The sequence below is a fragment of the Piliocolobus tephrosceles genome, chromosome 11 (genome assembly GCF_002776525.5).
Source record: "Piliocolobus tephrosceles isolate RC106 chromosome 11, ASM277652v3, whole genome shotgun sequence".
In the NCBI taxonomy this organism is placed as follows: Eukaryota; Metazoa; Chordata; class Mammalia; order Primates; family Cercopithecidae; genus Piliocolobus; species Piliocolobus tephrosceles.
Window position 1 is genome coordinate 87,185,679 of NC_045444.1, and position 126,310 is coordinate 87,311,988.

The 126,310-nt window shown below is 39.7% G+C and overlaps 3 protein-coding genes and 1 non-coding gene across 17 annotated transcripts in view; 2 read left to right on the plus strand and 2 right to left on the minus strand.

The window, feature by feature from the left end:
- The window catches only part of NIF3L1 (NGG1 interacting factor 3 like 1), a 16,131-nt gene extending 6,545 nt beyond the window's left edge, over positions 1-9,586 (plus strand). For all 9 annotated transcript variants that reach the window (XM_023218556.2, XM_023218507.2, XM_023218564.2 and 6 more), the window contains 4 exons: positions 664-790; positions 2,432-2,570; positions 5,053-5,136; positions 9,199-9,586. In XM_023218556.2, coding sequence (XP_023074324.1) covers positions 664-790; positions 2,432-2,570; positions 5,053-5,136; positions 9,199-9,383 — 535 coding nt within the window. In that variant the 3' untranslated portion in view covers positions 9,384-9,586. The remainder of the gene's footprint in view (positions 1-663; positions 791-2,431; positions 2,571-5,052; positions 5,137-9,198) is intronic.
- On the plus strand, positions 4,695-4,796 carry LOC111549340. Its single transcript, XR_002733701.1, has one exon. It is a non-coding gene; the product is annotated as a U6 spliceosomal RNA (small nuclear RNA).
- Positions 9,587-14,375: 4,789 nt separating the features above from the next.
- ORC2 (origin recognition complex subunit 2) lies at positions 14,376-76,569 on the minus strand. 2 transcript variants are annotated; one of them, XM_023218632.3, is made up of 18 exons: positions 76,044-76,568; positions 71,838-71,886; positions 70,447-70,550; positions 69,801-69,944; positions 55,612-55,701; positions 47,450-47,542; positions 46,038-46,069; positions 42,225-42,285; positions 40,056-40,249; positions 38,248-38,346; positions 35,722-35,831; positions 30,955-31,087; positions 29,709-29,805; positions 26,094-26,240; positions 25,329-25,500; positions 19,300-19,361; positions 18,667-18,785; positions 14,376-16,777 (listed from the first exon to the last, which is right to left on the minus strand). In XM_023218632.3, the coding sequence occupies exons 3-18, from the start codon at positions 70,538-70,540 to the stop codon at positions 16,691-16,693; spliced, it is 1,734 nt and encodes a 577-aa protein (XP_023074400.1). In that variant the 5' UTR covers positions 70,541-70,550; positions 71,838-71,886; positions 76,044-76,568; the 3' UTR covers positions 14,376-16,690. The 2 variants fall into 2 exon arrangements, with proteins under 2 accessions (XP_023074400.1, XP_023074406.1); XM_023218638.3 differs by lacking the exon at positions 47,450-47,542 and having other exon boundaries at positions 15,556-16,777; positions 76,044-76,569.
- Positions 76,570-92,428: 15,859 nt separating this feature from the next.
- The window catches only part of FAM126B (family with sequence similarity 126 member B), an 86,712-nt gene continuing 52,830 nt past the window's right edge, over positions 92,429-126,310 (minus strand). For 2 of the 5 annotated variants that reach the window (XM_023218653.2, XM_023218660.2), the window contains exons 6-12: positions 126,044-126,124; positions 123,362-123,477; positions 111,077-111,172; positions 106,509-106,625; positions 105,903-105,990; positions 101,899-102,058; positions 92,429-95,210 (exon numbers count right to left, since the gene is read on the minus strand). In XM_023218653.2, coding sequence (XP_023074421.1) covers positions 94,609-95,210; positions 101,899-102,058; positions 105,903-105,990; positions 106,509-106,625; positions 111,077-111,172; positions 123,362-123,477; positions 126,044-126,124 — 1,260 coding nt within the window. In that variant the 3' untranslated portion in view covers positions 92,429-94,608. Of the gene's footprint in view, positions 95,211-101,004; positions 101,173-101,898; positions 102,059-105,902; positions 105,991-106,508; positions 106,626-111,076; positions 111,173-123,361; positions 123,478-126,043; positions 126,125-126,310 lie in introns of all 5 variants that reach the window. The other 3 variants (XM_023218683.2, XM_023218675.1, XM_023218668.1) reach the window with 3 other exon arrangements.

Genomic DNA, 126,310 nt, shown 5'->3' on the forward strand with positions numbered 1-126,310 from the left:
TTTTTTTTTTTTGTATTTTTGGTGGAGATGGGGTTTTGCCATGTTGGCCAGGCTGGTCTTGAACTCCTGATCTCAGGTGATCCACCTACCTCGGCCTCCCAAAGTGCTGGGATTACAGGTATGAGCCACTGTGCCTGGCCTTTTTTTTTTTTTTTTAACTTTAATTTTTTAATAAAAAAATAAAATGGGGGTCCTGCTATGTTGCCCAGGCTGGTCTTGAACTCCTGGGCTCAAGTGATCTGCCCCCCTTGGCCTCCCAAAATGCTGGGATTACAGGTGTGAGCCACCACACCCGGCCAGGAAATTTCTGATGCACAATGGGGATTAAGAACAGTTCTTGAACAGTGGTTTCAAAGTGAGGTCTCTGGAACAGCAATATCAGCATCACCTGGAACTTGTTAGAAAGGTAAACTCTCAGACCCCCACCTAGATATAATGAATCAGAAACTCCAGGGGTGGGACCCAGGTGATTCTGATGCATAGTAGAGTTAGAGAAATGCTATTCTAGAAAATGGATTAGTTTCAGATTAAATGGGTTCTGTTAGTTAAATCCTTAGTTCCACATAAATCTAATCTCCTATTATAGTAAGTTTGTAAACTGTGGATTACGTAAAATACCTTTTGGCTATATTTGTCCTAAATGGAGTGATTTTTCCCCCCTAGGATTGATAATGAGGAACAAACACGGATTAGTCTGAATTGTACTCAGAAGGCTTTGATGCAGGTGGTAGATTTTCTTTCTCAGAACAAACAACTTTATCAGAAGACGGAAATTCTGTCGCTGGAGAAGGTAATAAAAATATTTTGTATTTGATCTTAAAATACTGTGCATTTTCAGCTTTATTGAGGTATAACTGATATACTCAGAATTGTACATATTTGATGTGTACAGTTTGATAAGTATCATTACTTTGCATTTTTCTTCAGCAAATTCATTTGTAAATTATTAGATCAACAGGCCATTCACTGTTACCTAAAGTACAAAATGGCAATGAGAGCATAATATTCTCTAGGAAGTAATTGAGAAAGGGAGACATTCCAGGAATAGAAAATACTGGTACTTCTTCAGGGTTACAGATTTGGTTACAGGTTTGCTCTCTCTTTATTTTATACCCTCTGCCTGGACCGTGTCATTCACTCTTTCACTTGATAGCCATTTGTATGATGATGATTCCTATCTTTACTTTTTGGCTTAGAATGCTTTCTTAAGGGAAAAAATGACAAGAATCCATATTTTCAACTACTTTCTGGATGTTTTGCACTTACAGAGCCCACAAGTATTTCAAATTCAATATATCCAAATACTTTATCCCTGTGCCACCCCCCCTTTTTTTTTTATATTTCATATTTCAGTATCATTATCTACTTTAGTTTCCAAGTTTTCATACTCCTCCTTGACTCCAAGCCCTGCTGATTCTGGCCTCATATCTATACAGTGTTTCTCCTCTGTATTAGCTCTGCCACCACAATAGTTGAAACTCTCATTTTCTGTGATGAGAGTCGTCTCACCGAGCACCTAGGAGGCAGTCCAGGCTTTTTAGCATGGTGTCGGAAGCCCTTAATGATCTGCTACAGCCTGGGCCTGCAGCATCCTCTCCTTCCACAGCACGTGCTCTGCACAGTAGCCATACTGTCTTCTTTTGGATCTACCCCCACAGAGTGTTCTCTCAAGTCTTTGGCACCTTTGTCCATGTTCTCTCTGTTTAGAGTGCCTTTCTTCATCTCATCGTACCTCTGTCCTGCCACACTGCACTTGACATCACCCCCTTTCAAACTTTATTTCCCCCTTTTTAACTCTTTTAGGGTTTTATCTAAGACCTGAGTCCTTCCTCCAAGTACTCCCCAAGCCTCCGAAGTCACAGCTCATTTAGTTTTTCACTCCTTGTGCTGCTGCAACTGCAGAACCTACCTTGAATTTAAACAGTTTTATTATTTTGTTTAATTAATTTATTTATTTTTGAGGCAGGGTCTGGCTCTGTCCCCAGGCTGGAGTGCGGTGGTATAATCTCAGCTCACCTCTGCCTCTTGGGTAGCTCAAGCCCACCTCCCATTCAGCCTCCCAAGAAGCTGGGACTACAGGTGCATGCCATCATGCCTGGCTAATTTTTGGATTTTTTAATGGAGATGAAGTCTCACTATGTTGCCCAGGCTGGTCTCAAACTCCTGAGCTCAAACAATCCACCCACCTCAGCCTCCCAAAGTGCTGGGATTATAGGCATGAGCCATCGTGCCTGGCCTGATTATTGATTTAAACATCTAGCCTTCCTAGGAAACTGTGAGCTCCTAGAAGAATGATTATGTCAGGTTTGTATCCCCACATTTAGCCTGGAGCTTGCTGTAGTAACCTCACGGTGTGCATACTGATTGATTTTAGCATTTGTTGTTTTAGGACTGACAGTGGACACCGTTTCTAACTTCTGTTTCTCCTCAGCCTTTGCTTCTACATACTGGAATGGGACGGTTATGCACACTGGATGAATCTGTCTCCCTGGCAACCATGATTGATCGAATCAAAAGACACCTAAAACTGTCTCATATTCGCTTAGCCCTTGGGGTAGGGAGAACCTTAGGTAAATATTGCTCCTTCATTTATCCAGTATGCCTACTGTTAACGTTGGACAAAGGTTGAAACTCTTGATTGTATTAATATGTGATAGAGAATGTGTTAGCAGCTCATAGGAGATCATTAGTTTACTTTATTGATTAGGGTAGGCCAGGTTCTGCTGTGGAATACATCTCATTGGCCTAATCAATGAGATTTATTTCTCTGTCATGCTATGTGTTCATTTCAAGTTGGTTATTGTAGGAAGTCTGGCCATTGTAGACTGGTTGTTGTTGCAGAGGGAGAGAGTTTTGCAGGGTCTTAAACCATCAGTTTAAAATTCCAGGAAACATGTTCATTTCTGCTCAACTTATTTTCTAGAATTAGTCATGTTATCCAATACAACCAAGGGAGGCATAAAGTGCAGTCTTACCATATGTCAGGAAGAGAGCTGGCATCATGATTACTACAATTACAACATAAATTTTGCACTTATAAGACTGGTAATATTTTCTAGTGAGGTGCCACTGAGTGATCTGATTTATTGCAGTTTCTAAGTCTTGTAGTTTTTTCTTCTGGCTTTTCCCGGTACTTTTTTTTTTTTTGAGACGGAGTCTTGCTCTGTCGCCCAGGCTGGAGTGCAGTGGCGCGATCTGGGCTCACTGCAAGCTCTGCCTCCCGGGTTCACGCCATTCTCCTGCCTCAGCCTCCTGAATAGCTGGGACTACAGGCGCCCGCCACTACACCGGGCTAATTTTTTTGTATCTTTAGTAGAGATAGGGTTTCACTGTGTTAGCCAGGATGGTCTCGATCTCCTGACCTCGTGATCCGCCTGTCTCAGCCTCCCAAAGTGCTGGGATTACAGGTGTGAGCCACCGCGCCCGGCTTCCTGGTACTTTTGAGAACAAAAAGAGTGAACAGACATTTGTTCAACACCTGCAGTGAACCTAGCACTGTACTGATTGTCTGTCCTGAGTGTGTGAGCTCCCACTGGCAAAAGCAGTATGGCATAGCGGTTATAGGTATAGATTCTGAGCTCTGACAACCTGGCTTCAGATTTGTCTGTCCTGTCTGTTTGCTGCATGTCTTTGACAAGTTGTTTATGCCCTTTGTGTCCCAGTAGCCTCATCAGTAAAAACTGCATTAATAATAAAACCTAACTCAGAGGGTGGTAGTATAATCCATGTGACATGGCACAGTGACTGGCTCACATTAAGTATAGTTAAAGTGCTAGCTGTTGTTAGTTTTGTGGTTGGTACTTTCTCCTATGTTATAGGTGAACAGTGTTGGTTCAGAGAGATAAGTAACTGTATTAGTTCGTTCTCATGCTGCTATGAAGAAATGCCCAAGACTGGGTAATTTATAAAGAAAAGAGGTTTAATTGACTCACAGTTCTGCATGGCTGGGGAGGCCACAGAAAACTTACAATCATGGTGGAAGGCACCTCTTCTCAGGGTGGCAGAAGAGAGAATGAGTGCAAGCGAGGGAAATGCCAGACGCTTATGAAACCATCACATCTCATAAGACTCACGCGTTATCACGAGAACAGCATGGGGGAACTGCCCCCATGACCCAATTACCTCCACCTGGTCCTGCCCTGGACCCGTGGGAATTATGGGGATTACTGTTGAAGGTGAGGTTTGGATGGGGTCACAGAGCCAAACCATATGAGTAACTTATCCAAAAGTCCAGTTAGATCAAACAACCCAAGGGAGTTAGTGTCCAAAGAAAATGGATAGCAGAGGTGGGATTTGACTTCCAAAATAACTCCAAAGCCCCATCTTTGAGATACCGTGCTGCTGAACTGGAGTGACCACTGAAGAAGTGTCCATTTTAGAAACCCAAGTGCTAAATACTTGGATTTTGGTTCAAAAGTTGCGGTTATTTCTCTTTTCAGAGGATGCTTTTTGAGAATAAATAGTATATTTAAAAATATGTGCCAACTCCATTCGTAGCATTCCTCTTTCTCACTAGTCCTTTTAGTTCCTTAGCTTCCTCCCCGAGAATAGAGATAGTACTTGCCTACCTCTCACTGTTGTCTGAAGACCCAGGTGAGATTACTTTACCTAGCAACGTTGCAGTACTGCCTGGAGCTGCACCATTAGTACTATTCAGTGGTTTGTGAGTGTGCAGCCATGTCAAAGGAATAACGGTACTCCCTTCAGCAGCACATATACTAAAAATTGGATGATATAGATTAGCATGGCGCCTATGCAAAGATTACACGCAAATTTGTGCATTGTTCCATATTTTGTGCAATTCATAAAGGTTGTTAAAAAAAAAAAAAGGAATAATAACTTTACCTTGGGTTAGCTATGCAATATCAAAAGAATGACCTGTTTGCTTATATTAAAACATTTTTTTTTTTAAATGCAGAAAGAACAATTCATATACTCGTGATGAGACCAGGAGTGAAATCTGTATTATGTTTAGGATTCTTGGTACAAATTATAATAGTAAAAAGAAAGGGAATTGTAAAGTATTGGTCTCTTGTTTCCTTTGTCTTGAAGAGTCTCAAGTCAAAGTTGTGGCCCTGTGTGCTGGTTCTGGGAGCAGCGTTCTGCAGGGTGTCAAGGCGGACCTTTACCTCACAGGTAGGACAGACTTTGGATCTCTCTTGGTTTATTTTTTGCAAAATCAAAAATGGCAGATTTTAGGACAGTACCTGGCACGTAGATGATACCTAATTAATGTTTTGTAAACTTGAACTAAACAGAAACTACAACAGAACTGGGACATACTGCGTTCTTTGTGGAGGGATGAAATCATTGAACAATTTATTATCTCAAAAATTAATGGTCAGCATTTATTTTACCTACATTCTTCCTAAACTGTCCCAAACCTCTCAGATCTCACGTCAGTGGGATACTTTCTACCCTGTCACCTTAGCTAGGAAATGGTTCCTTTTAGCCTAAAGCCAATCATCAATTCCTATCAATTCAAGCTCCCAAATCTTTCTAGAATCTTCTCCCTTATCTCTATCCAGGCACTGTCTCCTACTTGAAGTACAGCATCAACCCTCTAATGTTATCTTCTATATACGCTCCTGAAATTAACTTTTCACAGTGCATATTTGATGGTCTTGACTAAAAAGACTTCAGTGATTTCCTTCATCTGTCTGGTAGAGCCTGAACATTGCATCCTCTTTCCTGTACCCTTTGCATATGCTGTTTTCTCTGGTTAGAATGCCTTTTCCTTGTTCTCCTCGTGATAAGTGAACACCCCCTCTGAGAAGCCTTCTCTGACACTGTCCTGCTTCTGCCTCTTGTGGGTCCCTATCACTTTGTCCTTGATCTCCAGTGTGCACTTCTGTTGGACAGTAATTGGCTCCTGGGCCTTACACTCTCTCCTTGAGGATACTACCTAATAGGTACTGGCTAATTTTTATTGAAAGAATTACTTCACGTAGTTACTACTCAGGAATGTGACCAAACATGGCCCATTATACCTGCAAAGGATTTGAAGGCATTTTAATGGGTTGCCAGTTTGTTTACCTCCTCCTTCTTAGGGTTAGGAGAGAATGAGTTAAAGAATTACTTTTCCCACTTCGAGGACCAGGCTCTAGACTCTTAGCCCTCTGGCCATTCCTTTGGCTACTTCCATGCTTCCCTTGCCTCCCACACCCATGCCTTGTTGTGTAGCACACTCTCTTACAAAGGCTGCTGCACTGAAAGCATTGTCACATCCCGAAGTACCAAGGAGCAGCATCTGAGAAAGCCTGATGGAACTGCTCTAAACCAATAAATTGATTTAAAAAAAGAAAACATGTATGTGACTATTACCTATTTTCCATTCTTCTGAAGATAAAAGATTTGTGTAAGTCCTTAACTTTCTACCAGATTAAAGTGAAATTTCATTATCAATATCTTACAGCATTGTGTCTGGCTATTTTAAAATTCATTTTAGCATTTTACTTAGAAGGAATTTCAGACCTATGCAAAAGTTGCAAGAATAATACAATGAACTCCTATATGCTCTTCACTTTGGTTACTAATGGTTATATTCTGCCATATTTGTACATTCTTTATGTACATATTATATATGTGTCTATATACATTTGTGTATGCATGTATAAATATATAATATACAATATACAAGTTAAAATATGTTTTTTTTAACTATATATATATATATATAGATAGATAGATAGATAGATAGATAGATAGATGTATTTCCCCCAGGACCATTTTGTAATCGATTGCAGACATGACAATTTCTTTACCTCTCAATACTTCAGTGTATAGTCTTCTAAGAACAAAGACATTCTAAGTCCATAGAACAATTATCAAATGAGGGAATTTAATATTGTTAAAACATTTACTTGATATACAGTCCATATTCACATTTTTCCAATTGATAAAAGTTTATAGCATTTCTTTTTCTGATCCATATGCAGCCCATGATCTCACATTGCATTTAGTTGTTATTAGTCTCCTTCAGTCTGGAATAGTTGCTCAGCTTTGTCTTCATAACATTGACATTTTAAAAAGAGTATAGGCTCTTTGTTTTGTGCTTCTCGCTCGATTTGGGGTATCTGATTGTTTCCTCATAGATACTTTTTTAAAAACTAGTTTTTTAAAAAAATGATAAAATATAATATGTTCATAAAATAAATTCAGGCAGTTCCAAAATGTTAAAATGTCCTTCCTATCTCGCTGTGGGGAGAAATAGAAAATATTACCTGGCTAGCATTAGATGTCTTTGGTCTGTGAGGCATCGCTTTTGAGTGTAACTTCAGAGATGCGAAGCCCCTCCTAAGGGACCTCTGCTGAACTTCATCACGCTTCCTGTGAGCCTGAGGCCGTGTGCTCATTGTATTAGGTCGTTAAGGGTAACACCCTGTAAGACCAGCAGATGGGGAGCCTGCTCCTTGCAAATATAAGTTCTCTCATTTGTCATTTCATTCTCCATTTGCTTTTCCTTTCTCAAGCTGCCATCCTGGGCCAAGCTTTTCTTTCCGTTGGCTTCAGCAATTATTGCAGGGTCTTCACTGATTTCCCCCCTTTCATGCCTTCTCCGGCCAGTGAGTTTGTCACAGTACAGGCAGCCAGACTTATCTTTCCTAAAATAAGGCTTCCAACTGGGCCATCTTAGTGTCTTTTTTTTGCTTTTTACTTTTACTATTATAGATTAAGATGTTTTAAAAGGTGCTTGAATAAAAACTATTCCTTATAATGAAATGACAATTAGAAGAGTGTGGGGAACTGAAAAATTCTGGAATTAAGAAAACTTATTTTTTACTTACAGATGTTTTCTTGTGGGAAAATTAGAGAAAAAACTCAATTTTTTTTCTAAGAACCTTTTTTTTCTTAAATTTGTATGCCCTTCTGTCTCTAAATACAGTTCAAAATTGTACTTTCTAAAGAACAAACCAAATTGTACACAATGCAGTTTTGCTTTTAAATTACAAGTTACCAAATTCACAAACTACATTTTTAAAAATTCAGAATATTGGGCTGGACACGGTGGCTTATGCCTGTAATCCCAGCACTTTGGGAGGCCGAGGCGGGCAGATCACTTGAGCCCAGGAGTTTGAGACCAGCCTGGCCAACGTGGCAAAACCCCGTCTCTACTAAAAATAACAAAAATTAGCCAGGCTTGGTGCTGGGTGCCTGTAATTCCAGCTACTCGAGAGGCTGAGGCAGGAGAATCACTTGAACTCAGGAGGCAGAGGTTGCAGTGAGCTGAGATTATGCTACTGCACTCCAGCCTGGGCGACAGAGCAAAACTCTGTCTAAAAAAATAAATACAAATATAAATAAATTAAAAATTCAGAATATTTGAGTTTTCCCCAAATCTTTTCACAACAGATGAGATTCCCTCCAGAGTTTCTAGGGGTTTTGCTTAAGTCAAAGAAAAATACTTTGTTTTTAATCTGGAAATAATCTTAAATTCATTTCATCCTTGTATATTAGACTAAGTTGACGACAGAAATTCTGGTGCTTACAAAGCATAAGTCTGCTGGGCAGTATACACAGAATGTCCTCCAGAGGTATTTATTACATAAGAGGCAGATTTTCTGAAGGCCTCATTTTACTTAGCAGTGGTCATTCATTTTACTGTGGAAACACAGTAAAATGGGTGTTTACAGATCTGGTTCTGACCAGATATGTTAGACTGGACAATCTGCCAAGGAAAAAGAAGTTGGAATTCTCAATGGGATGGCTTTTATTTTTATTTTATTATATTTTCAAGACAGAGTCTTGCTCTATTACCCAGGTTGAAGTGCAGTGGTGCAATCTCGGCTCACTGCAACCTCCAGCCCCCGTACTGAAGCAATTCACCCGCCTCAGCCTCCTGAGTAGCTGGGATTACAGGCGCGCGCCACCACACCCAGCTAATTTTTGTGTTTTTAGTAGAGATGGAGTTTCACCATGTTGGCTAGGCTGGTCTGGAATCCTTAGCTCAGGTGACCCCCCTGCCTAGGCTTCCCAAAGTGCTGGGATTACAGGCGTGAACCATCGCGCCCAGACTTTTCTGTTTTTAAGTTGGAGGACGTAAAAGAAAACTGTACAGTACTTTCTAGATTTATAACAGTTCTGCTGTATTACATTCACTTTATTTGGAATACAAACTTGGTATTTCTGCTTTTGTGTTTCCTCATTCCACAGATTCCATATCTAGCATTTAAGAATTTGCTCTTTCCTTTTTGGTAGGTGAGATGTCCCATCATGATATTTTGGATGCTGCTTCCCAAGGAATAAATGTCATCCTCTGTGAACATAGCAACACTGAACGAGGCTTTCTTTCTGACCTTCGAGATATGCTGGGTTCTCACTTGGAGAATAAGATAAATATTATCCTATCAGAGACTGACAGGGACCCTCTTCAGGTGGTATAATTGCAGAAACATCAGGATAACACATTCTACAAATCAGTTGGATGCCAACTTGAATTTGTAACATGAGTCAGTGGGACTAGTGTGCTTCTAGAAGAGTGTCTTAGAGGGTATGATCATTTCCAGTTTGTTAATCTGATTCACCAAATGTTCTTTTTTTTTCTTTTTTTTTTTTTTTTTTTTTTTTTTGAGATGGAGTCTCGCTCTGTCACCAGGCTGGAGTGCAGTGGCACGATCTTGGTTCATTGCAACCTCTGCCTCCCAGGTTCAAGCAGTTCTCCTGCCTCAGCCTCCTGAGCAGCTGGGACTGCACGTGCGTGCCACCGCACCCAGCTAATTTTTGTATTTTTAGTAGAGACGGGGTTTCACCTTGTTGGCCAGGCTGGTCTGGATCTCTTGACCTCGTGATCCACCCGCCTCGGCCACCCAGAGTGCTGGGATTACAGGCCTGAGCCACCACGCCCGGTAGATTCACCAAATGTTCTATCACTCATATGGTAAAACTGTAATGTAACTACCATATTAAATAACAAGTATTCATATAAACTCTAGGAAAGATTGAATAAAATCTGTTTACTTAACATTCTTTGGAAGGAGCTCAAGTGATTCTCTCCTTAGTTTAATTGTAGATGGGATGGGATGGATCCATTTGGGTATCTCTGCCCTAGCTTAGTTTAACATTATGCTTGAAAAAACTTGGGCTTGAATACTTCTTCCTAGGTAGTAGCCTCTTTGCAATGATAAGGTCTGTTTGTCCCTGTTCCTAGTTCTGCCTACAATCTAGTCTCTCACCTAAATTTCAGAATCAGAATGAGACTTATCAGGATGTCATTTTAAAAATATATATACACACAATCATTATTCATATTACTATTACTTTATTGCTTTTTAGATGACTTACCTGTAATTTTTTTTTTCTTCCACAGTCCTTTGTTCCCAATTTCTGCTCTGTCACTTTCCTCTCTTGGCAATGAACTTGGCTGACACAGGCAGGGGGCAGGGCCAGGGAGTGAAATTCCAGAGCAGAAAGAACGAAGTCAGATATCTCAAAATATCATCCTGCCCCATTTAATCTGGGCCCTTTCTCCACGTGGATGCCCTTTTCTAAACAGCGCCCGCACTGGGCTGCGAGGCCCCTGCCTGCCTCCACTGGTTGGGCAGGGCAGATACACCTTTCTCCACCCGAGGACTGCCGTTTTCAGATAATCTGGCTAAAGCAATATTCCCTCCAGTTTAGGCATTCTTGGATTGCCTTTATGATTTGTGCTGTTTTGCCATACCACATATAATTTTTACTTAATGCTTTTGTGTAAAGCAACTTTTTCTTTTTATTTTTTATTGTGGTAAAATTCACATAACATAAAATTCACCATTTTCCTGCCCCTCCCCCCAATTCACCATTTTAAAGTATATAATTCCGTAGCTTTTAGTACATATACAGTGTTGTGGTACCGTTACCACTACAGTTCCAAAACATTTTTCATCACCACAAAGGGAAGCCCTATTAAGTAATAACTCCCTCCTCCCATCCCCTGAATCCTATTTCTATGAAGTTGTCTATTCTGGATATTTTCTATAAGTGGAATCATAAACGTGGTCCTTTGTGTCCGGCATCTTTCACTTATGTTTTCTCCATTACTGCTGCCTTTTGTGTTTTTTTCCTTGTATTTTGACTCCCTTATTTCCTTTTATATATATATTCTTGCCTATCTTTAGAAAATTTTATGTCACATCCATTATAACTTAAATATTTACTTAATCTGTATTAAATACAGGATTCTTAAAATACAAAGGAACACTGCTCAAAATAAATGTCATTTTTTTTTGGAGACATAGTCTCACTCTGTTGCCCAGGCTGGAGAGCAGTGGCATGATTACAGCTCCCTGCAACCTCTGCCTCCCGGGTTCAAGTGATTCTCCTGCCTCAACATTCCAAGTAGCTGGGATTACAGGCACGCGTCACCATTCCCAGCTAATTTTTGTATTTTTAGTAGAGACCAGGTTTCATTGTGTTGGTCAGGCTGGTCTCCAACTGCTAGGCCCAAGTGATCCGCCCATCTCAGCCTCCCAAAGTGCTGGGATTACAGGTGTGAGCCACTGTGCCTGGCCCGAAATGTCATTTCTAAGCTTAGTGTCTAATGATGTTTTGTGCTGTTTTGCTGATTTAATAAATAAAGCCACATACTGACATGAAATAGTGGTTTAGTAATCCCTTGTCTACTCCTGAAAGCTGAAGGCTGAGGAAGGACATGCACATTCTCTCACAGGCGTCACATGAAAAATCTTCCCCATCCTGTAGGACTTACAAGGTCGCCTTAGATGCCCAAATGGATGGTACATTCCAGGTGGAAGTTTGCAGATTGTAGGGAACAGTGTCACCACCTTTGTTGTGTATCTGCGACACCTTATATAATCTTTTGTGCACATATATTGGAGGGTGCTGCATACCAATCTAGATCAGGATCCAAATCAGACACTAGCGCAGGAAAGCAGCAGCTGGCCAGGAGGTGGCAGCAACAGTTCAGCTCAAGGCAACTGCTGCTGGGCAGAATGAAGGTCCAGAGTGGCCAAGTCTTCCTGATCTTTCAGGGGCACAGGAAATCTGGATTTTTAATGTGTGGTGTTAAAATATACATATATGATCATATATAAAACATACATATATAGGTGTTTCTGCACAGTTCCTGGCTTATAACTCCCCTAGCCCTTGTTACAGTCTTTTGGGTGTGTTAAGCCTCAGGGACAGGCCTCAAGAAAGAATCTCTCAGAGTTCTCCTGCCCTTCTTTCACCAGTGCCAAGGCAAAAATCCTAATCTTCTCCCTCCCTTTTCTTTTTTATTTAGAGACAGGATCTTGCTCTGTCACCCAGGCTGGAGTGCAGTGGTGTGATCATAGCTTACTGCAGCTTCGAACTCCTGGGCTCAAGTGACCCTCCCTCCTCAGTTTCCTGGGTAACTGGGACTACAGGCACCTGCCACCACCCACCCCCTACTAATTTTTTCGAATTAAAATTTTTACTTTTGTAAAGACGGGGTTTTGCTACACTGCATAGGCTGGTCTTGCGCTCCTGAGCTCAGGGAATCCTCCTGCCTTGGCCTCCCAAAGTGCTGGGATTACAGGCGTGAGCCATCGCACCCGGCCTTATTTTTATTTTTTTGAGACAAGAGTCTCACTCTGTCACCCAGGCTGGAGTGCAGTGGCACGATCTCTGCTCACTACAACCTCTGCCTCCCAGGTTGAAGCACTTCTCCTGCCTCAGCCTCCCAAGTAGCTGGGATTATAGGTGCTCGCCACAATGCCCAGCTAATTTTGTATTTTTAGTAGAGACAGGGTTTTACCATGTTGGCCAGGGTAGTCTAGAACTCCTGACCTCAAGTGATCCACCTGCCTCAGCCTCCCAACGTGCTGGGATTACAGGCATGAGCCACCGTGCCAGGCAAATGCTGCCATTTTAAGGCCTACACTTTGGGTAGCAAAGGTAAAGATGTTGACCCTAAATACTTGAGAAGCCTGGAGCCAGTGATAAATATAAAAATTGTTACAAAAATTTAGGAATGAGCTTTGTATTGTACTCATGTTTCAAGTTATATTTTCCATAGCATCAGTCTTTTCAAATTTGCTTTATTCAACACATTAAGGATGCTATAACTTATGCTATTAAAACCTCATAGGCTGGGTGAGGTGGCTCACACCTGTTAATCCCAGCACTTTGGGAGACCCAAGTGGGTGGGTCACTTGAGCCCAGAAGTTCAAGACCAGCCTAGGCAACATGGTGAAACCCCATCTCTACAGAAAAAGAAAAGAAAAAAAAAAAAGCTGGGTGTGGTGTGTGCCTCCTGTAGTACCAGCTACTCAGGAGGATAAGGTGGGTGGATCACTTGAGCCCAGGAAGTCAAGGCTGCAGTGAGCTGAGATGGCACCACTGCACTCTAGCCTGGATGACAAGAGACCCTGTCTCAAAAACAAACACTTAACAGACATTTCGTATTTCACCTTCATATCCTCACAACTAATGCCTTTTGTGTAGTAAGTGTTCAAATTTAGGCTATTCAGGATTATGATGGAAGAGTAATTTCACCTCACAGAATGTAAAAAGTACATTCTGAACAATGCTACTGCCTCCACATTTGAATTAGCTGGAACAAAAAGAGTAAACTTCTAAAGTTAGTCATTTTGTTTAAAAGTTAGGCAAAATCTATTAATCAGCCCCCAAACCAACTGACCTTTTATTTTGAGACAGGGTCTCACTCTGTTACCCACCAGGCTAGAGTGCGGTGGCATGATCACAGCTCACTGCAGCCTCAGCTTTCCTGGGCTCAGATGATCGATCCACCTAAGCCTTCTGAGTAGCTGGGACTACATGGTGGGTGCCACCACGCCTGGCTAATTTTTTGTATTTTTAGTAGAGACAGGGTTTCGCCATGTTAACCAGGCTGGTCTTGAACTCCTGGTCTCAAGATTGGCCTGCCTTGGCCTCCCAAAGTGCTGTGATTACAGGTGTGAGCTACTGCACCTGTTTACACTGATGAATGAAGTGATCAGTGTTATGTTCACTTCATATGAGTGAAGTGATCATGTATTAAAATAACAAATGATGCTAAGAAAGTCCAGTTTCTGGACTACTGTGAGAACTAATTTAGCAGTCCTTTCACAATAAATACAGCACTGTGGCAAATTTATAAACAATAAATGTTTGACATCTCCTGTGCCTTTTTTTTTTTTTGTAATTTTATTAAGAGTACCCAGAAAACCTTTCAAGGTTTCGGTAGGTCTGTTCAATCTTGCCAGAAGCAAGTTAACACAGTAGAAGAAATTAGAGCCTTAGCAGTCAAGACATAACTGCTAGAGCCTGAGGGACACCCATGCGGACACAAGTCAACAAACAGCATACGATAATATGCCAAGATCTTCACCAGATCTGTAAGATGCACTCATAAAACTTCTTTTGAAGAACTTAAAAATATATTTAGTAAAAAAGCAGCACTACAAATTTACAAAGTGATTCTATCCAAATTGGCTTTTTATTTATTAATAATAAAGTCTACTGACAGATACTGCTTGCAAATAGTACAGACACAAAAATTATAAAAATAAACCAGCAGATATTTAGGGCAAATGCAAAAATTTGCACGTTAGGTCATTATAAACTAGATATCTTAAGCAAAAAAAGCAAGGTGCAAAACCAGCAAGTATGATATATTATCAATTGTGTTTTTAAAAGGAGACAGATACTTTTACATATGCATAGGCTATATCTGGAAGAATACTTAAGAAAATGCTATTAGTGGTTGCCTAAAGAACTGGGTGGATCAGGGAGTGGGCAGGAAACTCACTGAATATCCTGTGGTACTATTAAAACAATTTTTTAAATCACATTCACGTACACATTTGTTTAAACATTTTGACTAGAGGTTATATTTAAGACTAAGCCCTTGGCCAAGCGCAGTGGCTCACCCCTGATCCCAGCACTTTGGGAGGCCGAGGTGGGATCACTTGAGTTCAGGAATTCGAGACCAGCTTGGCCAATATGGTGAAACCCCATCTCTGCTAAAAATACAAAAATTAGCCAGGCATGGTGGCGTGTGCCTGTAGTCCTAGCACAGGAGGCTGAGGCACAAGAATCGCTTGAACTTGGGAGGCAGAGGCTGCAGTGAGCTTAGATCACACCACTGCGCTCTAGACTGGGTGACAGTGCAATTCCATCTAAAAAAAAAAAAAAAAAAGACTAAGCCCATGGACTTAACATAAAATTACTTTTTTAAAAAATGCCTTTAAAAAAATTAAAAAAGACAAGGTCTTACTCTGCACCTGTACTGGAGTGCAGTGGCACAATCATAGCTCACTGTAATCTTGAACCCCTGGGTTCAAGTGATCCTCCTGCCTCAGCCTCCACAGCGGCTAGGACTATAGGCATGGGCCACCATGCCCGGATGATTTTTTAAATTTTTTGTAGAGACAAGGTCTCACTATGTTGCCCAGGCTGTTCTTAAACTCTGGGCTCCAGAGATCCTCCTGCCTTGGCCTCCTAAAGTGTTGAGTTTACAGGCATAAGCCATTATGCCTAGCCAAAATTACTTAATTATATACCACAAGAAAAGTTATTTAAAAATTCCAAGGATTTTTGGAAATATTTTCATGAAAGAGGTTTACAAGATAAGAAATGAGTGAGAAATGCTGATGTAGTACATATTTTATTGCAGTGATATTTTCAGGAAGAACTTCATTTCCAAGTGTCAGATATTTCAGGGAGTATGTGACAACTGTAAGCTGACAACAGTAGCCAAGGTGAGCCTTTTTTTCTTTCCTAAGAAAAAAATCTCGTGCAAATATTTAAGAGGCTTGAAATCATCATTTTAAGGAAAAAACTGAAATATCTTACAGTGAGTTTTAGGTCTACGTGACAGAGGAATCAAGGTTAAATTTACAGCCAACCACTAATATGCTACTCACCTGCATGTTATTCAGGAAAAGAAAAATATGTCAATATACAAGAATAATGAAATGTTTTATTTTTTGTGTCTTGAAAACAATTACTAAAATGTAATTCAGGATTTTATTTCTCTAGCCTGGCTTCTCACTGGTATCATGAAGGTCATGGCACAGACATTAACTGTTCCAAATATATGACGTATTGTTCTGTGCTTTCTAGGCTGGGTAGATACCCTATATACTCTTTGTTTTTCCCACTATCCCAACTGAATAGTAGTATAATATATTCCCTCCCCTGCCCCCACCAAGTACATAGCCTCAATCCAAAAGGAGAAGGCTGGATCACCCACCTCTTCCCAATCTATACCTTTTAAGTTGTTTTAGAAACAGTAAGAGATGACCTGCCTTCTCCATTACGCTCGTTGGTTCTGACACACAGAATAGCAAACAAAGCCAATTTACGTGATGCCCATGTCTTTATACTTCCACACTCTGGAACAAACACACTTGCAAACAATCAGCTCGGGGAGTTGTTAAAAGGCCCTCAAAAAATTCAGAATATCTCTAAGTATAAAATATTTCAAAAACATCCAGTTCCAAATAGTCCCTGAGCACACTGTTCATTCCAGCAAGAAGTCTCCAGAGAGGTAATGAATGAAAGGCACATTTTCTCCAACTTGAGGACCGCTGCATAGTACTAGACGGTACCAGCCAGGCTGATCAAAAGTTCTAATTGAGGACATCCCCCACCCCTTCCCAAATTTAAATCTTGTACGCTGGAAAAATAATTTAATGTCAGATGTAAACACAACACTTTCAACTAGAGGAGTGGCAGCTGGGGTACAACCCTTCCATGGGAGGTTCAAGAATAAAGGAAAGCTTCAAGCCTCCTCTTCTTCCTTTTCCAAGAAATCAGTCAATGTTCCATTATCAACAGGAATTAATAAATACTCTACTCCATCAGTTCCCTGAAAGATTTAAGAATACCTGTACGTTAGTCATTCATAAGAGGTATATGAACTCTTCTATTGTAGAGGCTAAAGAAAAAATGAATTTATTTCTTTGATGTAATATTTTTATTATATAAGTATAAAAATTAAGGCAAAAGGGCACATAGTCATATATACTTAAATATATGGAGTTATAGTGGAAAAGACAACTAATTAGAGGGTGGGTAGGTGGGTATTTATTTTTTTCATTGTGCTTTAGATCATTTTTCACTTTCCTGCCCTGTCCAGAATCTAACACTATTGATGTCTCTATCCTTTCTTCCTCCTTTCAACAAGATCCTTCCCTTTGGCTTTTCAATATTTAATACATTTAAGTATGTCCAATTTTTCAGTAACCCTCACTAGACATCTTCATTCCTCTCCATCTATCACATTATCTCTGCACTTCTCCAGGCAAGTTGGCTATGATGGCAGTCTCCATTTCCACACCTCATTCAACACAGTTCAACTGAGCTACTGCTCCCATTATCACATCGTTTGCTTAGACCATCAGGAATTTTATATTCCTAAATCTCACAGACATTCTCAGTCTTCATCTTTTTGGCGTCTCAGCAGCATCTGACACTGCTGACTGTTTTCTCTGCATTAAAACATGCTTCTCTTGGCTTCTGTGACATCACATCCTGGTTTTCTTCCTAGTTCTCTGGCTGTTTCTCTCACCTTATCCTTTACTTGGCTTGTTAAATGTCAGACTTCTGGCCTTATCTCCTAGCTCTCTATTCTCACTAAATGTCCTCCCTTTAGGTAGTACCCCCAATGCCTGCTTTCAGTTATAACCTAAATACATAAGAATCATAATCATCTCTCTCCAACCCAGATCTTTCCTCTGGTTTCTTGTCCTAGGTATCCAACTGCATAGTTGACATTTCCATCTGGAAATCTCAAAGGAACCTCAAACAGAGTTGTCTAAACTGATTAAGATCATGAACTCATCATCTGTCTCCCTAAAATGTTGCTCTTTCTGTGTGTGTGTGTTTTGTTCTTTTTGAAATAGGGTTTCACTCTTGCCCAAGCTGGAGTGCAGTGGTGTGATCATGGCTTACTGCAGCCTTCACCTCCCAGGCTCAAGTGATCCTCCCACCTCAGCCTCCTGGGCAGCTGGGACTACAGGTGTGTGCCACCACAACCAGCTCTTTTTTTTTCCCCCCATAGACAGGGTCTCGCTGTGTTGCCAGGCTGGTCTCAAACTCCTGGGCTCAAATGATCCACCCACCTTGGCCTCCCAAAGTGCTGGGATCACAGGCGTGAGCCACCACGTCTGGCCTCCTAGTCTTCCTTTAGATCTCAGCTCAGTGGTCTCTTCTGATATCTATCCATAAATAGGTCAAATCCACCTATTTAAATAAATTCTCTCAGAACTATGTACTTTCTAATCATAGGACTTCCTTACAGTTAAAATTTTATGTATGTGATTATTTGACTAATGTCCATCTCCCCCATTAGACTTTAAGCTCTATAAGAAAAGCAATCAAGTTTTTGCTTACTACTGTATCCTAATACTTAGTGCAATATCTATGCAGTTAGTACTCAATAAATATAGACCAAATTAATGAATGAGCAATAGGGAAAAAACCAAAGAACAGAATTATTTGACTCACACCATGTTTCTAATTGCCTATTACTCTGGACTAGAACATAGGAGGAGTTTTCTGCTCTGCTCTGCTCTGAAGCAGGCTACTTCTACCATGGCTCTTTCTACAAACTCAAATGGCATATCCCCTACATGAATCTGCGACCCAACGCGGGATGTCAGTTTCAAAATCAGATCTGACTCAAAGGTATACTTGTCCTTAAGTAAATGATATAGACTATTCCTGGCATACAATGCTACAACAGTGGAATCTTACCTTCTTTGTTCTTATAAGCTTGTGGTCCCTAAATTCAGTTAACTGGGCCCGGAGTGTCAGCTCACTATTGACGAGGAATGCCTCCCGACACTGCTGGTAAAAATCTTGAAAAGAGAGGCCTGGCAAGTTCAAAAGGATATGAACATAAGTCAGCACTTAAGACATGACCCAGTATACAAACACCCATACAAAAGAACACAGAATAAAAGTGCTATTTGCATGTTATCCCAGAGCAGTGAACAAGTATTGATAGGACTTTTAAAGAAGGAACAAGTAAGTCATGAGAGCAGAACAGTTATTAAAATGTTGAAATCATTTCTGCCAAAGGGAAGACAATCTCCTAAGATGCCTAGAATATGAAAAATATGTAATTGGCAGATACACATCCATAGTTAGCACAGAACATTTTTAAAGTAAGCTGGGTGTGTCTTTCAATTTGTGTTGGCAAACACCTTGCTCAGCAGTGGATCTGTAGAGCTGCTTGAAAATTTGCTATGTGGCAGACATACCCATCATAAGTGACCACTTACTCACTGCTGTGAAAAACTACACTGCTGTCATTAAATTCCAGAGAAAGGAAATGTATGGGGTAAAACAAAAATTACACAATTGAATGTCATAAATATTGGATACCAGTGTAAGAAGGGTTATCCTGGTTGTCCAGCTGGTACTTTATTAGTAGCCTGAAAATTCCCCTAAAAACAAAAAACAAAAAACAAGAATTTAAATCCAAAATGTTAACATCAAAAGGTAACAACTAATAGTAATACACAAAGAAAATGTCAAATACTTGGCCTATCTGCATTATCTTCTGTGCCTCCAAGGAATATCATATCCTTGCCTACTTAAACAGAAAGCTTTTTTATTTCTTCTAAAGAAAAATATAGGCTGAGTGTAGTGCCTCACACCTATAATCTCAGCACTTTGGGAGACTGAGGTGGGAGAACTGCTTGAGCCCAGGAATTTGAGACCACCCTGGGCAACACAGTGAGACTCTGTCTCTATAAAAAATTTAAAAATCAGCCAGGCATAGTGGAATGCGCCCATGGTCTCAGCAACTCGGGAGGCTGAGGTGCAAAGATCACTTGAGCCTGGGAGCTTGAGGCTGTACTTGAGCAACAGACACCCTGTCTCAAAACAAATATGAAAATATTTTTTTCTTACTTTTTAGGTTAGCCTTGGTAGAAAAGTTGGAATACAGAATAACATCTAAAGAGAAAAATATCAATCCAATATCCATTAACACTTGGTATTGAGATCATATGGGGTATGCTGTTGTCTCAAATCTTTGTGGAATGAAGCGGGTGGAAATACCATAAATTCATACATTTATATACTGCATATACCACTTTATACCTTGCTTCTTCACTTTTTGATTTTTCCCATGTCTTTAAAACTTCTCCTAAACAAGTTTTTCTTTTTTTCCATCTGTAAGAAGAACTTAAGGAAGTTTTAACAGCTGCTTATCTACCATGTACCATAAACTTACCATTTCCCTATTGGTTTGGATGTTTACATTATTTCTTTTTTTTTTTTTTTTTTTTTTTGGTTGAGACGGAGTCTCACTCTGTTGCCTAGGCTGGAGTGCAGTGGCCGGATCTCAGCTCACTGCAAGCTCCGCCTCCCAGGTTCACGCCATTCTCCTGCCTCAGCCTCCGAAGTAGCTGGGACTACAGGCGCCCGCCACCTTGCCCGGCTAATTTTTTGAATTTTTTTTTTTCAGTAGAGACGGGGTTTCACTGTGTTAGCCAGGATGGTCTCGATCTCCTGACCTCTTGATCTGCCCGTCTCGGCCTCCCAAAGTGCTGGGATTACAGGCTTGAGCCACCGCGCCCGGCCGTTTACATTATTTCTAATTTTAGATTAAAAATAACTCTTAATGGGTGATTGGATACAGAAAAAATAATTCTGCACTAAATAAAACTGTACCTATTTCTTCATATTCTGAATTATTTCCATAGGAGAGTGAACCAGGTAGAATTATGGGGTTGGAAGCCATGTTACACAAACTAAGACTCCCATTAATCCTTGGGGATGCCAAAAATTCAAAACTTATATGCATTTTCATTTTTATGCAGGTCCAGAAAACAATGACTATAATCATATTTTGGATCATCTCAATGAACACTTTTTTTTTTCAGACAGGATCTCGCTCTGTTGCCCAGGTTGGAGTGCAGTGGTGCAATCTTGGCTTACTGCCATCTTGGCCTCCCAGGTTCAAGCGATTTTCATGCCTCAGACTCCTGAGTAGTTGGGATTACAGGTGGACACTACCACACCGAGCTAAATTTTTATATTTTTAGTAGAGATGAGGTTTTACCATGTTGGCCAGGCTGGTCTTGAACTCCTGGCCTCCAGTGATCCACCTACTTTCAGCCTCCCAAAGTGCTAGGATTATAGGAGTGAGCCACTGCATCCCGCCCTCAATGACTACTTTAGTAGTAGGTACTACTGCTAACTCCAGAGCTGAATTTTGGTTAAACTTTTTATTCAATCACCAAGTAAAGTCTAAATGATAACTGGAGTTTGCAGAATCAAGCACAATTTCAAAATAGTTCAAATAAGAAAATGTTGAGGTCAGCACACAGACACTGAGGCATGCCAAAATAAAAAATACTTGCATTAGACTGGGCATGGTGGCTCATGCCTGTAATCCCAGCACTTTGGGGGTCAAGGTGGGTGGATTACTTGAGGTCAAGAGTTCAAGACCAGCCTGCCCAACATGGTGAAACTCCATCTCTACTAAAAATACAAAAATTAGCCAGGTGTGGTGGTGCATACCTCTAGTCCCAGCTACTTGTAGGACACTGAGGCATGAAAATTCCTTAAAACCCGGAGAGGGAGGTTGCAATGAGCCAGGATCTCGCCACTGCACTCCATTTGTCGCTTTGGCGACACCATGAGACTCCATCTCAAAAAAAAGCTTGCATTAGAGTAGCCATTGCCATATTTAATGTTGTGAGTTCTCACAATGCGTGGACCCTCAACTTTACACACAATAACTTCCAACAGTCCTTCAGCAGTTAAGGACTTTTATTATTAGTAATAACAAAACTGAATGAAGACTTTGTCCCCAATTCCATCAAAAAATTTCATTAGATAACCATTTAATGCCTATTTCAATTTTTATTTTATTTTTTTGAGACGGAGTCTCGCTCTGTCACCCAGGCTGGAGTGTAGTGGTGCGATTTTGGCTCACTGCAAGCTCCGCCTCCCGGGTTCACGCCATTCTCCTGCCTCATCCTCCCAAGTAGCTGGGACAACAGGCGCCCACCACCACACCCGGCTAATTTTTCAGTAGAGACGGGGTTTCACCGTGTTAGCCAAGATGGTCTTGATCTCCTGACCTCGTGATCCACCCGTGTCGGCCTCCCAAAGTGCTGGGATTACAGGCGTGAGCCACCGCGCCCGGCCTTTTTTTTATTTTTATTTTTTAAGACAGAGTCTCACTCTGTTGCACAGGCTGCAGTGCAGTGGTGTGATATTAGCTCAGTGCAACCTTTACCTCCTGGGTTCAAGCGATTCTCCCTCCTCAGCCTCCCAAGTAGTTGGGATTACAGGCATGCACCACCATGCCAGGCTAATTTTTGTATTTTTAGTAGAGACGGGGTTTCACCATGTTGGCCAGGCTGGTCTCGAACTCCTGACCTCAAATGATCTGCCTGCTTCGGCCTCTCAAAGTGCTGAGATTACAAGCATAAGCCACCGCACCCAGCCTGCATATTTCAATATTAATGCAAGGCTTTATTTTTATTTTTTGTAGAGATGGGGTCTCACTATGTTGCCTAGGTTTGTCTCAAACTCCTGGCCTCATGCAATCTTCCCTCATCAGGCTCCCAAAGTAGTAAAATTATGGGGTGAGCCACTATGCCCGGCCGAGTTCAATGCTAATCTTATCTTCAGTGTTCAAATCAGCTTTATAGAGTAACAACATTCATTAAAATTAGCATTTGAGGGTCAACATTTGAGTCTTGTGGTGATGGTACAGCTGAGTATATACATGGAGGTAGTTATACAAGGCTACAGGTAACAAAACTGCACAGAAATTTACACACACACACACACAAGTGCAGCATGTATAATAGTGAAATCCAAATAAGCTTGATGGATGGGATTATAACAATGTCAATTTCTTGGTTCTGATACTGTACTGTGGTTATATGAGATGGTGGTGGTTGGTGGAAGTTGGTGCTTTGGGAGGAGGGTACATGAGACTTCCTGGCATGTATTTTTGTAGCTTCTTCTGAATTTATAATCATCTCACAACAAAAAGTTAATCCCCCCACCACAAACACACAGGTAAAGAAAAATAAATTGCTGGGGGTGGGGGTTAAAAAAAAAAGATATCCCCAGAGTCCCTGTGTACACCATCCTCTATCTATTCCTCTTTATTCTTCTCCAGGGTTAGTACCTAATTTTTTTTTATTATTTTTAGTACCTAAAAATACCTAATTATTCTGAATTAGGTATTTTTCATTTCCATGCACATTTAAAACTTTTATTCATATTGATATATACATTTGAATACTATATGTTTTATATGGTTTTATTTCTACACCAAACATCTGTTCAGTTCAGCATTTGTCCTAAACGAAAATATCTGGTTTGGGCAATATATATCATCACACTACTATCATCCCATATAAGTCAAAATCCTGGCTGCCAATGCCGCTTCTAAACCTAGAATGCAGCTGTGCTGTGGCTTCAACTCTGCTCACTGATTTATCATTCTGTTGCATTGAGATGTTTCTATTTTGAGCCAGGGTATTTATTTTTAAATTTTGTCTATTATGCTGTGTGTTTGGAACAAGAGGGGATGAAAGGAAAGAGTGAAAAGTATTATGCCATCTTGACCACAAGTGTCCCTTTGTTGCTCTTTAAAAACAAAAAAAGAAATTGTCTCTGCTAGACTTGCTTGTTTCTTCTTTTTTTTTTTCTTTTTTTTTTTTTTCGAGACAGAGGCTCACTCTGTCACCCAGGCTGGAGTGCAGTGGTGCCATCTTGGCTCACCGCAACCTCTGCCTCCTGGGTTTAAGCGATTCTCCTGCTTCAGTCTCCCAAGTAGCTGGGATAACAGGTGTGCGCCACTAAGTCTGGCTAATTTTTGTGTTTTTAGTAGAGGCAGGGTTTCACCATGTTGACAAGGCTGGTCTCGAGTTCTTGACTTCAAGTGATCCACCTGCTTCGGCCTCCCAAAGTGCTGGGATTACAGGTGTGAGCTACCACACCCAGCCGACTGTTTATTCTTTAGGAAACCAAATTTTCTTTCAAATTTAAAATAAAAAAATTCATTTACATTTTGATTAATTTATAGATCAAATACCTATTTTTTGGAGACAGGGTCTTGCTCTGTCACCCAGGCTAGAGTGCAAAGGCGTGATCTTGGCTCCCTTCAGCCTCCCCAGCTGAGACTATGGGTGTACACCACCACACTCAATTAATTTTTAAAACTTTTTGTGGAGATGGAGTGTCCCTATGTTGCCTAGGCTGGTCTCAGGCTCCCAGCTGGAGCAATCCTCCTGCCTTAGCCTCCCATAGTGTTGGGATTACAGGCTTGAGCCACTGTGCCTGGTAAGTCTAACACATTTCTAACATGGAAAGAATTGCTACTCTTATAATATTTAATCTACCCACCCAAGAACACAATATTTCTTTTCGTCTATCCAGCTCTTAATTATCTATTCTCAGCAAGGTTTGTTATTTTTCAACACTTCATCTTGTTAAATATAATTCTATAATTTTATGCTTTTGTCAGTGGGTAAAGTTTGTTACTAAAAGCTTCTTTCAACAGGCTAATTATGCAATTTCTTTCTTTATTATTTTTTTGAGACAGAGTCTCACTCTGTCGCCCAGGCTGGAGTGCAGTGGTGCAATCTCAGCTCACTGCCACCTCTGTCTCCTGGGTTCAAGCAATTCTCCAGCCTCAGTCTCTTGAGTAGCTGGGACTACAGGTGTGTGCCACCACACCTAGCTAATTTTTATATTTTTGGTAGAGATGGGGTTTCACCATGTCAGCCAGGCTGGTCTCGAACTCCCGACCTCAAGTGACTTGCCTGCCTTGGCCTCCCAAAGTGCTGGTATTACAGGCATGGGCCACTCAGTCCAGCTAATTATGCAATTTATTTTTTGCTGGCTTATGCTATAATCAGCTTGCATTTATTTATTCAGATATGCCTCTTGGTTAGGCTGCTGTAAGGGCTTGACTGGAGACATCATACAGTGATGTTTTGGAGCTGACATATCTGGATCAAAGTCTTTGTACTACTGACTATCACCTTAGGATCAAATGAGGTATTGCATATAAAGTACTCAGTGTCTGGATCAGAATGTTCAATATGTAATGAAAAATAACCATAAAATTTAAGTAAAAGTCATGAAAAGTCTGCTTTTTCTCCATTATGACCACTCAGGTGCTCATATTCAGAAATATCAAAATATATTAAGAAATAAAAAGTTGGTACTCTCGCTTTATTACTGAGCAATTTGATAGACTGCTGTTGACTTATCTGCCTACCCTATAATCCAGTACTGGTAACTATTATTACTATAATTTCTCTTAATCCTTCAAACTAACTAGGGACTTCAGTATCACCATTAAAACCTAGTAGTACATATCTTAAAATGTATAGTTTTTAAAAAAGAAATATGGTTTTCATCCTTACCTTGCATTAGGGGTAAGGCTTCGTAAGACATGAGTAAGGGAGTTAAGTGGCAGGGATCCAGACTGCTTTACCAGAAGAGAGTTCTCATAGGAGGTTTCTTCGGTATAAGGACTATATGTAGTAGTTTCATACCAGAGCCAGTTAAAAAGACTCTGCTTTGCATGATCCCACACTAGCACATGATCAAAGAAAACAAGAATTACAAATTATTTTCATATTGTCATGTTACTAGATTCCACTTTACAAAAGAATGAGAAAGGATTAAATAAAAATGAATCCCAAAGTTTTTCATTTTTGCCACTTCCATATCTAAATCAGTAACTCACAATCTAATTTCATTTTCAACCAACATCTGAACCTTTATTTTTATATTAAGCATAAATTAAAAGCATTACCAATGCATTCTTTTTAAAAAACTAGTAATGTTTTAACATTTTCTTCTACAGGATTATCAGAAAGTCTATACATTAAGTTAATAAAATAAATGCTGCAATATTACAAGAAGAGAAGGAGACCAAAATAATAGTTGGGTCTTTTCTCTCCATTTAACTTTAGACTAAAACATCCTTATTTAGTATCTGAATTTTTATTTCCAAAAAGTATGTTCTAAATTAGATTGAGAACACGTTTTTGGCAACCTGTGTTTTTAAACATGTAAAAGGGGGAAAAGCATTCTAAAAACAGTAAAAATTTTCTGATTTACATTAATACTATGTTTTGTAAGACTGATATCTCTAGAAGGAAAAATAGTAACACTTAACTTACTGAGAGGAGCGTTGAGGTGGTCAATGGATGCTATAAGGTAAATGTTATGCAAAGATGACAACTGACCAATGATTTGCTGGCTCTTCTCTCCTCTCAACATCTGGCTATCCAAATTGTGGATGAGAAGGAAGAGTTCTAAAGAAGAATCTAAAAAGAAAAGAAATCCAATTATTATTATTATTTTTAGAGGGTCTCACTCTGTTGCCTAGGCTAGAGTGCAGTGGTACAATCATATCTTACTGCAGCCTCCAACTCCTGGGCTCAAGCAATCCTCCCACCTTAGCCTCCCGAGTACCTGGAACTACAGGCGCACACCACCACGCCTGGCTAATTGTTTTTTTGGTAGAGATGGGGGTCTCACTAAGTTGCCCAGGTTGGTCTTGAACTCCTGGACTCAACTTGGCTTCCCAAAGTGCTAGGATCACAGACGTGAGCCACCATGTCCAGCCGCAATTGTTATTTTTAGTGATATTTCAGTGATTATTTCCTCTACCACACACAACGCCTAGGTATTAAAAAATATATTAAAGTAGTATAGGATAAAATAATGATTGCTTAGGGGTATGTAATTTATTTGAGAAGACATGTCATTTACTCATAAAATAGATAAGACATGATTAGCACTGAAGTCAGGCCCCAGAGAAAGCAGCTTTTTTGTGTGTTTTTTGAGACAAGTTCTGGCTCTGCTGTCCAGGCTAGAGTGCAGTGGCGTGATCTCAACTCACTGCAACCTCGACATTCCAGGGCTCAAGCTATCCTCCACCTCAGCCTCCTGAGTAGCTGGGACTATAGGTGTGTACCACCACACCTAGCTGATTTGTATATTTTTTGTTGAGATGAGGTTTCACCATGTTGCCCAGGCTGGTCTGAAACTCGTGAGCTCAAGTGATCTGCCCGCTTCGGCCTCCCAAAGTGCTGGGATTACATGTTTAAAGGCAATTTTATTTTTATTTATTTATTTTTTTTGGAGACAGAGGCTCGCTCTGTTGCCCAGGCTGGAGTGTAGTGGTGTGATCTTGGCTCACTGCAACCTCCAACTCAACTCCCAGGTTCAAGCGATTCTCCTACCTCAGCCTCCTGACTAGCTGGGATTACAGATGCACACCACCAGGACCGACTAATTTTTTGTATTTTTTGTTGAGACAGGGTTTCGCCATGTTGCCCAGGCTGGTCTCAAACTCCTAACCTTAAGTGATCCACCTGCCTCGGCCTCCCAAAGTGCTGGGATTACAGGTGTGAGCCACCGCGCCTGGCTTTTAAGGGCAACTTTATTTTTAATGTACACTGTTGATCCATTAACATGGAACCCACAGTCAAGAACACTATAACTCATAACTGAAGGAAGTTTATATACACAGGCATTTTTTCCCCAAGGCACATCACAGCCTTCTTGTGCTTGGGAACACTAGATAGCATTCTAACACTATGCTTGGGGGCCATTTTAAACAGCCAAATCACCGACACAAAAGCAGAAAAATGTGAAAAATGTAGCACTGAATGGACTGCGAAAAGGACGCTTATTTATAGTATGAGAGCTGAAACAAGAAGGCAAAGCATTGCCTTGTTTGACCTCTGCTTAGAATGTGTACATTGGGCAATGCAAACTTTTTGCCACTCTGTGTATGTTTCACTTTGCAAAAGTGCCAAGAGTATTGACTTTGGGATTATAAATAAATGTTAGCAAGCAGGTAAATTTGTTATTATAGAATTTGTGAATAATGAGAATCAACTCTACCTGTTTTCAAATGTGTACAGTTGGTATAAACATGTATATTGTCTGGCTGGGCTCACGTCTGTTAATCCCAGCACTTTGGAAGGCCCAGACAGGCGGATCGCTTGAGGCCTAGGAGTTTGAGACCAGCCTGGGCAACACAGTGAGACTCCATCTCTACAAAAAATTTTAACAATAGCCAGGCAGATGGTGTGTGCCTGTAGTCCCAGCTAATGGGGAGGCTGAGTTGGGAGGATCACTTGGGCCCAGGAGGTTTAGGATGTAGTGAAATGTGCTTGTGCCACTGGATCCCAGAGCAAGACTGTGTTAAAAAAAACCAAAAACAAAAAAGTATACTGTCCATTTCTATCAAGAACTGTGGATAAAATGGGTGTAGAAGTGTGAAAGGAAATTTGGGACAGAAAGCTTTTCAGGTTGGAAACAAAATGAAGATAAAACTAAAGAACATGCTAGAATATTGACAAGATAAAAGTATTATGGAAACAGAGCTAGGATTATTGACATTATCAATAAAATTATCCATCAAAGCAGTTAGGCATTCTCAAGTACTTCTCTTAATTCTTAATTTAGTCATTATTAAATGGCAATTAACTATCAGAGACTATATAATACTATTTCCAATTTTCTGACATACTCACATAACCAAAACATTCACACCAAAAGAATCAGAGATCTTAGTATATAAAATTATCCCAATGTAATGATATATACACAGAATAAAGAAATAATGTTTCATTTATTTATTTTTAGATAGAGTCTCACTCTATTGCCCAGGCTGGAGTGCAGTGGTATGATCTTGGCTCACTGCAACCTCTGCCTCCCAGGCTCAAGCAATTCTCCTGCCTCAGCCTCCCAAGTAGCTGGGACTACAGGTATGTGCCACCATGCCTGGCTAATTTTTTTTGTATTTTTGTAGAGATGGGGTTTCACCATATTGGCCAGGCTGGTCTCGAACTCTTGACCTGAGGTGACCCACCCAGCTTGGCCTCCCAAAGTGCTGGGATTACAGGCGTCAGCCACTGTGTCCAGCCAAGAAATAATGTTTTATAAAAACATTAAACAATATAAAAATATCAGACAAAGATGTAACACTCAAGTGGAGGCCCTTTACACAAGCAAAACAAAACCTGAAAATTATTATGAAATAAATTAGCTGGGCTTGGTGGTGCACACCTATAATCCCAGCTACTTGGGAGGCTGAGGCAGGAGAATTGCTTAAACCCAGGAGGCGGAGGTTGCAGTGAGCCAAAATTGCGCCACTGTACTTCTGGAGTGTTTTATAAACAGAAAAAGGCTTTTGGATATACAAACTTAAGAAAGTGGGACTAACATTTTTCTTCCCTGTTAAGTTCACAGAAAAAGTTCATAGAAAAAGGTCAAATTATTTTAGAGCACCAAGATAAGTGCCATTATTAAAATAATCTTTTTGGGCCAGGTGTGGTGGCTCACACCTATAATCTCAGCCCTTTGGGAGGCCAAGGCAGGAGGACTGCTTGAGCCCAGAAGTTCCAGACTATCCTGGGCAACATAGCGAGACCTCATCTCTACAAATAATACAAAATTAGCCAGGCACAGTGGCACACGCCTGTGATCTCAGCTACCTGGGAGGCTGAGGTGGGAGAACTGCTTGAGCCCAGAAGGTCAAGGCTGCAGTGGGCCATGATGGTGCCACTACACTCCAACCTGGGCAACAGAGAGACTGTCTCAAAAAAAAAATATATATATATATATATATAATAATGATAATAGTAATACTGTATGTATATATATGTATGTAATACATATATTATGTATAACTGTACTGTATGTATATAAATACATGAATAAGTAGAAGTATATGCTTAACTTTACCCTAAAACTACAGAGCATCTACTTCATGTTACCTTCTTTAAATCTGTTTACTATCCAGTCTAGCTGATCCAGTATACTGCGGAAAGTACCCATATGATCGAGGACTTCTTCTGTTATAGAATTCAGGACCTATATCATGAATATGCAAGAGGTGCCACATTAATTACAATTTATTGTCATATACAACTAGAAAATCAAAACTTTTTTTATAAATTAGTAATGAATTTGGATTTCCCAAAAGTTTAAAAAAATCACTTTAAAAAATTCTACTGGTGCCGGGCGCAGTGGCTCAAGCCTGTAATCCCAGCACTTTGGGAGGCCGAGACGGGCGGATCACGAGGTCAAGAGATAGAGACCATCCTGGCTAATACGGTGAAACCCCGTCTCTACTAAAAAATACAAAAAACTAGCCGGGCGACGAGGCGGGCGCCTGTAGTCCCAGCTACTCGGGAGGCTGAGGCAGGAGAATGGCGTAAACCTGGGAGGCGGAGCTTGCAGTGAGCTGAGAACCGGCCACTGCACTCCAGCCTGGGCGGCAGAGCAAGACTCCGTCTCAGGAAAAAAAAAAAAAAAAATTCTACTGGTACTCGATGAATTATATCTAATTCATTGTTTTTTGCCTAAGTTGTGGCTACAAGAAAACAGAAAAGAATAGCAAAGATGTCAACGTAATAGGTAATATAAGAGGGCAGCAAAAACAAATGAAAAAGCTCCCAAGAACATGAGAAACATTAGAAAACTACAGTTCTATCAAAGGAAACAGGACACAAACACTATAGACACTTTTAAAAAGGAATACTACATGACTCAATATCCAGCACCCAAAAGATTTCATGTTCAAATGATGAAGAGATATTAAGCATTTGAAATAAAAATGATCTATGATAAATGTATTGTAAAACTATAGTCTTCACATCCTGTTGCATTTTAAAGCATTTTCACAGCATGTAGTTTTTGCCTAATAAAGCATTTTCATAGTTTATAACAAAACTGAAGACCCCATAATTCCCTTCTTCAGAAGTACCACTGATACTCATGTAGTAAACAAAGCTAACATATTTTCCTAAGTTTTAATATATGTCAGTTACAACGTAGGAGATTCAAAGACGGTTTCAAAGCTAGATTCTTCTGAGTCTGAGCACATGGTATTAAGCACTATACAATCCTACTACCGTGAAGACTAAAACATAAATTCTTTAATACTCCATCCTCATTTATGTGGGGGCATGAATTGGCAGAGGATATAATGTTTTTCCCTTTAACATTTTTGAAACTTACTGATTTCACACTGATTCCGGGAAAGAAGCCATTGATGACAACGTGAATGGAATCTTGCAGCATAGTGGTTCGAAACCTTTCTAGTAAATCTCTCTTAGAACCCAAACCATAAAGCACAATGTTGAACCCAAGGCTGTTAGGAAAGACAGTATTCATGCAATTAAACTTCAGTACCTCTTATTACCAATTTTATTATCAACCAGTTTCCTTAAATTAAGCTTATAAAAAATATAGGAAAGGGGTAAGGCACATTGGCTCAAGCCTGTAATCCCAGAATTTTGGGAAGGCAAATGCAAAAAAGTTTTTCATATATGTATATATACTTTTTTTTTTTTTTGAGACAGAGTCACTCTGTCACCCAGACTGGAGTCCAGTGGCAACTCTTGGCTCACTGCAACCTCAGCCTCCCAGGTTGAAGCGACTCTTCTGCGTCAGTCTCCCAAGAAACTGGGGCTATAGCTGTGCACCACCACACCTGGCTAATTTTTATATTTTTAGTAGAGATGGGTTTTTGTCAAGTTGCCCAGGCTGGTCTTGAACTCCTGGGCTCAAGTAATCCACCCACCTTGGCCCCCAAAATTGCTGGGACTACAGGTATAAGCCACCACGTCTGGTCAAAAATATTTTTATTTAAAAAAAAAAACAATTAGGCCGGGCGCGGTGGCTCAAGCCTGTAATCCCAGCACTTTGGGAGGCCGAGACGGGCGGATCACGAGGTCAGGAGATCGAGACCATCCTGACTAACACGGTGAAACCCCGTCTCTACTAAAAATACAAAAAACTAGCCGGGCGAGGTGGCGGGCGCCTGTAGTCCCAGCTACTGGGGAGGCTGAGGTAGGAGAATGGCATGAACTCGGGAGGCGGAGCTTGCAGTGAGCTGAGATCTGGCCACTGCACTCCAGCCTGGGCCACAGAGCGAGACTCCGTCTCAAAAAAAAAAAAAAAAACAAACAAACAAAAAAAAAAACAATTAAAAAATTATCTGGGTGTGGTGGCAGGTGCCTATAGTTCCAGCTACTCAGGAGGTTGAGCTAGGAGGATCACTTAAGCCAAGGAGTTTGAAGCTGCACTGAGCTATGATGGTGACACTGCATTCCTGCCAGGGCAACAGAGCAAGCCAATGTCTGTTAAAAAAAATTAACTAATTAATAATTTTTTTTTTTCAAGATAGAGTCTCACTCTGTTGCCCAGGCTGGAGTGTAATGGCACCATCACAGCTCACTGCAACCTCTGCCTCCCGGGTTCAAGTGATTCTCCTGCCTCAGCCTCCCGAGCAGCTGGATTACAGGCACCTGCCACCAGGCCCGGCTAATTTTTGTATTTTTAGTAGAGACGGGGTTTCACCATGTTGGTCTCGAACTCTTGACCTCAGGTGATCTGCCTGCCTTGGCCTCTCAAAATGCTGGGATTACAGGCATGAGCCACCATGCAAGGCCAGGAATCAATATTTAGTGATTTAGCTATTCCAGTTCTTCCTCTTCCTTCCTAAAAAAAAAAAAAAAAGTATTCTTTTCAAAAATTATTATTGGCTGGGCATGATGGCTCACGCCTGTAATCCCAGCACTTTGGGAGGTCGAGACAGGCGGATCACTTGAGGCCAGGAGTTTGAGACCAGCCTGGCCAACATGGTGAAACCCTGTCTCTACTAAAAAATACAAAAATTGGCCTGACTTGGTGGCAGGCACCTGTAATTCCAGCTACTTGGGAGGCTGAGGGAGAAGAATTGCTTGAACCTGGGAGGTGGAGGTTGCAGTGAGCTGAGATCACATCACTGCACTCCAGCCCTGGGCAACAGAGTGAGACTCCATCTTAAATAAATAAATAAATATTTATTCCAAACTCATACAAGGTAAAGGCACAATTTTATTATCTGTATACCAATTTGTTCAGTAGCTTCATTGTAGCTTCTATTACTTTTCAGATGACAGATGACTGGAGGCAAGGAAGATCATTACCAATAAAAGCCCTAAAAAGGCCGGGCACGGTGGCTCACGCCTGTCATTCCTGCACTTTGGGAGGCTGAGGTGGGCAGATCACGAGGTCAAGAGATCGAGACCACCCTGGCTAACATGGTGAAACCCCATCTCTACTAAAAATACAAAAATTTAGCTGGGCATGGTGGTGGGTGCCTGTAGTCCCAGCTAATTGGGAGGCTGAGGCAGGAGGATGGCGTGAACCCGGGAGGCGGAGCTTGCAGTGAGCCGAGATCGCACCACTGCACTCCAGCCTGGGCGACAGAGCGAGACTGTCTCAAAAAAAAAAAAAAGTCCTAAAAATTTTACAGGCTGAAGCAGAGTTGAAATTGATAGATTAAATTGAAAAGGTAAGCAGAGGTCAAGTAACAAAGGCCTTGTTAAGTCATATTAAACCATTAATTCACTAATTCCAAGGAGAATGAGCATTTATTTATTTATTTTGAGATGAAGTCCTGCTCTATCACCCAGGCTGGAGTGCAGTGGCGCGATTTTGGCTCACTGCAACCTCCGCCTCCTGGGTTCAAGCAATTCTCCTGCCTCACCTTCCCAAGTAGCTGAGATTACAAGTGTGCACTACCAAGCCTGGCTAATTTTGTATTTTTAGTAGAGATGGGATTTCACTATGTTGGTCAGGCTGGTCTCGAACTCCTGACCTCAGGTGATCCACCCACCTTGGCCTCCCAAAGTGCTGGGATTACACAGATGTGAGCCACCGTGCCCAGCCAAGAATGAGCATTTAAAAGTAACTAATGAGGGGTTAACAGAAAGGTTTTAAGTAGGAAAATAACATGTTCTTTTCAGAAAGATCACATTGGCTATGTTTGGGGAATGGACAGGAAGGAACAAAACTGTGGAAGATTAGCTGTCATGGAGAAAAATGTAAATATGTCAAGAACTTTATAGTCAAACCAATAAGATTTGGAGACCGATTAGATGTGGAGACTGAGTAAAAGAATACTTAAGAATGGCTCAGTGCTGGGCGCGGTGGCTCATGCCTGTAATCCCAGCAGTTTTGGAAGCCAAGGCAGGAGAACTGCTTGTGCCCAGGAGTTTGAGACCAGCCTAGGCAAGATGGTGAGAGATGGTGAGACCTCATCTCTACACAATAAAAAATAAAAAAAATGAGCCCAGGCATGGTGGTGCACATCTATGGACCCAGCTATTCAGGAGGCTGAGATGGGAGGATTGCTTGAGCCCAGGAGGTTGGGGCTCCTTGAGCTGTGTTCACACCATTCTGGGTGACAGAGTGAGACTCTGTCTCTTAAAATGAAAAAAAAAAAGAATGATTCAGTTTTCTGCCATAGGCAACTACACAAATGGAATGACTAACATTCACTCACTCACTCTGCTGGATAGCAGGGGCAGGTGGGAACAGTGGATTTCAGATGAGCTTAATTTTATGTATGTTGAATTATTTACAGGACATCCAAGTAGAAACTTCTAATATACATTCAGATATCCAGGTCTGCTACTGAGAGTGAGGTATGGGTTGGAGGTTAACTGTTACATGAGTCATTCATATACAGAAACCAACTGAAGCCAGAAGAGTGAATGAGCCCACCCAGAACACCAAGCACTAGAGGTCAAGCTAAAGTCCAACTCCATGACTGTTTACGAAGGTCAAGCAGAAACAGTATTTATGTGATGCTCTCTGGCAATGCAGGATAACGTAGAAATGGAAGAACAGAAAAGAGGTAACCTCCAAAGGTAGAGATTACAAGGTCAAAGCAGCAGAAATAAAGAGGCAAGGAATTCAGAGAGCTGGCAGTTCCAATCAACTTGCTGACTATAAGGTCTCACCTGAGAAGCAAAGCAAATTAAGTTATCTAAGTTGACATACTGGGAGAAAAAAATAATGATGGGCTAGGGATGGGATTAGAGTGAAGAGCTTACAAATTTATAATGCACAGATCTATAATTAGTTATTGAGAGAAGCTGAGGTTCTTGCAGGCAAGTTAATCATTCCCTTCCTAGCATAACTTTTTTTTTTGAGACAGAGTCTCTCAAACCCCCGGGCTCAAGCAATCCTCCTGCCTTGGCCTCCCAAAGCACTGGTATTATGGGTATGGGTCACAGTGCCTGGCCCATGGATCTACCTTCTTATTTACCTCAGTGACAATGTAACTGTGAGTGTGCATGTATATTCACATTCGTGTACATTTTAAGCACTTTCTTATGTTCAAGTCTTTTTAACTGCAAGGATAAAAGTAATTATCATAAAAAGCAAATACTATGTTTTGATTTCACTCATTCTTCTAGGCATTTTAATGGAAATTTAAAATTTGAGGTGTGTGAAAATAATAAAAGTGAAAAAATATTCTAGGAAATAATGTTAAAATAGTAAATTAATGCTTATAGAACAAATCTGCTCATAAAATTCTGAAAGTCTGTAGTACACATACATAAGATTAAAGTAAATATTATCCTTTCATTTAAAGAACTATGCTGTGGAAAACTGGATTAAAATCTAATTGGTATATTTATTTATCTTGACAAATTAAATATACAGGTTTTTTAAACCAGTAACATAATTCTAAGAAATGCTATTTATCTTATCAATGGCTGTCAAGTCTGATAAACACAAATTTCTTAAAAACTGTAGAATTTCTGGGAAGAGTCATACAATAAAGTGACATTTCTATATGAGTCATAATGTCTATTTTTACATTTATTTTTATATATGACTAAATATATCAAACTCATTGTAAAAAGAAAAATGTTAACTTACTTTAACATATTCATGTAAATATGTATTCTTTATTTTACAAGGGTTTGTAATGATAATACTTACTGTAATTGCAGCATCCATTTATGAAATAATTTTTCATACTGTTGATTTAGTTGTTTAAGTTCGGCAGAAAAGGAAGGGGAAACCTTGCTCAATAAGTTACGCAAAGTTTGCTTTAAAAAAAAGGAGGAGGGGAAAAAAGTCATTCTCAAACCACAGATAGCAGATCAATCCAAACAATTTCCTTAGAAGTTGAGCTTAGAAGAAGCCAATTGGAATATTACTTTAATCTGGTTTGGCAATGAGTGTATCAACTGATAAACACAATTCTTAAAAAATAATTTGTTTTCTTAAAACTGTTAACATTCTTTTTAGTAATAACAGCAAAGAATTTGGTAAGTTTTGTCCAGAACCATTTAAATGATTATAAACTCCAACAATAAGGTTTTATTAATTCTCAGAAAACATTAAAGGTTCTTTATAATTTACTTACCATTATCATTAGTAAAATAAATCTGTATCACTGCTCCTCTTCCAAAAGCTGTTTCTAACAAATCCTTTATCTTTGATATGTATTGCAAATTTTTAAAAACAATAACATAAATAAACTGAGGAAAGTGCATTGCCCTGTACCCCAAACTTGGAAAGTCATGCTGATGAATCAGAGATCATTTTTTGAAATAAAAACTCCAGCAAAAAGCTACACATGGGTCTTCACCCTGGCACTACCATGTTTTCATGATTCCACCACCTTTCAAGTAAAATATTCTTTAAATACTGAAGATTAGAGTTGCGATAAATATTTCAGGTACTCTGGCTTGTACAGTGTTTATTTAGTCACAGTTAAAGCAAAACAGGACTACCTTTAAGTAAAATTGTTAACTAGGTTACTAAAAAAAAAAAAAAAAAACTCTCTTATCTCTTCTGAGTTCGGAGCCCTGAAAAAGTAGAGAAAGCACTAGTATCTTTTCCAGCAGTCATTTACACTGGATTATCTGATCATATTCACACTTGAGTGTGAACTCTAGAATGTTATCTCATGTATGTACTTTCATTTCAAACCTTTTTTTTTTAAGACAGAGTCTTGCTCTGTCACCCAGCCTGGAGTGCAGTGGCATTTCAGGAGGTTGCTCACTGCAACCTCCACCTCCCAGGTTCAAGCGATTCTCCTGCCTCAGCCTCCTGAGTAGCTGGGATTACAGGTACATGCCACCATGCCTGGCTAATTTTTGTAGTTTTAGTAGAGATGGGGTTTCGCCATGTTGGGCAGGCTGGTCTCAAACTCCTGACCTCGTGATCCTCCCGCCTTGGCCTCCCAAAGTGCTGGTATTACAGGCGTGAGCCTCCGTGCCCAGCCTCATTTCAAACTTTAATTAATATTCATGCAAAGCTGCACTTTCGACCCCAATATCCAGCTGTACTAGAATGAGGCAGAACTGGCAATCTAGTTTTGAGCCTGGGCTTTAACAGACTGTGTTTTCCCACTTTTTCTCTTATGCCTCTGCCGTTGTCATGAGGATAACATGCCTCAGCTAGCTTGCTGGTCCAATGAGGAAGAGAAACATGGAGCAAATCCTAGATCAGCCAACCTCTGACTGACTTGCAGACATGAAAAATAAATGCTTATTGTCACATGCTACTGAAGACTGTATTGATTAGCTATGCTGTGTTTATGATCAATGAAAGGCTTTCCTCTCCCTCACTGACAAGTATTTCTTTCATCCCCCTAGAGATCTTTTTGCCTGTAAGTATGATGAAGTCCTAGACTCATGTGTCCTTCTTCTCCTACGTTGCTTATATTCTCTGATCCGAGTCTCAATACCAATGAGCCAGGACTTAGATTATCAATTGAAATTACTACTGGCAAAGATTTTCTCACTCAGATAGTTCTGTCTCCTCTCTTAGAGAAGTAAAATCCCAGCAAGTATAACTGTATGGTTTTTTTGTTGTTGTTTTTTGTTTTTTTTTTCTGTAAAATGAGCTACTGGAACCATAGTACATGGTAATCTTGTTACCACACTGGGCAGGTTTTCCATAACATCCTCAAGTAGAATATCCTCTACTTTTTGCAAAGTTTGTAACTGAGAGAAAGTCAGGTTGCAGTCGCTGTTTTATGAACAGTGTGAGGTTTAGTAAATACATATAGGTTAAATGAATGACAGAGATTAATGGTAAATGGATATCAAGGACTATGACCCTGATGATTATCACAGATCCTGAAGAAATAATAAACAAATAAGAGGGGGAAAATGCATAATTACAGTCTAATCCAGTAAATTATGTATTTTTTTTTTAGGTTTTAGTAACAACGAGGTCTCCCTATGTTGCCCAGGCTGGTCTCGAACTCCTGTGTTCACGTAATCCTCCTCCCTTGGCCTCCCAAGGTGCTGAGATTACAGGTGTGAGCCACATGTGCCCAGCCTATTTACTATTTGTATAATAAAAGAAGTAATAATCACATTAACTTGTATTTCATTTGATCAGGACAATAATTCTACTTGTGTATACTTTTCAAATCTGTTGCTTATGTAGCATATTTTTCAGGACAGAGTAAAAAAAAATTTAGAAGTAACATTCCTTGCAACATACCTGATCCAGTTGAGCTCTCCTTAGCTTCTGCAGCGTTCTATCTGAGGTTAAAACTTTTGAACTGCTGTGAGCTTCAAAATACTCTTCTACTAAGTCACTCTGAAAGTGAACATAGTCAGTCCTTAGTAGCTTCAGATATCTGTCTTTTATCAAAATTCGACAGTAATATTAATGTAAAATAGGACATGTGAATTTCTTTACTTGGTAGTCTTTTTAAAGCAACAGTACCAGTTAAGGCCAAGCATATTTAATTTCAGTAATAAAACAGAGTAATTACTAGGATCATATAAGTTAAAGAAATGACTAGGTGAAGTAGTAGTCTGTTCCTAAAAATGATTCCTAAGTTACAATATGTAATTTCCATTTAGACTAAAAAAAGAGAGATGATTTTACATATCAAGATCTTTGTTTCTCCTCAAGTAAATCTTTTTTTTTTTTCCTTTCTTTATTGAGGAAGGGTCTCACTCTGTCACCCAGGCTGGAGTGTAGCAGTGCAAATACAGCTCACTGTACCCCCAACCTCCTGGGCACAAGGGATCCTCCCACCTCAGCCTTCCAAGTAGATGGGAAGGCAGGCATGCACCACTACACCTGACTAATTTTTAAAATTTTTTTTTTTTTTTTGCAGAGACAGGGTCTTACGTTATCCAGGCTGGTTTCAAACTCCTGGCCTCAAGCAATCCTCCCACCTTGCTCTCCCCAAGTGCTGGGATAACAGGCATAATGCCTGGCCTCAAATAGTCTTAGCAAATTCTTTAATATTAGTATAGCTGAAGTACTGTGAAAATGAGGAGGAAATCGACTGCAAGGTAATAAAAGAAAAGAAAGAACCACAAACAAACCAAAAAACTTGCCTACTATTCCAGTCAAGTGGAATTTTCTTCTCACACTATTTGTTCTTATTTTGGGCAGGACTAAACTCTAGGGTGGTAAGGAAGGGACAGAAAGCTATTTAAGCAGTAGGCTCCTCAATTGCTCTGAACCTTTAGTCACAGCACCAGGATAATTAGCCTTTTCTAAAACCAGGGTGCCAGCAGTATTCTTCCAAATGACTCAGCATGGGTCCCTAGCCACATCATTCATTACACTGACTTAAATACATCAACAATGGTACAAAAACAAGATACACTGAGAACTCATGCCTCCAACTGTCCAAACAATATTTACTTAAAAGTTCAGTTTTTTCTTTTTGTTATTTTTCATTCTAATCCTACAGCATATTTTAAAAATTATTTATTTATTTATTTTTGAGACAGAGTTTCACTCTTGTTGCCTGGACTAGAGTGCAATGGCATGATCTCGGCTCACTGCAGTCTCCGCCTCCTGGGTTCCAGCAATTCTCCTGCCTCAGCCTCCCAGGTAGCTGGGATTACAGGCACACAACACCACACCTGGCTAATTTTTGTGTTTTTAGTAGAGATGGGGTTTCACCATGTTGGCCAGGCTGGTCTCGAACTCCTGACCTCAGGTGATCCACCCGCCTTGGCCTCGCAAAGCGCTGGGATTACAGGCATGAGCCACCGTGTCTGGCCTAAAAAGTTCATTTTTATAGAACGGAATTGAGATGTCACTTTTAAGATGTACTATTTAGCATATACTATGGTATTAATTCATGAATATGTAGACAGGCCAGAACAGAAAGTCAAGAAGTAGAAACTGATATATGTGGGAATTTATTTGGAAGGCTGAGAAAATATAGAAAAGTGATGAAAAAATATTATTTTGAGAGATGTGTATCTCTTCGGGTAGCCTATCTTTGAGATATTACACAATTTTTCTTTAAGGTTAAAGTCTCTCTCTTTACTTACTGTTTTATCTCTTTTCATTCTCTTAGAAGGTGTTTCTTTGCAAACAGGAGCTGAAACTACTCTATTCTGAGCTGGAATCTTTTGGCTGAATATGACTGCATTAGTGTCCTCTTCATGTTCCTGTGAAACTCCTTCATCATCCTCTGAGTTGGAAGCAGAATATTCGCTTTCACTGTCAGAATGAGACCTTGGAACTGTGGGGGGAAAAATAGCAATTTGGACAATTTCATGGTTTGACAAGAGAGGCATTGTGGTGACGTAAAGGAAAGAGTGGGGGCTCTGAAGTAAGAGTCTGAATTCTGGTTTTGTCATTACCTGCTCATGATTTCACCAGAGCTAATTAATAAATTCTCTCAGTACCAGTTTATTTATCAAATTAATAGTACATAGTTTAATAAATCATTAGGAAGATTACACTGAAATGTATATAAAGCCACTAATAATGCCTGACACTCAGGAACTGTGACAGAAATTGTTAATCATACCTAACACCGTTCTCCTTCCCTCCTTCTTGCTAACAGAGCTCCAATTTTGCAAAATATGGCAATGTGCCCCATCCTAGGGGATGATTCATGGTAACTGCCTTTTTCTTCTAGGTACCTGCTTTCCCAGCCTCTGCTCCAACTATGGTTGACTATGTGACCCCAGACCAATGAATTGAGGGAAAATAGCTGGCAGTTCTGGGAAAGATTTTCATCAATTATGTAAGAAAAACCCCTATTTATACCCATCGTTTAAAGCTATGAAAGCCATTTTGCAACATGAAGTATCAAACCTAAAGATGAAAAATGCTGGTGGCAGAGTAAAAAGATAGGAACAATCTGGGTCCTTAATGACACTGTTGAGTCACATCAACCATGGAACTTGCATCTCCATATTTGTTCTGATGTGAGATATCTAAATGTCTATGGCTTAAACTACCATTATAGAATTTTCTGTTGCTGCCTATTGACAATGTCATTCTAACTAATACAGCACTCAATAAATGGTACTTATTATAATTATTACTAATACATACACATACACCATCCCAAAGTTGATTCAAGAATCATCTTTTTAGACAAACCACAACCCCACCCGTACAACTCCCCAGAAAAAATATAGCTAATTTTACACTTATTAAATAAGAATAAAGCCAGTTTCACAATCAACAGGCATAAAACTGTTTTTAAAAGCTAACTTACAAAATATGAGTGAAAAAACTTTATACTGCAGAGGATTATCCCAAGTCAGCATGTAACAAACGTAAATATTAAAAAAACAAAAAAAAGGCTTGATTTTGTAAGCACATATAGCTTAGCAGATTCAGATGTGCATTGACTGCTGCTCATGGTATATGCACAGCTTAGAAGTGGTGGCAGGTACCAGAAAGTGTCTCTACCTTCTTTACATGTATGCTTCCTCCATGTAGGTATACATGTTTTGTGGTGATTAAGAAGGAAGAGGGAAGTTCACCGTCTCTCTAAAAAACAACCCATCTTTGGGATAAGGAGAAAACACAAGACATGGGATATAGCTGACATGAAATAACAATCACAACTATACAGACCTTTTACTGCTTTAATATACCAAATCATTTAGCATTACCAATTTTATGGTGATTAAAAATACAGTTTTAACAATTCTATGAAATCCGTACCTTGAAAAGAAAGGACTATGAAGTATGAAGCCCTGATGTTAGGCTGAATTTAACAATGTTGACTAATACTACTCTTGTCAAGGGTCAACATTATGAAAGGTGTTGACATTTTCCTGATATATAAAGGTCCAGTCATTTGCCCCAAAGTTAAATATTCAAAAATCTGAAACGATTTTTAATTTCCTAGAAGGCAGGAGCCATGTCTGTTTACTTGATTTTGTTTAGTATTCAGTACAACTACGAATATTTAATATTATTTCATTATAAAATTTCCAAATAAATCAATAGAATAATTTCCAAACTGTCTCAAAACTATCTTAAAAGGCATGTTATTTCTTTGGAAAGACCTTTTAGCTGACTTCAATATACACTGACCACAATGTGAAAGACATGGTGCTAAGCGTTGCAGCTAAAAGCCAAGGATTCAAAACACCAAGCAGTCTAAGTCTAGAACCTATATACTTAACCATCATTGCCTGTTGTTTAGATGTTGCTTTTTATAAAAATGTCATGTAAAAAGAAATACGTACCTATTAATCTTTTTCTTAGACTACGAGGTGCTGTTGACAGAAATTCACTTTTGTCATTGTTCTGTTTAAAAACAGGAAAAGCATTAAATAACAACATGGAAGTTAATGACTGATCTGAGTGAAAGAGGCTAGAAAACAAAAATATTTTGCTTTCAATAGACTGCATTAGAGCTAGATGAGCTTACTTCCTAGAACTAGAAGATAATGACAAATGAATTATTTGGAACAAAACAAGGGTATAACAAAAGAAACAAATTCCAAAGGATTACTAGAGTGGTTCTAGAAATTGAATTCTGTATCATTTTTAAAGTATGTATATACTTCTATTATGTACAGAAAAAATATGAGTATATCAGCCTTTTGAACTACTTCCACCTATCAGATTAGTAGAACATACACACACACACACACACACACACACACACATATTTTTTTTTTTCTGAGACAGAGTCTTGCTGTATCACCCAAGCTGGAGTGTAGTGGCGTGATTTCGGCTCACTCCACCTCACTGCAACCTCTGCCTCCCGGGTTCAAACCATTCTTCTGCCTCAGACTCCCAAGTAGCTGTGATTATAGGCGTGTGCCACCACACCCAGCTAATTTTTGTATTTTTAGCAGAGACAGGGTTTCACCATATTGGCCAGGCTGGTCTCAAAACTCCTGAACTCAAGTGAACTGCCCACATTAGCCTCCCAAAGTACTGGGATTATGGGCGTGAGCCACCGTGCCCAGCCCAATAGAGTATTTTTTTAAAAGATAGTATTATGTAGCAATCGTAAGTATGAAAGGGAATGGGCACTCCTATGTATATGGCAATGGGCCTTTTAATGTGCTAGAAATTCACTGGTGTTAAAGTATTACATTCTTTAAGGAGAGAAATAGAGATTTATACTTTCTTACTTTCTGTAAGAAATTAAAAAATTGTAATTTTTAATTTAACAGAAATAAAAAAATTTCTGTTACAATTAAAAAATTGTAACTTTTTATAGAAGTACAAAGAATTTTTTATAGAATACTTTAATACCATAAGTTGTTAGCACATTAAAATATGCACTGTTATATACATGTAAATTTCTAACAGTACTGATAAAAAAGTTAAGGTACCCTGTGATTTTGTCAACATGAAAATATGACAAAAAAAATTTAAGTTTATTGTCTTGTGATAGATTGTTGGTGTCATTAAAATCTGATTTGGGATATTAAGAATAGTACTCTAGGCCAGGCGCAGTGGCTCAACCCAGCACTTTGGGAGGCAGAGGCAGGCAGATCACCTAAGGTCGGGAGTTCGAGACCAGCCTGACCAACATGGAGAAATCCCGTCTCTACTAAAAGTACAAAATTAGCCGGGCATGCTGGTGCATACCTGTAATCCCGGCTACTTGGGAGGCTGAGGCAGGACAGCTGCTTGAACCTGGGAGGTGGAGGTTGTGTTAAGCCGAGGTCATGCCATTGGACTCCAACCTGGGCAACAGAGTGAAACTGCCTCAGGAAAAAAAAAAAAAAAGAAAAAAAAGAATAGTACTCTAATAACTGAGCTAATCCCTTACCGATGGAATTACAGTATGTCTCAAACTTTTTTGATCAAGATCCTCAAAAATTTTTACATTTTATCATCTTGACCCAGTACATGTATATATAAACCAAAAAAATTATAAAACGGAAATTTAAAATTCTGTTCTACTTCATTTGTTAAAAATGCAGTTTATGTCCTATTAAACTGATTCAAGATTGAGTATTGAGATAACTTATATATATCTACACAGCTTAAGTCTGAGAATTCACACCAGTGTCAAAATAACCACTGCAGAAAATTCCTGCTCAAAAAGACAAGACTAATAAATAATTTCCCTACTTGCTATAGAAAATTTCTGCAAACTAATCTCTCTTGACAGTTTGCTCATTTGGGCAAATTGTTCTCCTATCAGGACAACAGATTATTCCCAGGGCAAACAGCTTATCTTATCAACAGTTTAGTTATCAAGATACACTTTAAGACACGATCTTCATTGTGTCTACCAATCCTAAAATATCATGTCCCCAATTCTGCCCAATACCAATCAGTTTACCATCTTGAAAAACCTGCCTTAAGCCACTTGAGCTCAGGATCCCCAAGCCCTATACATATTTTCTCTTGAACTTGCTTTTCTAAGGCAGTACACTAAGATTCTGTCACAACGATGTTGTCTCTTATTGTAATAGGTAGCTTTGTTTCATCAACAGGTTTTCCTGGTCTTTTGGGAGAGCTGACAATATCTACTAATGGGTTATAATCTATAACTTGAGAAAGAATAAATTCTTGATTGGATTTATGGCAATGAGCTTTTTTTCCTTTTATAGTGGTACAACACACAAGAAATAATATAGGAAAAAAGCATTATTAAAGACAATTGAAATTCTGGCACGTCTAATCCCATACATAGACTTGTCTAAATAGGACATTCCTGCACAGGCCATAAGCATGGCCTTAAATGACGCATAAGAATCACTTGAACCCAGGAGGTGGAGGTTTCAGTGAGCTGAGATCGCCACCACTGTACTCCAGCCTGTACTCTATACTGACTGTGGAGGCAAAAGTGACTCCATCTTGGATGCTAATCCATCATGTTAACTTCTGATTAGCCCCAGACTCATGAATGCCTCCTGATTCCTACTTTATTTACTGTCTTCTGTGAAAGAACATGTCAACCTTGATATTATCACACAAATTACTGGCTACAATGCATATAGCATTCTTGCTGTCTTGACAATTAAAGAGGGTTGCCTTTAATTATCTTGCTGGAATATGTATACCCTTTCCTTATGCTATGTAAGCCGTGGCTCTGGGGAGTAACAGTGAAGAGAGCTACCTGTCTTGTGGCTGCCCAAGACCATGCTCCTGTCTCTAATAAAATACCCTTACTGACGAACTAAACTTGTCTGCCTTGTCCTTTGGTTTCTTGGCTTCTTTGGCATTTGGGGGATGCTTTGCATATATGGCCCTTTCATGGAACACTCACCACTTGAAAAGGCATAATGAGAAAATTATACCACAGAAACACAAAGGAGGCCAGGCGTGGTGGATCACTTGAGGTCAGGAGTTCAAGACCAGCCTGGCCAACATGGTGAAGCCTTGCCTCTACTAAAAATACAAAAATTAGCCGGGTGTGGTGGTGCGCACCTGTAATCCCAACTACTCAGAAGGCTGACGCATAAGAATCACTTGAACCTGGGAGGTGGAGGTTTCAGTGAGCCGAGATCGCCACCACTGTACTCCAGCCTGGGCGACAGAGTAAGACTCCATCTCAAAAACAAACAAAGAAAAAACCCCACAAAGGAGGAGTTAAAAATTGTCAATTCCTTTTAATTACTCTGAAATGGATTTGCCTAAGCCAGCCTAAGTTTTTAAATGTAAATTATAAAAGGATAGAATAATGGATCTAATGCATCTTGGGATCAAACTGCACAACACTGCCCCCTTCCTCCTGCAACTGAAATAGAACATGACATATAAAAGCAAAACCCCCAAAATTTTCAGGGCTGCTACACACAGCAGAAAAAGCACAACAGTTGGGTCTGGGAGGCCTGGCTTCATTTTCTAGCTGTTCTCCTTCCAGTCAAGTGAACTCACACAAGTCACTTCACCTCTCTGAACCTCCAATTCTCCATCTATAAGTTATTTAACTGCCAAATATCTGTAAATTACAAAGCACTATATAAATTAAGAGATCAATTTTTTCATTGAATTTCTGACAATTTTTCATCGAATTTCTGATGATTTTTCATCATGTCTTACTTTGTAACACTAAGGCTTTTGCTTTTTAGTCAATCACTTACCTTCGGCTGAACCTTGTCTGAAGCAGAATGGCCTAAAGAATGAAACAAAAAGCCATGACTTACTACGGACACTTTTACTTTTCATTGTGGTCTAGTTTCATCAAAAGTAAAGTTTCCAGGCATGGTGGCTCACACCTGTAATCCCAGCACTTTGGGAGGCAAGGCAGGAAGATTGCTTGAGGCTAGGAGTTCAAAACCAGCCTGGGCAACATAGCGTGATCCTGTGTCTATTCAAAAAATTAAAAATTGAAAAAAAAAAAAAAAAAAAGCAAAGCTGCAGCTTCTACATAGAAGCTACCACATTATTACTGAATTATAAATTAATTCCCTCTCCACCGGAGGATTATCACTATTCATTTCATGATCACTCACATTATTAACAGCTACTTCCTGCATTTCTGTAGCATTCTAACAAAAAAAAATGGAGCCCTTTTAAATTTTGATTATTGAAAGATACAACTGTCCAGGAGCAGTGGCTCACGCCTGTAATCCCAGCACTTTGGGAGGCCAAGGCAGGAGGATCGCTTGAGGTCAGGAGTTAGAAAACAGCCTGACCTACAGGGTGAAACCTCATTTCTACTAAAAATACAAAAATTAGCTGGGTGTGGAGGCAGGGGCCTGTAATCCCAGCTACTCGGGAGTATGAGGCAGGAGAATTGCTTGAACCCGGAAGGCAGAGGCTGCAATGAGCCATGATCACACCACTGCACTCCAGCCTAGGTGACAGAGTGAGACTCCTCAAAAAAAAAAAAAGTACAATAGAGCCAGATACAATGGTGCTTATAGGCCCTGTTACATGAGAGGCTGAGGCTAGAGGATCACTTGAGCCCAGGAGTTCAAGACTTTAATAGTGTGCTGTAATTGTGCCTGTGAATAGCCAATGCACTTCAGCCTGGGCAACATAGCGAGATTCCATCTCTAAAAAATGAAAAAATAGAAATATCGGCAAGTGACATTAGTGTTCAAAATCCAAAAGAAAAATATAAATAAAGAGAAACACAATGTACACTTTTTAATCTAGTTAGAAGGGATCATTCAAAAATAGCTGCTCCACAATCTGTAAGACTTCCAAACTCCAAACGCCTTATTTCATATAGTACTTCCCATAGTCAAATCTTCTATAAATAATTGGCTAACTCAAGCAAATGACAACAGGACTTAAAGACTATTTCTGGTTAGCCCTGTCAATTTGCACAACTTCAGTTAGCACAGATATTTTTCCCTCTTATTGACTGCTAAACATGAGTATACTAAGCTACATGAGCTGAAATATTAATTGCATTTTGTTGAATGAATTTTCACAATAGAAAAGAAGAAAATATATAAAAATTCACAAACAAGGGAAAAAGTAACATGCTCTATCTTGAAGCAACTATGAAAACTCTTTTCAAAGAACCAATGTAATGTCTTACCCTTGCTACTTTGAGGAACATTTATCATAATCTCAGGATCATTCTTCAAACTGAATGAAACACTTTTTTTGGGTGTTTTTGCTAGTTCTGAAGCTGTAAACAAAGAAATATATAAAAACCTTTTAAAGGACAACCGTAGATAAAGAGCGAAATAACCTTATTTCGCTTAACAAAAGTTCTTTAAATACCTTTGCTACTTTTATCAGAAAAATAATCCTGTCCATATTAGGAGTAGTACTACTTTCACCTTTATTAGCTGTCTTCCCAGCATCTTCAAATTTTCCTTCATATTACCCACAGATTTCTTAAAAAAAAAAATAAAAAAAAAAAAAACTTTGACCTTGCTGCTTTCTCTAATTACCATGCTCTCCTCTCCATCAACCACTTATGTTCCTTTCACTTCTTACCATATATAGTTGAGGCACATCTTTGATGGGGGGTGAGAAAGAAGGGCCAGAAAGTGAGATCTAAACTCAGGTGAAAACTGTGCAGTGTTAAAATTACACTTTAAAATCTTTTAAATCTTCCATAAAATGTGGAACAGTTTATTTTGAGCCAAAAATTCTATAATACATATAAATAATGCATAAAATAGAGTGTTGAACAGATGGCCATTTCTTCAACTGAGAATAAATGAAATAGTGGTCTTTTGTTTAGGGGCCATTTTATTTTTACTTTAACAATTTTCTTTCTCTCATTTTTTTTTTTTTCTAAAGACCAAAGACCAAATCACTTATAATAGGGGCCATTTAAAATAAAAAAACATAATTGTTATCTTTAATGATGCTCTCACACTCACACTATGAGAGGCATGTGGAAAATGAACCCAAATAAAGAAATAGATTTACATTTTCCAAGTTAACTCTCACACTGGGACACTGTTCACTGAGAAAAAGGGCACATACCAAATTAACTGCTTTTTTTCTTTTTTCTCTAAATCGAGAAGGTGTAGTTAAATTTGTACAAGTGAAAGCCATTTTACTGGCTCCTAAACCTTTCTAACCTGCCCCCATTTTTATCCTCCAGTCTTGAAACTGACCCAAGATACTCATAACAATCTCTACAAATGAATTGGCTGCTTCTTTTTTCTTAATCTCTTTGGCATTCTATATGATTCACCAGGTTTTTTTGTTGTTGTTGTTTTGCTTTTGTTTTTTTTTAAATCTCCCTTAATATTATTCCTCCATTTGAATCTTATGACATTATCCTGGTTCCCAAGCTACCGGTGGTGGTTAGTCCATCTCTTCTTCACTGTCCTCAGCCTCCTCAACATTCTAGGCATACTTAAGGCTCAGTCCTTGCTCTTCTCTTTATGTCATTTTTGGATTAAAGGCTGATTCACAGGATAGGGAAAAAACTTCATATGAAAAGAAGCAACAAAAGCAACTTAGCTGAGATCATTCTGGTTTTATACTGAAACATAAAAATGCTCCACCTGATTTTAAATAACTATAAAACTACAAGGAGCCAGGGAGAAAAGAAGAAAAAGAAAGAATTGAAGAGGAATAAGAACAAGATAGTCTTTTTTTTTTTTTTTTTTTTTTTTGAGATAGAGTCTTTCTCTGTTGCCCAGGCTGGAGTGCAGTGGTGCGATCTCAGCTCACTGCAACCTCTGCCTCCCAGATTCAAGCAATTCTCCAGCCTCAGCCTCCCAAGTAGCTGGGATTACAGGTGTGCACCATCATGCCCAGCTAATTTCTTGTATTTTTAGTACAGACAGGTTTTCACCATGCTGGCCAGGCTAGTCTCAAACTCCTGACCTCATGATCTGCCTGCCTTGGCCTCACAAAGTGCTAGGATAACAGGTGTGAGCCACCATGCCCGGCCAAGATAGTCATTTTTGTGAGCACACAGAGATAGGCAGACATTCCAACACCTCTTGGATGACTGAACATGTCTAATAAGCACCAGGCACAATGCCTAGTACAACTACCTATCACCCAGGAGTGCAGTGGTGTGATCATGGCTCACTGCAGCCTTGACCTCCTGGGCCCAAGCCATCCTCCCGCCTCAAACTCCCAAATAGCTGGGACCACAGGGGTGCACCACCATGCCTATCTAATTTTTAAATTTTTGTAGAGACGGGGTCTTCCTATGTTGCTCAGGCTGGTCTAAAACTCCTGGCCTCAAGTGCTCCTCCCACCTCGGCCTCTCAAAGTGTTAAGATTACAAGCATGAGTCATCACGCCCAGCGGTGAACCACTATTTAACACATAACTTTTTGTTTAGTTATGACTCTGAATGGCAAAAAGTTACAGTGTTTCTTTACGTCAGGGGTCAGCAAGCTATAAGTCTATGGGCCAAACCCAGACTTTCCACTTGTTTTAAGTACAGTTTTATTGGAACACAGCCACACCATCCATATGTATTGTTCATGGCTGCTTTTCAGCTACAACAGCCAAGTTCAGTAGTCACAACAGAGACTGTCTAGCTCACAGAGCTGAAAATATTTACTGTCTGGCCCTTTACAGAAAAAGCTGGCTGACTTTTGCTCTGTATTAATCATCTACATGCACACTTTGAATGCATGTGTACAGTTTTTATCATTCTTTTCTTGCTCCTGTGTCATATTTGTTTTCGATGATATTAAATGAAATGTAATGGCATGGCTGTTGACTCTATCAATACAAAATTAGGCCTGGACATGGTGGCTCAAGCCTATAATCCCAGTACTTCGGGAGACGGAGGTGGGTGGATCGCTTGAGTCTAGGAGTTCGAGACCAGACTGGGCAACATGAAGAAACCCTGTCTCTACAAAAGAACAGAAAAATTAGCCAGGTGTGGTGGCGTGTGACTTTAGTCCAAGCTACTTGGGAAGCTGAGGTAGGAAGATCGCTTGAGCCCAGGACATGGAAGTTGCAGCGAGCCAAGATTACACCACACATTCCAGCCTGGGCAATACAGAGAGATCCTTAAAAAAAAAAATGGTATCAGTTACTTGTAGGTTTGTAAAAAAAAAAAAATAGGGCATACATTTTGTATCTTTATATTCATTATTCTAATAATTCATCTATATTGTATTCTACACAATAAACTGGTCTCTAATGATAGCTTTAGATCAGTCTGTTATCTGGTCCTATCTAACCAATCTATTTTCTTATTTTTTTAAAAAAGATATTTATTTTCTTTTACCTCGTTTATATTTATCTGCTCATCTGTTGATGAACATAGGTTGGTTCCATATCCTGGGTATTGTGAAATAATACTGCAATGAACATGGGAGTGCAGATATCTCTTCGACATACTGATTTCATACCCTTTGGGTATCTATCCAACAGTGGGATTGCTGGATCTCAAACTATTTTTAATTTTCCCATTTATTTCTCCAGCCTGATTGAACTCCTCACTTTCTTCTCTACCTAGTAATTCTACTTTTGCTCTTTTGTTTACATTTATTTTCTTACCCTAGATACATTCTCTGTATTTTACAAAGCCTTCCTATCTAACCTATAGTCTATTTCTAGCCCTATATCTTGGTTAGCCCAATTATATGAAAATCTTTTTCTTTTTTAAATTTTTTTTTATAGAGATAAGGTCTCTCACTATGTTGCGCAGGCTAGTCTCAAACTCCTGGGCTTAAGCAATCCTCTTGCCTTGTCCTCTCAAAGTGTTGGGATTACAGGCGTGAGCCACTATACCTGGTCAAAATAATCATTTATACTCAGAATAACATATGATTTTCTGGCAGATCATGTTATTTATTAAATATTAAGGCATTCTATTTTACTGATATATTTAGATGTAAACACAATTAGCAACAATACTTAATGAGTCAATGAAATTCATTAAAGAACATCGTAACTAAACATGGGTTGTAACTAAACAAAGATTTTAGAAGTCTGATCAGTCTGTCAAATTGTGTTCCTGAAATTTCATGGTCATAATAATAAAAACTAAGTATCTATAAAACTATCTTCTCATGACTTTAAAATGTGTATTTGTTTCAGCTGTGATGACAGAAATGCACAGAATGAAGACAATATTCCAGTTTTATGCAGCGCTTACAAATACAACACATTATCATCTTTAAGTTATGAGCATGCTGATTCTCCAAATGGAGAACTACTACTTGATTACTCCTGTGAGTTCTATTTCACTTCACAATAATAATTTCACAATTTCCTCTTTCCAGTGGTATTTCTTTGTCCTGCACCATTGTCCTAGGGTTTCATTTTGGTCTTGGTGTCTATTTTATCTTTCTTCAGCATTTCTCTGGTTTCTCAGTGCTCCTATACAGAATTCAGTCATTTTTATAGATTTAAACAACCTTCACGTTCTGGGTTCAAGTGATTCTCCTGCCTCAGCCTCCCAGGTAGCCAGAATTACAGGTGCGCACCACCACATCCAGCTAATTTTTGTATTTTTAGTAGAGATGGGTTTTACCATGTGGGCCAGGCTGGTCTTGAACTCCTGATCTCAAGTGATCCACCTACCTCGGCCTCCCAAACTGCTGGGATTATAGGAGTGAGCCACTGCGCCCAACCAAAAAAACTTAATTTCTTGAAGTAGATAAATATATACTAAGAAACACATCAATTAATGTAAATTATTGTATGTACCATGTTATGTTCAAAATCAGAAATGTATTTAATGTTACACCTTTTAGAAAAACTAAACTGATTTTGGCAACTGATTAACTTATATTCAGAAATACAGGTTTTATAATTACTTCTCATATATTCCTCATCAGTGTCAACATTTAACATATTTCATTTTTACTTGACCTTGAATGTTTACATGTGTTATTGGCTACAGTGATTGAATAAAAACAAACCACTGAAGAAATATCCATAGGCGTTTTATACTTATACATTGTAAGCCCTCTTTTTCAACTATTAGATTTACCAGGTGGATAATTATTCTCTTGTTCCTGACTTTTTGGTATTTCCAAACCTTATATTTATATACCTTTATAATTTTCAAAGTACTTTCACATATATTATTTTCCTTCCTTACTGCTTTCAAAAATGATGACCCCCTCATACCACAAGATCGAAATACAGTGCTATCTGATTTTTTTGTTTGTTTTTGTTTTTTTGAGACAGGGTTTCACTCTGTCACCCAGGCTGGAGTGTAGTGGTGTGATCGTGGCTCACTGTAACTTTGAACCCCTAGGCTCAAGTGATCCTCCTGCTTCAGCCTCCCAAGAAGCTGGGATTACAGGAATGCACCACCATGCCTGGCTAATTTTTAAATTTTCTGTAGAGACAGGGTTTCGCTATGTTGCTCAGGCTGGTATTGAACTATGACCTCAAGCTATCCTCCTGGCTTGGCCACCCAAAGTGCTGTGATTACAGGTGTGAGCTACCATGCCTGGCCTGAATTTTAAAATGACAGTTTAATTTTAAGGTTATAGTAATTTATTACAGCTTAGTTCTCTGAAAATCAGCAGTTGAAGTGTAATTGGTATAGTTGGTAACTCAAGTAAGAAAAATGTTAGAAGACCATTCCTAATAATTTTATGTAAGCATTTTTCTGTAATATAAACAACATTTTTCCATATACAGGGTAAAACTCTGTTTTTTTTTTTTTTTTTTTGTCTTTTTTTTGAGATGGAGTCTTGCTCTGTCACCCAGGCTGGCATGTAGTAGCACAATCTCGGCTCACTGCAAGCTCTGCCTCCCAGGTTCAAGTGATTCTCCTGCCTCAGCTGCCTGGATAGCGGGGACTACAGGCACGCACCACCATGCCTGGCTAATTTTTTGTACTTTTAGTAGAGACGGGGTTTTACCATGTTGGCCAGGCTGGTCTCAAACTCTTGACCTCAAGGGATCTGCCTGCTTCCTGCCTCAGCCTCCCAAAGTGCTGGGATTGTCCAGCAAAACTCTTATTTAATCATTAATTCAGAATAGCTCTATGTGACTCTCACTTGTTACTTCAAAAAAGTTTGTGAAGAGACTAAGCTATGGCTGGGCACGGTGGCTCATGCCTGTAATCCCAGTATTTTGGGAGGTCGAGGCGGGTGGATCACTTGAGGTTGGGAGTTTGAGACCAACTTGGTCAACATGGTAAAACCCCTTCTCTACTAAAAATACAAAAAAATTGGGATTGGGTGCCAAGATGGCCGAATAGGAACAGCTCCAGCCTTCAGCTCCCAGCGTGAGTGACACTGAAGACGGGTGATTTCTGCATTTCCAACTGAGGTACCGGGTTCATCTCACTGGGGTGTGTCAGACAGTGGGTGCAGGACAGTGGGTGCAGCCCAATGAGTGAGAGCAGAAGCAGGGCGAGGCATCGCCTTACCCGGGAAGCACAAGGGGGAAGGGAATTCCTTTCCCTAGCCAAGGGAAACTGTGACACATAACACCTGGAAAATCAGGTCACTCCCACCCTAATACTGCGCTTTACCAAGGGTCTTAGCAAATGGCACACCAGGAGATTGTATCCTGCGCCTGGCTCCGAGGGTCGCATGCCCACAGAGCCTCCCTCATTGCTAGCGCAGCAGTCTGAGATCTAACTGTAAGATGACAGCGAGGCCTGAGGAGGGGCGCCCGCCATTGCTGAGGCTTAAGTAGGTAAACAAAGGGGCCTGGAAGCTGGAACCCGGTGGAGCCCACCACAGCTCAAGGAGGCCTGCCTGCCTCTATACACTCCACCTCTGGGTTCAGGGCATAGCCAAACAAAAAGCAGCAGAAACCTCTGCAGATGTAAATGTCCCTGTCTGACAGCTTTGAAGAGAGTAGTGATTCTCCCTGCGTGGAGTTTGAGATCTGAGAACGGACAGACTGCCTGCTCAAGTGGGTCCCTGACCCCCAAGTAGCCTAACTGGGAGACACCCCCTACTAGGGGCAGACTGACACCTCACACAGCTGGGTACACCTCTGAGACAAAGCATCCAGAGGAACAATCAGACAGCAACACTTGCTGTTTAGCAATGTTCACTCTTCTGCAGCCTCCGCTGCTGATACCCAGGCAAACAGGATCTGGAGTGGACCCCAAGCAAACTCCAACAGACCTGCAGCTGAGGGTCCTGACTGTTAGAAGGAAAACTAACAAACAGAAAGGACATCCACACCAAAACCCCATCTGTACGTCACCATCATCAAAGACCAAAGGTAGATAAAACCACAAAGATGGGGAAAAAGCAGTGCAGAAAAGCTGAAAATTCAAAAAATCAGAGCGCCTCTCCCCCTCCAAAGGAACGCAGCTACTTGCCAGCAACAGAACAAAGCTGGACGGAGAATGACTTTGACGAGTTGAGAGATGAAGGCTTCAGACGATCAAACTTCTCAGAGCTAACTGAGGAACTATGAACCCAGCACAAAGAAACTAAAAACCTTGAAAAAAGATATGACAAATGGATAAATGGAATAACCAATGCAGAGAAGTCCACAAATGACCTGATAGAGATGAAAACCATGACACGAGAACTACGTGACAAATGCACAAGCTTCAGTAACCAACTCGATCAACTGGAAGAAAGGGTATCAGTGATTGAAGATCAAATGAATGAAATGAAGTGAGAAGAGAAGTTTAGAGAAAAAAGAATAAAAAGAAATGAACAAAGCCTCCAAGAAATATGGATTATGTGAAAAGACCAAAAGCATCAGGAGATATACCTAATGTAAATGCCGAGTTAATGGGTGCAGCACACCAACATGGCACATGTACACATATGTAACAAACCTGCATGTTGTGCACATGTACCCTAGACCATAAAGTATAATTTTAAAAAAATACAAAAAAATTAGCCAGGTGTGGTGGCACACACCTGTAGTCTCAGCTACTCAGGAGGCTGAGGCAGGAGAATCACTTGAACCTGGGAGGCGGAGGTTGCAGTGAGCCGAGACTGCACCACTGCACTCCAGCTTGGGCAACAGAGTGAGACTCCACCTTTAAAAAAAAAAAGAGAGAAAGAAAGAAAAAGAAACTAAGCTACACATTTTGGAGAGAACTAAAGAAAAACAGACTGTGCTTATACTACAAGAAGCTTATAATCTAGCTGAAAACAGAAGACATCTGAGCATGTAAAAAACCAAATGAACTTAATTGTGCTTAATATAACATCCTTCTTTTAGGGAATGTCTCATTATTCCCTAAACCATAGGGAATCTGTCTTCATTCCTATAGGAAATGCAGTAGTATGATAATCACGGGGAATGTGGTTAAATCTACCTTAGGAAAGATGAATAATAGTTACAGAAATCAGAAAAGCAACATACCTAATTTAGCCATCTTTTCAGAGTGTTTTCTATTCTGAAAAGAATAAACTTTATTTCCACCACCTGCAGCAGAGCCATTTTTCAATGATTCTGAAAGAAAAAATGCAACATACATTTAGGAAAAAAGAACAAAATTAACAGAAAAAAAAATTTTGACAAAAAACTAAAGATTTGTACCCCTCACAGCCTTGCATAAAGGTTTAACTATATTTATATATAAAATATTTAGAAATACATTGTAAAGAAAACAGGCTATGGAACTGTTTTTATAGGTTTTAACATGCTATTCAAAGATACACAGACATCTATGTAAAAATACAAAAACATGGCAAAACCCCAGATTAGAGGGATATGCATTCAATTCATAACAACAGTTGCCCCTGGGGAGGGAGGACTAAAGGGACTTTATTGGTTATATTTATTTTCTGAAGCAAAGATGAAAAGTACAATTGTTGAGGTTGAGATTTAAACAGCTGTTTTATGGTAGAAGCTTTCTTGGCCGGGCGCGGAGGCTCACACCTATAATCCCAGCACTTTGGGAGGCCAAGCCAGGTGACTACGAGGTCAGGAGATCGAGAGCATCCTGGCTAACACAGTGAAACCCCGTCTCTACTAAAAATACAAAAAAATCAGCCGGGCATGGGGGCACACACCTGCAGTCCCAGCTACTCAGGAGGCTGAGGCAGGAGAACTGCTTGAACCCAGGAGGCGGAGGTTGCAGTGAGCAGAGATTGTGCCACTGCACTCCAGCCTGGGTGATACAGCAAGACTCCAACTCAAAAAAAGAAAAAAAAGCTTTCTTAACAGATGCTGACTTAACTGACATTCTTCAGTCTCCTCTTTAAATATCAACTGCTACCTACAACACAGTGAACATTCATTTCTAGTATCCTACTCCCCAACACAGCAATTTCCAACATGTGGCCTGAGGGTTGCTAGGATCCCTGAGGTCAAAATTACTTCTTAATAATACTAAGACATTAATTACCTTTTGATTCTCAATCAAGAGTGTACAGTGAGGTATGCCAGAGACAACATGATGTGATAACAAGTTATCATATTAACTAATGGAATGTGTGAAGCAGATAAGAAAATCCAGTTGCCTTCAATGAAGCCAGAAATTAAAAATATAAAACAATGCCCTCATTACATTTTTGAAACCGTTTTTCATTTAAATATATGTGATGTATTGTCAATACTTAACGAATTTATTAGAAAATAATGTCAAACTTTCCAAAATGTGTGCTCATCCTCCTTATTGCTTAAGCTTTCCTAGTGATCTGTATTTCCACTAACACTTGGTTTTATCCAAATTCCTTAATCTTTGTCAAACAATGGGTATAAACTGAATCTCATGAAGAGAGGTGTCTTAATTTGTGTTTCCTTAATCATTACTGACATAGAACATTTTTTTACAGGTATCTTCTCAGAAAAATAACCTTCTTTACACTGTGGCTTGTCTTTACACTCTTTTTATGGTGTCATTGGAAGGGAAGTGCTGGTTTCTTATAAAATAGACTTTACACTAGTCTTTTTACTGTCGCCATAGTTTTGCATTTTCCAGAATGTCATATAGTTGGAATCATACAGTATGTAGCCTTTTCAGATTGGCTTCTTTCACTTAGTAACATACTTTTAAGGTCCTTTCATGTCTTGTTCATGGCTTGATAGCTTTTTTATTTAAGTGCTGAATACTCCATGCTCAGGATGTGCCAGTTTGTTCATCCATTCATCTACTGAACGACCTCTTTGTTGCTTCCAAGTTTTGGCCATTATGAATGAAATTGCTATAAAGGTCCACCTGCAGGTTTTTGTGTGGACATAAGTTTTCAACTCATTTGGGTAAATACTAAGGAGCATAACTGCTGGATTATATGGTTAGAGTATGTTGAGTTTTGTAAGCAGCAGCACAGCTGTTTTTCACGGGGCTGTACCATTTTGCATTAATTAGAGATAAATGAGTTCTTGTTGCTCCACATCCTAACCAGTATTTGGTGGTATTGGGGCTTTGGACTTTGGCTATTCTAATAGGTGTATAGTGGTATCTCATTTTGTTTAAATTTGCAATTCCCTAATGATATGATATTGAGCATATTTTCATATGCTTATTGGCCATCTTTTTACTTTCCTTGGTAATAAAGAATAAAAATAGATGGCAAATACACATATGGTATCTGTTCAAATACCTATTTGCCTATTTTTAATTGTTTTCTTATTGCTGAATTTTAAGAACTCTTTGTATATTTTGGATTAAAATCCTTTATCAGACATGTCTTTTGCAACATTTTCTTCTAGTCTGTAGTCTTCTCATTTTCTTGAGAAACAACGAATGGTAATTAGTTGAATTTGTCAATCTTGTCTTTTGATTACATATTTTGTAAGAAAACTTTCTATAATCAAGACCAAAACTATATTCTATTTTCATCTAAAAGCGTTTACAATTTGCTTTTCATGTTTAAATAATCAAGGTAATTAATCTGTTTATAAAGGGAGATAGAGGGTCTTTTTTTAAATGGGAATATACAATTGTCCCATCACCATTTACTGACCAGTTCATCGCTACCCCAGTGATCTGCAATGCTACTCCTATATCTAGTCTTCATATATGCACAAGTCTATTTAAGGAGAACTTGTTACTGCAATTATAGAACTACAACTAGAATATAGAATGTATAACTATATATTTATATTATTTATTTATTTTTTATTTATTATACTTTATGTTCTAGGATACATGTATACAACGTGCAGGTTACACATGTATACATGTGCCATGTCGGTATGCTGCACCCATTAACTCATCATTTACATGAGGTGAATCTCCTAATGTTATTCCTCCCCACTCCCCGCACCCCACAACAGGCCCCCGTGTGTGATGTTCCCCTTCCTGTGTCCAAGTGTTCTCATTGTTCAGTTCCCACCTATGAGTGAGAACATGCAGTGCTTGGTTTTCTGTTTTTGTGATAGTTTTTGAGAATGATGGTTTCCAGCTGCATCCATGTCCCTACAAAGGACATGAACTCATCCTTTTTTATGGCTGCATAGTATTCCATGGTGTATATGTGCCACATTTTCTTAATCCATTCTGTCATTGAGGGACATCTGGGTTGGTTCCAAGTCTTTGCTATTGTGAATAGTGCCTCAATAAATATAAGTGTGCATGTGTCTTTATAGCAGCATGATTTATAATCCTTTGGGTATATACCCAGTAATGGGATGGCTGGGTCAAATGGTATTTCTAGTTCTAGATCTTTGAGGAATCGTCACACTGTCTTCCACAATGGTTGAACTAGTTTACAGTCCCACCAACAGTGTAAAAGTGTTCCTATTTCTCGACATCCTCTCCAGCACCTGTTGTTTCCTGACTTTTAATGATTGCCATTCTAACTGGTATGAGATGGTATCTCATTGTGGTTTTGATTTGCATTTCTCTGATGGCTAGTGATGATGAGCATTTTTAATGTGTCTGTTGGCTGCATAAGTGTCTTCTTTTGAGAAGTGTCTGTTCATATTCTTTGCCCACTTTTTGATGGGGTTGGTTTCTTTCTTGTAAATTTGTTTGAGTTCTTTGTAGGTTCTGGATATTAGCCCTTTGTCAGATGAGTAGATAGCAAAAATTTTCTCCCATTCCGTAGGTTGCCTGTTCACTCTGATGGCAGTTACTTTTGCTGGGCAGAAGCTCTTTAATTAGATCCCATTTGTCAATTTTGGCTTTTGTTGCCACTGCTTTTGATGTTTTAGACATGAAGTCCTTGCTCATGCCTATGTCCTGAATGGTACTGCCTAGGTTTTCTTCAAGGGTTTTTATGATTTTAGGTCTAACATTTAAGTCTCTAATCCATTTTGAATTAATTTTTGTATACGGTGTAATGAAGGGATCCCGTTTCAGCTTTCTACTTAAGGCTAGCTAGTTTTCCCAGCACCATTTATTAAATAGGGAATCCTTTCCCCATTTCTTGTTCTTGTCAGGTTTGTCAAAGATCAGATGGTTGTAGATATGTGGTATTATTTCTGAGGTCTCTTTTCTTTTCCTTTTTTTTATTTCTGTGGTGGAGTCTCGCTCTGTCGCCTGGACTGGATTGCAGTGGGCTGATCTCCGGTCACTGCAAGCTCTGCCTCCCAGGTTTGCACCATTCTCCTGCCTCAGCCTCCCGAGTAGCTGGGACTACAGGCACCCGCCACCTCGCCCGGCTAGTTTTTTTTGTATTTTTAGTAGAGACGGGGTTTCACTGTGTTAGCCAGGATGGTCTCGATCTCCTGACCTCGTGATCCACCCGTCTCGGCCTCCCAAAGTGCTGGGATTACAGGCTTGAGCCACCGCGCCCGGCCGGATATGTGGTATTATTTCTGAGGGCTCTGTTCTGTTCCATTGGTCTACATCTCTGTTTTGGTACCAGTACCATGGTTACTGTAGCCTTGTAGTATAGTTTGAAGTCAGGTAGCGTGATGCCTCCAGCTTTGTTCTTTTGGCTTAGGATTGTCTTGGCAATGTGAGCTCTTTTTTGGTTCCATATGAACTTTAAAGTAGTTTTTTCCAATTCTGTGAAGAAAGTCATTGGTAGCTTGATGGGGATGGCATTGAATCTATAAATTACCTTGGGCAGTACGGCCATTTTCACGACACTGATTCTTCCTATCCACGAGCATGGAATGTTCTTCCATTTGTTTGTGTCCTCTTTTATTTCACTGAGCAGTGGTTTGTAGTTCTCCTTGAAGAGGTCCTTCACATCCCTTGTAAGTTGGATTCCTAGGTATTTTATTCTCTTTGAAGCAATTGTGAATGCGAGTTCACTCATGATTTGGCTCTCTGTTTGTCTGTTATTGGTGTATAAGAATGCTTCTGATTTTTGCACACTGATTTTGTATCCTGAGACTTCGCTGAAGTTGCTTATCAGCTTAAGGAGCTTTTGGTCTGAGACAATGGGGTTTTCTAAATATACAGTCATGTCATCTGCAAACAGGGACAATTTGACTTCATCTTTTCCTAACTGAATATCCTTTATTTCTTTCTCTTGCCTGATTGCCCTGGCCAGAACTTCCAACACTATGTTGAATAGGAGTGGTGAGAGAGGGCATCCCTGTCTTGTGCCAGTTTTCAAAAGGAATGCTTCCAGGTTTTGCCCATACAGTATGATATTGGCTGTGGGTTTGTCATAAATAACTCTTATTATTTTGAGATACGTTCCATCAATACCGAATTTATTGAGAGATTTTAGCATGAAGGGCTGTTGAATTTTGTCAAAGGCCTTTTCTGCATCTATTGAGATAATCATGTGGATTGTCTTTGGTTCTGTTTATATGCTGGATTACGTGTATTGATTTGTGTATATTGAACCAGCCTTGCATCCCAGGGATGAAGCCCACTTAATCATGGTGGTAAGCTTTTTGATGTGCTGTTGGATTCAGTTTGCCAGTATTTCACTGAGGATTTTTGCATCGATGTTTATCAGGGATATTGGTCTAAAATTCTCTTTTTTTGTTGTGTCTCTGCCAGGCTTTGGTATCAGGATGATGTTGGCCTCATGAAATGAGTTAGGGAGGATTCCTTCTTTTTCTATTGATTGGAATAGTTTCAGAAGGAATGGTACCAGCTCCTCTTTGTACCTCTGGTAGAATTCGGCTGTGAATCCGTCTGGTCCTGGACTTTTTTTGGTTGTTAGGCTCTTAATTATTGCCTCAGTTTCAAAACCTGTTATTGGTCTATTCAGTGATTCAACTTCTTCCTGGTTTAGTCTTGGGAGAGTGTATGTGTCCAGGAATTTATCCATTTCTTCTAGGTTTTCTAGTTTATTTGCGTAGAGGTGTTTATAGTATTCTCTGATGGTAGTTTGTATTTCTGTGGGGTCGGTGGTGATATCCCCTTTATCATTTTTTATTACATCTATTTGATTCTTTTCTATTTTCTTCTATGTTAGTCTTGCTAGCGGTCTGTCAATTTTGTTGATCTTTTCAAAAAACCAGCTCCTGGATTCACTGATTTTTTGAAGGGTTCTTTGGGTCTCTATCTCCTTCAGTTCTGCTCTAATCCTAGTTATTTTTTGCCTTCTGCTAGTTTTTGAATGTGTTTTCTCCTGCTTCTCTAGTTCTTTTAATTGTGATGTTAGGGTGTCAATTTTAGATCTTTCCTGCTTTCTCTTGTGGGCATTTAGTGCAATAAATTTCCCTCTACACACTACTTTAAATGTGTCCCAGAGATTCTGGTATGTTGTCTTTGTTCTCATTGGTTTCAAAGAACATCTTTATTTCTGCCTTCATTTCATTATGTACCCAATAGTCATTCAGGAGCAGGTTGTTCAGTTTCCATGTAGTTGAGTGGTTTTGACTGAGTTTCTTAATCCTGAGTTCTAGTTTGATTTCACTGTGGTCTGAGAGACAGTTTGTTATAATTTCTTTTCTTTTACATTTGCTGAGGAGTGCTTTACTTCCAATTATGTGGTCAATTTTGGAATAAGTGCGATGTGGTGCTGAGAAGAATGTATATTCTGTTGACTTGGGGTGGAGAGTTCTGTAGATGTCTATTAGGTCTGCTTGGTGCAGAGCTGAGTTCAATTCCTGGATATCCTTGTTAACTTTCTGTCTCGTTGATCTGTCTAATGTTGACAGTGGGGTGTTAAAGTCTCCCATTATTATTGTATGGGAGTCTAAGTCTCTTTGTATGTATCTCAGGACTTGCTTTATGAATCTGGGTGCTCCTGTAATGGGTGCATATATATTTAGGTTAGCTCTTCTTGTTGAATTGACCCCTTTACCATTATGTAATGGCCTTCTTTGCCTCTTTTGATCTTTGTTGGTTTAAAATCTGTTTTATCAGAGACTAGGATTGCAACCCCTGCTTTTTTTTGTTCTCCATTTGCTTGGTAGATCTTCCTCCATCCCTTTATTTTGAGCCTATGTGTGTCTCTGCACGTGAGATAGGTCTCTGAATACAGCACACTGATGCGTCTTGTCTCTTTATCCAATTTGCCAGTCTGTGTCTTTTAATTGGAGCATTTAGCCCATTTACATTTAAGGTTAATATTGTTATGTGTGAACTCGATCCTGTCATTACGATGTTAGCTGGTTATTTTGTTCGTTAGTTGATGCAGTTTCTTCCTAGCATCGATGGTCTTTACATTTTGGCATGTTTTTGCAGTGGCTGGTACTGGTTGTTCCTTTCCATGTTTAGCGCTTCCTTCAGGAGCTCTTGTGGGGCAGGCCTGGTGGTGACAAAAATCTCTCAGCATTTGCTTGTCTGTAAAGGATTTTATTTCTCCTTCACTTATGAAACTTAGTTTGGCTGGATATGAATTTCTGGGTTGAAAATTCTTTAAGAACGTTGAATAGTGGCCCCTACTATCTTCTTTAAGAATGTTGAATAGTGGCCCCCACTCTCTTCTGGCTTGTAGAGTTTCTGCCAAGAGATCCGCTGTTAGTCTCATAGGCTTCCCTTTATGGGTAACACGACCTTTCTCTCTGGCTGCCCTTATTTTTCCTTCATTTCAACTTTGGTGAATATGACAATTATGTGTCTTGGAGTTGCTCTTCTCGAGGAGTATTTTTGTGGCGTTCTCTGTATTTCCTGAATTTGAATGTTGGCCTGCCTTGCTAGGTTGGGGAAATTCTCCTGGATAATATCCTGCAGAATGTTTTCCAACTTGGTTCCATTCTCCCTGTCACTTTCAGAAACACCAATCAGACGTATATTTGGTCTTTTCACATAGTCCCATATTTCTTGGAGGCTTTGTTCGTTTTTCTTTTTTCTCTAAACTTCTCTTCTCACTTCATTTCATTCATTTGATCTTCAATCACTGATACCCTTTCTTCCAGTTGATCAAATCGGTTACTGAAGCTTGTTCATTTGTCATGTAGTTCTCATGCCATGGTTTTCAGCTCTATCAGGTCATTTAAAGACTTCTCTACATTGGTTATTCTAGTTAGCCATTCGTCTAATCTTTTTTCAAGGTTTTTAGCTTCTTTGCCATGGGTTCAAACTTCCTCCTTTAGCTTGGAGAAGTTTGATCGTCTGAAGCCTTCTTCTCTCAACTCGTTAAAGTCATTCTCCATCCAGCTTTGTTCCAGCTTTTTTCTGTCGCTGGCGAGGAGCTGCGTTCCTTTGGAGGGGGAGAGGCGCTCTGATTTTTTGAATTTTCAGCTTTTCTGCTCTGTTTTTTCCCCCATCTTTGTGGTTTTATCTACCCTTGGTCTTTGATGATGGTGACGTACAGATGGGGTTTTGGTGTGGATGTCCTTTCTGTTTGTTAGTTTTCCTTCTAACAGTCAGGACCCTCAGCTGGAGGGTTGGAGTTTGCTGGAGGTCCACTCCAGATCCTGTTTGCCTTGGTATCCGCAGTGGAGGCTGCAGAAGAGTGAATATTGCTGAATAGCAAATGTTGCTGCCTGGTTGTTCCTCTGGAAGCTTCATCTCAGAGGGGTACCCGGCCGTGTGAGGTGTGATGTGTCAGTCTGCCCCTAGTAGGGAGTGTCTCCCAGTTAGGCTATTCAGGGGTCAGGGACCCACCTGAGCAGGCAGTCTATCCGTTCTCAGATCTCAAACTCCATGCTGGGAGTACTACTACTCTCTTCAAAGCTGACAGACAGGGACATTTAAATCTGCAGAGGTTTCTGCTGCCTGTTGTTTGGCTATGCCTCGCCCCCAGAGGTGGACAGGCCTCCTTGAGCTGCGGTGGGCTCTACCCAGTCTGAGCTTCCCAGCTGCTCTGTTTACCTACTCAAGCCTCAGCAATGGCAGGTGCCCCTCCCCCAGCCTCGCTGCCGCCTTGCAGTTAGATCTCAGACTGCTGCGCTAGCAATGAGGGAGGCTCTGTGGGTGTGCGACCCTCAGAGCCAGGCGTGGGATATAATCTCCCGGTGTGTTGTTTGGTAAAGTGCAGTATTAGGGTGGGAGTGACCCGATTTTCCAGGAGTTGTGTCAGTTTCACTTGGCTAGGAAAGGGAATTCCCTTCCCCCTTGCACTTCCTGGGTGAGGCGATGCCTCACCTGGCTTCAGCTCTCGCTTGGTGGACTGCACCCACTGTTCTGCATCAACTGTTCGACACGCCCCAGTGAGATGAACCCGGTACCTCAGTTGGAAATGCCACCTTCCTTATTATTTTTGAGACAGAGTCTCACTCTGTCACCCAGGCTGGAGTACAATGGCACGATCTAGGCTCACTGCAAGCTCCGCCTCCCAGATTCATGCCATTCTCCTGCCTCAGCCTCCTGAGTAGCTGGGACCACAGGTGCCCACCACCACACCCAGCTAATTTTATTTTTGTATTTTTAGTAGAGACGGGGTTTCACCATGTTAGCCAGGATGGTCTCGATCTCCTAACCTCATGATCTGCCTGCCTCGGCCTCCCAAAGTGCTGGGATTACAGGTATGAGTCACCATGCCGGGTCTATATAATTTATTTTTGTCTCTATGTCAAATATAGACAAAATATAAACTTGAAAAAGTTATTAACTAAAACGACTGGTTTTAAATAAGGTACCAATGCGAAACTGTAAGATTTAAGAGAAAATGTGAGAAACATGAAAGCCTACTACACTCAGATAGCATTAAAAGTATCATTAAGTGATCAGTTTATTGGAGGAAAATGAACTGGAAAATTCCAGTTGATGCATCATGGATATGCTATCTTAAAAATTAAAAAAAAAAAAAAAAAAAAAAAAAGCAGGCTGGGCGTAATGGCTCACGCCTGCAATCTAAGCACTCTGGATAGGCCAAGGCTGGCAGATTACTTGAGCCCAGGAGTTTGAGACCAGCCTGGTCAACATGGTGAGACCCCCACCTCTACAAAATATACAAAAACTAGCCGGGCATGGTGGTGCGCACCTGTAGTTGCAGCTACTTAGGAGGCTTAGGTGGGAGGATCACCTAAGCCCAGGGAGACTAAGGTTGTAGTGAGCCTTGATTGTGCCACTGGACTCCAGCCTAAGTGACAGAGTGAGACCCTGTCTCAAAAAAAAAAAAAAAAAAAAAAAAAAAAGGCAATACTGTTCAACCAGGTGATCTCCAGCAAACTTACATTCAAAGACTCAAGTCTTACATCAAAATCAATCACTACTGCATTAGTTACACTAATAAAAAGTTAGAAACAATCCAAAAGTATCATATAGAAAACCATACATTATTTATATATTAGAATGCAATACCACTAGCTATTACAGTTCTTTTTGTCCGAAGACTTATCTCTGAGAAATTTCATGATATGTTAAATTTAACCTCATATCCATTAAAAGGGCTACTTTTTTTTTTTTTTTTTTAAAGGAAATAGGTGTTGGTAAGAATCTGGAGAAACTGCAACCCTTGTACACTGTAGGTTGATATGTAAAATGGTGCAGCCACTGTGCAAAAAGTATGGTGGTTCTTCAAAAAATTAAAAATAGAATTAGCACATGATCCAGCATTTCCACTTACGGGTATATACCCAAAAGAATTGAATGCAGGGTCCCAAAGAGGTATTTGTACACCCATGTTCACAGCTAGCATTATTCGCAATACCCAAAAGGTGGAAGCAACCCAACTGTCCATCTACAGATGAATACATTTCACTTTTGTACAATGAGAAAAATTTGGGAGACTGGTTACAAACAGTGTGAATGTACCTAATGCCACTGAACCATACACTTAAAATGGTTCAGATGCTAAATTTTTTTGTGTGTGTATGAGATAAATTCTTGCTGTCACCCATACTAGAGTGCAATGGTGTGACTGTGGCTCACTGCAGCCTCACCCTCCTGGGCTCAAGTCATCCTCCCACTTCAGTCTTCCGAGCAGCTAGGACTATAGGTGCACACCACCACACCCAGCTAATTTTTGTATTTTTTTGTAGAGATGGGATTTGGGATTTCTTTTTTTTTTTTTTTTTTGAGACAGATTTTCACTCTTTTTGCCCAGGCTGGAGTGCAATGGTGTCATCTTGGCTCATTGCAACCTCCGCCTCCTGGGTTCAAGCGATTCTCCTGCCTCAGACTCCTGATTAAATGAGATTACAGGTGCCCACCACCACGCCCAGCTAATTTTTTGTATTTTTAGTAAAGACGGGGTTTCACCATGTTGGCCAGGCTGGTTTTGAACTCCCATCCTCAGGCGATCCACCCGCCTTGGCCTCCCAAAGTGCTGGGATTACAGGCGTGAGCCATTGCGCCTGGCCAAAACCAAGTCTTTAGGAAGATGTAACTATGATTAAATAGTGTAATCTGTATAAACTTTAGGAGGATATTTGGCAATATATTTCAAAACTCTTATTGTGGAAGAATGTCTAATGACAGAGTAATGTATATGTGATACATTATTAATTGCAAAAAGCCTATTTATAAATAAACATAATGTTGCAAGCTTATGTGTGCCCACGCATGTATGAACACACAGTAGATACACACTGAAATGTTAACGGTTCCATGTTCTGTAAAGCAGGCATTCTTGACAGGTACAATACTTCTCCCAATTGGGTAAAACTGGATCTTGGTACAGGGGGGAGTGTGGAAAAAAGACTTTGACATTATTAATATAATAGTCTGTGGCCCTTCAAAGGGTCACAGTAGATAAACAGATATACAGCATATATATAGTACTGAAATTTTACGGGTGGGAAAAAGTGATTAGGAGAAAATGTCTAAAAAGTCTAATCAAGGGACAATAATTTTAAAAAGGTTGAAAAACACAGGGCATGATGCAAAAAAATAAGGCAAAGCTCCCCAATCAATGTGAAGAATGAATGAATGAATAAACAAACAAATAAATAAATAAATAAAAGGTATGGGTTTCACATGTGCTGAGTACTGATTCTCTCAGGCCTTTGAGGATGCCAGTCAAGGCCAGTAGCAGGGGTAGGGCCCTGGGGTATTTGTCCTTGGTCTGCAGCATCCTCCTCTATTTACTCCATTGTGCCTCCAAATATCATTTGCTGTGAGTGCTGTTATGTGAGAAAGGTTGGTAAGCACTGAATTTCTACAACAAACATACCACTTTTTAAAGAAACGATTCTTATGATAAAAGTTTCATTTTTGGAATACTGTTTTCAATCTCTTCTTAGGCCTGGCATAATAGGGAGTCAAGAACACCAAGTTTTATTTAGAATATCCTCAAAATATGTCAACTGTCTAGCTGTAGATACTTGATAGGAGACCCTACCCAGCCCACTAAATCTATTGAGGAGCAGTGGTCATTTTTTGTATAACTCTATACAGGGAGGATATGATTCTACCCCCATAGTTAATGAACTAAGTAATAGGCACAGATAACTCAACTGTGATTCATCTGTGGGTATTCCAATTATATGCTATTTCTATGTCGAGATTTTAAAAATGAATTGAGCTAAATCGACTCTTGAGAATCTAGAATGGGAGAACTGAAAAACCAAATTATTTAACACTGGGAACTTGATGGACATTTATAAGTATGCGAGAATAAAGCACATGTACGTGAAGAAAGTAAGTGGCATAGAGAAATCAGAACAGACGCACAGAGATGACACAGGGAGACCCAGAGACTCATGAAAGCACAGTTCCTCAGTTTTTTACACTGTCCCAGTTCCAACTCTCCTAGTGCCCAACAATATAGATTTCTTTCCTTGTTATTATTTTTTTAAGCTAGGTTGTGGGGATCTGTGTTCCCTGTACCCAGGAAAAACCTAACTAAAATATAATTCAAGCCTAAAAAATGTTTTATGTTAAGAATAATCTTGCAGGAATCTGGCTTTGATATAAAAATTAAAGCCACACACACAATACCAGCATCCCTGGGTTAGAACACTATTTCTTGAAATGCTCCTCCTAGTTCTGTAAAGATCAAGGTAAAAATAAAGTAACTTGCTTTAGAAAGTTATTTTAAATAAGTTAGAAACTTATTTTTTTGTTTTGTTTTGACCTAGGGTCTTGATTTGTCACCCAGGCTGAGTATAGTGGTGCAATCATAGCTCACTGTAGCCTCAACCTCCTGGGCTCAAGCAATCCTGTGCCTTAGCCTCCCAAGTAACTGGGAGGCAATATATAGGTACACACCACCATGCTCAGATAATTTTTTTTTTTTTTGAGACAGGGTCTCACTTGCCCACGCTGGAGTGCAGTGGCATGATCACGGCTCACTGCTGCCTCAACCTCCCAGGCTCAAGTGATCCGCCCACCTCAGCCTCCCTGGTAGCTGGGACCACAGGTGTGTGCCACCACACCAGACTAGTCTCAAACCCCTGTACTCAAGCGATCAGTCTGCTTTGGCTTCCCAATGTGCTGAGATTACAGGCATAAGCCACCACATACCCAGCTTCCAGCTAATTACAAACTTTTTTTTTTTTTTTTTTGTAGAAACGGGATCTTACTATGTTGCCCAGGATGGTTACAAACTCCTGGGGCCCAAGCAGTCCTCCTGCCACAGTCTCCCAATGTGCTGGGATTACAGGCGTGAGCCACTAAGCTGGGCCATAAATAAATAAATATCTTAAAAATAGTCCTAGCTACTCAGGTGGCTAAGTTGGGAGATCTCTTGAACCCAGAAGTTGGAGGCTACAGTGAGCTGTTTTTGCCATGGCAACCCGACAGAGACCCTGTCTCTAAAATAAATAAATAAATAAATAAACAAACAAACAAACAAATATACTGAAAATCACTTTAGGAGTACTATGCAGCCATAAAAAGGAATGAGATCATATCCTTTGCAGGGACATGGATAAAGCTGGAAGCCATCATCCTCAGAAAACTAACACAGGAACAGAAAACCAAACACTGCATGTTTTCACTCATAAGTGGGAGTTGAAAAATGAGAACACGTGGACACAGGAGGGGAACAACACACTCCACGGCCTGTGAATGGGTGGAGGGAGGGAGAGCATCAGGACAGACAGCTAATGCATGTAGGGCTTAAAACCTAGATGACGGGTTGAAAGGTGTAGCAAACCACCATGGCACATGTATACCTATGTAACAAATCTGCACATTCTGCACATGTATCCTGGCAAAATTTTAAAAATAAAATAAAAAGAAAATAACTTTAGAATGGTTGATCTATAGATTCCTTCTTACTGAAAACTATGTGCAGGACTGGTTGTTAAAAAAAAAAGAACTGTGGAGAAATTGAAGCAAATGCTTTTTAAATGAGAAACACGATAATATAGAACACCATTGTTTAACCTACCAGACTACTTTTGTGTATCTTATAAAGCAATTTTGCTACTAGCAGAAACATGAGTGCATATTTCACCCCCTCAAATACCTTGAACATCTCTTCCCATAATTTCCACATAGTTCTGATCTTTTAAGACCTCCTGGTCATCTTCCTCCAAATCATATTCTGGCTTCTTCATTATTTTTTTGGGGTTGACCAAAAGCTGAGCTCGCTCCTTCTTTAATTTAGCTCCTATAAGAACATCCAAAGAATTAGAGCATGACAGGTATAAATTCTTTCTAAACATTACATTTAAATAAGTAAAGAAATTATAATATTTATATTGTCATTACTTAAAAGCTGGGAAAAAAAGTTTTCTCTTTGATTAAAACTGACCACTCTTCCACAGTTTATATAAATAGTTAAAAAACAAAAAACAAAAACAAAAAAACCCCCACAATCTTGAAAGTGTGTATTTTTAGGTTTCAAAATAAGCACATATTTTAAATTACAATGGGTAGTTATCAGTGACTACCGCTACTGAGCATTTCATTTTAGATTAGGCTTTATTGAACATTTTCAATTAAAGTTTGAAAGAATTAAACTAAAAATTAAAGCAGTTTTTATTTAGTTTTACTAACTAGATCAATCCTTTGTGCTATATTTTCAAAATAAAATGTTAAAAGTTTTAAAAGTGAAATAATCCTTAAACATTATAATAAGCATCTCTTCAAATTGTACAATCACTTAGTACCTCCTTCTCTATCAAGAATGTGATTAAGAACATCATCATCTCCCACAAAATGAACCTCCAGCATCTTGTCTTCCTTTAATTCTGGTTTACTCATTGTTGCCAACCTAAACAAGAACAGTAAGTTACTCAAAAGTGATGAAGAATTCATATCAACCACCAAATTAAACATTCACATAATGAATACATGTCTTTATCTAATATTTTTAAAGTCTTTTTAAGTATAAAAAATATATTATGCATTACTATATTACTATATATTCGACTGTAGGTAACTCAATTCTTTATCTAAAAAATTGGGGAGGGGAAGAGATGTCTGAGATTTGAGAAGAGCTAAATCCTATCAAGGTAGCTAAAATATACTCAGAAAAAAATAAAATACACTCAGAAAAACAATTCAAGTTTTAATGAATGCTCCAACCAATCTAGATAAGCACATTAACAGAAATGGGGTGGTTAATATACGAGTGTTTAGAAAAGTGACAGCCAAACAAAGAATAACGGTTTGGTGGATTATATTATCTGCTCACTAGAAAGCTATAGTCAATTGTGGGGAGTCTGTTAAACTTCATTTGTGTCCCAAACCTGTATAAAAAACCCTCAAGCACCTCCCTTTACTTTTATGGAATGCTTACCAAACAACTTTACAAATATGAATATGGCTTTCTAGGTATCTTGGTAACTAAACAGTAAACACAAATCTTTCGAACACTTAACACTCAGTTCCTCACTGAACAAACCTCCAGAGTTTGGCAAGCAAAAGTTTGATCAACTGTTGCTAGTCTGACAAAATGTACTTTCAGAACTTATTATGCTACTGGCCTGAAAATAACTAATGATGATTTTAACTGTTGCCAGCTAATCAGTTTACCCAAAATATGTAAACTAAGATTCAGTGTTCTTGGTGTCTTGGTGATTTCTTTTCTCTTCTCTCTTTCTTACAATCTTGTTTTAACCTTTTCTTTTGGCAAGAGAAAATATTGACGATGTCTCTCTTTCTTTCCTCCCTCCCTCCCTTTCTTTTTTTTTTTTTTTTTTTGAGACAGGGTCTCACTGTGTTGCCTCAGTCTCACCCACTTGGGCTCAAGCAATCCTCCTATCTCAACCTCTGAAGTAGCTGCGATTACAGGCACATGCCACCATGCTTGGCAGGTTTTCCTCTTTTTGTAGAGACAGGGTCTCACTATGTTGCCCAGGCTGGTTTTGAGCTCTTGGAATTAAGCAGTCTTCCCACCTCACCCTCCCAAACTGCTGGGATTACAGGCACGGGCCACCACCACCAGCCATTTATCTCTTCTGAGTTCATTATCTGCAGGAAGAGAACTAATTCAATGTTACCAAGTTTTATTTTGACAAGCAACACGCTTAAATGACTTGTTTCACTTTTCATTTACCTTTTAAGGTACTACACATTCTGCAGCTGCAAAATTCAGATAGAGTCACCTGTAATTGGAAAAAGAACTCAGTCAGGGTCAGCTAACAGAAAAATGAAAGCAACGGGGCAAAAACAAGTTTCACAAGTTTTGACAAGCATGATAAATAGATAACATGTAGACCTTAGAAAGCTAAAGCTGTTATAATGGTATAGTAAAGGACAAAAAGACCACTATCGATTTGGCCAGGAAGCCCTACATACTGAGAACATCTGGATGGAGTGGGAAGACAGGAGGACAAAATTTGAGTACTTACAATGTGCTAGACATAGTTTTGAGTACTCCATATGTATTCTCATTTAATCTGCACAACTCTATGAGGTTCATACTTTGTGTATAAAGATAATAAATACTGGGCTGGGTGCAGTGGCTCATGCCTATAATCTCAGTGCTTTGGGAGGCTGAGGCAGGGGGATCCCTTGAGGCCAGGAGTTGAAGACAAGCCTGGCAACATAGCAAGGCCCTGCCTCTATCAAAAAAAAAAAAAAAAAAAAAAAAAATCAGCTGGGAGTGGTGGCATGTGCCTATAGTCTACTTGGAGGCTGAAGTGGGAGGATTCCTTGAGCCCCAGAGTTCGAGATTACATTGAGCTATGATCACATTGCTGCACTCCAGCTTAGGCGACAGAGTGAGACCCTGTCTCTAATTTTTTTTTTTTTCTCTTTTTTGAGACAGGGTCTGGGCTCTGCCGCCTGGAGCAGTGGTACGCTCTTGGCTCACCACAACTCTGACCTCCTGGGCTCAGGTGATCTGCCCACCTCAGCCTCCCATATAGCTGGGACTGCCGGCTTGTGCCACCACACCCCTGGCTAACTTCTGTGTTTGTTGTAGAAATGAGGTTTCACCATGTTGCCTAGGCTTGTCTCAAATCTCTGGGCTCAAGCGATCTACCCACCTCTACCTCCCAAAGTGCTGGGATTATAGGAGGGAGCCACCACACCAGGTCAAAAAAATTTGTTTAAACAAAAAATAAAAAATTGTGGACTTAGCTATGATATAAAGGAAAAATTTTAAAAGTAAAAATAAAAAATAAAGATAATAAATACTTCATCTATAACTTATGACCACTGCTTGTAAAACATGTCCTCTTGGGCCTTCTTTCTAGTCATGATACTGCTTCCTATTATGGGGAATCTGGGTATATTAGAGAAAAAGTTTAATCCATTTACATATTTGTATAAAATAAAGAAACAGGTTTTTTGAGGGCACTGTTTGTGAGGCACTGTATTAGGCACATTTATGTACACCAGCTCATTAAATCCTCAGATTCTCTCACATAGGTATTTTGCATCTCTCTCTTTATATATATAAAATGTCCCCAATTTACAAATGAGTAGACTGAGGCTAACTCATTAAATATTAATAAGTCATTAAATTATTAATGCCAATACACACAATTATAAAGTCTATTAGGGTTGAAATCCAGGTCTGACTGATCCTAACTTCTTCTCTTTTTTTCCTTCTTTTTTTTTTTTTTAAGACAGAATCTTGCTGTGTCCCAGGCTGGAGTACAGAGGCTCAATCTCAGCTCACTGCAACCTCCACCTCCCGGGTTCAAGAGATTCTCCTGCCTTAGCCTCCCAAGTAGCTGGGACTATAGGTGTGCACCACCACACCCAGCTAATTTTTGCACTTTTAGTAGAGACGGGGTTTCACCATGTTGGCCAGGATGGTCTCGATCTCTTGACCTCATGATCGGCCCGCCCTGGCCTCCCAAAGTGTTGGGATTACAGGTGTAAGCCACTGTACCTGGCAGATTACTAACTTCCTGACCACTCTATTACACCACATACCTCTCCTGCCATCAAATAAAAATGTTATCCTAAATGCTTGTTTTTTTTGTTGTTCTGGGTTGTTTTTGTGGCGTTTTGTTTGTTTGTTTTTTGAAACAGGGTCATTCATCTCTGTCACCCAGGCTGGAGTGCAGTGGTGTGATCTCAGCTCACTGCAACACCTCACCTCAGCCTCCTGAGTAGGTGGGACTACAGGTGTGCAATGCCAAGCCTCACTAATTTTTGTATTTTTTTGTCAAGACAGGGTTTCACCATGTTGCCCAGGCTGGCCTGAGCTCAAGCGATCTGCCCACCTCAGCCTCCCCAAGTGCTGGGACTGCAGGTGTGAACTACTGTGCTGAATGCTAAATGCTTGTTTTGACCTCTGAAAACCATTCATAATAGGTCTAGTTATTTCTCTACATGTCAGTTAGGGTTAGGGTATTCTATAGCCCGTAACTATAGAATGTCCAAAGAATTCTATAGTTTCTCTAACTTTCCAGTTCATTGGGTGAAACATTACTAGTTCTATCAAGCATACTTCAAAGAGCATGGCCAGAGTCAGCATAATCTACATTATTTTACTTAATTATACGCTGCTGTGTACTACAAAGGATTTGAAGCAATGACAAGGAGCAAATGCGATAAAACAAATTATAAATTATAAATGCTAATAGGGAGTCTGCATCAGAAAAAATACAAAGGAAAGCAGAAAATAAAATCACACAATGAATTTTTGGCTCTGAGCTTCTTGGTAATCAAAGCAAAAAGCAGGTAAAGGTCTGTTACATAATTCTTACTGGCCAAAGTTTAGTTGTTCTTGGGGATAGGGGGACGAGATTTTCTAGGAAAATTTAAAAACAAATATTCTAGGCAACTTAGTATTGTCCTAGGCAACTTCCCTATGGTATTCTATATAAGAATTGCCTGGACAGAGGCAGCCTCAGTCTTGTTTGTAGCCAAGTGCATTTATACAAACATTTCCTTTTCTAATTTTGGAGCATCTTACTAAATAGTACAAAATCACCAAATTAAAGAAAATGTCTACAAAGACCTCATGAGAAACGTTTCCTTCTTTCCTTTCTAACAGTTCCTGAAAAACAAACAAACAAAAAACTTAACAATCACACAATAAAATGCAATATTTAGTGACCATTATGACTCTTCAAGGCACTGCCTTGGTGCTTATCGGTCAACCCCTTTCAAGGAGTTAACTTCAAGGCAGTTCAGCAGCACCAAGTGTTAGCAACACACTCTCCTTTGAAAGCAAATGAAAGATCTGCTGCAATTTTTAAAAACATAATCCTTTGAAAAAGAAGGTTGGATAGATTAGTGGTTAAGCACCAATTTTAATATCAGAGAAACGTGAGTTCCAATCTCCACTCCCATACTTTATAACTGTGTGACTTTGTCCAAAGTCCTGACGATTAAATGAAATCATGTGCCTGATGTATAAAAGAACATCACTGAATGCTCCCAATTATCGGTATTTTTTTCTTTAACATTTTTCTTTTTTAGCTCCTTAATGCAGTACACACTGAGATATTTTTACTTTAAACTTCAACTTCACCATGCAGATCTCTTGTACATCTCTAACTCATTCAACATCTAACAGAAAAACTGCTCAATAAGTGATGATGCCCGTTTAACGTGCAGTGTGCCCTTATATAACGGTGTAGGGCCGTGCTATTTTTCTTCAGATTGCAATTTAACTGGGGGAAAGTGTAAGGATTCTATTAGGATTTCAATTGTAAAATGAAAAGTAACGTCTCAACATCTTTTTGATTAAAAAGCTCTACCAAAAGGGCCTGGCTTATCAACATTTTACAGCCAAGCGTGGCTCCAAGGTGACCGATCAGTTAGTTAGCAGGACACATTGGTGCCTCCAGGCTGGGATGACATCAAAGGTTCTAGCTACACTGGTTCTGGGACGCGATCTCTTCCTCTTCATACCTCACAGGGCACTTTACCACTTTCGTTACAGATCTTCACAGTTCTCCTTTTCCAACCAGAGGGCTTCGTAAGCTGGGAATCAGGTATGTTAATATTAGGCGTCCCTTTCACAAAAGGCTTTTAACTGCTGGGCAGACTAACGAAAGGTCCTCCCAGAGCGAGCCTCTCACCTCAAGTATTAAAGGACTTTGGCCTGCGCCTCCAATCTCTGGCCAGTTGGCTGCGCTCCACCCGCAAGGGGTTCTCGAGCCCCCGGGCAGCTTGTGGGGGGCAGCGAGGCGCAGAGACCATGCCCCGAGTGCCGAGGGAAAGCCCTGACATGCGCGACGTGGGACGCTGGGGGCCAAGCTCCGAGGCGGGGCTATGTGCACCTGGACGCACCTCACAAGCCGCGAGCTAAGCAGAAAAGGGAGGCAGGCTGCCCCGACATCCCACTACTCACCGCTAGGTTTCCGCCTGGCGCCAGTCCGGCCGCCTCAAGCCGGCCGAACGACACCCCGCTGAGTCGCCGCCGGAAAGCACCTTCGGCCCCAATGGGAGAAGCCAATTTCTAGTAATTCGCGCCCGACGACGAAGGAGGTAAAGAGCCCCGCAGGCCAGCTGGGGGATGGGAAGCCTGCGTGCGGCACACCGAATCTCCCGCCCTGTTCAGGGGGCGGTGCCCGGGGAAGCCAATAGGAAGAGGAGTCGGCCAAGAGCGACGGCTCTCCCGGCCAGTCGGCGCCGGCCACTCGGCCCCGCCCATCAGGAAACCTGAGGAAAACGGATCCTTAAGCCCTGAGTTGTGGGCCTTACCTTTCCTTTCCTCTTTCCGTTTCCGGGGAAGGGAGGAGGAAGTGTTGTGTGGATGCGAGGAAGTTTGCGGAATAGCTGGCTGAGTGGTGGCTGTTTGCTTGGGGTCGGGCGCAGTGGCTCACGCCTCTAATCCCAGCACTTTGGGAGGTCGAGGCGGGCGAATCACCTGAAGTCAGGAGCTCGAGACCAGTCTGACCCACGTGGAGAAACCCTGTCTCTAGTGAAAATACAAAATTAGCCGGGCGTGGTGGCGCATGCCTGTAATCCCAGCTACTCGGGAGGCTGAGGCAGGAGAATCGCTTGAACCCGGGAGGCAGAAGTTGCAGTGAGCCGAGATCGCACCATTGCACTCCAGCCTGGGCAACAAGAGCGAAACTCCGTCTTAAAAAAAAAAGTGTTCGTTGGTTTCGCCAGGTACCTTTTGAAGAAAAAGGTAATGGAAATTGATTCGTGTTTCTTTTTTAAATATTTTCTTCATTTGGCGTGAAAGGTAGGATCTTGTACATCTCCAGGGTTTGGGGTAGGGAAAAGAGACGTTAGGAGAAGCACTGAATTATGGAGATGGGATCGGACGGCTAGTGGGATGAAGAGCCTGGGGAAATAGAATGAATAGACAGAGAAAATGACTGACTTCAACTATCCAAAATATAAAAAAGGCAAGACAGAGAAAATGAGGAAGAAAAGAAATGAACCTGGATGGGATCCATACAGTATTAAGAACAGGGTACTATTTCATTTGGATTCACTTACTCAAAACAAAACAGAACTACAGAGTACTCTGCGAACCAGAAGATAAGGATTCACTATCGAGCGAGACACCTACAATCTCTGCATTCACTATAGTTACCTAGCACGTGAAGATATTGAACGGACAATGTTGAGAAAAATGCTATTATATGGGAAGTGCATTGGAGCACATGGTAGGAGTGTCTAATTAAAAGTCCAGAAGGAATCAGGAACAATTTTCTTGGAGGAAGAGATGTTTAAACTGAAACCCAAGTGTTGAATAGATTTAAAACAGGTCAAGAGGGGTAACATTTTCCAGGTAGAAGGTCCAAATCCGTGTAACAGCTGTGTAAAATGCCAAGCGTTGGGTCTGTTATTATGAAGGGCTTAGTTGGCCGTTAGGGCACTGGTCAGATTTGTATTGAAAGATCTTTGGATAAAGGAGGTAGGATTGGGAGGGAAGATATAGAGTCACAAGATTTGGAAGCTGTTTAGGAAATCCAGTTGAGAAAGAAATGATCATAGCCTTGATACCTCATTATTCTATTTTGGCTAGGCGGAGTTAAGAAAACGGAAGAGAAAGGCAATTTTTTTGTGCATTGTAAATAAAAAGAATGTGGGGAGTGACTAGAGACAGAAGATAAAGAGAACATAGCTTAACAGTTAACAACGATGTGCTTGAAGAGTGTTTAAAAATGTGAAGATGACTATCTAGCCCAGCACACACACCTGTAATCCCAGCTACTTGCAAGGCTGAAAAAAGCAAGATTGTTTGCATCCCAGAATTCCAGGATGCAGCGAGCAGTGATCTCACCTGTGACTAGCCACTGCACTCCAGCCTGGGCAACACATTGAGACCCCATTTCTCAAAAAACAAAAACTTGAAAAAAAAGATGAAGATCTAGGAATGTTGAATAGTATGTTCTACTTATGTGTCTTTTATATATATATATATATATATATATATTTTTTTTTTTTTTGAGATGTGGTCTCCCTCTGCCCAGGCTGGAGTGCAGTGGCTACGTCACAGTTCACTGCAGCCTGGACTATCTATTCTCAACCAGACCTCCCACTTCAGCTTCCTGAGTAGCTGTGACTGCAGGCGCACGCCACCATGTCTAGCTAATTTTTGTATTTTTTGTAGAGAGGGGGCTTCACCATATTGCCCTGGTTGGTCTCCAACTCTAGAGCTCAAGTGATCCACCCTCCTGGGCTTCCCAAAGTTTTGGGATTACAGGAGTAAGCCACTGCACCTGGCTGTTTTTTTATATTTCTATGATGTCAGTAAACTCCCCTTCATTCCTCCTTTCCACATCTTGAAAAAAGGCTTCTACAGACCACAGAGGCCTTGGTGTGAGTGGTGGGTTTGGACATAGTTTTTAATGGTATATGTGTGGAAAATAGAGGGAAGGAGCTGAGTTTTGCATTTAGATTGATACTAAGATAAAAACAAAGAGCTATACCTTTAGAATGGAGACACAGGATTTAGGAGCAGCAGGAAGTTGAAGTCAGAGGGGACCATAAAATGGCAACTCCCCATGTATTCATGGAAATTTTGCATAGGCAGTAGACTATTCCAAATGGGGAAATAGAAGCTCAATATTGTAAGGGGTAGAGGCACAAGCAGTAATTGGGTAATAGTTTGAAATTTAGGGACTGGCTTTAAAAAATCTCTAATCTATGAAACAGGGTGAATTGAAGACCTTTTAAATACCACTAAAATAACAATCAGAATTTTTTATTGAAGTATAAACATAAAATTAACAAACTAGAAAAACAGGTTAACATAAGTTGGTTTGCTGGAATCCAGGCCTGCAGAGGAGGAAGCCAGTAATAAGCCTATTCCTGTCACAGAACTCCAGGTGGTAGTCTCAACAGCATGGGTCTGGTTCGGTGGCTCATGCCTGTAATCCCAGCACTTTAGGAGGCCAAGGCAGGTGGATCACTTGAGGTCAGGAGTGCAAGACCAACCCGACCAACATGGTGAAACTCCGTTTCTACTAAAAATAGAAAATTAGCTAGGTGTGGTGGTGCATGCCTGTAATCTCAGTTACTTGGGAGGCTGAGGCAGGAGAATTGCTTGAACCCGGGAGGCAGAGGTTGCAGTGAGCCGAGATCGTGCCATTGCACTCCAGCCTGGGCAACTAGAGCAAAACTCTGTCTCAAAAAAAAAAAAGCATGAAGCTGAGACTGGAGGATTGGTTGGGGGAGAAAAAAAAAAAAAAAGGAGTATGAAGCTGAGACTGGAAGATTGGTTGGAAGTCTTGAAACAATTAGATGCTAGATCTCCTGTCATACTTTGTGGAGGACCAGGAGATTACAAGGTGAACCGAGAGGATCTAGACTTCACCACTAGGCAAAACTGGGAGTAGAAATGAGGTCATACTGAAATGAGGAGGACAAGCTTAAAACCTTGTCTTACTTGGCTCCCAGAACGCTGGCAATGAGTCATATATCCCCTGGGCATTAAATTTAAAGACTTTTTCAGGCAAGCTAATCAGAAAAGACAGGAGGCCCCAATTGAAAAAGCCAGTTTATCAATATAGACCTACACTGACACCTACTAGCTGATAAGCCCTGTCCCTGCTTGCTGAGCTTCTGATCCATTTTAGCGTTACCAAACTTTGGGATAAAGTCTCAGCTCTGAAAAAGAAAAAAATAAAGTAGGAGCAAACATACTATGTAGAACCCAGAGGAAATTTTACTCAAAATTGTAATAAACTTGACGTTTTATATCTATTAAAAAAGGAATGTAAAAAGGAATGTGAGTCATCAAATTTAGATTCTTTAAGGAGAAAATAATTCTTAAAGTTTTAATTTTTAAATAGACTGCAGAATCAAGATGGTATCAGCTTATATTTTTTCTTTTTTTTTTTTTTTTTTGAGACGGAGTCTCGCTCTGCCGCCCAGGCTGGAGTGCAGTGGCCGGATCTCAGCTCACTGCAAGCTCCGCCTCCTGGGTTCACGCCATTCTCCTGCCTCAGCCTCCCGAGTAGCTGGGACTACAGGCGCCCGCTAACACGCCCGGCTAATTTTTTGTATTTTAGTAGAGACGGGGTTTCACCGTGTTAGCCAGGATGGTCTCGATCTCCTGACCTTGTGATCCGCCCGTCTCGGCCTCCCAAAGTGCTGGGATTACAGGCTTGAGCCACCGCGCCCGGCCCTCAGCTTATATTTTTTCTTCACCAGTGATCTCATCTGTCAGCATACTGAAGAAAATCAGAATCTTTATATTCTTCTTCAAGATGACTGAGTTAAAAAATGAAATCTTTTTTTAAGTTCATTTTTATATTCAAACAAGGTTTTTTACCCAAACCATATTTTACTTGATCAAATTCAAGAATATGATCTCAGTTCATATCTTCCAAATTGAAATATAACCTAAATAGCTGTATAGGTATCAGTGAGAGATCTAGATTAAGCAACCAGAACCAAGTAGGTCTTATGAACAAGTTAAGATACATTTATATTGGTCCCTAAGTTTGGGAAACTCAGTTAACTTTTGTCTTTGCCAGTATTGTGAAAAGCATTCTATTGATGCTATTGCTCCTTGAAAAAGTCCATTTTCTCCCTGGGTCTCTGAATAGTTTACTTAATAAAATTTTTGAGCCCCTAACTCTACCAGGGGCTTAATGCCTAGGTATGGCCCTTACCCTTAAGGAATTTATATTTTAGTTCAGTAGAAAGAATCAGATAATTTCGACACAAAAGGGTGTAGGCTGGGCCCAGTGGCTGACACCTGTAGTCCCAACACCTTGGGAAGCCGAGGTGAGAGGATCATTGGAGCCCAGGAGTTCGAGGTCACTCTGAGCACATAGACCCCATCTGTACCAAAAAAAAAAAAAAAATTCAAAAAGGTGTACTGAGAACTACAAGGACAACGGCCATTTAGCTTAATCTGGGGGTTGGGTTGGGGAATAGCAGAGGAACGGCCAGTCCAATTTCAAAAGACAAGTAGACTTAAGCAAAAGAGAAAGTACTAGAGAAGACATTTCAGTAAGAGTACAAACTGGGTGTGGTAGTACAAAGGACAAAGGGTGTGATTGTACAAATGAGTTTGGTAGTACAAAGCACTTTGTTGTTACTTAAGAATGATAGGAGATGGGGTAGAAGTAGGCCACAGGGCCTTGTATGCAGGCTAAATAACATGGAATTTATCGCCTATATTGGAACCACTGGATAATTTTAACCAGGGTACTGATAAGCATTTAATATCCATCACTAAGGAGGATAAATTTACAGACAAGGAGTCTAGTTAGGAGACTATTGAAGCAGTCGATATGAAGAGGATATGAGTTTGTGCTTTAGTAGTAAAGGTGGGAAGGATTAATTTGGGGAAAAAAAGGGGAGCAGTCAGCAGGATTTGGGGACTGGATAATAGAGGTGAGGGAGAGAGGAGATATAATTCTCAGGTTTCTGGCTTGGTTGCCTGGGTATTAGTTCATTGGTGTGATGTGAGAGATAGATTACTGATAGAGGAAAAAGGTAGATGAGTTTAGCTTGAGGCATCTTAACTTTGAAGTGCCCGAGAGGTATCCAGCTATCCAGCAGCCAGTTGGATTTAAAAGTCTAACATTCAAGAGGTCTAGACCTAGAGATACAGATCTAGGGTCATCTGTATATAGATTTAAGCCAAGTGGTAAAAATGAGAACTGTGCAGGGACTGTGAGAAAAATAAGAAATGATGTGAGATAGCTCTCATCTGAGACAGGCAGCAAGGGGATGAGGATTGCAGACATAGTTCAGAACTTTGAAGTGGTAGCGGGAAACAGGAAATAAAGAACATTCCTTCTAGCATCATGGCCTCTATTTCATAGAAAAAGAGTTGAGGCTGCTGAGAAAGTGATACTTTATGGGCTGAAGCTGCAGAATAGAAACTAAAGGGAATGAGGCCGGGCGCGGTGGCTCAAGCCTGTAATCCCAGCACTTTGAGAGGCCGAGACGGGCGGATCACGAGGTCACAAGATCAAGACCATCCTGGCTGACATGGTGAAACCCCGTCTCTACTAAAAAATACAAAAAACTAGCCGGGCGAGGTGGCGGGTGCCTGTAGTCCCACCTACTTGGGAAGCTGAGGCAGAAGAATGGCGTAAACCCAGGAGGCGGAGCTTGCAGTGAGCTGAGATCCGGCCACTGCACTCCAGTTTGGGCGACGGAGCGAGACTCCGTCTCAAAAAAAAAAAGAAAAAAGAAACTAAAGGGAATGAGAAAGGGGACAGGCCAAGAAGTGCAAGGGGCCAATGAAGATGTATTAACACCTACAGTGTTCAGTGGCCTGAGTTAGGGAATAGAGAAGGCAGACTAAAGCATTGATAGGGATGGATCTATTCTTTGGGGTGGAGGTATATTTATGGAATGGGTTAATGATACTTCTTTCTTACATTGTCAGTTACTATACTAGGTATTTCTCTAGGAAAATTTTATTATTGAGTCAGGTTCTGGACAAAAGAGAGAAAGCTTACCTATGCCAAAGATTGGTATAGCATTAAAGAGAATTTTCAATCGTGATTGCACATGAGAATTAGCTGGGGATCTTTGAAAACTATGTGATACCAGATCCTACTCCCTGAGAGTCTGAGTGGGGCCTGGTCATCAGAATTGTTTTAAAAAATTACCCAGATGATTTTATTTATTTTTTTCGAGACAGACTTTCACTCTGCTGCCCAGGCTGGAGTGCAGTGGCGCGATCTCGGCTCACTGCAGCCTCCGCCTCCTGGGTTCAAGTGATTCTCTTGCTTCAGCCTTATAGGCGCCCACCACCACACCCAGCTAATTCTTTTGTATTTTTAATAGAGATGGGGTTTCACCATGTTGACCAGGCTGGTCTCAAACTCTTGACTTCAGGTGATCACCCACCTCGGCCTCCCAAACTGCAGGGATTACAGGCGTGAGACACTGCAGGGATTACAGGCGTGAGGCACTGCGCCCGGTCGGCCAGATGATTTTAATATGAAGCCAGGGCTGAGAACCAGTGAGCTAGAGAGAATTAAAAATTGGCAATAAAAATTTTTGTGAGATATGCAGTGGCCTAGATCCTGTATGTTAAACACACACTTGATAAAGGTTCAATAGATCTGTCAGTGACATATGCCTCAGCAAATAACTTCTACCCTGAAATTTTTTTATATGTCAATTTGATTTCAGTCATGCTCGGGGAAAGTGATTACATCTGAGTATCTAGGAATAAAAGAGAATATGGCAGCCAAAACCTCCAAGATATTTTTTTTGTACCAGGGATGGTGAAGCAGTCAGTGAGGACACATGAGATGACATCATCAAGTAAGTAGTGAAAGATTTGACACAGTAATCCTTAAAAAGGTACACAGATGGGCCGGGCGCGGTGGCTCACGCCTGTAATCCCAGCACTGTGGGAGGCCCAGACGGGCGGATCACGAGGTCAGGAGATTGAGACCATCCTGGCTAACACGGTGAAACCCCGTCTCTACTAAAAATACAAAAAATTAGCCGGGTGCGGTGGCAGGCGCCTGTAGTCCCAGCTACTGGGAAGGCTGAGGCAGGAGAATGGCGTGAACCCGGGAGGCGGAGCTTGCAGTGAGCTGAGATCCGGCCACTGCACTCCAGCCTGGGCGACAGAGCGAGACTCCGTCTCAAAAAAAAAAAAAAAAAAAACGTACACAGATTGGTGGCTCACGCCTGTAATCACAGCACTTTGGGAGGCCGAGGTGGGTGTGAATCACCTAAGGTCAGGAGTTTGAGATCAGCCTGGTCAACATAGTGAAACCCCATCTCTACTAAAAATATAAAAATTAGCTGGGCATGGTGGTGGGCGCCGGACATGGTGGTGGGTGCCTGTAATCCCAACTACTTGGGAGGCAAAGGCAGGAGAATTGCTTGAACCCAGGAGGCAGAGGTTGCAGTGAGCCAAGACCACACCATTGTACTGCAGCCTGGGCAATAAGAGTGAAATTCCGTATCAAAAAAAAAAAAGTACACAGAGTAATTACAATAATGGGTAATTAGTTTTTGAAAACAATTCTGAATTGGTCAGGCGCGGTGGCTCACCACGCCTGTAATCCCAGCACTTTAGGAGGCTGAGGCGGGCGGATCATGAGGTCAGGAGAGACCATCCTGGCTAACACAGTGAAACCCCATCTCTACTAAAAAATAGAAAAAAAAAAAATTAGCCAGGCGAGGTGGCGGGCACCTGTAGTCCCAGCTACTTGGGAGGCTGAGGCAGAATGGCGTGAACCGGGGAGGTGGAGCTTGCAGTGAGCCGAGATTGCGCCACTGCACTCCAGCCTGGGCAACAGAGCCAGGCTCCGTCTCAAAAAAAAAAAAAAAACACACAAAAAACAATTCTGAGTTTTACAGTGTGTATAAAGTCAATATAACATTTGTGAATAAAGGAAATATATATAGATTTCTTAACATTCTGTAATTTTACTTGGAAGTGAAGAAAGCCTATGTTTGGAGAGTATGTTTGGGGAATTCCCTACTGAATATTGGAGAGAATAAAATAAAAAGCTTATTGAATATAAGAGTATAAGAATGTTTTGTTTTGAGACTATTAGCATTGTTTCAGTTCTTTTTTTTTTTTTTTGAGAGAGGGTCTCACTCTGTCACCCAGGCTAGAGTACAGTGGTGCGATCTTGGCTCACTGCAACCTTCGCCTCCCAGGTTCGAGCGATTCTCGTGCCTCAGCATAGATAGGATCACAAGGGTGCAATACCACACCCAGCTAATTTTAGTAGAGACAGGGTTTCACCATGTTGGCCAGGCTGGTCTCAAACTCCTGACTTCAGATGATCTGCCTGCCTTGGCCTCCCAAAGTGCTGGGATTACAGACATGAACCACTGCGCCCAGCCTATTATCACAGATTATATCTATCCCATTTGGATTATCACCCAGGGCCAGATAAAGACCTTTACGTATGCTAAACACAAAAGACTATTCTTTTCCCCTCTCTCATGTACTTAAAAATTTAACATTAAATCATAACATAGTCATCAGCCTAACAAAGTTCTGTTTTCCTCCCATGCTACTTGGCAGCTTTTTTGTGTGGATGGGAAGGGTCATAGAAAAAACTGTCATATATTTTTAAGTTTTCTATTTTGGCAGTCTCTTCTGCTTTATTATGCTGTAAAATAGCTTTTCTCAACTGAGCTTCCTTACATGAACCACAAAAAGACTATTTTCTCATTTTCCCTCAGGATGGTTCACAAGAACCATTGTATATACATAGGAGAGAAGTCAACTTACAACTATGGATACTTAGGATGTTAGGGCTTCTTTCATGGATTTAGTTTGCCTATTAGCAATCTAGCTCTGTTGAGCTCCAGCCTCTCCCTTTCTTCCCATCCCTCACCGGGGGGCTGGCTTTCTGGGGTAGGTGTTTGGCAAGTGTACTAATAGTTGAGAACAATCAATGCAATTAAGCAGTATATTACGATGTTTAAGTTCACAAGTACATTCGCCTGAGTGTCTATGTTCAGTGTTACCTCTTCCACTTACTAGCTCTGTGACTTTGGACAGCTGTACTTTACTTTTCTCATAAAAGAAGAATAGTACTTATCTAATGCTGTTGTATTGAGTATTAAATGAATTATTGCATTTTCTTTAAAGTGTTTAGAATAGTGCCTGGCACATCCTAAGCATCCAATAATGTTAGTTATTGTTTAATTCACATAGGAAGAATCTTTGTACCATAAAACACTGTGACTTACCTGGACAAGAGTTGTATGCGTAGGGATAGTGTGTATGTGTGTGCATTAGTGCCTCCACTATTCTATTAATATCACAATTATATTACAATACCTTAAAGGAAAATATTACTTTTCCCATTGTACTTTTTCTATATTTTCTTTTGTTTTGTTTTTGAGATGGAGTTTTGCTCTTGTCACCCAAGCTGGAGTGCAATGGCACGATCTCGGCTCACTGCAACCTTCGCCCCCAGGTTCAAGTGATTCTCCTGCCTCAACTTTCCTAGTAGCTGCGATTACAGGTGCCTACCACCCTGCCCGGCTAATTTTTGTACTTTAAGTAGAGACAGGGTTTCACCATGTTGGCCAGGCTGATTTCGAACTCCTGACCTCAGGTGATCCACCCACCTCGGCCTCCCAAAGTGTTGGGATTACAGGCGTGAGCCACCACACCCGGCCCTTTTTCTGTATTTTGTAAATGAACAACCATTACATTTCTAATAAAGGGAAAAAATTGTAACTGTGAATCTCATCCTTACTAATGCAGATCCAGAGTCAAAAGAGAAAAACACAGTCTTGGTTCTGGATCTGCCAATCTTTGGATTAAGGGATAATAAATATCAAAAAGATAATGTACTTTGTTTGCTTGAATCTGAAATAAAATGGCAAATAAAGCTTTGACTCAGCAAGGAATAACAATCATAAAAAAAAAAAGGCACAAAAGAGATTTTCCCAGAAAATGCATGTAAAGAAAGGGAAAGGAAAAAGGGCCTAGGGCTTAACCCTTGATTAAACCCATGTTCCAAACAAAGGCTAAAGTATCTTTAGGAAAGACAATGTGGGAAAGGCCAAAAAGTTTAATGATGAGAGAACTAACTGCAGGTAAGGGTGTGAAGAAACAAGCACCTTCATAAATTGTATTGTTAATTGTATCGTAATAATGTTGGTTCCTCTTTACAAGGACCCAGGAAAGAAAATATTTTAACATTAGAAATCGTTGTGCTTACCTGAGAAACTTGTTGAATCCTAAGGATATCTGAAAATTATGTAATTAATCTTACTTCTGTCTTTACATTTGGCTGCTTTAACGTTCAGTGCTAAATCTGTACCCCTACAATTAACTACAGAAATATATGGCACATGTTTTATGCATTAATTTCACACCTGCCTTTGTCTTGTTTCTCATTTTGTGGTGTTATATATAATTTTATATACTGCCTTAATGTAGTAGGGTATGATATAAGGGTTCAGATATACATAATTAAAATGGTACACTTTGAAAAAATATGAAAAGACCCTTTTAAGGTATAACATTTAGGTAACATAAAATCAACTCAGGGAAATCCAGTTAAAAGCCAAATAGAGCTGTATTTTTATACTGTACAAAAAAATTTACACTCTTAATGTAACTAGATACATCTAAGGGTAAATTACACATCTCTCAAACACAGTTTTTTAACATCTAAGATATGTTTCTGCATTGCAGACTGATACTGAATTTTATACATCTTTATTTACAATAACTTAAAATATTTTTTCATCTCTGGCAGATATTTACAAGGTCAACAGTGACTACATTTCACATTTCAACATCAACAGCATTAATCAGTTCAGTAAGACAGGATAATGGCTTACATGCACCAATAAATATGATCTTAAATTCACGGTTTTTTCTTCAGCTCTGAAAAAATGAAGGTTGTCACTAGTCCTAGGTCGAAAGGACATCACTCAGTACAAGTTGTAATTTCTATATACCTATCCTATTTAAATTTTCACCAGCACTATTCTCTAAATACTTGGGAAGTTTATACCAAGTTATAGGTTGATGCTGGTAAAAAAAAAAAAAAAAAAAAAAAAAAAAAAAAGCTGATGTGTACATTCCATATCCTTTTGAGAAGCAAACATATGAAAGTGAGATATTTCTTATTTACTTGTCCAGTGTGAAAGAGATCAGATTACATAATGCCAAAGTAGTAAAAATCCTTCAGAAATTATAGCTCAGGAGACCCAAATTATCACGAGAAAAACAGTGGGAAAATAATTTTTGCACCCTAAAAACTGTTTCACTTAACCAGTTAAACTGAATGTAAGGCCAGAATAATTTTCGAATAAGAATAAAAAAGATTCAATGTCAAGTAGATGAACTTATTACAAATATTTGTATACATGGAGCATCTCTCTCTATTCAGTATGGATGATAAAACTTACAAACAAACCCCCGCCCCCCCTCCCGCCGCCAAACCCAAACCTGTATCAGTGATTGTTAGAAAGCTAATCCTCTCTTTCCAAGACAGCTAATCAGTATATTCATTACTTTTTAACTACTCCCTGCTATAAAAAACAATACATAAAACCTGTTTGGAATATTAATATGCAAATACATTTCATGATTTCCCAAAAAAATTATTTAACTTTTAAAATAAATTATTCAGTTCTTATTGGGCTATACATTTTAAAAAATGAGTGTTTTAGCTTTTCTTAATCCAATCTGTTTTTCTGCAAAGAAAAAAACACTCAGAATGATCATGGACATATTTAACAAACTTTACCAGTTTAACCAATATTATACTTACAATAATTGCCACTGCCCTTTAAAATAGGTACATTTCCATAATGTCCCCCTAAATTTTACCTAAACGACCCACAATATTATACAATATACCAATTTTAGGAGTATCCCCCTTTTTATTCAATCCTGATGAGTAGGATTCTTAATTTAAGGAGACAAGAAACTGTGCTATGAGGAATAATGTTTAGACTTAGTCTTTAACGGGTACTTTTGCTGGAAGTGTGAAATATTGACATTTATTGACATAAGAAAACCTAAAATGGAATCTTATAGCTACTGTAAATCTATTTTCCAGGTCAGAGAATATTTTTAAGATACTTTATATGTTAAAGAGGCTTCATTCCTTAACAAGTACTTTAAAAAATTATATTTGGTAGATACATTTTCTTTGGTAAATTTTGTAATCAATGAAGATGTAAAGAACTTCCTTTGATGTAATTAACACTGAGCTGTTTATACTCAAATACAGCAAACCATATTGGTATCAATTCTGTAACTGGGGATGAGTTGTCCAATTAAGTTCATTTCTTTGAAAATAAAAGGATTTCTTTATTAGACTTAATTCCAGATACACATTTTTAAAGAGACTTTTATACTTTAAGCTACACCTAATTCTGTTTTTTATAAAATCAATATTAAACATAATAGCAGACATCTGAATATGCCTTATTTTGTAAACATGATTAACACAATTTCTAAAAATCCAGAAGCAAAACATATACCCTACATTTCTGTACTATGCTGCCAGTTATTTCACATCATTCCCAGCTTTCTGCTAATTTCTATCCTGAATTGTTTACTCTTACATATATTTCTCATAGGACTATGGCTAAGATTACAAAAATACTGAAAAGACTGAAGTTACTAAAATGTTGTACTTGTGTGGTCAGATTCAGAAGAAATATGCCCACATGGGCAAGGAGGTTGGGTGGTGATGACTCCTCCATGAATAGTATTTTCTATATATGCTCAGTACCAGTATGATATACCTATTAGGTACACATAATGCAAGTAATACTAAAATTTGTCTTACATTATCAATATGACTACCTTGGCATGGAAAACTGTACCAATGTGATGACTCATAATTTTATTAGCATTGTTAACAGTTTTACACTGCATTCCATCTTCTCATAACCAGGCATATATTCTAATTTCTAATTAGTTTTCAAACAACTTGTTTCTAAAAACACTTTAAAAAAATTAAAGTATTACAAGTAAGTGTCTCAACCAACTTAGTGGTAAAACGACGACAGTAATCATTCAACTTGAAAGATAAAAAGTCTCATGTTCAGACTGTTTAACATAGCCGTACATAGAAAAATTGCTCTAAAATTCTTACAGATTTTCTGATCATTGGCATGACCTGTTAAACTTTTTAAAGCTGAAAACAAATGTGTAACTGAAATACTGATTAAAAAAGAAAAACCCAAAACATACTTTGTAATCCAAGGTCAGAAACGGAGAGATATTCCTTGCCATTGTTTGTAATAAATAGGGGACTACCCCTAAAGACAGGTACTACATTTTTTATTTACAAATGAACATGCAGAGATTTAAACGAGACAACTGATTGTCAACAACTGAAGTACTAAAAAATTGACTCCATTTCATTAAAATATTCACAAAAGTAGTGCAAACAAAACAATCTGAAGTTATTCTCAGTATTCCAGTGTCTAATAAACAATTTTAATTAATTTAAAGCTACTACGTGGAATTTGAGAATACAGACTGGAAATGCTGAGCTTATATAGCTGAGACTACCGCATTTAAGACATTTTATACGGTATATACACACTTTAAATGACATCATGGTCACTGTTCCATTATGGAATCATAAGCTTCACACTATAAAACCTTTTTCAATCATAGAAGGAAATATTGCTTGCATTTGCTCTAAGCATAAGTAAGATTCAGTCTCTTTCTACATTAAAAATTAGTGGAATCAAGTTTATTTAATCTTTACTTTGCAATACTCTATTGTGCAATATAATTAGCTTGCCACACTGGTGACTGAAAGCTGGCTGACTCAAAAATTACTTTAAAATAACTAGAAAACACTGATCAAAGCCATTTCATTGGGTTTATTTTACATTTAAATAAATCCCAACAAATGTATTCAACTATAAAATGGCAGCATACAACTGTTATGTGGCAGAAAATACACATAAATTAGAATAATGTATTGATCCTTACATCTGTAGATATACTTAACATTTCCAACACTTCCCCATCTAGATTACTGTACATTTGGATTTAACACTTTTCTTAATGTGCTGTCTTCACCAACTACTAGACCAGAACTATAAAGAAACTGCAAAAATGGAGTTAACAACCCACTGCCTCCCCAAACCCACGGGAGACTGGGTTTGATTCTGGCTCTGCTTTAGTTATATGACCTTGATCACACCACAACCTCTGAGCTTCCGTTTCTTGAGGATGAATGTTGGGGTGAGGGAGTGGGAGACTAACTAGATTATCTCTAGGGTTTCTTAGCACAGTTCTGATTCTATCATAAGCAGACAAAGAAAAGTGAATTGGAAAGGAATGGGAATGGTAAGGGGTAAATGTAAGGGGATCAGGATTTTAAAATAATGATTTTCCCCTTAGCTTCTTAAAATATTTTCACATTTAAAAGTCTTCAGGCCAGGTGTGGTAGTTATGTCTGTAATTCTAGCACTTCTGGGACGCCAGGTGGGTGGATCTCTTAAACCCAGGAGTTCAAGACCAGCCTGGGCAACATGGCAAAACCTTGTCTCTACTAAAAATACAAAAATTAGCCAGGCATGGTGGAGCATGCCTGGAGTTCCAGCTACTCCAGAGGCTGAGGTGGGAGGATCACCTGAGCCCAAGGGAGGTCGAGGCTGCAGTGAGCCATGATAATGCCACTACACTCCAGCCTGGAGGACAGAGTGAGACCTTGTCTCAAAAAATCAAATCTTCTGAGTTAACTATTCACTTTGCATTTTAGTTTGCGTTCCAGTAATTAGTGTCAGAGCAGAGCTCCCAAGCCTTCAGCTATTTCTTTGTATTCTTTTATCCAACTTGGCATACATGGCACCAACCTATTTGTTTTATTACAGAAAACAAGTATTTTCTCCCTAAATATCTTTTTCATAGATGGTTAGACTTATGGAAATTAGGAAATATACAACAAAAGCTTGTTTAAAAAGTATGAATATTGCTGGCATATATCTGTAACAGCTGTTGTATATCTGAAACAAACTATTTTAAATTAAATGCCAAAAATAATGCATGTTAAAATGCATAGTTGAAAACTTAGAAAATTTGACTCTCAGTTTGTTAAACTAACGCCTTCCATTTTAACTAAATAATAATTCTTGCACAAGAAATCTGCTGTAAGACCCTAAATGCAAGGTTTAGACTAAACGGAATGTTTCTTCACTGAGGTCAACTCATATCACCTAAAAGAATAGAAAACAAATGTTACAGGGTCATAAAATGTTAATGTGTGTATGTATACATACAAGCATATATGTATATACATACAGATAAATAAAATCCTCTAAGATGAACTTTTTTTTTTTTTTTTTTGGAGACAGAGTCTTGCACTGTCACCCAGGCTGAAATGCAGTGTCACGTTCTCAGCTTACTGCAACCTCCACCTCCTGGGTTCAAGTGATTCTCCTGCCTCAGCCTCCGGAGTAGCTGGGATTATAGGCGCCTGCCACCATGCCCTGCTCATTTTTTGTATTTTTAGTAGAGACAGGGTTTCGCCAGGCTGGTCTCGAACTCCTGACCTTGTGATTCGCCCACCTCAGCCTCCCAGAGTGCTGGGATTACAGGCATGAGCCACCGCGCCCGGCCATGATGAACATTTTTTAAAACCAATTTTTCAGGTATAACATAAGATTTCTAGCCAAAGGAAAATTTTGTTGTATTTATTTAACTTTTGCTATAATTTGATATTGTGTGGTATTTCTTTTGTGCTTTAAGTAAAATCATGCTAGATTTAGATGCCAATAAATGCACAATTTGAATTGAAAACAGTCTTTTTACCTCTCGGATAAAACCATAATTTATGCCATAAAGTGACTGACCTCCAGCCATAGCCAAGATTTCACTTTCTAGGTAAGTATAATGCTCCTTTTCTTACATACCTGAAACTGCCTTTTTTAGTATGTTATAGACCTTTACAGCTCATTTATTTTGGCTATTTTTAAACTCCTTTCATTTATTTGACATCCCTTAAATTAGAAGAAAGGATATTTAAAATACAACTTTGTGATATATACATATACACACCATACACACACACACACACACACACACACAAATCAATAAATTGTCTATTTATCAACTTTTAGCTTTACCCCGGACTTTGGCAACGTTGTAGATACTAGTTCAGGTTCTAGTTTTCCATTTTCACATGAGCTGGAAAATGTTACAGACTACCAAATTCAAACAAGCATCTCATATATAAAGAGTCTAATAGAAAGTCTCTTAGGGAAAAAAGAAAGTTCTTACAATAAAAATGGAGCATTGCTAGGTGTGAAAAAAAGGCATTTTTTTCTGTTATTTATCAAAATCTATTGTAATTTTAATGGTAGGGATAAAATTTTAACTTTTGTTAATTAGGAGAATACTTGCTTTCTATAAATTCAGTATATTTTTCTTAAACAATAATCAAGTAAAAACATCTAAATGTACAAAGCACTAATAGCTCTGATGTATTCTGTGGAAGGATAACTTGTAACAGTTTAAGTCACAATACACTGATTTTTTAAAACCCAATATATTCCCTTCTTTTTCAAACATCAGAGCCTGAGACCCAGAAGAGGTTATGATAAAATCTTATCCAACCAGATCAGAACTAAGAAAATTTTTTTTACCAATAATGTTTTTGTAACCTCTTAGCAGTTACCAAATGCTACTTACATACATTCAACATCTAGCTTACTGGCATGATTTCAAAGTTTTATAAAAATGAGAAACTGCAGATATATGATTAGAAGGTACACAAATTGCATTACATTAAACACAAAGGCAGTGTGGTCCTTATAGGAGAAATCAAGGTCAGTACCCCCGGTAGAAATGTTCTATAAAAATGTGTCACATTGAAGTATCAGTGTTTTCAGCCAATTGTCTGTCCCTGATATATTTCCTTGGAGTATGTAATGTATCAGGACTTTAGGTTTCTTAATCCAAAATATCTGACTGAATTTAGGTACATCTAGAAAGCAGCTGAAAGGGTTTCTCTTATAGTCTGACATAACAAAGTAGATTGAGAAATCCCTCTCTTTACCTGAAGATGTACTGTTATACTTCAGCCATCAGCTCACAAAGGAAAAGAAAAAAAGAATCAAAATCTCCTCTCACACACACAATCTCCACACAAGCTAAACAAAAACCACCCCTCCCCCCACAAAACCCCAGCACCAAAGTGTCAATCATTCCTGGGAAATAGAACATGCCCCTCAGATTCTGATTTGTTAGTTGGCCAAACTTGAAGGACAGAAATGACCTTATATGTCCTTGTGGGGAAGAGGGAAGACATGTTAATAATGACTATAGAGCCATTGAGAAAGTGCATTATCAATTACACAATCAACTTAGAGCCCTGTCCTCCAATGGAGGTGGTCACAACTTGATTTAAATGCCTCCGTAATTGAACATTTATGTCTTCGGGATAAAGGAGATGGGGGGGTGGAGAAAGAGCTACCCTCATTTTAATGAAAAAGTGCAGCAGTCTACCACCTTTCCCCATGCTTCTCCAGAAAATGATTGCACAGACTCAGAGAAGTCCAAAGTCATAGCAGAATCTCTGAGGCACTCCTGGTTAAGAGAAAAAAATATGATCCAGTAATCTTCATAGTTCTCTAGATTATGAGAACAAACCCGTTTTGTTTTGTTTTTAAACAAAAGCCAAAGAATCGTTTCATAGGGATCATATACACCATTTCCTCTAACGTATCCTCAGTCTCACAGTGTTGAAATGGGACCGATCAGCCTACGATGGATTGCACATCACCCAAGGAGAAAGGAAGGCATGGAAAAGGCAAACATTTTATACTGCTTCATAAACACATTTACAAGGAATACGTGAAGATGTAGGAAAGAGGGATAAAGAAAACCTTATTGCTGTTTTGATACAAAATACAGTATGAAGATACCTAAACTAAATGAAATCTGATAACAGTGACCAATATTTTCACAATGTGGGATGAAGTGTCTTCTTGCACAATGAAATGTTCAGTTTAAAAGGTAAGCAGAAAGATGAGGGAGGATGTCAAAACTACACCTGGGATATTAGCTGCATATTGAAACTTGGGGATCGAGACTGCTTGGTTAAGGGGGCTCCTGGGCTGAGAAGCTCTTTACCTTCGCCAGCTTGACCTAGCCGGTCTTCCTGCAGACTGACAGTTGAGTATCGATTAGCATTGTTAGCTGCTAAATTAGTACCTCCCTCAGTGCCAACCCCAATGCTGGTACTTGCTTGACTGCCATTTACATAGTCAAATGATTTACTTGAAGAAGCACTGGCTGTCCGGATTAGACTTAAGCTATTGGTTTTTGGCACCACCTGGCCAGCAGGCAGGCTCAGGTGTTTCTTCATTGGTGTCAGCTCAACTGAATCTACACTAAGATCAGTTGGTTGCTGTACATACTGCTTGCGAACTACTGAATCTCGAGGGCTCTCACTGGATTTGATGGCAGAGGCTGTTTCTTTATCCTTGGCTGAACGCCCAGTTGCTACTTTCCTTAAGCTTCCCCTCTGAGAAGAGGAGGATGGTTTGGTCCCAATTGGCTGACTGCTGAGGGAAGCCCCTGATGAAAATCCTTCATCTGCATCATTCAGGTTTACAGACTCCTCTCCTCCATTTACACCCTCAGCACCTAAGAAAACAAATCAGACAGACTCAGCAATAGCTAAATTAAGTAAGAAGCAGCTGTGAATAACAATACTGACCTTATCTCTTGGGTAATGCTTGCTATAGGTTGTCAATGGCCCTACTATCAACACTTCCCCTAAATAATTTAGGGGAAATCTTAATCTACACAGAATTCTACTGTGCTCAAACATGTTAATTTAGCTTTATTTAGTCCAGTTTTTGTAAAACTATCCACAAACATATCTAGTGTATTGTCAATATTTAGGCATGTAAAACAACTAGGTAAAATACAACAGTTAACATAAATTTTTATAATGCACTCATCATTCTTCTTCTGAAATGACCATATCTACCTACTGGAAAAAAAAAAAAACAACAACAACAACTTTGCCCCTCATACCTTCTTTAACCCACCATAAGATGTGCAAGAGACCCTCTTCTAATTCCGGTTACCCAGAATTATACCAAAAACTCATTTATGCTTACAGGCCAAACTCTTTAACTATAATAAAATTTATATTTACTCAGTGGTTGGTTAACTGCCTCTATATGGCTTTAGAACCTTTAACATGGAACTAGCAATTTTTAAAAATAACTCAAAACTATATTGCTTCTGTAACTTGACAGTCAGATTTTATCTTATGGCCTTTTCTACTCACTGGTTTCCATATTTTGATCAATTAATGTGAAGAAAATATTATCAGAGAGCAGTGGTAGGGAACCAGCAGAGGTATTTAAGAAGGATTTATATTTTCTATATCATATGTTTTGATAATATTTTATGTAATTATTTCTGTAATATTTAAGATTCTTAGTATTGAGATATCATAATCACAAAATACTATAGTGTCCCATCACATTTCGTTTCATGCAGAAACTGCAGTTAACAAAATATTTTTTTTTTTTTTTTTTTTTGAGACAGAGTCTCACTCTGTCACCCAGACTGGAGTGCAGTGGCACGATCTTCAGCTCACTGCAACCTCTGCCTCCCTGGTTCAAGTAATTCTCCTGCCTCACCCTCCCGAGTAGCTAGGATTACAGGCGTGCACCACCACGCCCAGCTAATTTTTGTATTTTTAGTAGAGATGGGGTTTCACCATGTTGGCCAGGCTGGTCTCCAATTCCTGACCTCAGGTGATCTGCCCACTTCAGCCTCCCAAAGTGCTGGGATTACAGGCATGAGCCACCTCTCCCGGCCAACAACAGAATTCTTATCTTGGGTTTTTGTGGGAAGAAGAAAAGAATATATAATATATTGAGCTTGCAGTTTACAGAAAGCCACTTCTCTTACTGAGAGTATGATCAACATTCTCTTAGAAAGTAATACATTTGCTTCTTTCAGTAACTCGTATTGGCTTGCTACCTCATTAAATACATTTTCCAGACTGCCATAAAGTTTAATCTGAATCTACAAAACAGATATCAACATTACAGGTAAGGTAAAAATGTTAGGAAAGAATCTAAACAAATATTAGAGATATAGGTTACCTAAGCAAAATATATACAAAATATTTAAACACAATCTTTTATTTAACATAGTACCTGGAAAAATAAACTATTTACTTAGCTACATTTACTCATATGGATTATTTTCTTCCTTCTAAAGAATGAAATAAGCTATCCTTAAAGCAAAAGGCACCTTATTATATCCAGCAGTTTAATAATCTTTAATCATCATGCAAAGCCATATGAAAATGCATTTGCTAAGAACAGTAGCAGCTGACACCACTTCTCTCAACCTCTTCAAAAGAACTGTATATAATGTACTTTTATAATATACCTCAAAATAAAAACTTTATATTCATATGACACATTTTAGTAATTTACTTACAATTAGTATAAAGAACTCCAAAATGCCCAAGGAAGGATAGTTATTGGGTCAGAATTAATATTAGTGATATAAAACTGGGAGTGAACAGAAATGTATCATTAGGTATATTTATTAGGAAAGGAGACTGAGAGACTTAGTGCTAGCTTCTGAATCTTGCTACATGCAGATCTGATGCCCAAGCAATATGGCCATAAAAAAGATGATAACATAAAAGCCACCATGCAAGAGAATCTATTGATATTTTATATACTAAGAAATGCTTAGTATATATAATGGAATACTGATTATACTTTAATCACAGGTATTGTCTTCAGTTTAGTAGTAATTTTAAAAAACATTTGTTTATTTTTATTATATATTTTTTGAGACAAGGTCTCACTCTGTTGCACAGGCTGGAGTGCAGTGGTACGATCACAGCCCACTGCAGCCTCAACCTCCCAGGCTCAAGTGATCCTCCCACCTCAGCCTCTCAAGTAGCTGGGACTACAGGCATGTGCCACCATGCTTGGCTAATTTTTGTATATTTTGTAGAGACGGGGTTTTGCCATGTTGCCCAGGCTGGTCTCGAACCCTTGGGCTCAAGCAATCCACCTGCCTGGGCCTCCCAAAGTGCTGGGATTATAGGCATGAGCCATCGTGCCTGGCCAGTTTAGTAATAATCTTAACTCCAGCTTTAAAAGTCACAAATAGAATGTACTCGACATCAGGAGAAAAGTAGGTGATGGGCTTATATTGTCTCTTCAATTTCAGCATGTAATAAACCCAATTTTAATTGTAAATTATTTAAAACCATCATAGCAGAAAACTAGTCAATAATCCATGTTAATCCAAAAGCTTCAGCAGAGTTCAGAATTACCAAAACTTTTCATAGGTTTTAGTAATTTCCTTTCGTCTGTTTGGTGGGGTATGGTGGCTCACACCTATAATCCCAACATTTTGGGAAGCCAAAACAGGCAGATCCCTTGAGTTGAGGAGTTTGAGACCAGCCTGGGCAAATAGCAAGATCCTATCTCCATAAAAAGTTAAAAAATTAGCCAGATGTGATGGCACCCACCTATAGTCCCAGCTACTGAGAAGGCAGAGGTGGGAGGATCACTTAAGTCCAGGAATTCAAGGTGGTAGTAAGCTATGAATCTTAAGGAGGCTGGGTGCAGTGCATCACACCTGGGGAGGCCAAGACAGGAGGAGTGCTTGAGCCTGGGAGTTCGAGACTAGTCCAGACAACATGGCAAGACCCCATCTCTACAAACAATTTAAAAATTAACTGGGCATGGTGACATGCCTGCTGTCCTAGCTACTGAGAAGGGTGAGGCCAGAGGTTTGCTGGAGCCCAGGAGTTTGAGGTTACAGTGAGCTATGACTGTGCGACTACACTCCAGCCTGGGCAACAGAGTGAGACCATCTGGGGGTCGAGAAGAAACCCTCAAGAAAGAAAAAGGCAACTGTGTCTCAAAACATTTTTCCTTTGTAATTTTCTCCAAAGGTGATAACAATACATTCCTGGTCCGAAGAGGAGACATCTGAAATTGATTTTTTTTCTTTTTTTTTTTTTGTTATTCCTTTTTGTATTTACATTGAACCCCAAGAAGCTATGAAATGGATTTTTAATGAACATTTCTATTCATGGCTGACTTTACCTATACATTTGGCTTCTGTTAATATTGATTTAAAACTACAAATAGGCCAGGGTGGTGGCTCATGCCTGTAATCCCAGCACCCTGGGAGGCTGAGGTGGGCAGATTGCTTGAGCCCAGGAGTTTGAGACCAGCCTAGGCAACATGGCAAAACCACATCTCTACTAAAAATACAAAAAACTAGCCAGCTGTGGTGGCATGCCTGTAGTCCTAGCTATTCCAGAGGCTGAGGAGGGAGGATCACTTGAGCCCAGGAAGTTGAGGCTACAGTGAGCCTTGATTGTGCCACTGTACTCCTGCCTGGGTGATGTGAGTGAGATCCTGCCTCAAAAAAATAAATAAATAAAACTACAAACAATCTGGATTAAAAGGTAAAATAAGGAAATATTCGGCCAGGCGCGGTGGCTCATGCCTGCAATCCCAGCACTTTGGGAGGCCGAGACGGGCGGATCACAAGGTCAGGAGATCGAGACCATCCTGGCTAACCCGGTGAAACCCCATCTCTACTAAAAAAATACAAAAAACTAGCCGGGCGAGGTGGCGGGCGCCTATAGTCCCAGCTACTCGGGAGGCTGAGGCAGGAGAATGGCGTGAACCTGAAAGGCGGAGCTTGCAGTGAGCTGAGATCTGGCCACTGCACTCCAGTTTGGGCGACAGAGCGAGACTCCGTCTCAAAAAAAAAAAAAAGGAAACATTCCTCTTTCCTTGTGACTACACCTTCTCCCTCCCCCAAATTGAAATTTTACCAGTGATAGATATTAACATAGGATATTTTAATATTTTATAGGATATTAAAAAGGAACTACTATTTTGGTTCATTTGTTTCAAAGTGTATGACTTGATGTATTTGAAGGAATGCTTCAACCTAATCCTACACTTTCTGGAATGTGAGCAACTGTTGATTAACATGGTACTATATTTAGCATAAATACTTCCAATATTCTAGCAGTAGTAGTAGATAAATATCAAGTGGCTCAGTCATTCAAGAATGTTCAGTTTAGGCCAACTCTAGGTTCCACATCTATTCATCATCTTATTGTTACATGTTTATACAAGATAACTTACTCCTAGGGATAATGTAATAAGATACAGGGAATAAAGGGAAGGCTGCATCTTTCAGAGCCATTTAAAGGATCTCTCAAACAGCACCAACTTTTTTGGGTCCCTGGGTCATGCACATGCAACACTGTTAAATGAAATAAGGTCAATCTGGGTAAATGGACAAGGGAACAGAGGGTAGATTTAGATTCTTACTGAGCATGCTCAAATTTCTAATGCACCAAAGAGCAAGAGAGTTCCCTATGGTGGAAATTAACTGCTTTATGTATGTTTGGTCTTTAAGTAAAAATATATAACCTCATTTAAAGCTACTTGCTTGATTTAATAAATAAGTATAAAGGATCCACAGTAGCAATACATTAAATAACTTTTTAAAAACTGGCTACAGTTCCCTCCTTTACAAAGCTAATTCCTATGGCATTACATGCAAAACAGCAAGTAAATACTTTCCCAACAAAGAGAAGCATTCTTTTGCAGATGGGGGTTCGAGGGAAGGGTATTTAAAAACCCCTCCATGTTGTGATACCTACATTATAGAAATAAGGCTCTACTAGGATATCTGACCTCTAAATATAATAATACATTTTAATTCCATTGAATTTAATACCACCATTATTTACAATAAATTGTAAAACGTACTGTGCATCAGGATAGCACATTTATAGAAGGTGTCAGTAGTTTACTAGTTAGACCTAAGCAACTTAATCTACAGATGATAAAGCCAATGAACATCAGCATACTTGGTCAAAGAGCTAAGAAATTCTTCATTGAACACCACAGAATTACACATAAACCAGCTGGCTCCACTTCAATATCTTAAAGATAATATGCTAATGTTTTAAAACTCTCTTCAAAAATTTTAAAGAATAAATTATTGTATAATTAAAATCATTCATATTGATGAATAAGGCTCATGTCCACTGGGTGCATTTTTCTTTCCTAATGTTAGAATAAACATGCTCAGTAATAAAAAAAATTCCAAGCATTTGCAGACCTTTTGGAGACAGGACCCTGCCTTGTTAGTAGCCATGCCAAGCTGTTCCTTGATTACACAGGATGCAGACTTCAGACCAGCACAAATGGTAACTAAAGATTGCACCTGATCTGGTGCTATGCATATGAGGAGGGAGGGTGCTTTGCAAGGAGAAGCTAATACACCCTGGGGTACTGGAAACACACATTAGAATGGAAAGATGCTCTGCTTGGGGATAGAGAGCCAGGATCCTTCTCCAGCAACTGCCTCACTGACTTCTGCCTCCTCATCTCTGTCCTACCCTCTGTTGTGGCTGTTGCTGAGTTGGGCTCGGGTGAGCCATGCTCAGGGGTCCTGCGCACCAGCACCTCCCCCTCTTGCACACGTTTGATCCCTAGGTCAGTGGAGCCGTGTTGGATCGGGGAGCCAGGAATACTCGAGTCAGCCTCGTTTGAGAAGTCAAAGCCATCTGGGATTCAACATATAAAATTTTAGTGCTTTTATGCTGCTCTATTATTTTCTGAGCATTTTGACCCAGGCAGATAAGAAAATGTATATATGGATATGATATAAACACAAACACTATTTATATAGTTACATGTGTGTGCACAGCATGCACACACATAAGGCAGCAGATGAACAATGTGAGGTTTGCAAATGAATTAAGACAGAAAAATCAGGATCATTAAAATGGCAATATCTCTTAGGCAAGACAGCTTGACTATTCAAGTACCATGTGTATGAAATACTGCTGGATTCAGCACTTACAAAAAAAGGAAAGGCAAAGATAAAAATCCAAAATCAAGAATAAATCATTTTATGAATAGCTTGCATTATACTGTTAGTTTGGCCAGTTATATAGTTTTTCCCACAGTGCTCATACGTGCACCTTTTTTTTTCCAGTATGGTAACAAGATTAAAGCAACTTCTTTCCTATTTTTCTTATTTAGTTCAAAAAAAGACAAAAATTAACCTCATCTTATTTTGTTTTAATCTTCATACAGCAATCTAAACATCTATTTTATAAATACATAATAAAATAACTTGAGACATTTAGTCACATTTCTAGTGATATTTTTAACAAAAAAAATGTACTTTACACAGGGTCTTTTAATATCATGTGCTAAGACAGTCTGTAAAAACAGTGACAAATTTACTTGACTCCAAGTGTGGACTATGGGGATTTTGTACTCACCTTCTCTTCTCCATCTATGACGACGGATTGAAGCTGTTGTAATTGCAGTCCGAGAAATCCTCGGCACTGTTGGAGTGACTTCAACTTTAAGGACTTTCTGGCCTTCTTGTGTAGAATCAGGAGCATCAAATGGTAATGAGTTTTTCATGGCATTGGCAACCTAAAATGATAATATAAGTCTATACAAGTTTACAATCAATATGCAGTTTTTGTTTATACTACATGTGTCCATAACTTTTGAATATGTATTTAAAATTTGCATTATAATGTTTAATAAATGTATCTTTGTTGTTCTGTATTCTTTTAAGCAGGCTTTTCAAATGAGAATTTCTAAAATATGAGTCACATACCCCAATGATGCCTTAAAATTATTGACTTTCAAAGAGAAAAAGCATGCCAAAGAAAGAATTCACATGTAAACTCTGATTATGAGACAATTTAGAATTGTCTGATTCTTCAGATAAATAACATGCAAAATTTAATCTCTGATAAAACATTAGGATGTTCTCCACTCTTCTGTTTACATGAGGAGAAATGTTCCCTAAATACTTCTGGCATTTTGTCCTACCATTTTCTGCTCCCTGAAGAGGAAAGTGACATAACTGGTAATTGCCATTTGACTGATCCATGTTTCCTAACTGGGTTGTACTAATCTAGCAAAAATCTTGAGCTAAAGTATTGTCTTGCTCCTTCCCTCTCTACTTGGACAAGCCCACGTGGAATTAAGCAGCCTGGATGGGTGTGCCTGATCTGCTCACTCAAACATTCTTGCCAGTGGGCTGTTCCAAGGTCTAGATGTGGAGGAAAGTCTTTCAATTTAGCTTTTAACAGTAATGAAAATACTTGTTCCCCATATACCAACTATTTTTCTGTTTATCATATGGCTCTAGATTTGAATAGGGAAAGAGGGTATTATTATTGTGTCCCTCAGAGACCATGGACAATAAAGGAATACTGTAACTAGAGTTACTCATCTCTTTACCTGTATTGCCTTGGAAATGCCACCTCTACTTAATTTACAAGATTGTTGAAAGGATCAACTATTAAAGAGTTTCATAAGTTCAAGGTACTACTATGATGATGTAATTTTTAAATCTTTTTATCCATTTGTTTTAATATAACTCTTAGGGTAAAATTAGGAAACAAATGGGAATTCAAATGGAGAATTACTGCAAATGCTACCTCGATAAATTTATATTTAGCTTAAAATATTTTTAAAATGATATAAATAAAATGGCTTTTAAAAAGCTAAGCCAGGCAAGGTGGCTCATGCCTGTAATCCCACCACTTTGAGAGGCTGAAACAGGCAGATCACTTGAGTCCAGGAATTTGAGACCAGCCTGGGCAACAAGGTGAGACCTCGTCTCCACAAAAAAATACGAAAATTTGCCAGGTGTGCTGGTATGCACCTGTAGTCCCACCTACTCAGGAGGCTGAGGCAGGAGGACCACTTGAGCCCAGAAGGTGGAGGTTACAGTGAACTGTCATCACACCACTGCACTCCAGCATAGGTGACAAAGTGAGACCTTGTTTCAAAAAATAATAGTGATTTTTTGAAACGATGAAATAAAAAGCTGTATTCTTACAATACTGCAAGTAGAAAATAGTATTGTAAGAATACTGTTATCAAAATACTACAAAAAGCTTAGGAAATTGGAAAGGAATAAAAATTCACAGTCAAATCACCTAGACAACTATTATAGCATTTTATATGTTTCCTCTGTCCTGTCTAGATCTAAAAAATAGTTGTATACTGTTTTTCTACCTCATACAAGCTAGCACTTCCCTTTAATATAAAACCTCATATATATAATCTCATCAAGTAAATATTATGTAACTTAAATCATTTTCTGCTGTGGGACATTTAGACTGTTTTTATTCCTTTGCAATTAGAAATAAAACTGCAATGTTGTGCTTATAATACATTGTCTTCGGTATTTATAATTTTGGTATTAAATTTAAGTTTAGTTTCCTGGAATACATTGCTAGACATGGGATAGAGGGCCAAAGAAATAAACACACATTACCAAACTACTTCTTCAGGGGATATTCAGAGTTGTTTCATACTACCATTATAACATAAAGAATGCCTTCCTCACTCCACTACTGGATATTTACATTTGTTGTTTTGTTTTGTTTTTGAAACAAGGTCTTGCTCTGTCACCCAGGCTAGAGTGCAGCAGCACGATCTCAGCCCATTGCAACCTCTGCCTCCCAGGTTCAAGCAATTCTCATGCCTCAGCCTCCCAAGCAGCTGGAATTACAGGCATGCGCCACCACACCCAGCTAATTTTTTTTTTTTTTTTTCCAGATGGGGTCTCACTCTGTCGCCCAGGCTGAAGAGCAGTGGCACAATCTTGGCTCACTGCAACCTCCACCTCCCGGGTTTAAGCAATTCTCTGCCTCAGCCTCCCGATTAGCTGGGATTACCAGGTGCCCACCACCACGCCTGGCTAATTTTTTTTATTTTTTGTAGAGATGGGGTTTTACCATCTTGGACAGTCTGGTCTTGAACTGCTGACCTCGTCATCCCTCCGCCTTGGCCTCCCCAAAGTGCTGGGATTACAGGTGTGAGCCACAGTGCCTGGCCTTAAATTTTGTATTTTTTTGTAGAGACGGGGTTTTGCCACGCTGGCCAGGCTGGTCTTGAACTTGTGGCCTCAGGTGATCCACCCGCCTCAGCCTCCCAAAGTGCTGCGATTACAGGTGTCAGCCACCGCACCCAGCCTTACATTAGTTTTTTAATTGATCACTTACCATTTGGAGATTTGTTTATTTTGTGGGAAAGTACAAGATCTTTTTACATAGAATGAAATATTAATTTGCTTATTCGTATCATGACTGCTGAAAATATGTTTCTCAGTTTGTACCCTGCATATATTAATTTTGCTTTTAAAAAACCTGATGGAGGCCAGGCGCGGTGGCTCACGCCTGTAATCCCAGCATTCTGGGAGGCCGAGGCAGGCAGATCACTTGAGATCAGGATTTTTCAAGACCAGCCTGGCCAACATAGTGAAACTCTGTCTCTACTAAAAATACAAAAATTCACTTTGGGAGGCCAAGGTGAGTGGATCACGAGGTCAAGAGATTGAGACCATCCTGGCTAATACAGTGAAACCCTATCTCTACTAAAAATATAAAAAATTAGCCAGGTGTGGTTGCACGCGCCTGTAGTCCCAGCTACTCGGGAGGCTGAGATAGGAAAATCGCTTGAACCCAGGAGGCGGAGGTTGCAGTGAGCTGAGATCGCGCAAATGCACTCCAGCATAGGTGACAGAGTGAGACTCTGTCTCAAAAAAAAAAAAAAAAAAAAAAAAAAAATCACCTGGGCATGGTGGTGCCTACAATCCCAGCTACTTGGGAGGCTGAGATGGAAGGATCGCTTGAACCCATAAGGCAGAGGTTGCAGTAAGCCAAGATCGTGCCACTGCACTCCCGTCTGGGTGGCAGAGACAGACTTCATATCAAAAACAAAATAAAAATAAAAAATAAATTTTAAAAAACTGATGGAATAGGCTGGGTGTGGTGTCACACATCTTTAATCCCAGCACTCTGGGAGGCTGGGGCCAGCCTTGGCCACACAGAAAGACCCTGTCTCTACAAAAAAATATAAAACAAGAAACAAAAAAAAACCCAAAAACCTAATGGCTTAGAATTCAGGTGTTTATGTGGGGGCTGGAAGGTGGGAATCAAACTTATTTTAGTGACTTGTCCTATTATTTATGCTTTGAAAGTCATCCCTTCTCTAGAAATCTGAATATTTAGAACCTTTTCTTCTCTCTTAAAGGATTTCAAAATATTTAATTATTCACTTTATCTGAACTTTATTTTGGTACTGAAAGGTGGAAAGGACCTAAACCTATTTTGTTTTTTCTCTAACAGTTAACCAACTGTTACCATGGAATAAAATTTTTCCCCTAATTATTTGGATTGTCTTACATTTTTAAACTAGTACCTTTTTAAGGCACAAGTATATTTAATAAAGAGTAAAGATAATAACTTACCAATAGTGGTTGAGAAAAAAGCTCTAGCTGGGCTCTATAAATGATATCATCAAGAACTTCCTGGCCAAGGTCCCACTGTCCATTATACCTATGAAGAAGAAGAAAATTTACTCTCCTGAGCAAATATCTAATCTTCAGCACAACTTTATAAATTGTTCCAAGTCCTGCTATTTTGGTTGTGAAGCAAAACTTTCATACCAAGTGTTATGTCATTTCATTTGTGAACTATCCCACTTTTGGTTATAAAAACAAAACAGATTTTAAATACTATGTTTACAAATGTTTCTTCACAGAAATTGGTTTTTATTACATGCTGATATTTAGAGTAATCTGTTTAATGCATTCATGAAAACCTGGGTTATGAACTATGTACAGATAGTTTTTCATACAGAAAATCTGACAATTTCTAGACTCCAATTTTAATGACTAGTTATGTTATATTTTGGCTATTTTAAAAGTACTAAAAGGAAACCATATTAGAAAAAGAAGATAAGCCCATCATGGAACAAAAGATTCAGTACTGTGTCTGATAAGGAAGAAAGAGAAATTTTCAAAGTTTCTAAACATTAGGAAGAATTCATACAATTTTATATTCCACCTACTTACATGGCATAATACACCCCTGTGAGAAGCTGCACCATAAATTCAGGATCCAATACTATTCGACCATAGAGTTCTTTCCAATGTTTTTCATGTTGCCGTGGAAACCCACTCACACAAACCCTAGGAAAATACACTATTTAAAACATGTGATTTCCAGATTCCTTAAATAAAATAGTTTTTGTTTTCCTAAGTTCATTTATTCAATTTATTCATTCCTCAAGTATTTATTGAGTGCCTGTTATATACCAGTCATTGTTCTGGGCCTAGGCATACAGTTGTGAACAGGTGAAAGATAAAAAATAAAAATGAAATCTGTGCTCTCATAAAGCACTCATTCTAGTGGACTGCCCATAAAAGCAACTTTTCTAAAATAGCTAACCCTCTCTTTCACAATCATCCTTCTTTCTCTTCACACACATACACACACAAATGTCTAACTTTCACTCAACCCAAATTGTATCAGGGTGAATTAATGGGAAGTATAGAAATCTCAAAACAAAAGGACATTTCAAAATACTGTTGTCTGTGAGGCCATTTTTAAACAAAGAACTATAAACAACTCCCTAACATCCATTCCATCTCATTAAGTGATGCTTCCAAAAAAGTTATGCTTGATAATGATCAACAGTTGTAATATACTACATTATTTAATCGATCGATTTAGTAAAATAATTGTAATAGTAAGTCCAGAAGACATTTTTTAGTGTTTAGTGCCTTATGGTCTTGGGAAATTTTTTAAAAATTCTGTTTATAAATTTTTTGTAGCAGAGATATACAATAAAAGACCTGCTATTTAAAAACAGCATTATACGGCCAGGCACGGTGGCTCATGCCTGTAATCCCTGCACTTTGGGAGGCCGAGCCAGGTAGATCATGAGGTCAGGAGATCGAGACCATCCTGGCTAATACAGTGAAACTCCGTCTCTACTAAAAATATTAAAAAAAAATTAGCCGGGCATGGTGGCGGGCGCCTGTAGTCCCAGCTACTCAGGAGGCTGAGGCAGGAGAATGGCGTGAACCTGGGAGGTGGAGCTTGCAGTGAGCCAAGATCGCGCCACTTCACTCCAGCCTGGGCAACAAAGTAAGACACCGTCTCAAAAAAATAAAAATAAAAAATAAAATAAAATAAAAATAGCATTATATTAAGATAAAACTATGTCGCGAAAGGGGAATGGAAATTTCTCTGTCAATTTCAAGGAGAAAAAGGAATAAATGTAATATTAGACCATTAAAGAAAAGTTTCTTCATTTATTCCTCAAATGGATGATGGTATCACATCATTATGGTATTTATATTACATACATTTAAAACAGTGACCCAATAGTTTTTTTTTTAATTATGTTGATACTTACATAATAGAAATTACATCATTTCCTTTTTTTCTTTTTTTTTTTTTTGAGATGGAGTCTCGCTCTGCCGCCCAGGCTGGAGTACAGTGGCCTGATCTCGGCTCACTGCAACCTCTGCCTCCCAGGTTCAAGCGATTCACCTGCCTCAGCCTCCCGAGTAGCTGGGACTACAGACATGTGCCACCACTCCCGGCTAATTTTTGTATTTTTAGTAGAGACAGGGTTTCATTATGTTGGCCAGGCTGGTCTCAAACTCCTGACCTCAGGTGATCTGCCCACCTCAGCCTCCTGAAGTGCTGGAATTACAGACATGAGCCACCGCGCCTGGCCTAGAAATTATATAATTTTTACCTACTTAAGATAGGATGAAAAATTTTTAATGTCAACAACATACAAGGAGTACATAGTTTTTCAAAATTCTGTAGAGGATATATGAACAAAAGAACAAAAGTTTGAGGACCACTAAACTCCGCCATCATTTTTGTTATTAAGAAATTCTATTAGGCTGAGTGTGGTGACTCATGCCCTTCCAGTACTTTGGGAGACCAAGGTAGGAAGATCACTTGAGGCCAGGAGTTCAAGACCAGCTTGGACAACACAGTGAGACCCCATCTCTATAACAAATTTAAAAATTAGCCAAATATGGTGGCACATCCCTATAGTCATAGCTACTAAAGACACTGAGATGGAAGGACTGCTTGAGCCTACGAGTTCGAGGCTGCAGTGAGCTATGTATAATGATTGTGCCACTGCACTTTAGCCTGGGTGACAGAGGAAGACTCTATCTCAAAAAAAAAGAAAAAAGAAAAAAGAAAAAAATTCTATTGAAGGCCACAATAATGTTGTCAATGAGAGAGCAGGTAGTTTTCTTTTAATGAACCCAAAGTAATGAATTATAAATAAATTTATCTGCAGATAGGCAGTAAGTGCTTAAGCAACATCTAAATTAGAGACAAGAATTTTGTTAGACATTAATCATGTTATTACAGTTAAGAGAAACAAATATTTTTAAGTAATCTGTAAAATCAAAGTAACAGCTAATTTAGATGGGAAAAATTAATAAGTTTTGTTTAAGCAGGATCTCTTCCCAGTAACACAATAGCATGTGACCTTGAGCAAAGCACTTGTGGTGGACAGACTCTTGGGGAGCCATGATCCCTATGATCTTTCTGATATTCACACTGTGTTATGCCCTTCCCCTTCAGCAAGGGTAGGATCTACAGCTTGCTTCTAACCAATAGAATAAGGCAAAGGTGATGGGATTCCATGATTATGTGTACATGAGTACGTTACATAAGGTAACAGGTCTTGCTGGAGTCTTACTCCTATGTTGAAGAAGTAAGCTGCCATGTTGTAGGCTGCCTGTGTTGGAAGGCCAATGTGGCAAGGAGCAAAGGATGGCCTCCAGCACACAGCCACAAAAAAACGAAGCCCTCAGTCCTACAGCCCAGGAACTCAATTCTGCCAACAAAACTTTTGAGCCTCAGATGAGGCTGCAACTCCAGCTAACATCTTAACTGCAGCCTTGTAAGACGCTAAGCAGAGTACCCCAGCTAAGTCATCTGGATTCCTGACCCACAAAAGTTGTGAAATAATAAATGTGTGATGTTTTAACCTGCTCAATTTGTGGCAATTTATTACGCAGTAATAGAAAACTAACACAACATTTAACCTTTTTGGGGGATTGATATCCTCAAGTAAAAATCATTTTGAAAGGCTGAATTCAGAATTCCTTCTATAACTGAACTTCTGTGACTCTAAACATCCATGGTCTCCAAACTAATTTATATCACTTAAGTTTTTTTTCTTTTTTTTTTTTTTTTGAGACAAGGTCTCACTCTGTCACCCAGGCTGTAGTATAGTGGCGCGATCTCGGATCACTGCAACCCTGCCTCCCAGGTTCAAGCGATCCACATGCCTCAGCCTCCCAAGGAGCTGGGATTATACGCATGCGCTACCACGCCCAGCTAATTTTTGTATTTTTAGTAGAGACAGGGTTTCACCATGTTGGCCAGGCTGGTCTCAAACTCCTGACCTCAGGTGATCTGCCCGCCTTGGCCTCCCAACATGTTGGGATTACAGGCATGAGCCACTGCACCTGGCCTACATTTTTTCCATAGTAGAAATTCAAGGCCAGGTGCAGTGTCTCACACCTGTAATCCTAGCACGTTGGGAGGCCAGGGCAGGCAGATCACTTAATCCTAGCAGTTTGTGACCTGCCTATGCAACACGGTGAAACCCGGTCTCTGTTTAAAAAAAAAAAAAAGCCCAGCACAGTGGTGGGCACCTGTAGACCCAGCTACTCAGGAGACTGAAGTGAGAAGATCACTTAAACCTGAGAGGCGAAGATTGAATGAGCTGATATGGCACCACTGCACTCCAGCCTGGCTGACAGAACAAGATTTCAGCCTAGGTCTGTCCAAATTATTAGAAATTCTGATTTAGTGAAGATTATAATCCATGAGATACAGAATATCCACCCCCAACATACAAATGAGACGCACACATCATTGGTACTATTGCTAATCACTTTCTCCAACACAGAGACAGTTATTTATGAAATGTATGGGAAGAGGTTCGCATTCCTTAAGACTTTCCCATATATATAGCACTATTCTTTTCAAAGATCTCAAAGTGATTTACCAAAACTGGCAACCAGGGAATAAGATATGTCACTAAACAACCCTAGATTTGGATGTCTTGGTACAACTCTGTGTTCAGCTAGAAAATATTTCTTTAACACTGAAAACATTTTCAAGAATGCACAAAGCCAGGCATGGTGGCTCACACCTGTACTTGCAGCACTTTGGGAGGCTGATGTGGCAAGAATGCTTGAGGCCAGAACTTCAAAACAAACCCGGGCAACATAGCAAGACCCTGTCTCTACAAAAATTAGCTGAGTGTCGTGGTGTACACCTGTGGTCCCAGCTACTTGGGAGTCCCACGCGGGAGGATCCCTTGAGCCAAGGAGGCCGAGGGCACAGTGAGCTATGATTGAGCCACTGTACTCTAGCCTGGGTGACAGAGAGAAATCCTATCTCGTAAAAAAAACAGCCAAAAAAAACAGCCTCATGAGGATAAGGACTCCTACAGGAATGTAAGCTCCCTGAGTTTTGTTTACTGCTGTATTACCAGAAGTTAGAACAGTGCCTGGCTTAGAGAATGTGTTCAATAAGTATCTGTCAAATAAATATGAAGATTAGTAATAATCACTCTTCTCACCTGGAACCCATCCGACAAAGAGATTGGTAAGATGAGGCAGGCATATATACAATAGCAGAATTATAACACAGCATGAGGAAACTCAGGACTTCAAACCTAAAAACAACAAATGCAAGGTTAAAAGGATTACAAATAATTACTTCGACTAGCAACTGGTTATGACAATGCCTTAATATTGACCTTTATGATTTCTTAATCAGATCAACATAGCATCTTTCTCAAAGGTTTCCCTGTTTATATTATCCTTATTACAAGTCATATCCCTTGCTGTCATCTTGTCATCTATATTTCTGTTTTTAAAAAATAAATCATATGGTACATCTAGTTCTAGGTCCTTGAGGAATCGCCATACTGTTTTCCATAATGGTTGAACTAGTTTACAATCCCACCAACAGTGTAAAAGTGTTCCTATTTCTCCACATCCCCTCCAACACCTGTTGTTTCCTGATTTTTTAATGATTGCCCACTACTGGGTATATACCCAAAGGATTATAAATTATGCTACTACAAAGACACATGCACACGTATGTTTATTGCGGCACTATTCACAATAGCAAAGACTTGGAATCAACCCAAATGTCCATCAGTGACAGACTGGATTAAGAAAATGTGGCACATATACACCATGGAATACTATGCAGCCATAAAAAAGGATGAGTTTGCGTCCTTTGTAGAGACATGGATGCAGCTGGAAACCATCATTCTTAGCAAATTATCACAAGAAGAGAAAACCAAACACCGCATGTTCTCACTCATAGGTGGGAACTGAACAATGAGCTCACTTGGACTCGGGAAGGGGAACATCACACACTGGGGCCTATCATGGGGAGGGGGGAGGGGGGAGGGATTGCATTGGGGAGTTATACCTGATATAAATGATGAATTGATGGGTGCTGACGAGTTGATGGGTGCAGCACACCAACATGGCACATGTATACATATGTAACCTGCACGTTATGCACATGTACCCTAGAACTTAAAGTATAATAAAAAATAAATAAATAAATTAAAAAAAAAAAAAAAAATAAATCAGGCCAGGCACGGTGGCTCACGCCTGTAATCCCAGCACTTTGGGAGGCCGAGGTGGGTGGATCACAAAGTCAGGAGATCGAGACCATCCTGGCTAACACGGTGAAACCCTGTGCCTACTAAAAATACAAAAATTAGGCAGGCATGGTGGCACAAGCCTGTTTTTCAGCTACTCAGGAGGCTGAGGCAGGAGAATTGCTTGAACCCAGGAGGCAGAGCTTACAGTGAGCCGAGATCACACCACTGCACTCCAGCCTGCGCAACAGAGTGAGACTCCATCTCAAAAAATCAATCAATTAATCATGCTTGAACAGATGACTCCCCTATAAATAAGTCTACCATCCTCCTACTGACTTCATAATAAAATCCAAACTTATCACAAGGTCCTTTAAAATCAAAGTCCTTATTACAAGGTACTTTAAAATCCACCTTCATCCTTCCTCTCCAGCCTTACTTCCCTCCATTACCAACCACATATACCACACTGTGTCAATCTTCTTACCATTCCAACAATATGCTGTAACCAATCAGAATTCCTTGCTTTAATGCTTGCTGCTCCTTCTTAATAGAATATACTTTTTTACTTGGGTGATTCCTGGTAAGATTTCAAGTCCTAGATCAAATTTTTACCTTAGTCATAAAGCCCTTCTTATTTCTCTCTGCTAAAGTAAACCAGTCCCTTACCTGTGTAGCTCTAATATAGCATTTATCCCACTGAATTGTAATTTTATTCCTTTATGTCTCTTTCTCCCATTTAGTAATAAGCAACTTTAGAGTAGAGACCCTGATTTATTCATCTCTATCGTTAGTGTCCAGCACAGTGTCTAATACATTATTGTTCAATAAATACTTGTTGAATGAATAAATGCTTTCCTAACATTTATAATGTCTAAGAAAGTGGCTCCTAAATCTGGATGCACATTAGTTATTTAAAGACCTTTTTAAAAACATACATTTCTATGCCTTAACCCAGTTGACCTACTTAAAATCTTGGGTAGAAACCACGGAAGTTGTAGCTCTAAAAAGCTTCCCACAGATGAATGGCGAAGGGTTTATAGAAGCACTTTGTACTATTTTAACAATGTTTTTTGTAAGTCTGAAGTTATTTCAAAATGAAAAGTTAAAAATCAAGTTGAAAGTCTGATCTGGAAGCAGCCATACTTTCAGATCCCTTCACTTTCTCCATACATCTAGGTAAAACAATGGAGATTTATTCTCTGAAAGGATAAAAACTAATTTCTACCTGGGAGCCCCAACGGTGATGGGGGTGGATGCCAAACTGAAAATAGGAAGATTAAGTGAAGTGAAATATAACTGACTAGATATTGCCACTTGGCCACCAAAATACTAGCAACAAGATCTCTAGTTAAGATATCAGCAGAGTTGTTTCTAGGTAATTTGACCACTCTAAGAGGAAAGACTTAAAGATACGGATTTGGGAAATTTTCCAAATGAATGGCCTAGTGGGATCCTATGGTGAAGTTTATATTTATAGTCAGTTACTAGGTTGATGCAAAAATTAATTTTTTTAAATGGCAAAACCACAATAACTTTTGTACCAATACTAGCTCAAATCAGCCATATACTAACATGGTCAGAGCTTCTCATTTTTTATTCCTCCCCCCCAACTTTTTTTTTTTTTGAGACAGAGTCTTAGTCTTCTCACCCAGGCTGAAGTATAATGGCACGATCTCAGCTCACTGCAACCTCTGCCTCCCGTGTTCAAGCCATTCTCTTGCCTCAGCCTCCCAAGTAGCTGGGATTACAGGTGCCCGCCACCACACTCAACCAATTTTTTTTGTATTTTTAGTAGAGATGGGGTTTCACCATTTTGGCCAGGCTGGTCTCGAACTCCTGACCTCAGGTGATCTGCCCGCCTCAGCCTCCCAAAGTGCTGGGATTAAAGGCGAAAGCCACCGCACCAGCCTATTCCCCTATTATTAAACACTAGGGAAAAAAGATTGCCAGACATTTAAGGAACTTACTAAGATGAAAAAGACACTATAAAGAAACAGAAGGGCTGGGCGCAGTGGCTCACATCTGTAATCCCAACACACTGGGAGGCCGAGGTGGGTGGATCATAAGGTCAGGAGTTCGCGACCAGCCTGGCCAACATAGTGAAACCCCATCTCTACTAAAAATACAAAAATTAGGTGGGCATGGTGGTACGCGCCTGTAGTCTCAGTTACTCAGGAAGCCGAGGCAGAAGAATCACTTGAACCCGGGAGGCGGAGGTTGTGGTGAGCTGAGATCATGCCACTGCACTCCAGCCTGGGCAACAGAGCAAGACTCTGTCTCAAAAAAAAAAAAAAAAAAAGGAAATAGAAGGCTGGGTCCAGTAGGTCATTCCTGAAATCCCAGCACTTTGGGAGGCTGAGGCGGGGAGGATTGCTTGAGCTCACGTGTTTAAGAGCAGCCTGGGCAACATATTGAGACCCCGTTGCTACCAATTTTTTTTCTTTTTTTTAATTAGCAGGACATGGTGGTAGTCCTAGTTACTCAGGAGGCTGAGGCAGGAGAAGCACTTGAGCTCAGGAGGAGCACCTGAGCTCAGGGGTTCTAGGCAGGAGGCTGCAGTAAGCCACGATCACGCCACTACACACCAGCCTGGGCAACAAAGCAAGACCCTGTCTTAACAAAAAAAGAAAAAAAAAAAGAAAGAAAGAAAAATATGCAGAGCTAAAGCATATTTGGCTTTTGGGGGAAAAAATGTATGTGTATTCCTGATAAAGTTGGCTATATAAAAAACTAAAACATACAGCAAAAACAAATAGATACCAGAATGCCATATCACTCTTTATACCCATTAAGATGACTACAATCAAAAAGATGGAAAATAAGTGTGAGAATGTAGAGAAACTGGTATCCTCATACACTGTTGTAGAAACATAACATGGTACATCCACTCTGGAAAGGAGCATGACAGTTCCTTAAGAAGTTAAGTGTTGAATTACTGTATGACCTAGCAATTCTATTCCTAAGTATATACTAAAAAGAACTGAACATGTACATTCACACAAAAATTTGTGAATCCATGTTCAAAACAGCTGTTGTGGTCTAAATTCATGTTGAAACTTAATCTTCAATATGGTGGTATTAACAAGTGGGGCCTTTGCAGCTGGGCGAGGTGGCTCACGCCTGTAATCCCAGTACTTTGGGAGGCCGAGGCACGTGGATCACCTGAGATCAGGAGTTCAAGACCAGCCTGGCCATCATAGTGAAACCATCTCTTAAAAAAAAAAAAAAAATTAGCCAGGCATGGTGTTGTGCACCTGTAATACCAACTATTCAAGTGGCTGAGGCAGGAGAATCACTTGAACCCAGGAGGCAGAGGGTGCAGTGAACCGAGATCGTGACACGGCACTCCAGCCTGAGTGATAGAGCTAGACTGTCTCAAAAAAAGAAAAAAGAGATGAGGCCTTTGGGAAATTATTAGGTCATGACAGCTCTGCTCTCCTGAATTTGATTAGCTAGAAGGCACCATCTATGAGGCAGAGACTATGAGCCCTTACTAGACACTGAGTCTGCTGGCACTTTAAGCTTGTACTTTCCAATCTGCAGAACTGTGAGCAATACATTCCTATTGTTTATATATTACCCAGTCTAAGGTATTTTGTTATAGCAGCCCAAATAGACTAAAGAGAGCAGAGTTATTCATAATAGCCAAAAAAGAAAAAATAGAAATAACTCAAATGTCCACCCACTGATGAATGGATAAATGAAATGTGGTATATCTACACAATGAAATATTATTTAATTATAAAAAGAAAGTACTGATACATGCTACCACAGAAACAAACCTTGTAAACATGCTAAGTGAAAGAAGCCATACACAAAAGGCAACATATTGTATGGATCCACTCATGTAAAATGTCTAGTAATAAAAACCACTCAATTGTATGCTTTAAAGGGGTAAATTTTATTTTTAATTTTTATTTTTTTCAGACAGAGTCTCGCTCTGTCGCCAGGCTGGAGTGCAGTGGCACAATCTCAGCTCACTGCAACCTCCACCTCCCAGGTTCAAGTGATTCTCCTGCCTCAGCCTCCTGAGTTGCTGGGACTACATGCGCCCAACACCACGCCCAGCTAATTTTTTTGTCTTTTTAGTAGACATGGGGTTTCACCATGTTGGTCAGGATGGTCTCAATCTATTGACCTTGTGATCCACCCACCTTGGCCTCCCAAAGTGCTGGGATTACAGGCGTGAGCCACCATGCCTGGCCCTTTTTTTTTTTGAGACAGAGTCTCACTCTGTCACCCAGGTTGAAGTGCAGAGGTGCAATCTCGGCTCACTGCAACCTTCGCCTCCTGGATTCAAGTGATTCTCTTGCCTCAGCTACCCAGTAGCTGGGATTACAGGCATGCGCCACCACACCTGGCTAATTTTTGTATTTTTAGTAGAGACAAGGTCTCACCATGTTGGCTAAGCTGGCCTCAAACTCCTGGCCTCCAGTAATCCACCTGCCTCAGCTTCCCAAAGCGCTGGGATTACAGGCATGAGCCACCGCGCCTGGCTCCCTAAAGGGGTAAATTTTATGGTATGTGAATTATATCTCAATTTAAAAAATAAATGTAAAGTCAATAATTAACTGAAAACGTGCAACATGAAAAACCAGTGTCAATTCCTCAATATTCAAAGAACTATTGCAAGTCACTAAGAAAAAAAAAAAAATACACAGCTCAATAAGAAAAATGGGGATGGGCACAGTGCCTCACATCTATAATCCCAGCACTTTGGGAGATCGAGATGGAAGGACTGCTTGAGCCCAGGAATTTGAGACCAGCCTGGGAAATACAGTGAAACAAACCTCTCCCACTAATTGGCGAAAAACAAAAAAGGACACAGGACATGAATACGCAGTTCACAGGAAAAGAAAAACAATAATGAATAACAATGTGACACCAGTTTTTAACTATCAGATTAGTCAAGATTAAAAACTTTGAAAATGGTATTGGCAGTTAGTTGGAAGAAAAACTCTCAAACTACTAGTAGGACATTCAATTGGTATAGTTGTTTTGGAAAGGGTAATTTGACAATATCTACTCAAACTAAAAAAAGCAGACATTCTTTTTTTTTTTTTTTTTTAAGAGATGGAGTCTTGCTCTGTCACCCAGGCTGGAGTGCAGTGGCGTGATCTCGGCTCACTGCAACCTCCGCCTCCCGGGTTCAAGCGATTCTCCTGCCTCAGTCTCCCGAGTAGCTGAGATTACAGGCACCTGCCACCACGCCCAGCTAATTTTTGTATTTTTAGTAGAGACGGGTTCCACCATGTTGGCCAGGCTGGTCTCAAACACCTGACTTCATGATCCACCCAAAGTGCTGGGATTACAAGCATGAGCCACTGTGCCTGGCCACAGATATTCTTTAGTTTAACAATTTCACTGCTAGGAATTTATCCTACAGATACTTCTTGTGCTCTCACACAAATATATGTACAAAAAATGTGTTCCCAGCAATATTATTTATAATAGCAAAAAACTGAAAACAATCTAAATTTACTCAATAAGAGATTGGCTAAAAATTGATGGTACATAAATAAAATGGAATAATAACTCATCATTAAAAAGAATAAGATATCTATGTGCTGCTAGAGAAAGAAATACAATTTTTTTTTTTAGGAGATGGGGTCTCGCTTTGTTGCCCAGGTTGGAGTGCAGTGGTGCAATCATAGCTTACTGCAGCCTCAAACTCCTGGGCTTGATCCTTCAACCTCAGCCTCCAGAGTACCTAGGACCATAGGCATGTACCACCATACTGTTTTTTTTTTTTTTTTAAGAGATTAGGTCTTGCTATACTGTCCAGTCTGTTCTTGAAGTCCTGGCCTCAAGTGATCCTCCGACCTCAATCCATGCACTAGGATTATAGGCATGAGCCACTGTGTCCAGCCCAAGATTTATTCTTTAAAAAGCTAGGCGGGGAAGCTGAGGCAGGAAAATCGCTTGAACTAGGGAGGTGAAGGTTGCAGTGAGCTGAGATCCCGCCACTGCACTCCAGCCTGGGTGACAGAGCAAGACTCCGTCTCAAAAAAAAAAAAAAGGCTGGGCATGTACGCCTGTAATCCGAGCACTTTGGGAGGCCAAGGCAGGTGAATCACAAGGTCAGGGGTTCGAGACCAGCCTGACCAAAATGGTAAAACCCCATCTCTACTAAAAATACAAAAATTAGCTGGGCATGCTGGCGTGTGCCTGTAATCCCAGCTACTCAGGAGGCTGAGGCAGGAGAATCACTTGAACTTGGGAGGCGGAGGTTGCAGTGAGCAGAGATCACACCACTGCACCCCAGCCTGGGTGACAGAGCAAGACTCCGTCTCAAAAAAAAAAAAAAAAAAGTAAAAACTTACCAGCTTGGCAGGTTGGCTGAATTGCATGCAGTTTGCTGCTATGTTTGGTTTGTTGTTGTTGTTGTTTTTGAGATGGAGTTTCGCTCTTGTTGCCCAGGCTGCAGTACAGTGGTGCGATCTCAGTTCACTGCAACCTCTGCCTCCTGGGTTCAAGTGATTCTCCTGCCTCAGCCTCCCAAGTAGCTAGGATTACAAATGCCCACCATCATGCCCAGCTAATTTTTTGTATTTTTAGTGAGACAGGGTTTCACCATGTTGGTCAGGCTGGTCTCAAACTCCTCACCTCAGGTGATCCACCCGCCTCAGCCTCCCAAAGTGCTGGGATTATAGGCATGAGCCACCATGCCTGACCTGTTTGGGTTTTTATCAGCTCATGAGTGGTGGCCAGTGGTCTGGCCATGTGATCAGGCAGAAACATAATATAAAACTGGCCTATTAAAGGGGTGTCTGTATGGGAAAAGACAGACATATGGAAATCACTATGGGAATTTGAAGAGTGCATAAGTAGGATATGTCAATGCACATCAGGAGAACCTCCTTCTAGAATCAGGTGACTGGCACCTATGGGCAAATATCCCTGTGTCGTCACCTGGAGTGATCACTTGGGTCCATGAAATGAGTGGACATGGTGGTACTGCAGCAATGCAGAGATGGGTTGAAATTAGACATACTCTTTTTGTACCTTCTGAGGCATAAAATGCCAATAACACAGACAAAGACTGCAGATGGCTATGGGGCACATTCCTCTGGGGGAAGGCCCTGCACATAGCTGGCAAGCTGAACAGATGCCAGCAGTCTCTGGCGGCCACAAATGGGTCCTGACAGGAACAAACACTCTGCATCAGGTTTTGCTTATCAGACTGTGGATCAAATGCTCAGAGTACTGTAAGAGGACCAGAAGATACTGTACCCATATGGACTGCTTAGTTACATTTTTGGAGCAAGAAACACACTTTAAACACCAAAAGTCCAACAATGGGCAAAGAGACATCCTCAGGGTAATGGAACAAGCAATTGCGTGGAATGAAAGCAATTGAAAAAGAAAATAATTGGAACAATCAAATGAGGTATTTTTGGTCTAAAAGGCGGGGGTGAGATACAGGCATGAAGGGCTGGCTTATGGGCCTTCATGACTGTGTACTTAACCTGAGTGGGGCCAAGGGAGGGCCAATTATCACTGGAGAGATTCCTCTGTTTTTCTGGGGGATTTGGGAGGAGGCAGTGGAGAGATGATGCTGGGATAGTCATCATCAGTATTCTGTTCTTCTCATAGTGACAGAAGGTGGTGATGTTGCTATACTTTTTTCCCTTCTTTTCCACATCACCTCAACATTTTTTTTTCCTCACCTAAAGCAGTGGTTGCAGTACCAGTGCTGTAACTGTGGGTGCAAGGAGCAGAGATGATTCCTAAGCAAAAAAAACTGGAACTATACCTTCAAATCTTTATGTCAGAATTCCTAAAGGCCTGATGGGCTAGGCTGTACCTTCATTCCATCTGGCAAAATTAGGATTGACAGAGAATGTATATTTATCACCTAGTTGTGATAGCATATTAGTTCTTTATATAAATCTACCCTACATCCTTGGGAGTGAATTGATGGGGAGGCACTTGCTAGTCAGTTTTGCTGCCAGAAATAGAGACCAACACGGTGGCCAAACCTAACCTCTCTCCAAGGGAGAAAAGTTTGAGTATAAATGAAGAGAGAGATAAATAGTAGCTGAGATTTTTTATTTTTTATTATTTTTATTTATTTATTTTTTATTTTTTCTGAGACAGAGTTTCACTCAGTCGCCAAGGCTGGAGTGCAATGGCGTGATCTCGGCTCACTGCAACCTCTGCCTCCCAGGTTCGAGCGATTCTCCTGCCTCAGCCGCCTGAGTAGCTGGGATTACAGGCACGCGCCACCATGCCCGGCTAACTTTTGTAATTTCAGTAGAGACAGGGTTTCACCATGTTGGCCAGGCTGGTCTCAAACTCCTGACCTCGTGATCCACCTGCCTCAGCCTCCCAAAGTGCTGGGATTACAGGCGTGAGCCACCGCGCTCGACTATTTTTTTTTTTTGAGATGGAGTCCCACTCTGTCACCCAGGTTGGAGTGCAATGGCATGATCTCAGCTCACTGCAACCTCTACCTCCTAGGTTCAGGCGATTCTCCCTGCCTCAGGCTCTCGAGTAGCTGGGATTACAGGCGCCCACCACCACACCTGGTTAATGTTTTGGGTTTTTTTTTTTTTTATATTTTTAGTAGAGATGGGGTTTCACCCTGTTGGCCAGGCTGGTTTTGAACTCCTGACCTCAGGAGATCCACCCACCTCGGCCTCCCAAAGTGCTGGGATTACAGGCATGAGCCACTGTGCCCAGCCGAGATTTTTTAAAATGAATAAATGAGTTGTGCAATGTGGGAAATACATCAGCACCCTGGAAGAGGCTCAGAGCAAGAGATGATACTATTAGCTCAATTATACTAGCTGCCTGAAAGAGTAAAAGTCATAAGTTTGGGAGACCACTCCTGCTTTTAGAACTTAATAAGGTTGAACAGAAGTCTGTAAACTTGGGTGACTTCTCTCTGGGAGATATTCTGGTCATATATGATGATGAACTGGGATAACTGTTAATGACTGACTGGTACTCTGTGAATGTGCCAGTATCTTTGGCTCTTATTTTTCCGGTTTCGTTTACTGCCATCCTGTGACATGGTATAATACTGGCATTGTTGGTAAGGTTATAATACTGGTCATACGTATTGGAAATAGAATTGAAGCCTCCTTTGAATGAATACTAATGGAACATGACTTGCCTGAGGAGGAAGTAGATTTAGCTAATCAATAGCTAATTTCTATGACGAATAGTTCTGCACAAGTTTACCGTGAGGTAGGTCAAGAAGAGAGGTGAGGTAATCATATTTGTGCAAAAATATGAAAATATATGCAAACATTAAAGGATGAATTAGTTACTCATTTAAATCTATCTGTAACCTACACTGGTTCCTCCAAATGTTAGGCATGTTCATAATGATAGTATCTGTCATATAAATGCTATACTAAATGCAGATGCCCAGATAAACATGATCATTTTTGAGCCTTGGCCAAAGACCAGGAGACAGCCTGTATAATAAATATAGGTGTTTCTTGACCTATGATGGAATTGCATACCAATAAACCCATTGTAAATCGAGAATATCATAAGTAAAAAATGCATGTAATACATCTACCCTGCTGAACATCATAGCATAGTCCAGCCTACCTTAAATGTGCTCAGAACACTTACATTAGCACACTTACATTACAGTTGGGCAAAAATCATCTAACACAAAGCCTATTTTATATTTATCATAAAATTGAGTATCTCATGTAATTTACCAACCACTGTACTGAAAGTAAAAATGGGAAGGGTTGCATAGGTACTTGAAGTACAGTTTCTACTCAATGCATATTGCTTTCATACCATTGTAAAGTTGAAAAACCTTAAGTTGAACCATAATAATTCATGGGCCATCTATAAACTGGCCTTCCCCAAAGAGAGGTCTGGCATTTGCTCCTAAGAGGTTAATCTGTGTCATATCTGATCAAGAGTCTTTGTTTAGGGCAGGGACTGGTAACACCAGAACTTAGGGCTGGACTGACCACATCTGACTTTCTTAGGTAGGAGTTGGCCATGCCAGAAAGAACTACCATGTCGATTTAAGGTGGTAGCTCTGGGTCACACTGCCTCAGTCCACATGGAGGCTGAGATCAACAGTGGGCAATCAACCTAATCAATCACGCCTACATAATGATGCCTCAATAAAAAAACTCTGGAAACCAGAGCTTAAATGAGCCTACCCCATTACCAGTACTTTGTGTTTACTGTGATACACTGATGCCAGGAGGTTGTAATGTATCCTGACTTCAGGGGAAAGGACAACAGATGCTTTGTGTTTTAAACACTTCATATTCTACTATATGTGTCTCTTTTGGCTGATTTTAATCTGTATTCTTTCCTTGTAATAAACCACAACTGTGAGTATAATGGCTTTCAGTGAATTCTGTGAGTCCTTCTAGCAAATTATCAAACAAGAGTTTGGTTTTGGGAACTCCCAAAACTTTCAATTTAGTCAGAAGTGAGGGCAATTTTGGAACCTGTCCCTCAAACTCTGTCTAACTTCAGGAACGAATCCCATTCTACAACCAAGAAAGCAAGGTGTACAGAGTAGATAAACTGAGGGAAAAATTTCTAAATTGCAGTACTAGAATATGAATCCTGATTTGACTGACTGCACGTTCACTTTTTAAACTGCTTTATACAAGATGACCATAACATAATACCAAACATTAGAAAATGGGTATTTCATGACTATGATGTATTTACCTTTTGGACTCTTCTCATACCAAACTAGAACTGAAGTAATTATAGTTAACTACTAAGCATAAGTTAACAATTGTTAACTGAGTGCAGTGGTGCATGCCTGTAATCCCAGCTACTCATGAATCTAAGGTGGGAGGATCATGTTGAGGCCAGGAGATCAAGACCAGCCTGAGCAACATAACTAGACTCTGTCTCTAAATATATAAATAAATGGGCCAGGTGCAGTGGCTCATGCCTATAATCTCAGCACTTTGTGAGGCTGAGGCAGGAGAAGTGCTTGAGGCTAGGAGTTCGCGACCGGCCTGGGCAACATAGCAGACATTTCTCTACAAAAAATAAAAAAAATAATAATTGGCCAGGCTTGGTGGTGCATACCCATAGTCCTAGCTACTTGGAAAGCTGAGATGGGAAGATCACTTAAGCCTGGGAGGTCCATGCTGCAGTTAGCCATGTTTGTGCCACTACAATCCTGCCTGGGTGACAGAGTGAAACTCTGTCATTCATTCATTCATTCATATATTCATGCATACATACATACAAGTTGGTACGATATACAGTTTTGACCATTACCGGTTCTGTGCAGTGAATGTTTCCCTCTGAGGATGAAGATCACTATAAACAACTCTGATGAGATCATGCTGACACAATGCCCCTTCTGTCAAAGCCATGGATCCAATTGTTGAAGGCTACAAAAATAAGGTACACTATGAGACAATGTCTCTACCATGAAGTAAAAATCTGTATCATGTAATAATATTTAATTTTCTTTTCCACAAAAGGCAGTTTTAAATCATTTATTCTTCTCATTCTTCACAGAAAACATTCAGAATCTTTCAATTCTCAATTATATAAATTCTATAGCTTCTTTTGGAAATTGTCTGTAAAATATAAAACTAAAAATATTTTTAAAAGGTTATGTACTAAATCTATATTTAAAGGAATAAGAAAAGTTGCTGAAAAAACTAAAGGTTAAAAATACATACATTTTGATGTCTATATTCCAGAACAGAGCACAGTTGCTTATAATTATACAAACAATATTAAATACTACAATCAAATATCTCTCTTTTCTTTTGAAACACAGTGTCACTCTGTTGCCCAGGTTGGAGTGTAGTAACACGATCGTGGCTCACTGAAACCTCCGCCTTTTGGGTTCGAGCAATTCCTGTGCCTCAGACACCCAAGTAGCTGGGATTACAGGTACCCACTACCACGTCCAGCTAATTTTTGTACTTTCAGTAGAGACAGGGTTTCGCCATGTTGTTGGCCAGACTGGTCTCAAACTTCTGACCTCAAGTGATCCACCCACCTCAGCCTCCCAAAGTGCTGGGATTATAAGTATGAGCCACCATACTCAGCCCAGATGTCTCTTTAATACTAACATCATTGAGTTCGTGTTTCTAAGTTAGAAGAACGATCCAGGCTGGGCATGGTGGCTCACGCCTGTAATCCCAGCACTCTGGGAGGCCAAGGCGGGCGGATCAAGAGGTCAGGAGATCAAGACCATCAAGGCTAACATGGTGAAACCCAATCTCTACTAAAAATACAAAAAAATTAGCCGGGCTTGTGGCACGCATCTATAGTCCCAGCTACTCGGGAGGCTGAGGCAGGAGAATAGCTTGAACCCAGGAGGCAGAGGTGGCGGTGAGCCGAGATCGTGCCACTGCACTCCATCCGGGGTGACAGAGCGAGACTCTGTCTCAAAAAAAAAAAAAAAAAAAAGAAGAACCATCCATTCATTAATACTTTACTACTCTCCATTTTACTTCATAACATGATATACAGAACTTAATTAAAATCTATTACTCAGAAATACATTGTGCTAAAATGATTCCTGGCTAAATGGGAGACATTCTATTTTAAACACAAAACAAAGTCCCAGGGAATTAATTAAGCAAATTAATAGTGCAAAGAGCTATGAGATGGTCAGGATATTGTGTGTTGACAGGAAAACAGAATATAATTTTTAGACTACTAGTAAAGTTTCTCTAAATGTTATCCTCACAACTTAGTGTAGCAACAATAAAGGCCACTGCAGATCAGAAGTTCGATTCATAACAGTTTCTTATTGGATTTTACTTAAAGACAGAAAGCAGAAAAAGTTCAGCTCAACAGGCATCATTTACCTACATGATTATCAGTGTTCTCAAATTCTTCAACCAAATAAATATAAGCTAAAAAGTATAACGTACTGAACACCTAGAATGCAGCAATTAGATCCCTTTAAACTGAAATATAACAGAGTGTCAACATTCTTTTAAGTAGTTATTTTCCCAGAATAATAAAGAATAACAAAAACAAATCAATCTAAGGTGATTTCTAAGTAGTATAGAAGACTTTAAAAATTAAAGAATATTTTAAAGGCTTATGATTTTAAAAATTAAAAACATAAATATTAAAAAATTAATGAATTTTTTAAAAATTCATAAAAGACTAATGAAAGTAAAAAATGATACTTAGAGCCGGATGCGGTGGCTGACACCTATAATCCCAGCACTTTGGGAGGCCGAGTTGGGCGGATCACAAGGTCAGGTGTTCGAGATAAGCCTGGCCAACACGGTGAAATCCCATCTCTACTAAAAATAAAAAAATTAATGGGCATGGTGGTGCGCGTCTACAATCTCTACTCCTGGGGAGGCCGAGGCAGGAGAATTGCTTGAACCCAAGAGGCAGAGGTTGCAGTGAGCCAAGACTGCACCACTGCACTTCAGCCTGAAGGACAGTGCAAGAGTTTGTCTTCAAAAAAAAAAATATATAGAAGAAAAAAAATTTTTCATTCTTTTCTGCCATTCTTGTCACAGTTCAGTCTTCTAATAACAAACATCCACTTTTTTTTTTTTTTTTTTGAGAAGGAGTCTCGCTCTGTAACCCAGGCTAGAGTGCAGTGGCGCAATCTTGGCTCACTGCAAGCTCCGTCTCCCGGGTTCATGCCATTCTCCCCCCTCAGCCTCCCGAGTAGCTGGGACTACAAGCCCCCGCCACCATACCCAGCTAATTTTTTGTGTTTTTAGTAGAGACGGGGTTTCACCGTGTTAGCCAGGATGGTCTCAATCTCCTGACCTCGTGACCCTCCCGCCTCGGCCTCCCAAAGTGCTGGGATTACAGGTGTGAGCCACTGCACCCAGCACATCCACTTTTAAGAAGTAAATCAGTAAAGATATTTTAGGAATATTTATCTCTGGTAAGAAACTGATTTTTTGATTTGTTATTCAATATAATTTAAAATAATTCCACCTTTCCAATGTTACTTACTTCATGGTATATTGAAGGCTTGGATAAGGAGGGGATAGTGAAAGACAGAACTTTATTGTTCCCATCTTTATCAGCAATTTCCTATATTAAAAAAATAGATAATGAAATAATCACAGATTTATAAGAAATAATAATTACTTTCTTAATTTACAGACTATACGATTGGCAGTAGGAAGATTTCAGAAACAGTAATGGATAAAAATATTACCACCCTAGTTTATATTTTCTAACTTATTAGCAAATTTGCACACTTTGGTAGTAGAGTTA

Bases quoted from the DNA above. Each gene is read 5' to 3' on its own strand.
- ORC2 (XM_023218632.3), bottom strand. From the start codon at position 70,540: ATGAGTAAACCAGAATTAAAGGAAGACAAGATGCTGGAGGTTCATTTT. The intron at 38,347-40,055 runs GTAAGTAAAGAG...GTTCACTTTCAG, and splicing joins GAATGAAAAGAGATAAAACA to AGTGACTTAGTAGAAGAGTA. The intron at 16,778-18,666 runs GTAAGATTCCAC...TAAATCTTTCAG, and splicing joins AGCTTATAAGAACAAAGAAG to GGAACTGATGGAGTAGAGTA.